This window comes from Haliotis rubra, unplaced genomic scaffold, assembly GCF_003918875.1.
Source record: "Haliotis rubra isolate DU_JTF1 unplaced genomic scaffold, ASM391887v1 Scf281, whole genome shotgun sequence".
Classification (NCBI taxonomy): Eukaryota; Metazoa; Mollusca; class Gastropoda; order Lepetellida; family Haliotidae; genus Haliotis; species Haliotis rubra.
The window spans coordinates 103,081-238,291 of NW_025766903.1; the positions used below are offsets into that span (position 1 = coordinate 103,081).

Here is a 135,211-nt window from a genome sequence, read left to right on the forward strand (position 1 = left end):
TGAAATGCATTGTTTGACAATCTTCAAACGTTTTATCTAATAATTTTGAAGTGCTATATTTGATAATCATGAAATCCTATATTTGAAAATTCAGAAAAGCTATATTTAAATGCTGTAATTAATGTATTAGCTAAAAGAATAATTATGTTTCTTTTAGTTTCTTAAACCTCATCGATGGATCGAGTCATGTCAACGATAATAAGCCAATGACTTGTCAACGACTACCAAAAATCGTAACTTTAATAAATCCCTGTCGAAGCGAGTTTTGGAGTTGTGTTCTTGCATCTACAATTTATCTAAAAATTACTTGAAAGTTGAATCCATAAATTATAAAATATGCAACTACAAAAAAACCCGTCCTTTGAAGAAATGTTTTGACAACATTTCAAGGATCACTGTCCTCAGTCTCAGAGTGGAGAGTCAGTTTCGTTTTTCGACACACACAGCAATATTACAGCTATATGGCGGAGGTCTGTATATAATCGAGTCTGGACCAGACAATCCAGTGATAAACAGCATGAGCTTCGATCTGCGCAACTGGGAACCGATGACATGTGTGAACCAAGTCAGCGAGTCTGACCACCCGATCCCGTTAGTTGCCTCTTACGACAAGCATGGGCTACTGAAGACCAATTCTAACCCGGATCTTCACGGGTCCACTGTCGTCAGAACACTATCTTGTACCAGCTGAGCACTACACGTTTCATCAGATGTGCATTTGGTTAGAAAAGCATCGTTGTCAATGCTCAGCTAACACACTCAGCCCACAGTTACCAGATCATTGTCTGTCATCTACCTGTACAGTACATGTATGTCAACGAATAATTGTTATGTCGGACCATCGGTACGGTGCACCTGTTGCACATCTATCGGTATGTGAATCATGAATCAAACACGGACAACAAAGCAAAATAAAGTCTAAGTGAAAAAATGATGTTCAAAATACCTTTTCATGTGGTTGTTACCTTGTTAAACACAACTTTCCATTGGTAATCACAAGCTTCTGTGCACATGACACATATTATCTGTTTGGGACGGTCCGATCGCCGGAAATCCCGGAAACGTTACACTCACTTCATGGTGGTAATGGTGAAATGTGGACTTGGTTTTATACGAAAACAGATTGGAAGCGAATTATGGCAGTGAAGGAACTCTCCTCAGCTGACGCATGGTTAGGATCAGGAATCATTGCTGTATATTACTTCCATTTTATTACTTGCCGCGTCACATGCAGTAGACATTTTATCCTTGTTAGCCATGCCCAACAGCTGACAATGAAATTGAGTGAGTGAATTTATTTTACACCGCTTTTAGCAATATTCCAGTAATATCACGGCGGGGTCACCAGAAATGAGCTTCTTCACACATTGTAGCCATGTGGGGAATCGAATCCGGGTCTTCGACATGACGAACAACGCTTTAGCCACTTGGCTGCCAAACCGCCCCCTACAGTGTACTGAAAACTTATGCTAACGCTGGGTCTCTTAACATGTATAATTTTGGCCAGAAACAAATAATTCTTTAAATTGAAAAGGAGCCACACTCACTCACTCACTCATTGGTTGGTAAGTTGTAACAGCGCGAGAAATAACACATATTAGTATTTGCATATATTGATCCACCTGATTCGGTTTTAGACTTCTGATCTTCTGAGCAATCCATGCTTGTCGTTGAGGCGTCTAACGGGATTCGCGTGACACATGTCAGCGTATCCCAATTGCGTAGGTCGATGCGCATGATGTCAATCACTGGATCGTCTGGTCCTTGCTGTACAAAGAGGAACATATGTGCCCGTGTCCCTTATCATTTCAATATAGTGCTGCTAAACATTCTCGATGTTCCGGCTATGACGCCTGCTAATCTCGATGACGTCACAATGTTATGACGTCGCTGCAATGCAAGTTTAATGGCGCTACCGTGTTCAGAGATGTACATTTTCACTGAGAACTGATGAAGCACTATAGTTTTACTATAGCACTACAGACATTTTGGCCCTACATCTAATTTTCAGGATGTCCCGACAGTTTGGAAGACTTGATTTCCGGTGACTGTTTGAATTAAATCTGGTTCAACTGGTCCAGTCAAGTTCAAACCCGAGAAACAATTTGGCAGGTGTTTTCCTGTTGTACAGTGTGGAGTAGATCTGGTCTCTGATTTCTCCAACCAAACTCAATTATTTACTCAAATTCAAACCGAGCATGACAATTGGAAACAGCCGAATTTCTGACTCAACTGTATTTCTAAAATAAAACAGCCCAAACAACTCAAGTAACCTATCCACCAAACTGAAATTGTCTACTATGTTTGAGTTAACTATCGATTTCAGGTTATCATGGGGAATGCATTTGCGGCGTTTTCTCAGTTTTTAGTAAAAACTCTAACTTCTAAGTCAAAACTCAGACTTATGTTTGTTTTGGAGCAATCTGGCCCGTACATCAATAGTAGGAACTGCCTCACATTTCTTTTTGTACTGCACTTGAATCCACGTTGGCTGCGTTTATAGCTCGATCTCTTACATACGCTGGCACTACTCTTCTGCCTGACCGTTGGTAGCTGGATGATAGGGGACTGAGAGAACACACTTCACTCCATTCCCTCTGCCTGGGCCGTTGGTAGCTGGATGATAGGGGGCTGACATAACATGCTTCACTCCATTCTCTGCCTGACCGTTGGTAGCTGGATGATAGGGGGACTGAGAGAACATACTTCACTCCATTCTCTGCCTGGCCGTTGGTAGCTGGATGATAGGGGACTGAGAGAACATACTTCACTCCATTCTCTGCCTGGCCGTTGGTAGCTGGATGATAGGGGCTGAGAGAACATGCGCCGGGTGGGACAACTTAGGAATGGCCAGCGAGTCCTAACTTGACACACAGAAGGAAGCGAGCTACAAAGACATAATTTATATCATTGGAAATATCTCGAGGAGATGAACCCAAAAGTTCATGTGCCAGTGCGCGCACGTGTTCATAAGCTCACAAATGGGCTCTGAAAATGCATTTCTGCAGAAATTACTGGCAGAATTAATTTTTTTCCGCAGAAATTTCTGGCAGATTTTTTTTTACCGCAGAAATTTCTGGCAGAATTTTTTTTTTTCCCCGCAGAAATTTCTGGCAGAAATTTTCATTTCACTACCAGAATTGTCTTAATTGAAAATAATTAGACACCATCTTTGGATAATTCAATATGGACTTTCTTCAAATGATGTTGTTTTCTCCTGTAAACAACTTCAAGTGGGAGGGGAAATGATTCTCAGAAGTAGATCGCCGCACAAATCTTACAAGGCATATTTTAACATCTTATCAAGACGAAATGAAATAAAAATAATTTGATGATTTCTTTATACATCGTTTATTCACACTCTGTATTACATGAGTTTCATTGCGCTAAGTTGCAGTCATTTCATCTCTGACATGAGTCCCGTTGTCCCTTTGGTATGGTTTATGTATCTCTATTGTTTGTAGAGTCAGTCGAACTGTACAATGGAACACTAAATTGTATATGGCAGATGTGTAATCTTGAAACCACAATGAAGCTGTTTTTCAAACAGTCTTGCAATAATCGAATCAGGATTAGGTGTCTTCCCCTTAAGACGACATTTGGTATTACAGTGAAAATCCTTTGATGTTTCGCCGAGGTAGACTCGTGTTGTTTTAATGGATTAGTGAGGTGGGTTATACTATAAACTGAACTGCATAACGAAATCGGTGTTCATTTTCATGATATCAACTCACATTGTAATATGAACATGATATGAACTCACTGGTTGTTGATTTCCATTGGTATCAACTCACTGCTTATTGACTGACATTGATTGATTTCAGCTCACTGCTTATTGACTGACATTGATTGATTTCAACTCACTACTACTGATTGCCTTTGACACTGATTTTAATTCACTATATTATTTGTTGATATTTACTCACTAGTTATTATTGGTATATATCCTGCTTATCCGCAATCCAATGCATCACTTTCGAAATGGCAAATCAGCAGTTAGAGTGCAAGTTCATTCCAACTTCACGTGGAGGAAGGTGTCTCTGTATAGATAGGATACATGTTTAGAGTGAGCCGCAAACACAATGCTGCATCGCGGATATCATGGATGTGCCTAGATAAGAACTGCACTTAAACTATTTCTACAGTTGAATGATGACATTCAAATGTATATAAATTATTTGTTATCGATAAACTTGTCACGGATAAAAATGTCATATGTATTTTAAGGGGGTGTAAATAATGGTTCGTGGGAGTATTTAATTTATTTACCGGTTAACAATTTAGTATCATCCATCTGCTTAAAATCACACAGAACCTCCGTGTTCTCCAGAGGCAGTCGACTTGAAAATCCTTGCATGCTTCACTGATTTGTTGTTTTAAACATCACAGTTGTCGTCTTCCCGGAATGAACTAACAGAACGAATCTTCCATAGGTAGTAGGTGAGTGTTTAGGTCAAGGGTTCTGATTACAGTATTATAATGTTGTGAACTGAGACAGGGATGTATGTATATACATATTGTATAAAACTTGAAATGTTTCACTTCTTCAAATCCTGCATTATGTTGTGTAATAACATAATGCGGGTAGAAAACATGTGTTCTAGACAGCAGTAATAAACGATTCCGACAAATACCATCCTGTGTAAATACTCGTAATGGCTAATTATTTGGGAGAGTGTGTATTTGACCGTCCTTTCACCTGTATCAGATAATTTATGAGACACCTGCGTGTGGGCCACTTCTTGTTTATTCTAGGTAATTAGCAATCAGTGTGATCAACTGATCTGGATCTGATCTTGTTGGGTTTGGGGTATTTGCATCAGAATGACAATAACTGATTCATGATCAGGAAACTAAAACTATATACACTTCTGTTATTACCTCAAAGACCGGTTTGAGGAATTTAAGCAATTCATATCATCATGACATTAGATGTTTTGGTTCAGTTCTGTGTTGGACCTATTCGATACACTATGTTTCAGGTGTACGAGGTCAGATAAAGTAGGTTGTATATATATATATACAAATTATACAACAACGTCATGAACAGCAATTATGATTGTATGTTTCATTAGCATTCTAGCATGCGGCTTCTTAATAGCAACTTCTTGTTCTTTGCATAAAGCAACGTGTGACGAGTAGTGACTGACGAAGGGTACTACATACCATAGCCTACGAAGAGCTGACCAAGCTATAGACTTCAATCAGCACCCGTTTTTTATGACTGTTTTTACAACTTAATCCGTCCTGCTTATCGGCTTCATGGCTGTGCTATTTATTGTTCTTACTTCCCACCTGGCCTCGTCCAATTATCTACCCCTTGTTATTCAAGTACACGATGTTTGTCACAGCAATTCTAATCACTTGGTTTTTGTCACCGTTAGCTTGAACATGGTGTGAGAACCTACAAAGAAACGTTGCTCTATGCAATTAACAAGAAGTTGCTATCAAAAAGACCGTATGCTTTTATTAGCAATTTTGCTGTCGCATTCCTGGGAAATTAGAGACAATTGTGAATGTCGAGTCACCACTGATTTTTTTAAATGATGTTAGTCACCCAGGATTCCTACAAAATATCGTGTTAAATTGTTTGAAAATATACCAGTCCTAATGATTCATTCATCCACATCTCTTGTTTACCTAACACTGCCGTTGCAATAAACAACCTATACATTGGATCAGTAAAAGAGCAAAACTTGCTTATGAAAATATCTCTTCAGGTAATGTGTTGAAACGGCTGGTTTGTGCACATAGATAGTGCTAAACATAATGTACCATTGCACAAATGAAATGCATAAAGTCGGTATTTTGAAGCTACGATATATACCTGCAAAACGCAGAGGTTGTTCGAGATTTATACAGTATTGTGATTTAAACAGTATTTTTTAAAATTTCCATTAATGTTTACATTTTTCATAATACACGACATGACAAAATGGAAATAGGATTAGCAAACAGGCCATATGGCCTATGTCAATGCTTCTCCGCATATAGTTCGTTATTATCTTGACTTAATTCTATGGAGCAGACATTAGGACATTAATGAATGAATCAAAACAAAAGAAAATAAAGAAAAGAAAATAAAGAACAAGACACCAAGTGCATTTTATGTTTATAGGTTGTTACTTGAATTCCGTAAAGCGGTTAGTTTCAGTTATATAATTCTGAACGGATTTTATAAGGTTTTCATTGTCTAAAGGAGATAAATCGTCATTTCCGTGAAGTATAGTATATATGCTGAGGTGGTCAAGGACAAAGTATCTCCTCGATGAATTTTCACATCGTTTTGTCACTGAACAACACGCTCCATGCTGTTGCTACCGAGATCATAATATATTGATCTTATCTATTTTATGATTTGTGTTGCAATACGAGTGTGAAAGGAAACGATTATTCATACAATAATATCATGAGAAAATATACCAATCACGAATTAAGCGCATATGATTTGCACACCACCATATGATTTTAGAGCCTCACGTTAGTGACTTAAATTCATATCGTTCTTTCAACACATTTTCGCTTCATGGATGACAACGTCTATATTATATAGGATGCGGCGTTTCAGTATAGATTATTGTACCGTTGTCAAGCGAGACTGAGGTGCTGTAGCAGACTTATATATACATCAACATGGATTAAGCAGTTCAAATCCGCGGACACAAGCCCTCCATCAACAGAGATGAAGGATATCTCATCCCATCTGCATACAATGAACTGATAGCAACAACTTAGCAGAGCATTCCAGCCATGTATATTTTCTACCTCTTGGACATTTGACTTCCTCCTGTTGTCACTGCTTTATTACCACTATCCTATAGTTGCTGCTGTTAATCCCTTTGATGCACGCCTACATGTTGTTTTATTTATTCCCTGTAAAGTCTGATCTGTGCAAAGAGTGGGCACCTGCTCCTTTTGATAATTATGATTACCCCCTCTCTAATAGAGTTTTGTCATTTGCAATGAATTATAGTAACCCTTATCGTAGATTACCCAGCAACATATGTTTGCTTTGGACACTGAGCCGTTGCCTACCTTTTCCTGTACCACATACAAAATGGTATGCCGGTGGTTATTTGAAATCGGCACCTGCACACTTGTTGCTGCAGGACAATGAATATTTCCGATACGACATTGTAAGTACTTGGGGGTGCAGACATATGACTTAAATATGTTTGCGCATGCTGCTTAATATCATATTTGTGTAATACCACAATATACATGGATAAACTATCAAACTATGCATCGTTTAGAAAAAAAGTATTTTGAATACATGAAAGAGAATATTTATAAAGTTATAACTTGTGAAATTTAATTGTGCGGACCCAATGTATGTTTCATTACAAAGTTCTCTGTTAATGTCTTCCCACTATCAAACTATGCATCGTTTAGAAAAAAAGTATTTTGAATACATGAAAGAGAATATTTATAAAGTTATAACTTGTGAAATTTAATTGTGCGGACCCAATGTATGTTTCATTACAAAGTTCTCTGTTAATGTCTTCCCACAATCAACAAAATATCATCATCTGGTGTTTAACTGAACCATGGATACTCTACAACAGGGATAGGTCACTCGCTTGCTTTCTTTACCATTTGTACTAATTAACGTGTGCCTCGTCATGCGCCAACGCACACAGTGACTTGGTTCGGTCCCAGCGCAACTTCGGCTGCGTTTAACAGTACTTCAGCCAGTGTATTGTATCAGTCGGAATTTTACAATGAATGAATTAAAGAGCAAGAATTTTATGTGAATGAATGAAAAGAAATTAAGAAAAGAACAATAGAAAAAGAACATATGTGAATGAATGAAAGAATAAATGATACACCAAGGCCATCCCTCCCAAACATGTTAAAGAACACAAACTATCGGTAGAACACGTATGTTAACATCAGCTGTCCATTTTCAAAAAGAAAATTACTTTGAGACATGTTTTTACATTAGTAACTAATTCAGATATCTTATTGCATGTGTGGAATGACATGGGCATTGACAGAATGTTAACTGACACTGTCACAGACCCCTCAAGAACAGAAAGTTTAGAACTATCACAAAGCGCTGTAAACACCTTTCCAGTTTTGTCAAATACTAAGATCAACAAGAAAGAAAGAAGTTTTAGAACTATAACACTCAAGCATCACAAGCACCAATGGCGATATGTCATATTTTTCACACACCTCAAATACACACTAACAAAAAAAAAAAAAAAAAAAAAAAAAAGTATCAATGTAACTTGCAAAAACCTTTCACCTGATGGTATATACCCCTCATAAAATTAAAGGTGTATGTGAAGATGTTTTAGAACAATAACTAGAAACACTCAAACAACGCCCTGTAGTATTTCAATGGCAGATCGGCGATATGTCATATTTTTCACACACCTCAAATACACACTAACAATTTTTTTAAATTATAAAACTATCACTATTACTTGCAAACACCTTTCACGTGATGGTATATTCCCCTCATAAAATTGAAGGTGTATGTGAAAGATGTTTTGAACACTAACTAGAAACACTCAAACAACGCCCTGTAGTATTTCAATGGCAGATCGGCGATATGTCATATTTTCACACACCTCAAATACACCCTAACAAATTTTTTAGTTATAAAACTATCACTATTACTTGCAAACACCTTTCAACTAAAGGTATATTTCCCTTCTAAAAATTAAACGAATATGTGAAAGAAGTTTTTAGCGATATAATTTAGTCTTTCTTCGCTGTGTACTGAGAATTGAAGCCAGTGAGCTACAACATGCCCACTTGAAACTTTTACTACAAAGCTACTGTACTTATACTGACACTAATAACAATTATTTGACTTGAAATGAAGTGACAGAATAGGTAACTTATCTTCTACATGTATGTTTTCAGTTGTCACAACACTCAGCGTATGTAATCAGCTGTTGAAAATAAACCGGGCTCAATCTTAAAAACTACGCTGCCGCCATATTGGCTACACTGGTCACGTGACGAGCCGAGGCATAGCTTAGGAGCTTTCCGAGGAGTGACCACTCCCACTTATAGAGTCTCCCTGACTGAACCGATAAAACCTACTGGATAGAACCCAAAAGACGTGTATTGTCCATGCGGCACCACCCGACATTGTTTTGGTGTTTTCCCCTGAGTGGCCGCTCTCTGGATTACGCAATTGTTAATTGCTGTGGCCACCTGGGACAACCGAACCGGGACGGTGGCCGCTTGTAGGGACAGCCCCACAAATTATCAGGTGTGAAAACAATTAGATTTTCTCGGGTATTGTCACTTTGAACAGTGATACATTGTCGCTTAGGTATTGTTTATCATCTCAGTTCGGTACGCTGGTCATGTTGAGCGTGTTGATGGAGGCATTTCTAGGAATATGTAAATGATCAAATATTGTTATTATGTATCTAGTATGTGTCCAAACATATTGAATGCATTTATATTTATAGGAAAAGACTGAGGGTTTTTCATGTTGTTCAGAATATATGCTAATAATAAGCGTTCAATGATTTGAATACATGAATTAATTCACCTAAACTATATACAAAGTATATATAGAGAGATGATATATATGCCAGGGTAGAGATTGCAAGCGGAGTCTGTACTGGTAGAAACTTATTATATAGAATAACCTATGCAATTGCAATCTCTACCAGTGGAAGCTCCATTCTGATCCTACATATGATTTTTCATATGTGAAACCATAGTTTGTATTAACAAAATGGTCATGATTAGGACATTATCAATTAATGCAATTTGTATTAAAGTGAGATACATTGATATGGAATTATTTGAATTTCTTTACATTTTTCACATATTAAAATAACATGCATAACAAATGAATATTATTGTTCAGCAAATAAAGTGTTGTTTGCCTACAGAACAATCAGGGTTTCTACCAGTTGAATTGGAAATTGTACTGGTAGAATCGGATCTGACAGGTAGGATCCGATTTCAATCTCTACTAGTAGGATACGGTGTCCTCCCATTTGTGAGAACTCCCAGTTGTGAGACACATTAATTAATGGTTCAGTGCACACAGGTGGTGCTTCCCCATCCCTACGATGAAAGTGGGAACAGCCCTGTTGTTGAACAGCCCTGTTATTGAAGAGTACCCGCAGGAGGCATAGTTCATTAATGAGTTAATTGACACAGAAGACATTGTTCGTTGAAGAGCATTTATTGTTTTCAATAGATACTGAATTACTGAAAAAAGATTATCCTGAACTGGTGATATATTCTACTTGTTGAAGGCCTGCCATAATGGTGATCGGAAAGAGCAGTCAAAGGTTAATAAATACATTTGGATTAATTATTGTTACAACAGTTATTGCTAGATTTTTCAAACACGTAAATCTGAGTAGGTAAATTAATTTCTCTTTCAAATGATCACGAAGTTACCTACACAAAGTGTTTATTTTTTTAAAGCCATTTATCTGAGTAGGTTAATTACTTTATCTTTTAGAGTTTCATTAAGTTACCTCCACAAGATTCAGTTAAATAGCTAATCCATAATTAGCTGGGGTTAATCCATTCTATCAGATAGGGGAGTAAGGTGTGTTTTCTTTCCTAAGTACCTACTCCACTGTCTCACAACTGGGAGTCTCACAACTGGAAGTTCTCACAAATGGGAGTAGACCGTAGGATACTGGTAAAGACTGCGAAGTCTCTACTGGTAGAATCTCCGATCAGATCGCAATCTCAACCCTGACAAATATTTATATATATATATAGGACACATATTTCTCCGAGAGGATCTATCTCTGAAACATTTGGCAACAGGGCTCATGTCTAACATGAAATGACTGTAACTTCGTCCAGTGAAACTCATGTTATACAGAACGTGAATAAAAGATGTATAAAAAAGTCACCATATTATTTTTTTTTTCATTTCGTCTTGATAAGATGTTAAAATATGCCTTGTAAGATTTGTGCGGCGATCTACTTCTGGGAACGATTATCCCTCCCACTTGAAGTTGTTTACAGGAGAAAGTAACATCATTTAAATAAAGTCCATATTGAATTATCCTAAAATGGTGTCTAATATTTTTCAATTAAGATAATTCTGGTAGTGAAATAAAAAATTCTGCCAGAAATTTCTGCGGGAAAAAAAAAATCTGCCAGACATTTCTGCGGAAAAAAATAATTCTGCCAGTAATTTCTGCAGAAATGCATTTTCAGAGCCCATTTGTGAGCTTATGAACACGTGCGCGCACTGGCACATGAATTTTTTGAGTTCATCTCCTCGAGATCTTTCCAATGATATAAAATATGTCTTTGTAGCTCGCTTCCTTCTATGTGTCAAGTTAGGACTCGCTGGCCATTCCCAAGTTGTCCCACCCGGCCTTTAATAAGGTGGAGGAGTGTACAGGATTACATCCGACTGACGGTGGAGGAGCATACAGGATTCCATCCAACAGACGGTGGATGAGCATGCATGATTCCATCCAACTAAATGGGGGAGGAGTGTACAGGATTCCATCCAACTGACGGTGGAAGAGTGCACAGGATTCGAAACAACTGATGGTGGAGGAGCATACAGGATTCAATCCAACTGATGGTGGAGGAGCATACAGGATTCAATTCAACAGACGGTGGAAGAGCATACAGGATTCCATCCAACTTAAGGTGGAGGAGTGCACAGGATTCCATCCAACTTAAGGTGAAGCAGCGTACAGGATTACATCCAACAGACGGTGGAGGAGCATACAGGATTCCACCCAACTGACGGTGGAGGAGCATACAGGATTCCATCCAACTGATGGTGGAGGAGCATACAGGATTACATCCAACAGACGGTGAAGGAGCGTACAGGATTCCATCCAACTGATGGTGGAGGAGCGTACAGGATTCCATCCAACTTAAGGTGGAGGAGCGTACAGGATTCCATCCAACTGATGGTGGAGCAGCGTACAGGATTCCATCCAACTTAAGGTGGATGAGCGTACAGGATTCCATCCTATTGATTGTGGAGGAGTGTACAGGATTCCATCCAACTTAAGGTGGAGGAGCGTACAGGATTCCATCCAACTGATGGTGGAGGAGTATACAGGATTCCATCCGACTTAAGGTGGAGGAGTGTACAGGATTCCATCCAACTTAAGGTGAAGCAGCGCACAGGATTACATCCAACAGACGGTGGAGGAGCATACAGGATTCCACCCAACTGACGGTGGAGGAGCATACGGGATTCCATCCAACTGATGGTGGAGGAGCATACAGGATTACATCCACCAGACGGTGAAGGAGCGTACAGGATTCCATCCAACTGATGGTGGAGGAGCATACATGATTCCATCCAACTGAAGGTGGAGGAGCGTACAGGATTCCATCCAACTGATGGTGGAGGAGCGTACATCCAACTTAAGGTGGATGAGCGTTTCCATCCAACTGATAGGAGTGGACAGGATTCCATCCAACTTAAGGTAGAGGAGCGTACAGGATTCCATCCAACTGAAGGTGGAGGAGTGTACAGGATTCCATCCAACTTAAGGTGGAGGAGTGTACAGGATTACATCCGACTGACGGTGGAGGAGCATACAGGATTCCATCCAACAGACGGTGGAGGAGTGTACAGGATTCCATCCAACTGACGGTGGAGGAGTGTACAAGATTCCATCCAACTGACGGTGGAGGAGCGTACAGGATTACTTCCAACAGACTGTGGAGGAGTGTACAGGATTACATCCAACAGACGGTGGAGGAGTGTACAGGATTCCATCCAACAGACGGTGGAGGAGTGTACAGGCTTCTATCCAACTGATGGTGGAGGAGTGTACAGGATTCCATCCAACTTAAGGCGGAGAAACATACAGGATTCCATCCAACTGACTGTGGAGGAGTGTACAGGATTACATCCAACTGACTGAGGAGTTGTGTACAGGATTACATCCGACTGACGGTCGAGGAGCATACAGGATTCCATCCAACAGACGGTGGAGGAGTGTACAGAATTCCATCCAACAGTCGGTGGAGGAGTGTACAGGACTCCATCCAACTTAAGGTGGAGGAGCGTACAGGATTCCATCCAACAGACGGTGGAGGAGTGTACAGGATTACATCCAACTGACGGAGGAGGAGTGTACAGGATTCCATCCAACAGACGGTGGAGGAGTGTACAGGATTCCATCCAACATGCGGTGGAGGAGTGTACAGGATTACATCGACAGACGGTGGTGGAGTGTACAGGATTCCATCCAACTGACGGTGGAGCAGCGTACAGGATTCCATCCAACTGACGGTGGAGGAGTGTACAGGATTCCATCCAACTGACGGTGGAGGAGCCTACAGGATTCCATCCAACTGACGGAGGAGGAGCATACAGGATTCCATACAACTGACGGTTGACGAGCTTAGAGGATTCCATCCAACTGAAGGTTGAGGAGTGCACAGGATTCCATCCGACTGACGGTGGAGGAGTGTACAGGATTTCATCAAACTGACGGTGGATGAGCATACATGATTCCATCCAACTAAATGGGGGAGGAGTGTACAGGATTCCATCCAACTGACGGTGGAAGAGTGCACAGGATTCTAAACAACTGATGGTGGAGGACCATACAGGATTCAATCCAACTGATGGTGGAAGAGTATACAGGATTCAATCCAACAGACGGTGGAAGAGCATACAGGATTCCATCCAACTTAAGGTGGAGGAGTGTACAGGATTCCATCCAACTTAAGGTGAAGCAGCGTACAGGATTACATCCAACAGACGGTGGAGGAGCATACAGGATTCCACCCAACTGACGGTGGAGGAGCATACAGGATTCCATCCAACTGATGGTGGAGGAGCATACAGGATTACATCCAACAGACGGTGAAGGAGCATACAGGATTCCATCCAACTAATGGTGGAGGAGCGTACAGTATTCCATCCAACTTAAGGTGGAGGAGTGTACAGGATTCCATCCAACTGATCGTGGAGGAGCGTACAGGATTCCATCCAACTTAAGGTGGATGAGCGTACAGGATTCCATCCAACTGATTGTGGATGAGTGTACAGGATTCCATCCAACTTAAGGTGGAGGAGCGTACAGGATTCCATCCAACTGATGGTGGAGGAGTGTACAGGATTCCATCCAACTTAAGGTGGAGGAGTGTACAGGATTACATCCGACTGACGGTGGAGGCGCATACAGGATTCCATCCAACAGACGGTGGAGGAGTGTACAGGATTCCATCCAACTGACAGGTGGAGGAGTGTACAGGATTCCATCCAACTGACGGTGGAGGAGTGTACAGGATTCCATCCAACAGACGGTGGAGGAGAGTACAGGATTACATCCAACTGACGGTGGAGGAGTGTACAGGATTCCATCCAACAGACGGTGGAGGAGCGTACAGGATTCCATCCAACTGATGGTGGAGGAGTGTACAGGATTCCATCCAACTTAAGGCGGAGGAGGATACAGGATTCCATCCAACTGACTGTGGAGGAACGTACAGGATTACATCCAACTGACGGTGGAGGAGTGTACAGGATTCCATCCAACTGACGGTGGAGGAGCGTACAGGATTCCATCCAACTGACGGTGGAGGAGTGTACAGGATTCCATCCAACTGACGGTGGAGGAACGTACAGGATTACATCCAACTGACGGAGGAGGAGTGTACAGGATTCCATCCAACTGACGGTGGAGGAGTGTACAGGATTACATCCGACTGACGGTGGAGGAGCATACAGGATTCCATCCAACAGACGGTGGATGAGCATGCATGATTCCATCCAACTAAATGGGGGAGGAGTGTACAGGATTCCATCCAACTGACGGTGGAAGAGTGCACAGGATTCGAAACAACTGATGGTGGAGGAGCATACAGGATTCAATCCAACTGATGGTGGAGGAGCATACAGGATTCAATTCAACAGACGGTGGAAGAGCATACAGGATTCCATCCAACTTAAGGTGGAGGAGTGCACAGGATTCCATCCAACTTAAGGTGAAGCAGCGTACAGGATTACATCCAACAGACGGTGGAGGAGCATACAGGATTCCACCCAACTGACGGTGGAGGAGCATACAGGATTCCATCCAACTGATGGTGGAGGAGCATACAGGATTCCATCCAACAGACGGTGAAGGAGCGTACAGGATTCCATCCAACTGATGGTGGAGGAGCGTACAGGATTCCATCCAACTTAAGGTGGAGGAGCGTACAGGATTCCATCCAACTGATGGTGGAGCAGCGTACAGGATTCCATCCAACTTAAGGTGGAGGAGCGTACAGGATTCCATCCTATTGATTGTGGAGGAGTGTACAGGATTCCATCCAACTTAAGGTGGAGGAGCGTACAGGATTCCATCCAACTGATGGTGGAGGAGTATACAGGATTCCATCCAACTTAAGGTGGAGGAGTGTACAGGATTCCATCCAACTTAAGGTGAAGCAGCGCACAGGATTACATCCAACAGACGGTGGAGGAGCATACAGGATTCCACCCAACTGACGGTGGAGGAGCATACAGGATTCCATCCAACTGATGGTGGAGGAGCATACAGGATTACATCCAACAGACGGTGAAGGAGCGTACAGGATTCCATCCAACTGATGGTGGAGGAGCATACAGGATTCCATCCAACTGAAGGTGGAGGAGCGTACAGGATTCCATCCAACTGATGGTGGAGGAGCGCACAGGATTCCATCCAACTTAAGGTGGATGAGCGTACAGGATTCCATCCAACTGATTGTGGAGGAGTGGACAGGATTCCATCCAACTTAAGGTAGAGGAGCGTACAGGATTCCATCCAACTGAAGGTGGAGGAGTGTACAGGATTCCATCCAACTTAAGGTGGAGGAGTGTACAGGATTACATCCGACTGACGGTGGAGGAGCATACAGGATTCCATCCAACTGACGGTGGAGGAGTGTACAGGATTCCATCCAACTGACGGTGGAGGAGTGTACAGGATTCCATCCAACTGACGGTGGAGGAGCGTACAGGATTACATCCAACAGACTGGTGGAGGAGTGTACAGGATTACATCCAACAGACGGTGGAGGAGTGTACAGGATTCCATCCAACAGACGGTGGAGGAGTGTACAGGATTCTATCCAACTGATGGTGGAGGAGTGTACAGGATTCCATCCAACTTAAGGCGGAGGAGCATACAGGATTCCATCCAACTGATGGTGGAGGAGTGTACAGGATTCCATCCAACTTAAGGTGGAGGAGTGTACAGGATTACATCCGACTGACGGTGGAGGAGCATACAGGATTCCATCCAACAGACGGTGGAGGAGTGTACAGAATTCCATCCAACAGTCGGTGGAGGAGTGTACAGGACTCCATCCAACTTAAGGTGGAGGAGCGTACAGGATTCCATCCAACTGACGGTGGAGGAGTGTACAGGATTACATCCAACTGACGGTGGAGGAGTGTACAGGATTCCATCCAACAGACGGTGGAGGAGTGTACAGGATTCCATCCAACATGCGGTGGAGGAGTGTACAGGATTCCATCGACAGACGACGGTGGAGTGGAGATTCCATCCAACTGACGGTGGAGCAGGGAGGATTCCATCCAACTGACGGTGGAGGAGTGTACAGGATTCCATCCAACTGACGGTGGAGGAGCCTACAGGATTCCATCCAACTGACGGAGGAGGAGCATACAGGATTCCATACAACTGACGGTTGACGAGCTTAGAGGATTCCATCCAACTGAAGGTTGAGGGAGTGCACAGGATTCCATCCGACTGACGGTGGAGGAGTGTACAGGATTTCATCAAACTGACGGTGGATGAGCATACATGATTCCATCCAACTAAATGGGGGAGGAGTGTACAGGATTCCATCCAACTGACGGTGGAAGAGTGCACAGGATTCCAAACAACTGATGGTGGAGGACCATACAGGATTCAATCCAACTGATGGTGGAAAGAGTATACAGGATTCAATCCAACAGACGGTGGAAGAGCATACAGGATTCCATCCAACTTAAGGTGGAGGAGTGTACAGGATTCCATCCAACTTAAGGTGAAGCAGCGTACAGGATTACATCCAACAGACGGTGGAGGAGCATACAGGATTCCACCCAACTGACGGTGGAGGAGCATACAGGATTCCATCCAACTGATGGTGGAGGAGCATACAGGATTACATCCAACAGACGGTGAAGGAGCATACAGGATTCCATCCAACTAATGGTGGAGGAGCGTACAGGATTCCATCCAACTTAAGGTGGAGGAGTGTACAGGATTCCATCCAACTGATCGTGGAGGAGCGTACAGGATTCCATCCAACTTAAGGTGGATGAGCGTACAGGATTCCATCCAACTGATTGTGGATGAGTGTACAGGATTCCATCCAACTTAAGGTGGAGGAGCGTACAGGATTCCATCCAACTGATGGTGGAGGAGTGTACAGGATTCCATCCAACTTAAGGTGGAGGAGTGTACAGGATTACATCCGACTGACGGTGGAGGCGCATACAGGATTCCATCCAACAGACGGTGGAGGAGTGTACAGGATTCCATCCAACTGACGGTGGAGGAGTGTACAGGATTCAATCCAACTGACGGTGGAGGAACGTACAGGATTCCTTCCAACAGACGGAGGAGGAGAGTACAGGATTACATCCAACTGACGGAGGAGGAGTGTACAGGATTTCATCCAACAGACGGTGGAGGAGCGTACAGGATTCTATCCAACTGATGGTGGAGGAGTGTACAGGATTCCATCCAACTTAAGGCGGAGGAGGATACAGGATTCCATCCAACTGACGGTGGAGGAACGTACAGGATTCCATCCAACTGACGGTGGAGGAGTGTACAGGATTCCATCCAACTGACGGTGGAGGAACGTACAGGATTCCATCCAACTGAAGGTGGAGGAGTGTACAGGATTCCATCCAACTGACGGTGGAGGAACGTACAGGATTCCATCCAACTGACGGAGGAGGAGTGTACAGGATTTCATCCAACAGACGGTGGAGGAGCGTACAGGATTCTATCCAACTGACGGAGGAGGAGCGTACAGGATTCCATACAACTGACGGTTGACGAGCTTACAGGATTCCATCCATCTGAAGGTTGAGGAGTGCACATGATTCCATCCGACTGACGGTGGAGGAGTGTACAGGAGTTCATCAAACTGACTGTGGATGAGCATACATGATTCCATCCAACTAAATGGGGGAGGAGTGTACAGGATTCCATCCAACTGACGGTGGAAGAGTGCACATGATTCCAAACAACTGATGATGGAGGAGCATACAGGATTCCATCCAACTGATGGTGGAGGAGCATACAGGATTCAATCCAACAGACGGTGGAAGAGTGTACAGGATTCGATCCAACTTAAGGTGGAGGGGTGCACAGGATTCCATCCAACTTAAGGTGAAGCAGCGTACAGGATTACATCCAACAGACGGTGGAGGAGCATACAGGATTCCACCCAACTGACGGTGGAGGAGCATACAGGATTCCATCCAACTGATGGTGGAGGAGCATACAGGATTACATCCAACAGACAGGTGAAGGAGCGTACAGGATTCCATCCAACTTAAGGTGGAGGAGGATACAGGATTCCATCCAACTGACGGTGGAGGAGCATACAGGATTCCATCCAACTGACGGTGGAGGAGCGTACAGGATTCAATCCAACAGACGGTGAAGGAGCGTACAGGATTCCATCCAACTGACGGTGGAGGAGTGTACAGGATTCCATCCAACTGACGGTGGAGGAGCGTACAGGATTCCATCCAACTGACGGTGGAGGAGCATACAGGATTCCATCCAACTTACGGTGGAGGAGTGTACAGGATTCCATCCAACTTACGGTGGAGGAGCAGGACAGGTGATTCCATCCAACTGATGGTGGAGAGGAGCGTACAGCCATCCAACTGACGGTGGAGGATTCCATCCATCCACTGACGGTGGAGGAGCGTACAGGATTCCATCCAACTGACGGTGGAGGAGCGTACAGGATTCCATCCAACTGACGGTGGAGGAGCGTACAGGATTCCATCCAACAGACGGTGGAGGAGTGTACAGGATTCCATCCAACTGACGGTGGAGGAGCGTACAGGATTCCATCCAACTGACGGTGGAGGAGCATACAGGATTCCATCCAACTGACGGTGGAGGAGCATACAGGATTCCATCCAACTGACAGTGGAGGAGCGTACAGGATTCCATCCAACAGACCATGAAGGAGCGTACAGGATTCCATCCAACAGACAGTGAAGGAGCGTACAGGATTCCATCCAACTGACGGTGGAGGAGCGTACAGGATTCCATCTAACTTACGGTGGAACAGCGTACAAGATTCCATCCAACTGACGGTGGATGAGCGTACATGATTTCATCCAACTAAATGGGGGATGAGTGTCATGGATTCCATCCAAATGACGGTGGAGGAGTATACAGGATTCAATCCAACTGATGGTGGAGGAGCATACAGGATTCAATTCAACAGACGGTGGAAGAGCATACAGGATTCGATCCAACTTAAGGTGGAGGAGTGCACAGGATTCCATCCAACTTAAGGTGAAGCAGCGTACAGGATTACATCCAACAGACGGTGGAGGAGCATACAGGATTCCACCCAACTGACGGTGGAGGAGCATACAGGATTCCATGCAACTGATGGTGGAGGAGCATACAGGATTACATCCAACAGACGGTGAAGGAGCGTACAGGATTCCATCCAACTGATGGTGGAGGAGCATACAGGATTCCATCCAACTGAAGGTGGAGGAGCGTACAGGATTCCATCCAACTGATGGTGGAGGAGTGTACAGGATTCCATCCAACTGAAGGTGGAGGAGCGTACAGGATTCCATCCAACTGATGGTGGAGGAGTGTACAGGATTCCATCCAACTGATGGTGGAGGAGTGTACAGGATTCCATCCAACTTAAGGTGGAGAGAGCGCACAGGATTCCATCCAACAGACGGTGGAGGAGCATACAGGATTCCATCCAACTGACGGTGGAGGAGCATACAGGATTCCATCCAACTGATGGTGGAGGAGCATACAGGATTCCATCCAACTGACGGTGGAGGAGCGTACAGGATTCCATCCAACTGATGGTGGAGGAGCGTACAGGATTCCATCCAACTGAAGGTGGAGGAGCGTACAGGATTCCATCCAACTGATGGTGGAGGAGTGTACAGGATTCCATCCAACTGAAGGTGGAGGAGCGTACAGGATTCCATCCAACTGACTGACGGTGGAGGAGTGTACAGGATTCCATCCAACATAAGGTGGAGGAGTGTACAGGATTCCATCCAACTGATGGTGGAGAAGCATACAGGATTACATCCAACAGACGGTGAAGGAGCGTACAGGATTCCATCCAACTTAAAGTGTAGTAGCATACAGTTTCCATCCAACTGACGGTGAAGGAGCGTACAGGATTCCATCGAACTGACGGTGGAGGAGCATACAGGATTCCATCCAACTGACGGTGGAGGAGCGTACACGAATCCATCCAACTGACAGTGGAGGAGTGTAGAGGATTCCATCCAACTGATGGTGGAGGAGTATACAAGATTCCATCCAACTGACGGTGGAGGAGGAGCGAACAAGATGCCAGCCAACAGACGGAGGAGGAGCGTACAGGATTCCATGCAACTGACGGTGGAGGAGCGTACAGGATTCCATCCAACAGACGGTGAAGGAGCGTACAGGATTCCATCCAACTGACGGTGGAGGAGCATACAGGATTCCATCCAACTGACGGTGGAGGAGCGTACAGGATTCCATCCAACTGATGGTGGAGGAGTGTACAGGATTCCATCCAACTTACGGTGGAGGAGCGTACAGGATTCCATCCAACTGACGGTGGAGGAGCATACAGGATTCCATCCAACTGATGGTGGAGGAGTGTACAGGATTCCATCCAACAGACGGTGGAGGAGCATACAGGATTCCATCCAACTGACGGTGGAGGAGCGTACAGGATTCCATCCAACTGACGGTGGAGGAGTGTACAGGATTCCATCCAACTGACGGTGGAGGAGTGTACAGGATTCCATCCAACTGACGGTGGAGGAGTGTACAGGATTCCATCCAACTGACGGTGGAGGAGCATACAGGATTCCATCCAACTGATGTTGGTGGAGGAGGTACAGGATTCCATCCAACAGACGGTGGAGGAGCGTACAGGATTCCATCCAACTGACGGTGGAGGAGTGTACAGGAATTCCATCCAACTGACGGTGGAGGAGCGTACAGGATTCCATCCAACTGATGGTGGAGGAGTGTACAGGATTCCATCCAACTGACGGTGGAGGAGCGTACAGGATTCCATCCAACTGACGGTGGAGGAGCGTACAGGATTCCATCCAACAGACAGGTGGAGAAGCGTACAGGATTCCATCCAACTGACGGTGGAGGTGTGTACAGGATTCCATTCAACTGACGGTGGAGGAGCATACAGGATTCCATCCAACTGACGGTGGATGAGCATACATGATTCCTCCCAACTGACGGTGGATGAGCATACATGATTCTATCCAACTAAATGGGGGAGGAGGATACAGGATTCCATCCAACTGACGGTGGAAGAGTGCACAGGATTCCAAACAACTGATGGTGGAGGAGCATATAGGATTCCATCCAACTGATGGTGGAGGAGCATACAGGATTCCATCCAACAGACGGTGGAGAGAGCATACAGGAGGATTCCATCCAACTTAAGGTGGAGGAGTGTACAGGATTCCATCCAACTTAAGGTGAAGGAGCGTACAGGATTCCATCCAACTTGACGGTGGAGGAGCATACAGGATTCCATCCAACTGACGGTGGAGGAGCATACAGGATTCCATCCAACTGACGGTGGAGGAGCATACAGGATTCCATCCAACAGACGGTGGAGGAGCGTACAGGATTCCATCCAACTGACGGTGGAGGAGGATTCCATACAGGAGGAGCATATTCCAAACTGACGGTGGAGGAGCGTACAGGATTCCATCCAACTGACGGTGGAGGAGCATACAGGATTCCATCCAACTGACGGTGGAGGAGCGTACAGGATTCCATCCAACTGACGGTGGAGGAGCATACAGGATTCCATCCAACTGACGGTGGAGGAGTGTACAGGATTCCATCCAACTGACGGTGGAGCAGCATACAGGATTCCATCCAACTGACGGTGGAGGAGTGTACAGGATTCCATCCAACTGACGGTGGAGGAGCGTACAGGATTCCATCCAACTGACGGTGGAGGAGCATACAGGATTCCATCCAACTGACGGTGGAGGAGTGTACAGGATTCCATCCAACTGACGGTGGAGGAGCGTACAGGATTCCATCCAACTGACGGTGGAGGAGCATACAGGATTCCATCCAACTGACGGTGGAGGAGCATACAGGATTCCATCCAACTGACGGTGGAGGAGCGTACAGGATTCCATCCAACTGACGGTGGAGGAGTGTACAGGATTCCATCCAACTGACGGTGGAGGAGTGTACAGGATTCCATCCAACTGACGGTGGAGGAGCGTACAGGATTCCATCCAACTGACGGTGGAGGAGTGTACAGGATTCCATCCAACTTACGGTGGAGGAGCGTACAGGATTCCATCCAACTGACGGTGGAGGAGCATACAGGATTCTATCCAACTGATGTTGGAGGAGTGTACAGGATTCCATCCAACAGACGGTGGAGGAGCGTACAGGATTCCATCCAACTGACTGTGGAGGAGCGTACACGAATCCATCCAACTGACGGTGGAGTAGAGTAGAGGATTCCATCTAACTGACGGTGGATGAGTGTAAAGGATTCCATCTAACTGACCGAGGAGGAGTGTACAGGATTCCATCCAAAAGACGGTGGAAGAGCATACAGGATTCCATCCATCTGATGTTGGACGCGTGTACAGGATTCCATCCAACAGACGGTGGAGGAGCGTACAGGATTCCATTCAACTGACTGTGGAGGAGCGTACACGAATCCATCCAACTGACGGTGGAGGAGCGTACAGGATTCCTTCCAACTGATGGTGGAGGAGTGTACAGGATTCCATCAAACAGACGGTTGAGGAATGTACAGGATTCCATCCAACTGACGGTGGAGGAGCGTACAGGATTCCATCCAACAGACGGTGGAGAAGCGTACAGGATTACATCCAACTGACGGAGGAGGTGTGTACAAGATTCCATTCAACTGACGGTGGAGGAGCATACAGGATTCCATCGAACTGACGGTGGATGAGCATACATGATTCCTCCCAACTGACGGTGGATGAGCATACATGATTCTATCCAACTAAATGGGGGAGGAGGATACAGGATTCCATCCAACTGACGGTGGAAGAGTGCACAGGATTCCAAACAACTGATGGTGGAGGAGCATACAGGATTCAATCCAACTGATGGTGGAGGAGCATACAGGATTCAATCCAACAGACGGTGGAAGAGCATACAGGATTCCATCCAACTTAAGGTGGAGGAGCATACAGGATTCCATCCAACAGAAGGTGAAGACAGCAACAGACAGGTGGACAGGATTCCATCCAACTGACGGTGAAGGAGCGGGATTCCATCCAACTGACGGTGGAGGAGCATACAGGATTCCATCCAACTGACGGTGGAGGAGCGTACAGGATTCCATCCAACAGACGGTGAAGGAGCGTACAGGATTCAATCCAACTGACGGTGGAGTAGTGTACAGGATTCCATCTAACTGACGGTGGTGCAGCATACAGGATTCGATCCAACTGACGGTGGAGGAGTGTACAGGATTCCATCTAACTTACGGTGGAGGAGCGTACAAGATTCCATCCAACTGACGGTGGAGGAGCATACAGGATTCTATCCAACTGATGTTGGACGCGTGTACAGGATTCCATCCAACTGACTGTGGAGGAGCGTACACGAATCCATCCAACTGACGGTGGAGCAGCGTACAGGATTCTTTCGAACTGACGGTGTAGGAGTATTCAGGATTCCATCCAACTGACCCTTGAGGAGCGTACACGATTCCAAAGAACTGACGGTGGAGGAGTGCACAGGATTGCATCCAACTGACGGTGGAGGAGTGTACAGGATTCCATCCAACTGACGGTGGTGGAGCGTACAGGATTCCATCCAACTGACAGTGGAGGAGTGTACGGGATTCCATCTAACTTACGGTGGAGGAGCGTACAAGAGTCCATCCAACTGACGGTGGAGGAGCATACAGCATTCTATCCCAATGATGTTAGAGGCGTGTACAGGATTCCATCCTACAGACGGTGGAGGAGCGTACAGGATTCCATTCAACTGACTGTGGAGGAGCGTACACGAATCCATCCAACTGACGATGGAGGAGCGTAGAGGATTCCATCCAACGGACGGTGGAGAAGTGTACAGGATTCCATCCAACTTAAGGTGGAGGAGTGTACAGGATTGCATCCAACTTAAGGTTGACAGGCGTACAGGATTCCTTCCAACAGACGGTGGAGGAGTGTACAGGATTCCATCCAACAGACGGATGAGGAGCGTACAGGATTCCATCCAACTGACGGTTGAGGAGTGTACAGGATTCCATCCAACTTAAGGTGGAGGAGTGTACAGGATTCCATCCAACTGACGGTGGAGGAGCATACAGGATTCCATCCAACTGACAGTGGAGGAGCGTATAGGATTCCATCAAACTGACGGTGGAGGAGTGTACAGGATTCCATCCAGCTTAAGTTGGACAGGCGTACAGGATTCCATCGAACAGACGGTGGAGGAGTGTACAGGATTCCATCCAACAGACGGTGGAGGAGTGTACAGGATTCCATCCAACTAACGGTGGAGGAGTGTACAGGATTCCATCCAACTGACAGTGGAGGAGGAGCGAACACGATTCAATCCATCAGACGAAGGAGGAGCGTACAGGATTCCATCCAACTGACGGTTGACGAGATTACAGGATTCCACCCAACTGAAGGTTGAGGAGTGCACAGGATTCCATCAAACTGACGGTCGAGGAGTGTACAGGATTTCATCGAACTGACGGTGGATGAGCATACAGGATTCCATCCAACTTAAGGTGAAGGAGTGCAGAGGATTCCATCCAACTGACGATGGAGGAGCATAGAGGATTCCATCCAACAGACGGTGGAAGAGCAAACAGGATTCCATCCAACTGAGGTTTGACGAGGGTAAAGTATTCCATCTAACTGACGGTTGAGGAGCGTACACGATTCCAAACAACTGACGGTGGAGGAGTGAACAGGATTCCATCCATCAGACGGTGAAGGAGTGTACAGGATTCCATCCAACTGACGGTTGAAGTATGTACAGGATTCCATCCAACTGACGGTGAAGTTACATACAGGATTCAATCCAACTGACGGTGGAGGAGCATACAGGATTCAATCCAACTGATGGTGGAGGAGCATACAGGATTCCATCCAACTGACGGTGGAGGAGCATACAGGATTCCATCCAACTGACGGTGGAGGAGCATACAGGATTCCATCCATGACGGTGAAGGAACATACAGGATTCCATCCAACTGACGGTGGTGCAACGTACAGGATTCCATCCAACTGACTTTGGAAAAGTGTACAGGATTCCATCTAACTGACGGTGGAGGAGCGTACAAGATTCCATCCAACTGACGGTGGATGAGCATACAGGATTCTATGCAACTGATGTTGGACGAGTGTACAGTATTCCATCCAACAGACGGTGGAGGAGCATACAGGATTCCATCCAACTGACGGTGGATGAGCGTACAGGAATCCATCCAACTGACAGTTGATGACGGTACAGGATTCCATCCAACTGACGGTGCAATAGCGTACAGGATTCCATCCAACTGACGGTGGAGGAGCGTAGAGGATTCCATCAAACTGACGGTGGATGAGTGTAAAGGATTCCTTCTAACTGACAGAGGAGGAGTGTACAGGATTCCACCCAACTGACGGTTGAGGAGCGTACACGATTCCAAACAACTGACGGTGAAGGAGTGTACAGGATTCCATCCAACTGACGGTGGAGGAGTGTACAGGATTCCATCCAACTGACGGTGGTGCAGCGTACAGGATTCCATCCAACTGACAGTGGAGGAGTGTACAGGATTCCATCTAACTTACGGTGGAGGAGCGTACAAGATTCCATCCAACTGACGGTGGATGAGGATACAGGATTCTATCCAGCTGATGTTGGACGCGTGTACAGGATTCCATCCAACAGACGTTGGAGGAGAGTACAGGATTCCATTCAACTGACAGTGGAGGAGCGTATAGGATTCCATCCAACTGACGGTGGAGGAGTGTACAGGATTCCATCCAACTTAAGGTGGAGGAGCGTACAGGATTCCATCCAACTGACAGTGGAGCAGCGTATAGGATTCCATCCAACTGACGGTGGAGGAGTGTACAGGATTCCATCCAACTTAAGGTTGACAGGCGTACAGGATTCCTTCCAACAGACGGTGGAGGAGTGTACAGGATTCCATCCAACAGACGGATGAGGAGCGTACAGGATTCCATCCAACTGACGGTGGAGGAGTGTACAGGATTCGATCCAACTTAAGGTGGAGGAGTGTACAGGATTCCATCCAACTGACGGTGGAGGAGCATACAGGATTCCATCCAACTGACAGTGTAGGAGCGTATAGGATTCCATCAAAATGACGGTGGAGGAGTGTACAGGATTCCATCCAACTTAAGTTGGACAGGCGTACAGGATTCCATCGAACAGACGGTGGAGGAGTGTACAGGATTCAATCCAACTGACGGTGGAGGTGCATTCAGGATTCCATCCAACAGACGGTGGAGGAGTGTACAGGATTCCATCCAACTAACGGTGGAGGAGTGTACAGGATTCCATCCAACTAACGGTGGAGGAGGAGCGAACACGATTCAATCCATCAGACGAAGGAGGAGCGTACAGGATTCCATCCAACTGACGGTTGACGAGATTACAGGATTCCACCCAACTGAAGGTTGAGGAGTGCACAGGATTCCATCAAACTGACGGTTGAGGAGTGCACAGGATTCCATCAAACTGACGGTCGAGGAGTGTACAGGATTTCATCCCACTGACGGTGGATGAGCATACAGGATTCCATCCAACAGACTGTGGAAGAGCAAACAGGATTCCATCCAACTGAAGTTTGACTAGGGTAAAGCATTCCATCCAACTGACGGTTGAGGAGCGTACACGATTCCAAACAACTGACAGTGGAGGAGTGCACAGGATTCCATCCATCAGACGGTGAAGGAGTGTACAGGATTCCATCCAACTGACGGTTGAAGTATGTACAGGATTCCATCCAACTGACGGTGAAGGAACATACAGGATTCAATCCAACTGACGGTGGAGGAGCATACAGGATTCAATCCAACTGATGGTGGAGGAGCATACAGGATTCCATCCAACTAACGGTGGAGGAGCATACAGGATTCCATCCAACTGACGGTGAAGGAACATACAGGATTCCATCCAACTGACGGTGGTGCAACGTACAGGATTCCATCCAACTGACTTTGGAAAAGTGTACAGGATTCCATCTAACTGACGGTGGAGGAGCGTACAAGATTCCATCCAACTGACGGTGGATGAGCATACAGGATTCTATGCAACTGATGTTGGACGAGTGTACAGTATTCCATCCAACAGACGGTGGAGGAGCATACAGGATTCCATCCAACTGACGGTGGATGAGCGTACAGGAATCCATCCAACTGACAGTTGATGACGGTACAGGATTCCATCCAACTGACGGTGCAATAGCGTGCAGGATTCCATCCAACTGACGGTGGAGGAGCGTAGAGGATTCCATCAAACTGACGGTGGATGAGTGTAAAGGATTCCTTCTAACTGACCGAGGAGGAGTGTACAGGATTCCACCCAACTGACGGTTGAGGAGCGTACACGATTCCAAACAACTGACGGTGAAGGAGTGTACAGGATTCCATCCAACTGACGGTGGAGGAGTGTACAGGATTCCATCCAACTGACGGTGGTGCAGCGTACAGGATTCCATCCAACTGACAGTGGAGGAGTGTACAGGATTCCATCTAACTTACGGTGGAGGAGCGTACAAGATTCCATCCAACTGACGGTGGATGAGGATACAGGATTCTATCCAGCTGATGTTGGACGCGTGTACAGGATTCCATCCAACAGACGTTGGAGGAGAGTACAGGATTCCATTCAACTGACAGTGGAGGAGCGTATAGGATTCCATCCAACTGACGGTGGAGGAGTGTACAGGATTCCATCCAACTTAAGGTGGAGGAGCGTACAGGATTCCATCCAACTGACAGTGGAGCAGCGTATAGGATTCCATCCAACTGACGGTGGAGGAGTGTACAGGATTCCATCCAACTTAAGGTTGACAGGCGTACAGGATTCCTTCCAACAGACGGTGGAGGAGTGTACAGGATTCCATCCAACAGACGGATGAGGAGCGTACAGGATTCCATCCAACTGACGGTTGACGAGATTACAGGATTCCACCCAACTGAAGGTTGAGGAGTGCACAGGATTCCATCAAACTGACGGTTGAGGAGTGCACAGGATTCCATCAAACTGACGGTCGAGGAGTGTACAGGATTTCATCCCACTGACGGTGGATGAGCATACAGGATTCCATCCAACAGACTGTGGAAGAGCAAACAGGATTCCATCCAACTGAAGTTTGACTAGGGTAAAGCATTCCATCCAACTGACGGTTGAGGAGCGTACACGATTCCAAACAACTGACAGTGGAGGAGTGCACAGGATTCCATCCAACAGACGGTGAAGGAGTGTACAGGATTCCATCCAACTGACGGTTGAAGTGTGTACAGGATTCCATCCAACAGATGGTGAAGGAGCGTAGAGGATTACATCCAACTGACGGTGGAGGAGCATACAGGATTCAATCCAACTGACGGTGGAGGAGCATACAGGATTCCATCCAACTGAGGGTGGAGGAGCATACAGGATTCCATCCAACTGACGGTGAAGGAACATACAGGATTCCATCCAACTGACGGTGGTGCATCGTACAGGATTCCATCCAACTGACTTTGGAAGAGTGTACAGGATTCCATCTAACTGACGGTGGAGGAGCGTACAAGATTCCATCCAACTGACGGTGGATGAGCATACAGGATTGTATGCAACTGATGTTGGACGAGTGTACAGTATTCCATCCAACAGACGGTGGAGGAGCATACAGGATTCCATCCAACTGACGGTGGAGGAGCGTACAGGATTCCATCCAACTGACGGTGGAGGAGCGTAGAGGATTGAATCCAACTGAGAGTGGAGGAGGATACAGGATTCCATCCAACTGACGGTGGAGGAGCATACAGGATTCCATCCAACTGACAGTGGAGGAGCGTATAGGATTCCATCAAAATGACGGTGGAGGAGTGTACAGGATTCCATCCAACTTAAGTTGGGCAGGCGTACAGGATTCCATCGAACAGACGGTGGAGGAGTGTACAGGATTCAATCCAACTGACGGTGGAGGTGCATTCAGGATTCCATCCAACAGACGGTGGAGGAGTGTACAGGATTCCATCCAACTAACGGTGGAGGAGTGTACAGGATTCCATCCAACTGACGGTGGAGGAGGAGCGAACACGATTCAATCCATCAGACGAAGGAGGAGCGTACAGGATTCCATCCAACTGACGGTTGACGAGATTACAGGATTCCACCCAACTGAAGGTTGAGGAGTGCACAGGATTCCATCAAACTGACGGTCGAGGAGTGTACAGGATTTCATCCAACTGACGGTGGATGAGCATACAGGATTCCATCCAACTTAAGGTGAAGGAGTGCAGAGGATTCCATCCAACTGACGATGGAGGAGCATAGAGGATTCCATCCAACAGACGGTGGAAGAGCAAACAGGATTCCATCCAACTGAAGTTTGACGAGGGTAAAGCATTCCATCCAACTGACGGTTGAGGAGCGTACACGATTCCAAACAACTGACGGTGGAGGAGTGCACAGGATTCCATCCAACAGACGGTGAAGGAGTGTACAGGATTCCATCCAACTGACGGTTGAAGTGTGTACAGGATTCCATCCAACAGATGGTGAAGGAGCGTAGAGGATTACATCCAACTGACGGTGGAGGAGCATACAGGATTCAATCCAACTGACGGTGGAGGAGCATACAGGATTCCATCCAACTGAGGGTGGAGGAGCATACAGGATTCCATCCAACTGACGGTGAAGGAACATACAGGATTCCATCCAACTGACGGTGGTGCATCGTACAGGATTCCATACAACTGACTTTGGAAGAGTGTACAGGATTCCATCTAACTGACGGTGGAGGAGCGTACAAGATTCCATCCAACTGACGGTGGATGAGCATACAGGATTGTATGCAACTGATGTTGGACGAGTGTACAGTATTCCATCCAACAGACGGTGGAGGAGCATACAGGATTCCATCCAACTGACGGTGGAGGAGCGTACAGGATTGCATCCAACTGACGGTGGAGGAGCGTAGAGGATTCCATCAAACTGACGGTGGATGAGTGTAAAGGATTCCTTCTAACTGACCGAGGAGGAGTGTACAGGATTCTATCCAACAGACGGTGAAAGAGCATACAGGATTCCATCCAACTGACGGTTGAGGAGCGTACACGATTCCAAACAACTGACCGTGAAGGAGTGCACAGGATTCCATCCAACTGCCGGTGGAGGAGTGTACAGGATTCCATCCAACTGACGGTGGTGCAGCGTACAGGATTCCATCCAACTGACAGTGGAGGAGTGTACAGGATTTCATCTAACTTACGGTGGAGGAGCGTACAGGATTCCATCCAACTGACGGTGGATGAGGATACAGGATTCTATGCAACTGATGTTGGACGAGTGTACAGGATTCCATCCAACAGACGGTGGAGGAGCATACAGGATTCCATCCAACTGACGGTGGAGGAGTGTACAGGATTCCATCCAACTGACGGTGGTGCAGCGTACAGGATTCCATCCAACTGACAGTGGAGGAGTGTACAGGATTCCATCTAACTTACGGTGGAGGAGCGTACAAGATTCCATCCAACTGACGGTGGATGAGCATACAGGATTTTATCCAACTGATGTTGGACGCGTGTACAGGATTCCATCCAACAGACGGTGGAGGAGCGTACAGGATTCCATTCAACTGACTGTGGAGGAGCGTACACGAATCCATCCAACAGACGGTGGAGGAGCGTATAGAATTCCATCCAACAGACGGTGGAGGAGTGTACAGGATTCCATCCAACTTAAGGTGGAGGAGCGTACAGGATTGAATCCAACTGAGAGTGGAGGAGGATACAGGATTCAATCCAACTGACAGTTGAGGAGCGTATAGGATTCCATCCAACTTACGGTGGAGGAGTGTACAGGATTCCATCCAACTTCAGGTGGACAGGCGTACAGGATTCCATCCAACAGACGGTGGAGGAGTGTACAGGATTCGATCCAACTGACGGTGGAGGAGTGTACAGGATTCCATCCAACTGACGGTGGAGGAGGAGCGAACAAGATTCCACCCAACAGACGGAGGAGGAGCGTACAGGATTCCATCCAACTGACGGTTGACGAGCTTACAGGATTCCACCTAACTGAAGGTTGAGGAGTGCACAGGATTCCATCCAACTGACGGTTGAGGAGTGTACAGGATTCCATCTAACTAACGGTGGAGGAGCGTACAAGATTCCATCCAACTGACGGTGGATGAGGATACAGGATTCTATGCAACTAATGTTGGACGAGTGTACAGGATTTCATCCAACAGACGGTGGAGGAGCATACAGGATTCCATCCAACTGACGGTGGAGGAGCGTACAGGAATCCACCCAACTGACAGTTGATGAGCGTGCAGGATTCCAACTGACGGTGGAGGAGCGTAGAGGATTCCATCCAACTGAAGGTGGATGAGTGTACAGGATTCCATCCAACTGACCGAGGTGGAGTGTACAGGATTCCATCCAACTGACGGTGGATGAGCGTACAGGATTCCATCTAAATTACCATGGATGAGTTTACAGGATACCATCCAACTGACCGAGGAGGAGCATGCAGGTTTCCATCCAAATTACCATGGATGAGCGTACAGGATTCCATCCAAGTGACGGTGGAGGAGTGTACAGGATTCCATCCAACTTCAGGTGGACAGGCGTACAGGATTCCATCCAACAGACGGTGGAGGAGTGTACAGGATTCGATCCAACTGACGGTGGAGGAGTGTACAGGATTCCATCCAACTGACGGTGGAGGAGGAGCGAACAAGATTCCACCCAACAGACGGAGGAGGAGCGTACAGGATTCCATCCAACTGACGGTTGACGAGCTTACAGGATTCCACCTAACTGAAGGTTGAGGAGTGCACAGGATTCCATCCAACTGACGGTTGAGGAGTGTACAGGATTCCATCTAACTAACGGTGGAGGAGCGTACAAGATTCCATCCAACTGACGGTGGATGAGGATACAGGATTCTATGCAACTAATGTTGGACGAGTGTACAGGATTCCATCCAACAGACGGTGGAGGAGCATACAGGATTCCATCCAACTGACGGTGGAGGAGCGTACAGGAATCCACCCAACTGACAGTTGATGAGCGTGCAGGATTCCAACTGACGGTGGAGGAGCGTAGAGGATTCCATCCAACTGAAGGTGGATGAGTGTACAGGAGTCCATCCAACTGACCGAGGTGGAGTGTACAGGATTCCATCCAACTGACGGTGGATGAGCGTACAGGATTCCATCTAAATTACCATGGAGGAGTGTACAGGATACCATCCAACTGACCGAGGAGGAGCATGCAGGTTTCCATCCAAATTACCATGGATGAGCGTACAGGATTCCATCCAACTGACGGTAGATGAGCGTACAGGATTCCATCTAACTGACGGTGGTGCAGCATACAGGATTCCATCAAACTGACGGTGGAGGAGTATACAGGATTCCATCTAACTTACGGTGGAGGAGCGTTCAAGATTCCATCCAACTGACGGTGGAGGAGCGTAGAGGATTCCATCCAACTGAAGGTGGATGAGTGTACAGGATTCCATCCAACTGACCGAGGTGGAGTGTACAGGTTTCCATCCAACTGACGGTGGATGAGCGTACAGGATTCCATCTAAATTACCATGGAGGAGTGTACAGGATACCATCCAACTGACCGAGGAGGAGCATACAGGTTTCCATCCAAATTACCATGGATGAGCGTACAGGATTCCATCGAACTGACGGTAGATGAGCGTACAGGATTCCATCCAAATTACCATGGAGGAGTGTACAGGATTTCATCCGACTGACTTGTGATTGAAGAAGTCGAGCAAGCAAGACACAACATGAGTACAAGTCTGAGCGAAACCCATCTTTCAAACAAATTTGTTATATGGCCAAACCAATTGCATTGTTCCAATAGAGATTAGAAGTCACCATCAGTGTGTGTCCCATGAAGAGAGCTTCTGCTTGCCCAGTTAAGTGTCTAGTCTGTATGTATCTTTTAGCAGGTTGCAAACACAAATATTTCCACAAATGTTTTGCTATTGTCTGAATGGAGGAATCATGTATTCAAGGCCGTTACTGCATTGTATAATACACGGATGCTAACATCACGCTTGTTGTAATGTTGTCGTCGGTTACAAATTCTGAGATCACCTTGTCTTAGAACTGTTAATATGAAAAGAAAAATACTGCTCAGATACATACCCGTGATATCCGGAATGATACATGAGTTTCTATAGAATGAAAAAATCTAAAAACATTTCCCTACGTCAGAAAATATTCATATTTCAAGCCCTTGTAAATTTCAGCACATGTTACAATTAAAGGAATGTATTGGTATACTTTATAGGGGGCATCTATTGGTATGCTATATGGTCAGATGGTATGTGTTGCTATACTATATGGTCAGGTGGCATGTATTGGTATACTTTATGGTCAGGTGGTATGTATTGGTATACTACATGGTCAGGTGACATGTATTGGTATACTATATGGTCAGGTGGTATGTTTTGGTATGCTATGGTCAAGTGACATGTATTGGTATACTTTATGGTCAGGTGGCATGTATTGGTATACTTTATGGTCAGGTGGTATGTATTGGTATACTATATGGTCATGTGGTATGTGTTGGTATGCTATGGTCAGGTGACATGTATTGGTATACTATATGGTCATGTGGTATGTATTGGTATACTATATGGTCAGGTGGCATGTGTTGGTATACTATATGGTCAGGTGGTATGTATTGGTATACTATATGGTCATGTGGTATGTATTGGTATACTATATGGTCAGGTGGCATGTGTTGGTATACTTTATGGTCAGGTGACATGTATTGGTATACTATATGGTCATGTGGTATGTGTTGGTATGCTATGGTCAGGTGACATGTATTGGTATACTATATGGTCATGTGGTATGTATTGGTATACTACATGGTCAGGTGGCATGTGTTGGTATGCTATGGTCAGGTGACATGTATTGGTATACTATATGGTCATGTGGTATGTGTTGCTATACTATATGGTCAGGTGGCATGTGTTGGTATACTTTATGGTCAGGTGGTATGTTTTGGTATGCTATGGTCAGGTGACATGTATTGGTATACTATATGATCAGGTGGTATGTTTTGGTATGCTATGGTCAGGTGACATGTATTGGTATACTATATGGTCATGTGGTATGTGTTGCTATACTATATGGTCAGGTGGTATGTATTGGTATACTACATGGTCAGGTGGTATGTATTGGTATACTATATGGTCATGTGGTATGTATTGTGGTATGTGTATTGCTATACTATATGGTCAGGTGGCATGTGTTGGTATACTATATGGTCAGGTGACATGTATTGGTATACTACATGGTCAGGTGGTATGTATTGGTATACTACATGGTCAGGTGACATGTATTGGTATACTATATGGTCATGTGGTATGTGTTGCTATACTATATGGTCAGGTGACATGTATTGGTATACTACATGGTCAGGTGGTATGTATTGGTATACTACATGGTCAGGTGACATGTATTGGTATACTATATGGTCATGTGGTATGTGTTGCTATACTATATGGTCAGGTGGCATGTATTGGTATACTATTGGTCAAGGTGGTATGCATTGGTATGGTCAGGTGACATGTATTGGTATACGATATGGTCATGTGGTATGTGTTGGTATGCTATGGTCAGGTGACATGTATTGGTATACTATATGGTCATGTGGTATGTGTTGCTATACTATATGGTCAGGTGGCATGTGTTGGTATACTACATGGTCAGGTGGTATGTATTGGTATACTACATGGTCAGGTGGTATGTATTGGTATACTACATGGTCAGGTGACATGTATTGGTATACTACATGGTCAGGTGGTATGTATTGGTATACTATATGGTCAGGTGGTATGTGTTGCTATACTATATTGTAAGGTGGCATGTATTGGTATACTACATGGTCAGGTGACATGTATTGGTATACTACATGGTCAGGTGACATGTATTGGTATACTATATGGTCAGGTGGTATGTATTGGTATACTATATGGTCATGTGGTATGTGTTGCTATACTATATTGTAAGGTGGCATGTATTGGTATACTACATGGTCAGGTGGTATGTATTGGTATACTACATGGTCAGGTGACATGTATTGGTATACTATATGGTCATGTGGCATGTATTGGTATACTATATGGTCAGGTGGCATGTGTTGGTATACTATATTGTAAGGTGGCATGTATTGGTATACTATATGGTCATGTGGTATGTTTTGGTATGCTATGGTCAGGTGGCATGTATTGGTATACTATATGGTCATGTGGTATGTATTGGTATACTATATGGTCAGTTTGCATGTGTTGGTATACTATATGGTCAGGTGACATGTATTAATATACTATATGGTCAAGCATTACCTGAGGTATCAAGTTTTCACTTCATGCATGAACAAGGTGCTGTGCGGCAATACACGATGATCATACGTTTTAAAGTGCAGCTTCATATGAAATAACCATCCAAAGTGAGGAGATATCGGGAAACGTACACAAATCCGGTCATGTTTACGTGTACTTCAGTGGTACACTTTCCGACTTGTGGTTCTTTGCGTTGTGGGAGCGTCGCGTGATGAATACATACGTCCTTCATGATTAAAAGTAAACTAAAGTCTGTTCGAGCGTTTGATCCCAAACAATATGCGTCTTGTCTAAACCTAGTCTGAATTCGTTGCCATTCATTAGTAAGTGCGCCTGTAGTTTCACTTCATATCAACACTTCCCCTACCTTACTGCTGAACATATTTGATATCTGGGTTCTGACCAAAAGGACGGGCTCTCAAAATCTGTGACACCACTTCTAACACCTTATGTACAATGTGTAAACATGTCATCACACATGTAGAGTGGGACATGACAGCCGACACATATCAGGAGAGATCTCATGCATGAAGAGTGGGAAATGACAGCCGAGCGTTTGTAGTGACATGCAACACAACACCTCTCTAAGATTGTCAGCCTGATTGCCATTACGTGGCGGTGGCGTGTTATTGATCGGACACGGACACGGATACGTACTGATCCATGAAAGGTGAGGATCCGCCATCTTGTCCCTTGCGATGAAATTACAGTCAAGCATGTCGGTTTCTTGGCAATGTTGATTTATTTATCGTAGTGGATATCTTGGGAGGGTACTGTAAGTTCGTGTCATTTAAAAAAAGTTACATCTACCACAGTCTTGAACAATCGCCAGCGACTTAAGGGATGGCGTGAATCCCCCTGGGTACCACGCAGGTAGCAGAGGTAATTTACGCCCCATTCGCCCCCAGTTGTCTTAATTTGGTTGCTGGTGAGCTGTAGTCCGTATTATATATTCTGTTACTTGTACACGTTATACTTGTAAGGTTACAGACTAGTTTTAGAAGTGCATATGTAATAATCTAGTTGTTTTCCGACCTATGCTTTTTGTACATACATGTATTAATTATGCCTACGTTTTATTGTACCGATGTGCCTGATGTGACCTTAAATATTAATTCACTCACTCGTTTATAGGACCATAACCTGCGGTGTTTATGACCTATCTGAATTTCCATAAATGTAAAAATAGATCGCTCTACGTATGAGCACTATGACTCGCTGTGACTACATAGTGCATTCACTGCATCCTCGCATCTCGTCCAGCCTACTAGTGTCGTGAGTGGTCGGTCACTGTGAAGTACTGTAGGAACGGCGAGGTAAGACTGAGTCTCTGATTGTACATGTCGACTCCAGTTACCGACAGACAATGCGTGTTCTGTACTTGAAGTAAGTAGTATCAGGTGTAGGCAGTGATATGCTCTTCTGGCTACTGTTGTACCACTGAGGTAAACGATTTCATGGCATTGTATTCCCAGGCCTACCATACAAACGGTGAACAAATCATCAAAACTGGACTCATATACACCAAAACAGAACAAAAATCACCAAAACTGCAACCATATCCTCTAAACCCGAAACAATACATCTGTAATGGAAGACTAATCGTTTGAAATGGAAACGAAACTCGCGTATCAGCTACAAGAGCGCGCGAGAACGGTCGCCGAGCGTACAAAACGACATTCATAGCATCCCAACACGGCAGTCATATTTCCCGAAACGGCATACAAATCGTCAAAGATGGCGGCGAGGGGAGACGAATAGGCAATGGTACATAATTGTTTTTCGTCACTATGAGTCTAATCTTGAAAATTTGATATCGGGATGTAGTGCATAAACCCCCTATTGTAGTAAGCTTCAAACCTATGTCCATACTTCTCAGTGTCAGGCTTGCAATTCTACAATGTGGTCCTCGTTCGACAGAAAAGCATTTCTTGTCAACATGCCGTGCTACAGCTTCTCTTCAGTTTTGTAAATAAAGTATTCATAGCATCACATTCAACATTACTATATTTTAGTGATTTAAAAGTTGACAAAAACTTTGTTTATTCTCCGTGAATTGCATATCTAAGGATCCGTTTTCCGACCTATGCTTTTTGTACATATATGTATTAATTATGCCTACGTTTTATGGGACCGATGTCGCTTAAATATTAATTCACTCACTCGTTTATAGGACCATCACCCGGGGTGTTTATGACCTATCTGAATTTCCATAAATGTAAAATAGCTCGCTCTACGTATGAGCACTATGACTCGCTGTGACTACATAGTGCATTCACTGCATCCTCGCATCTCGTCCAGCCTACTAGTGTCGTGAGTGGTCGGTCACTGTGAAGTACTGTAGGAACGGCGAGGTAAGACTGAGTCTCTGATTGTACATGTCGACTCCAGTTACCGACAGACAATGCGTGTTCTGTACTTGAAGTAAGTAGTATCAGGTGTAGGCAGTGATATGCTCTTCTGGCTACTGTTGTACCACTGAGGTAAACGATTTCATGGCATTGTATTCCCAGGCCTACCATACAAACGGTGAACAAATCATCAAAACTGGACTCATATACACCAAAACAGAACAAAAATCACCAAAACTGCAACCATATCCTCTAAACCCGAAACAATACATCTGTAATGGAAGACTAATCGTTTGAAATGGAAACGAAACTCGCGTATCAGCTACAAGAGCGCGCGAGAACGGTCGCCGAGCGTACAAAACGACATTCATAGCATCCCAACACGGCAGTCATATTTCCCGAAACGGCATACAAATCGTCAAAGATGGCGGCGAGGGGAGACGAATAGGCTTTGGTACATAATTGTTTTTCGTCACTATGAGTCTAATCTTGAAAATTTGATATCAGGATGTAGTGCATAAACCCCCTATTGTAGTAAGCTTCAAACCTATGTCCATACTTCTCAGTGTCAGGCTTGCAATTCTGCACAATGTGGTCCCTCGTTCGACAGAATAGCATTTCTTGTCAACATGCCGTGCTACAGCTTCTCTTCAGTTTTGTAAATAAAGTATTCATAGCATCACATTCAACATTACTATATTTTAGTGATTTAAAAAGTTGACAAAAACTTTGTTTATTCTCCGTGAATTGCATATCTAAGTGATCCGTTTTCCGACCTATGCTTTTTGTACATATATGTATTAATTATGCCTACGTTTTATGGGACCGATGTCGCTTAAATATTAATTCACTCACTCGTTTATAGGACCATCACCCGGGGTGTTTATGACCTATCTGAATTTCCATAAATGTAAAAATAGCTCGCTCTACGTATGAGCACTATGACTCGCTGTGACTACATAGTGCATTCACTGCATCCTCGCATCTCGTCCAGCCTACTAGTGTCGTGAGTGGTCGGTCACTGTGAAGTACTGTAGGAACGGCGAGGTAAGACTGAGTCTCTGATTGTACATGTCGACTCCAGTTACCGACAGACAATGCGTGTTCTGTACTTGAAGCAAGTAGTATCAGGTGTAGGCAGTGATATGCTCTTCTGGCTACTGTTGTACCACTGAGGTAAACGATTTCATGGCATTGTATTCCGGGCACGAATACATGATGCGATGAGAGTTGTATCAACCTTGGTAACGTCATCGGAAAAGTGAATATGCCACTCCACATGCTAGTGAAACACATGTTCAGGTCGTACCTATCTAGCTGATGACGCTGAAACATCTGCTTGCATTTGTCCTCAACAGAATACTTCTCATAGGGATAGATTTACACACTCATGTATAGTGTGTACGTACTTGCACCGTTAAAACACATTCTCAAAAACATGGAGTTAGCCTCTTTAGATATTTCATGCATGCTGAAATCCCATGTTGTAATATATTGAAGTTCAGTTTTCTTTAGTTCTCTTCCTTGTTCTATTCTGTGTCAATCTTATTTCAAGCAGAACGTGACTATCACAGAGAGACAAAATGGAGGCGTCGTACAGCACCCAGACTGGAGAGACAAAGACCCTGGGGGTGGTGGACTTTGTTGTGTTTGCCAGCACACTTTCTGTCATGTTATTTATTGGACTATATTTTGCAATGAAAAGCAAGAAGGATCACGATCCAGCTGAATATCTGGTGGCAGGAAGAAGTATGGGGGTACTTCCGGTATCCTTGTCCTTGGCTGTGACGTTCCTTTCGGCCTTGACCTTGCTAGGACTTCCGGCAGAAATCTACAACTACAACACGATGTTCTGGTGGCTGGCTCTGGGGATGGTGCTGGCAGTGGCTGGAGCTGCCCACGTGTTCAACCCTGTGCTGTACAACATCGGGATCACAAGCGTGTACGAGGTAAACAACCAACGTTAACTGCGTCACAATGGTTATCTGTCAATTGGTCATCTGTCATCATGGAATCGTATGTCCATGTATTCACTCAGGTTTGATTTAAAGTTTGCAATTATTCCATTCTATGCCCATAGGCGGCAACACTTACTGAAAGTTATATTGGTATGTGTAACAATCTGTTTATGCGCCAAATCTTTAGAACGTGTGGTTATCATCTTAAGTTCCTTCTTATAGAGATTATAGATATTTTTACACATACAAGTTTATGAAAATGCAGAATGATGAAGGTAAATATAGAGAGAGTTATGTCAACTTATTTGCAACAAGGATATTGTAGTGAGAACTCGGAGTCAGTTTAAATGTCACTTTTCACGGCAGTACCAGTCAGGTGGTGATGGACATTTACAGTGCGTATCTGCTCATAACAAGATGCCCCCACCACAGTCATTACACATACTACACACGGATCATGACAATTGTATTGGCATCAAATTGGATGGCACATTGTCTTCCAAGGATAAAATGGAGTAATGTTTCTTCACCTGTAGTGCTTGATGTCACTGAAAGATCTAAGGGAAACGGATGAGAAGAACGGATCATAGCAGTCTCTTAAACAGTTGTGTGATGTTGACACGTCAGGTTTGATCAGAGTATGAAGCCCCGGAAGCTTGAGTTGACAGATTGATAGTGATTGCCTTACAACGGTTACCGTTTGAGCTGGTTGGAGACATTAAACTATGGATTTGAGAAACACATGAAGACAAGCGCCCCAACTGACACAACGTCACCCACAGACAGTGAAAATAAATGAACGCTGCGGTCGTTTCTAACAACAAACACGCATGAAAACGAAAAATATTGCAGGAAGAATTAATGTCGTTATAATGCAAAACAACATTGTACAAGCGTATCTCCAATGAACATTTCACATGTTTCCCCATCTGTTTGTTATACGCCGGCTATTCACATTCAGCCTCCAGCCCGGTCGTCCAAAAGGAATCAGATCAATTTTAGCGTATTATTCAGGTTGGGTTTTCGCATACAGCTTCATGACGATATAAAAACATAGTTTTCCGCGCAGAGCCAATTGCTAATGCATTTAACAAATACCACTGTCTATTCATAGGCTCATTGTCATTACATGTAACTTGATGATGGGCAACTGTACTATGTACAGTTTTCGATGTAAGATTCAGTTTCAGAAACCAGCTGATCACATACATTGTGTTAATTTTATCATGAAACCAGCTGACACAGACGACATACATTATGTTAATAGTTTATCATGAAACCAGCTGACACAGACGACATACACTGTATTAATCGTTTATCATGAAACCAGCTGACACAGACGACATACACTGTGTTAATAGTTTATCATGAAACCAGCTGACACAGACGACATACACTGTGTTAATAGTTTATCATGAAACCAGCTGACACAGACGACATACATTGTGTTGATAGTTTATCATGAAACCAGCTGACACAGACGACATACATTGTGTTAATCGTTTATCATGAAACCAGCTGACACAGACGACATACACTGTGTTAATAGTTTATCATTAAACCAGTTGACACAGACGACATACATTGTCTTAATAGTTTATCATGAAACCAGCTGACACAGACGACATACATTGTGTTAATCGTTTATCATGAAACCAGCTGACATAGACGACATCCACTGTGTTAATAGTTTATCATGAAACCAGCTGACACAGACGACATACATTGTGTTGATAGTTTATCATGAAACCAGCTGACACAGACGACATACATTGTGTTAATCGTTTATCATGAAACCAGCTGACACAGACGACATACATTGTGTTAATCGTTTATCATGAAACCAGCTGACACAGACGACATACATTGTGTTAATCGTTTATCATGAAACCAGCTGACACAGACGACATACATTGTGTTAATAGTTTATCATGAAACCAGCTGACACAGACGACATACATTGTGTTAATCGTTTATCATGAAACCAGCTGACATAGACGACATACACTGTGTTAATAGTTTATCATGAAACCAGTTGACACAGACGACATACATTGTCTTAATCGTTTATCATGAAACCAGCTGACACAGACGACATACATTGTGTTAATCATTTAGGAATAACCTACAATCAAACACGGACTTCTATACCGTGATTCTGAGATGATCATGTATTCATTTATCTTTCCTGTAGGTTCAGAAATATGTTTCGAGTCCAGGTTACGATTGGTCTTCGGCAACTCAATGATTGGACAAACTCTAGCAAAGTAAGATGGAATATGTTTCAGTGACAAAAGAAGCCCAACATTTATAATGTAAACCTACATGTATGAGTGCGATGTGCATGGTGGTATGTATGGAGCTTTTTATGTACAGGTCTTACATATATATTACTGAAATGCAAGCCGAAATTATGAATTAGAAAGCAAACTATCCAAATACATACTGTCTAGGAATATAACATTCTTGTCGTAACAGGTGTTCATCCAATAGTCCTCTGTGATAAAGGCACAAGAGGCTCAGACAGTTGTCCTCTATATAATCAGACTTTGGGAACTTGATTATACCCATAATGATAGTAAGATGAACGAATATAGTCAAGCAGTTTAATATCAGCCTTGTTGTGCATTGACCAGTAAAGATGCTTGACATCTTATAGTAATCGCCTATGTTTTGGCTTTGAGTAATTCTTCTTTACTCATTGAATTATACATTGTCTCGATGTAAATCGTGACTGACGATATGTTGCTGCTTCATTGTTACACAATTATAACTGTCATGGCGATGCAACTGCGGCTGCAAAACAATATAAATTCAGCGGGGACGATGGCTTTGATGGATGTGCTCATCTTTTGTCACACACGGCCGCTCCTTCTGATGTTTGAACCAACAACTCAACTCATTGCTGTCTTGTGTAGTTGTTTGTCATGCATTGTATAACCAACTAAAAAAGTCTGAACTTCCCACTTTTAGTGACCATCTTAGAAACAAATTAGAAAAGTTATTGACATGGAAGAAATAAAATTGGCTGTTAAAAATAACAAAAGTCCTGGAGTAGTTGGAAATTATGATAGATTTCTTTAAATATTTTTGGAGAGAGCTTAAATATTGGATCTATAGATTCATTAAAGATATTTCAAATAAGAATCAAATGTCTTTTACAATGAAAAGAGGTGTCATTACATGTATACCCAAACCAAATAAAAACAGAACCCTTTTAAAAACCTGGAGACCAATAACTTTATTGAATTCACTGTATAGGATAGTAAGTACTTGTATTTCTAATCGTTTAAAAACAACCCTGTACTCTCTTATACATGAAAATCAGACTGGTTTTATACCTGGTAGAAATATTAAGCGAAAACACAAGATTACTGTGTGACATAATGTTTGAAACAAAAAAAGAAGAGACATCCCAGGTTTATTAATTTCGATCGATTTTGAAAAGGCATTTGATACTGTCTCTAAAGATTTTATCAACTTGGTATTAAAAAAGTTTGGTTTTGGTCCCCAAAATTAGCTGGATAAATATCCTAACCTATAATACAACTTCTTGTGTTATTCAAAATGGACATCTCTCAGAATTCTTTTCAAATGAACGGGGCTGTAGACAATATCACCATATCGTTTCCTTTTTGTAGCTGAAATCCTTGGATGCATGATAAGACATGATAAGACATTTAAAATATCAAAGGTATAGTGATTGTTGATACGGAGTATAAATTTGGACAAAATGAAGATGATACTGAGTAGTACAGAAGAATGTCTTTATGCTGCTGTTAATACAATTAATACCTTCTATAACATGTCAGGACTAAAAATAAATATTGATAAGACTAAAGCAATCTGGATTGGTTCAAAAACAGGCTGTGGAGATAAACTATGTCAGGATTTGAATAATGAATGGCGAAAAAATGAATTTGATGTTCTGGGAATTATATTTAATGCCGAACTTAAAGATTTATTGATCATCAACAAGCAACTAAACCACGTCCTATCATTGTGAAACTCGCACTGTCAGATGATAAGGTCCGCGCTCTGAAATCGATACCAGTCCTCAAGGAGAATGGACTTGGAATTTCCAGCGACTTGACGACACGACAGAGAAAACAGTTAAAAGCCCCTAAGGGAACCGGTAAGATTCCAGTGAGTACACACGTAGTCAGATTCAAACACGTCAACGCAAGCGGCAACCGGCGACCGACTCTTCACGTAACAGAAGCAAGACGCCTTCTCGTTTGGCACGCCCATAGGGCAGCAGCCGAAGCCCGGTTATTATTTCACAAGGATCTATCGACAATGACACCGCAAGTACTGACTCCGAGAGTGATCTCGTAACTGACAACACCACTCTCTCCCTTTTGGTATTGTCTGCTAAAGACTAGAATACGAGGGAAAATGTATTCTGTTTTAAAGTCTATGTATTCTAATATAAAATCATGTGTGGGGTGTGGTGATGATTTTACAGATTATTTTGATTGTCCGGTCGGATTAAGACAAGGATGTATTTTAAGCCCAATGTTATTTTCATTTTTCATTAATGAATTGTATTACGATATTGCTAATAATGGAAAACATGGTATTCAGATGTTCCCGGATATGATTGAAATACTAATGTTACTTTTTGCTGATGATGTCATTTTAGTTTCAGACACTATTGTAGGATTACAAAATCAACTTAATATTTTGGGACGTTATACAAAAGAATGGAAGTTATCGGTTAATTACAACAAAACAAATATTGTCATTTTCAGAAGGGGTGGTTCGTTATCCGTAAATGAAAAGTGGGTACCAAATGGGATGCATCTTAAATTTCACATGCAACCAAAACATCAAACATAATTAAAACACAATTATCACTTATTCATGACATATAATACACATTGCTGATTATGAAAAAACCATAAAGACAAAATTATAAGCGTACAATCTCAAATCAAAAGTGCAATGTTTGTACTTGGGTTTACTTCCCAAGAAACGAGGCAGCCGGGATACCGAACCCAGTCAGAGCGGGTGGGTGTGCACGGCTGGTTCATTTGCAGATGCCCTCACCGCTCATTGTGTGTGTATATATAGAGATGTTGGGTTTTGTAAATACATTCTCATTATTTGTGTATAACATTTTGCAATCAACAGACATCATAACATGTCATGTGTACAAGTATCACACCTGCCTGTCTCAGTAATTACATAATGTGACAGAGACCGAACTCGGGCCATAAATCAATGCGTTTTGTTTATGGTGTATAGCCTGATAGGTGTTAAGTTCAAATTGCATTCTGTCAGTGATTGAAATTGTGTATTGAATGTTGTCATTAGCAGACGGGCAGGCAGACACATAGGTGCCAATAAAACAAGACATTGAGTTTTGTCTGTGACAACGACATATCTATATCACAGTTAGAAATTCTGTCAACGCTAAATAATGACATTGCTTTTATGTATCGAATAGAGAAAGTGGCTCGGTAAGATGAACATGTGGTGAAATAGACAAATGAAATTATATAAACAGTTAAATCGGTAATCTACTGTAATAACATATGATGATAATAACATATTTTGTTCTGTTCTGTTGTAATAACATATAAAAAGCTCGCACCTGTGAAATATGAACAAAACATTAGAAAAATAGCTCTAACCAAACCCTTCACCGAATATTCACCGAACAAGCCGCTTCCAAGTTGCGCGAACCTATTTCACTGCGCACGTGCTATGAGCGCAGCCAAGCTGTTGAAACTACTTCAATTCCCCCGAACGCTGGGAGAAAGTTGGTGAATCGTTTGAACTACGAATTTGCGCGGTTTTTTTCATCGCGATATTTTTCAACTTTATAAGATGAATTTGCATTTTTGATGATTTGTTTCGGTAAGTCCATACCGAAAGGTATCAGAATCTGCAAAGTTGTGTTTTACGTTGCATGTGACCTTTAAGATTAATAGTCATTATAAATATCTTAGTCTTTTGTTTACCCATACAATGAACTTTTCTAAAAGCATAAAAGATTTAGTGTCAAGAGCCAAGAAAGCCCTATTCAACGTTATGTCTGTTTCATGTAAAATTGGAATTACCTCGCCTAAAATATATTTTAAACTCTTCGCAGATACAACCCATAATGTTATATGGATCTAATATATGGGGTTATCAAAGATATGATTGTTTAGAAATACTTCACCTTTTAGCATGTAAAAGATATTTATCCGTTAGATTATCTACACCAAACTGTATCATTTACGGCGAATGTGGAAGACACACAATATATATCAATTCTCAGATTAGATGCTTGAAATTTTAAATATTGGATAAAACTTATTGGTATGCATGAAAATAGAATTCCCAAGCTAGCATATAATATGCTTTTACATTTAGACAATATCGGTAAAATTACATGGGCATCCCATGTAAGAAACATGTTGTTCTCTCATGGTTTTGGTTTTATTTGGATGAACCAGACTATTGGAAATCTCAGTCTCTTTTTATATAAATTTAAATACCAAGCTATTGATATGTTCTATCAGAATTGGAATTCTACCCTTCACGACAGCTAAAGGTATGATTGCTACAGGACATTTATAAGTTTACTTCGGCCTGAAAAATATTTGTCTGTTTAATATTCTAAATATTTAAGAAATATTTTTATCAAATTTAGACTTGGTTTGTTAGATTTAATGATAAACAAAGGCAGGAAAATGTCCATAGATAAGAACAGGAGAATTTGTCCGTTATGTAAATCCGCAGTTGAGAATGAAATCCACTTTATGCTAGTCTGTTCACCCTACTCCATTCTAAGAAGCAAGTACATTCCACACTCGTTTTTGTCAAAATCACCTGCTCTATAGCTAGTTTTTTCATCCTTAATGTCTTCTCAAAATGATAATGATATTCTTAATCTGTCATTATTTATCAAACATAGTATGAGACTAAGAAATGTACTGTTAAGCAATTTAAAACGCAAGAACGAATTTTTACAATAACCTGTCATTTTGTTCTCTCAATTGTATGTATTTTTACTGTATATTATATGTTATATACACATGTATATTTGTATGTGGGCCGAAGGCCCTAAATACACTAAACTATTTGACATGAGACTTTATTTAAGAAAATCATCAATATGCAATCCATGCAATTTTCCTTTACATGATATCATGAAATTTGGTGCTAACTTCTATAATATTTGCTAATATTCATAATCCAAATTGGAAAGATGCTTTGAATGCATGGAATATGTATTGTTCTAACATTGATGAAATTTTAGCACAGCCGTTATGGTTTAATCATAATTTTAATACCAAAATCATTATATCAGACATTGGACAAATAAGGGACTATTAACCATCAAAGACATCTGTGATGAAGAAGGTTTTGTTTTGTTTAATCTTTGAAAAGTAATATTAAATAAAAGGGACAGAATTAGATTATAGATATGTTCTAAATATTTTACCTGAATCATGGAAATATACAATAACAAATCACATAACTATGACATGAATGTAGATTCTTATCAAATAATTTCATGAAATCATTACATGGATCAAGATTATTTTATGATATATTGTTATTTAATTTCGTACAAAAAGTTAATTTGACAAATATTTTGGTTTATTTTGGTTCCTTAAGTAAAACCCCATTATTTAATCATATAATCATTTCAGCAAAAATACATATTTATATCTCTTCTTTGAAAAACAACATTCTAAAATGCAATAACTTTATAAAGACTTTACAAGATATTGTATTCTGTTGAAAGCTTCATTGCCAAAAGGAAGAATGAAATGAAGAAATTTTCAAATTAATGGTATCCATTATTCCCAGTATTCAAACCTGACCTGTGTATGCAGCAGCCGCTTTTGTAAAGTCTTGATCAGTTTCCCCTTTTGAAAACTATCTTTGTTTTAGCCATGTAACGATTAATTAGTTAACGTATCTGTAGGTGCACTGATGTAACACTGGGAACATATATTATAGGACGGATATTTGACGCAATATACAACACAATACGTCGGATGTGGCGCAATATACAATACACATTGTATGTGACACAAGACACAGCATGATATGTCAGATGTGACACTATATACAATATATGTCAGATAGGACACTATGTACAACACGATAGGTCCGACGTGACTCTATATACAACATGGTATGTCGGGTGTTGTGCTATATACAACATGATATGTCAGATGTGGTACTATATACAACATGGTATGTTGGATGTTGCGCTGTATACAACGTGATATATCGGATGTTTTCACAATATTCAACATGATATGTCTGTTGTGGCGCATTTTACAACATGATAGGTCAGATGTGATGCAATACACAATAAGATACGTTGGATGTGACCCCATATACAATATGCTCTGTCTGATCTGACGCTATATACAACACTGTTTGAAGACGAAGTTTTTGTCGTCTAGTATAATTGTGAACGAGTTTCCCTGTCGACCTGCACGCGTTGACAAGTGGTGGAGAATCCGGGTCTGACGGTCATGCATCAACACAACCTCTTTGATATTTGTGTGGGGTCTATTATCATAGTTATCACATAACTCTCATCCATATTGAATAAGGACAAGCGTTATGGATGAACAACGTCTTTATTCAAGTGAACAGCTTGATCATTGAATCTACTGAGCCAGGTTGGGGTACCGTGCCATGACATTCTAGTTGTCTCTGCAGGGACGAGCTGTGAATTTGCTGACAGACACTGCAGGGAGACTGAGCGTCTGCTGAGACGAAAGTAGTTAAATGACCTTATATATCCCATTTTCCCGTGGTTTGACTGAAAATGTATGCCTATTTATGGTCATAATTGGGTTTGTGCTCATCTTATTATTCCAGTCTTTTCACATATATGCCAGACATGCGCAAACCATTTGTACAATCAACTCGATGATATAGTGGGTATGGTTGTGTACATATAACAAGTATTTAGATGATTATAATATATACCATGGTCTACACATTACATGTATTTAGATGATTATAATAGATATCATTGTCTACACATGACAGGTATTTAGATGATTATAATAGATATTATTGTCTACACATACCAGGTATTAAGATGATTATAATAGATATCATGGTCTACACATTGCAGGTATTTACGTGATTATAATAGATATCATTGTCTACAAATACCAGGTATTTAGATGATTATAATAGATATCATGGTCTACACATTACAGATATTTAGATGATTATAATAGATATCATTGTCTACACAATACAGGTATTTAGATGATTATAATAGATATCATTGTCTACACATTACACTTATTTAGATGATTTTAATATATATCATTGTTTACACATTACAGGTATTTAGATGATTATAATATATATTATTGTCTACACATTACAGGTATTTACATGAATATAATAGATATCATTGTCTACACATACCAGGTATTAAGATGATTATAATATATACCATGGTCTACACATTACAGGTATTTAGATGATTATAATAGACATCATTGTCTACACATTACAGGTATTTAGATGATTATAATAGATATCATTGTCTACACATAACAGATATTTAGATGATTATAATAGATATCATTGTCTACACATTACAGGTATTTAGATGATTATAATAGATATCATTGTCTCCACATTACAGGTATTTAGATGATTATAATAGATATCATTGTCTACACATACCAAGTTTAGATGATTATAATAGATATCATTGTCTACACATTACAGGTATTTAGATGATTATAATAGATATCATGGTCTACACATTACAGGTATTTAGATGATTATAATAGATATCATTGTCTCCACATTACAGGTATTTAGATGATTATAATAGATATCATGGTCTACACATTACAGGTATTTAGATGATTATAATAGATACCATTGTCTACACATACCAGGTATTTAGATGATTATAATAGATATCATTGTCTACACATACCAGGTAGGTACGAAAATTATAGCACAAATGTGCTGCGTTTTCGCACTGCAACTATGGTAAATTCTCCACCTTTTGGTCATCTTGCCATAACCTCTTCACATAAATGTCAACAACAAATGTATTCTTATAGCCTACGGATTATCTACCACCCATGGCCTTGTTTTCTAATATTTACATGCACCACAAATGCATTAATTATGTACCCATTGTAAAAAAATAAAGTGTTAAAAAAAAAAAAATAATAAATAAAAACTTATAGTCTATACATACACATTTGAATTGATGTCCTCGGGACTCGTCAGGCGAAACCTTTTTATCATGTTGTACATACCATGATTACTGGATATGGGTAACCCGCATTTAAGTAGATTAGATTACATCGTATCAATAGCAATTATATAGACAATTTCACACACTATGTTGTGTATTTATCTTTCATCAGAGTCACATGTTGAAAGTTTAAACGTTAATAGAAACTGTGATGTGAAACCTGCACACAACCAATCAGTAGTTCAGTATATCCACATAACATTTCTCCTTCAGTATATCCACATGACATTTTCTCTTTCAGTATATCCACATGGCACTTATCTTTCAGTATATCCACTTTCAGTATGTCCACATGACATTTCTCTTTCAGTATATCCACATGACATTTCTCCTTCGTTATATTCACATGACATTTCTCCTTCAGTATATCCACATGACATTTCTCTTTCAGTATATCCACATTACATTTCTCTTTCATTATATCCACACGAATTTTCTGTTTCAGTATATCCACATGACAATTCTCTTTCAGTATATATCAGTGACATTTCTCCTTCAATATGTCCACATGACATGTCTCCTTGGGTATATCCACACGACATATCTCTTTCATTATATCCACACGATATTTCTCTTTCAGTATATCCACATGACATTTCTGCTTCAGTATATCCACACGACATTTCTCCTTCATTATATCCACATGACTTTTCTCTTTCATTATATCCACACGACGTTTCTCTTTCAGTATCTCCACATGACATTTCTGTTTCAGTATATCCACGTGGCACTTCTCTTATAGTATATCCACATGACATTTCTCCTTCAGTATATCCACTGGACATTTCTCCTTCACTACATCCACAGGACATTTCTCTTTCAGTATATCCACATGACATTTCTGCTTGAGTATATCCACACGACATTCTCCTTCATTATATCCACATGACATTTCTCCTTCATTATATCCACATGACATTTCTCCTTCAGTATGTCCACATGACATTTCTCTTTCATTATATCCACACGACTTTTCTGTTTCAGTATATCCACATGGCATTTCTGTTTCAGTATATCCATGTAACATTTCTCCTTCATTATGTCCACATGACATTTCTCTTTCAGTATATCCACATGACATTTCTCCTTCATTACATCCACACGACGTTTCTCTTTCAGTATATCCACATGACATTTCTTCTTCAGTATATCCACATGACATTTCTATTTGATTATATCCACACGGCATTTCTCTTTCAGTATATCCACATGACATTTATCTTTCATTATACCCACACGATATTTGTCTTTCAGTATATCCACATGACATTTCTGCTTCAGTATATCCACACGGCATTTCTCCTTCATTATATCCACATGACATTTCTCCTTCACTTTATCCACATGACATTTCTCCTTCAGTATATCCACATCCCATTTCTCTTTCATTATATCCACACGACTTTTCTGTTTCAGTATATCCACATGACATTTCTCCTTCAGTATATCCAGCTGACATTTCTGCTTTCGTATATCCACACGGCATTTCTCCTTCATTATATCCACATGACATTTCTCCTTCATTATATCCACATCCCATTTCTCTTTCAGTATATCCACACGACTTTTCTGTTTCAGTATATCCACATGACATTTCCGTTTCAGTATATCCACATCCCATTTCTCTTTCAGTATATCCACATGACATTTCCGTTTCAGTATATCTACATGACATTTCTCCTTCATTATATCCAGATGACATTTCTCCTTCATTATATCAATATGACATTTCTCCTTCATTACATCCACATGACATTTCTCTTTCAGTATATCCACATGACATTTCTCTTTCAGTATATCCACACGACATTTCTCTTTCAGTATTTGTACATGACATTTCTCTTTCAGTATATCCACATGACATGTTTCTTTCAGTATATCCGTATGACATTTCTCTTTCAGTATATCCACATGAGATACGGGAGAAGTGTCAGAGTGTTGGTATCATTCAGCTGGGTAATCCAAACGGTGAGTTAGTGAGGTTGGTGACGAATCCAAACGGCTTGTTGGTTAGGCTGTTTACGAATCCAAACACTTAGTTACGTGAAAAAATCGATCTCCAGTGGTGAGGTAAGCATGTAGATTCTTACATCGTTATCAAGCTAAATCCACTTTTAGCTTGATAACGATGTTAGAATCCACATCAAAACGTCACTCTATGTAATAAATAAGAAGTTGTCATCCATAAAGTTGTATGTTTCATTTTTGAGTCACCAACTTCTAGAATGCCCATCAAACAGTTAGATAGGTTGGTTATGAATCCAAACAGTGATTTAGAGAAGATGGAATTGATTACGTGTGCAAACATTGAGTTAATTGTTTGGCTGTGAAGGCAAACAGTGTGTTAGTGAAATTTGTTACGAATCCAAATGGTTGGAGATGACACAACTTTATGGATGATCAACATTTTTATTTTCACAACAGCGACGTTTCAGTATAGATTATTATACCGTTTTCAAGCATATGGGGGAAGGATGGGGTACACCAGTTTATATACAAGATAAGATAAAGAAATAGTAATAACAAGGGTGGAAAACAAATCGTCAAAGTAAGTTACATGATGAGCTACAATAACATGACATGAGCTGAGATAGCATAAATGAGATGAGCGGGATTACCATGACAACTAGTGAATGCGAGTTAATTAAGCAGAAGCCAAGGTGAAGGGGATTAATTATAACGGGAAACCAGTGATAAGGTAAGCAGGTAAATAAGAGGCCATCTGGAGTGGTTTGTTTGGATTAATTATTTGTGAATTAGGTGGTTGTAAGCTGATGGGGATGAAATAGTGTAATCATGTTTGTTGTTTGTAAGTGTTTTGACAGTGTCCCAGTTGATGATGTGTTCCGAAATGGCTGATTTGGTGTCTGCATTGTCGGTGGATGTCTTGTGTTCTTTGGTGCGTATGTTGAGTGGTCTGGATGTTTCACCAATGTAGTTGCTGCCACAGTCGCAGCTGATGTTGTAGATCCCACCTTTAGGCTGTTGTTGTTTTGTAGTGTGTTTCCTACCGTTTGCCTTAATGATAGTTTTGAGAGGTTTGACCGTGGAGAAGTAAGTGTCTAATGCTGCTTAAGCGACTGATGTGGTGTGAAGTTTTGCCGATGAAGGGTAGTGAGATGCGAATGGGGGCGGAGTCGAGCTTGCTAGTGGTAGGTTTAGGTGCTGGGTTGTGGGTGGGGTGAATGACACGGTTAACAAGTTTAGTGGGATAGTTGTTAAGTTGGGTGAAGACATGTCGGAGGTGTTTAAGTTCACGTTCAGGGGTGACAGAGGATGGGCGGGAGAGAGTGGATGGTTAGTTAAGTTGGTTATCAATCCACCAACCAGTGAGTTAGTCAGACACAGTTGTCATGGTTTTGCTTCGGCAACACCACTAACGTCAGCTGCAGTTCGTTAACAATACTTGTCTCTGTTGTTCTCTTTGTTTTAACACAAATGAATACTGACGTTGATCTGTTTTCAGATGTCCTACATGGGAACCGTGCTATATGCTCCTTCGCTTGCACTGAAAACAGGTTTGTGCTTCCGAAACCATTAACCATATCGAAATACATAGTATGTGATAAAACAGTCCGTGTAATTAAGCCTTGATGATACTTTACTGTTACTCTTCAGCGATATGGAAATGAATGTTAATTGCCTTGTGATTCAGCTGAACGTGACTTTTACAGTAAGCGGCATGGAACTCTGGGTGTCCATTGTGACGGTGGGATGTCTGGTCACTCTGTATACATCGCTGGTGAGTGTACAGAAATGCATGCCTTGAACACAGGTGAGTGTACAGTAATGCATGCCTTGAACACAGGTGAGTGTACAGTAATGCATGCCTTGAACAAAGGTGAGTGTACAGAAATGCATGCCTTGAACACAGGTGAGTGTACAGAAATGTATGCCTTGAACGCAGGTGAGAGTACAGTAGTGCATGCCTTGAACACAAGTGAGTGTGCAGAAATGTATGCCTTAAACACAGGTGGATGTACAGAAATGCCTTGAACACAGGTGAATGTACAGAAATGCATGCCTTGAACACATGTGAGTGTACAGAAATGCATGCCTTGAACACAGGTGAGTGTACAGTAATGCATGCCTTGAACACAGGTGAGTGTACAGTAGTGTATGCCTTGAACACAGGTGAGTGTACAGAAATGAATGCCTTGAACACAGGTGAGTGTACAGAATTGTATGCCTTGAACACAGGTGAGTGTACAGAAATGAATGCCTTGAAATGAATGCCTTGAACACAGGTGAGTGTACAGAAATTAATGCCTTGAACACAGGTGAGTTTACAGTAATGCATACCTTGAACACATGTGATAGTACAGTAGTGCATGCCTTGAACACAGGTGGGTGAACAGAAATGAATGCCTTGAACACAGGTGAGTGTACAGAAATGAATGCCTTGAACACATGTGAGTGTACAGAAATGCATGCCTTGAACACAGGTGAGTGTACAGTAATGTATGCCTTGAACACAGGTGAGTGTACAGTAATGCATGCCTTGAACACAGGTGAGTGTACAGAAATGCATGCCTTGAACACTGGTGAGTGTACAGAAATGCATGCCTTGAACACTGGTGAGTGTACAGTAATGCATGCCTTGAACACAGGTGAGTGTACAGTAGTGCATGCCTTGAACACAAGTGAGTGTACAGAAATGAATGCCTTGAACACAGGTGAGTGTACAGAAATGAATGCCTTGAACACAGGTGAGTGTACAGAAATGAATGCCTTGAAATGAATGCCTTGAACACAGGTGAGTGTACAGAAATGAATGCCTTGAACACAGGTGAGTGTACAGTAATGCATGCCTTGAACACATGTGATAGTACAGAAATGCATGCCTTGAACACAGGTGAGTGAACAGAAATGCATGCCTTGAACACAGGTGAGTGTACAGAAATGCATGCCTTGAACACATGTGAGTGTACAGAAATGCATGCCTTGAACACAGGTGAGTGTACAGTAATGTATGCCTTGAACACAGGTGAGTGTACAGTAATGCATGCCTTGAACAAAGGTGAGTGTACAGAAATGCATGCCTTGAACACTGGTGAGAGTACAGTAATGTATGCCTTGAACACAGATGAGTGTACAGTAATGCATGCCTTGAACACAGGTGAGTGTACAGTAATGTATGCCTGTAATGTATCTCTGTTATTGCTTTAACACCTCTGTTATTGATGTAACACCTCTGCTATTGTTGTAACATCACTGCTATTGTTGTAACATTGCTACTATTGCTGTAACATCTCTGCTGTTGTTGTAACATCTCTACTGTTGTTGTAACATCTCTGCTATTGTTGTAACATCTCTGTTATTGCTGTAACATCTCTGCTATTGCTGTAACATCTCTGCTATTGCTGTAACATCTCTGCTATTGCTGTAACATCTCTGCTATTGCTGTAACATTACTCCTATTGCTGTAACATCTCTGCTATTGCTGTAACATCCCTGTTATTGCTGTAACATCTCTGCTATTGTTGTAACATCTCTACTGTTGCTGTAACATTACTCTTATTGCTCTAACATCTCTGCTGTTGTTGTAACATCTCTACTGTTGCTGTAACATTACTCCTATTGCTCTAACATCTCTACTGTTGTTGTAACATCTCTGCTATTGCTGTAACATCCCTGTTATTGCTGTAACATCTCTGCTATTGCTGTAACATCTCTACTGTTGCTGTAACATTACTCCTATTGCTCTAACATCTCTGCTGTTGTTGTAACATCTCTACTGTTGTTGTAACATCTCTGCTATTGCTGTAACATCTCTGTTATTGCTGTAACATCTCTGCTATTGTTGTAACATCTCTACTGTTGCTGTAACATTACTCCTATTGCTCTAACATCTGTGCTGTTGTTGTAACATCTCTACTGTTGTTGTAACATCTCTGCTATTGCTGTAACATATCTGTTATTGTTGTAACATCTCTGCTATTGTTGTAACATCTCTGCTATTGCTGTAACATTACTACTATTGCTGTAACATTACTCCTATTGCTGTAACATCACTGCTTTTGCTGTAACATCACTGCTATTGCTGCAACATCACTGCTATTGCTGCAACATCTCTGCTATTGCTGTAACATCTCTGCTATTGCTGTAGCATCTCTGTTATTGCTGTAACATCTCTGCTATTGTTGTAACATCTCTGCTATTGCTGTAACATTACTCCTATTGCTCTAACATCTCTGCTATTGCTGTAACATCTCTGCTATTGCTGTAACATCTCTACTGTTGCTGTAACATTACTCCTATTGCTGTAACATCACTGCTATTGCTGTAACATCTCTGCTATTGCTGTAACATCTCTGCTATTGCTGTAACATCACTCTGCTATTGCTGTAACATTGCTATTGTAACATTATTGCTGTAACATTACTCCTATTGCTGTAACATCACTGCTATTGCTCTAACATCACTGCTATTGCTGTAACATCACTGCTATTGCTGTAACATTACTCTTATTGCTCTAACATCTCTGCTATTGCTCTAACATCTCTGCTATTGTTGTAACATCTCTACTCTTGCTGTAACATCACTGCTATTGCTGTTACATCTCTACTATTGCTGTAGCATCACTGCTATTGCTGTAACATCACTGCTATTGCTGTAACATCTCTGCTCTTGCTGTAACATTACTCCTATTGCTCTAACATCTCTGCTATTGCTGTAACATCTCTGCTATTGCTGTAACATTACTACTATTGCTGTAACATCTCTACTATTGCTCTAACATCTCTGCTATTGCTGTAACACCTCTGCTATTGCTGGAACACCTCTGCTATTGCTTTAACATCTCTGGTGTTGCTGTAACAGCTATGGTGATTTCACTGTGATTTGTATGTGTCATGTGGTATTAAAGTTCCATCAAATCATGACATACCTCACATGCCTGGCTGATACACGTTCGTTATGAAAGTATATAGTTCCACTTCAATGTAGAGTTCATTCATATGTTTACTATCTAAAATGCGGACGAGTTCACATAATCAGACTACCACATAACTTTTTTGAGTGGCATTTTAGAAGCTGGGAAGTACAAAATTGACAAACTTTTGGATAACAACTATTACGAGAGTGCGACGTTTTTATACAGATTCTTGTACCGTTGTCAAGCACGAATGTAACATGCAGTGGTGGCAAAGTATATATACTGAGTGTAACAAGGAAAACAAGACAACAAGGTAATTAACGAAGAGGGTGGATATTGACGTGGTGTAGCCATGCAGTGGGTTGACAATGGGTGAAAAGGCATAGATTGACAAATGAAAGGGGGGGAGAGATGTTAAACAAGTTGTTATCCATAAAGTTTGTCAGTTTTAGACTACCACATGTTATTTCCATCCCTCATCAGGGTGGCATGAAGGCTGTTCTGTGGACGGACAGTTTCCAGGCAGTGCTCATCCTCGTGGGCCTTCTGTCGGTCTTTATACAAGGATGTATCACCATCGGGGGATTTGGACGGGCTTGGGACATTGCAAGCGAAAACTCCAGAATCTACTTTCATGAGTAAGAACAACGCTATACGGGTCACTTTGCTTATTTGTGGTTTCATCTTGACAGCTTTGAAAATGAAAAAGGAGAGCAGTGTTGCTGTTTCTGATCAACAATATGTAAACATAATATTTGTGACCTCGGATCGCCAACACATGAAGTCCATCGCCAAAAGCACAAGTACCACAACTGATTGTCTGGCCCACGAACGTTGTGTTCCCATCTGACAAGAATACACAGTGTTAAATTTTGGATAACGCTTACTTAATAAAGTGCAAATTCAGGTACATCTTAGGGTTAAGCCCATCTTGGATTTGAAACGACACCTAATGCAGCCCATATCAGGATGGTGATGAAAGATAACTAGACATTCACCCGACATGTGATATGAAATACATCGATATCCCCGTATTTGACAAGGACGGGCAGGTGAGAGTCCCGATAACGTACAACTACCACACGACCAGAGACCTTGGGTCAGGTCAGATCTCCAGCCTCTCCCTGCTTCATGTGCCATGACTGTAGGAGCCATGACATGCTGGGCGACTACACATGTCATGACATGCTGCGCCCGAGGACTGGGCGACTATACTCGTCATGACATGCTGCACCCAAGGAATGGCAGACTATAATCGTCATGACATTCTGAACCCGAGGACTGGGCGACTATACTCGTCATGACATGCTGCACCCGAAGACTGGGCGACTATACTCGTTATGACATACTGCACCCGAGGACTGGGCGACTATACTCGTCATGACATGCTGCACCAAAGGAATGGCCGACTATAATCGTCATGACATTCTGAACCCGAGGACTGGGCGACTATACTCGTCATGACATGCTGCACCCGAAGACTGGGCGACTATACTCGTCATGACATGCTGCACCCGAGGACTGGTAGACTATAATCGACATGACATGCTGCACCCGAGGACTGGTAGACTATAATCGTCATGACATGCTGCACCCGAGTACTGGGCGACTATACTCGTCATGTAGCTGCACCCGAGGAACGGGCGACTATACTCGTCATGCCATGCTGCACCCGAGGACTGGGCGACTATACTCGTAATGACACACTGCACCCTAGGATTAGGCGACTATACTCGTCATGACATGCTGCACCCAAGGACTGGGCGACTTTACTCGTCATGACATGCTGCATCCGAGGACTAGGCGACTATACTCTTCATGACATACTGCACCGGAGGACTGGGCGACTATACTCGTCTCGACATGCTGCACCCGAGGACTGGGCGAGTTAACAAGAAATCTGTATTAAATAGAATAGGACGTGAAATATATAAACAACAAATCAATGTTACAATTGAGTCATGAAATGAACTAAGTTTTCATATCAATACAAAATAGTGCACAGTATTTACACAATAGTGTGGCAGGACAAAATTCGAGGACAGCACAGCTACAATGGCTACAATTACCAAACAGTGGCAACAGTTGCAACGTCAGTGAGCATGATGTCTACTAACACCAACATTGGTCACACTACCACTACCACACACTACTAGGCTGGTTATCGATGGTGAAACCAGGTCCTCAGACTACTGCTCTACTGTCATGTAAAGATGATCAAGGCTACATATACCATTATTGTTTTCTTGAAACTCGATGACATGCTGGTTCAGGTTGTGCTGAATGGATCTATGCTCTTCTAGAAGTTTCAAAATTCGTGAATCAGATGCTTGAATATCTCAGAATATGTTAAAACAATCTTGACTCCCCTCCGTGAACAGTTTCAGCGTGGACCCGAGAACCCGTGCCTCCTTCTGGTCCGTGGTTGTTGGGGGCGGGATAATGTGGATGTCCTACTACTCCGTAAGCCAGAGTCAGGTACAGCGGTTCCTCGCCTGCCACACGCTCAGGAAGGCCCAAATGTAAGTCCGTGAAATGACAGTTGGTCGTCAATAAGGTCAGCATGTGTTTTGCGTGAAGCGTTGGTTATGTTCTGTAAATACACCCGTAATTTGTATTAATTCATGCCAACTTACAGGTTATTCGAAACTGGTTTACTCCCGGAGACTGAAGAGTCGCGATACATGATCATTTGCCTGAAACTAAAAACTGTGACTTATGAAATAAGATAATATACTCTGAAGGCTGAATGCAATGTTGTATACCAATGCAAAGAAGACATTTTCCGTGTGTCCTCCTAATCGTATTCATTTTCCCTACCTACAGTGTATGATCACGCCGGTTAGAAAAATCGTTAGGTACGAGACAGAATCGATGTTTTTCACTGTTACCACCCTTTTCACACACACCCTGCAACAAGCACCAATACATGCTCTCTCTTCCAGAGCCATGTGGTTCAGCGGGGTCCAGCTGGTCGTCATTGTCAGTCTGTGTTGCCTGGTGGGGGTGGTTCTCTTCGCCTTCTACAAGGACTGTCATCCCCTCCACTACAATATCATCAGCAACACGGACGAGGTGAGTAGATTCAGATACATTACAGCAGAACGTTACCAGTTTGTGGATGGAGTGACCGGGTGAGATAGTCTGTATACTTTCATGACGAATTTACGCTGACCTGACCAGCATTTACAAGTATAGCCTGGTGACCTGTCTTCAAAACAAAACATTCAAGTATATCCTGATGACCTGTCATAGAGACCAATGTGAACAAGTATAGCCTCCTGTCATGTCTTCAAGACCAATATAAACAAATATAGCCTGACGTCATGTCTTCAAGACCAATATAAACAAGTATAGCCTGACGTCATGTCTTCAAAACATTGCATACACGTATGGCCTGATTTCCTGTCTACGGAAACAGAATAAACAGGTATAGCCTAATGACTTGTTCTCAAAATCAATATATGCAAGCATACCCTAAAAAACCCTCCATCTCGAAGACCCCTCTACCTGACGAAGACAACATATGAAATCCGCATTCCGAAAACTCTACCAGTATTATGTTTTGCAGTTACTTCCTCTGTTTGTGATGGACATCTTGGGGCATCTGCCGGGTCTACCTGGAATCTTCCTGTCCTGTATCTTCAGTGGCAGTCTCAGGTACAACAATATCATATGTGTATATACAATATACAAAGACAGTCACAGGTACAACAATATCATATGTCTATATACAATATACAATGACAGCCTCAGGTACAACAATATCATATGTGTATATACAATATACAATGACAGCTTTAGGTACAACAATATCATATGTGTATATACAACATACAATGTCAGCCTCAGATACAACAATATCATATGTGTATATACAACATACAATGACAGCCTCAGGTACAACAATATCATATGTGTATATACAATATACAATGACAGCCTCAGGTACAACAATATCATATGTGTATATACAATATACAATGTCAGCCTCAGATACAACAATATCATATGTGTATATACAACATACAATGTCAGCCTCAGATACAACAATATCATATGTGTATATACAACATGCAATGACAGCCTCAGGTACAACAATATCATATGTGTATATACAATATACAATGACAGTCACAGGTACAACAATATCATATGTGTATATACAACATACAATGACAGCCTCAGGTACAACAATATCATATGTGTATATACAATATACAATGACAGCCTCAGGTACAACAATATCATATGTGTATATACAACATACAATGACAGTCACAGGTACAACAATATCATATGTGTATATACAACATACAATGACAGTCCTCAGGTACAACAATATCATATGTGTATATACAACATACAATGACAGCCTCAGGTACAACAATATCATATGTGTATATACAATATACAATGACAGTCTCAGGTACAACAATATCATATGTGTATATACAACATACAATGTCAGCCTCAGATACAACAATATCATATGTGTATATACAACATACAATAACAGCCTCAGGTACAACAATATCATATGTGTATATACAACATACAATGTCAGCCTCAGATACAACAATATCATATGTGTATATACAACATACAATGACAGCCTCAGGTACAACAATATCATATGTCTATATACAACATACAATGACAGTCTCAGGTACAACAATATCATATGTCTATATACAATATACAATGACAGCCTCAGGTACAATATCAATATCATACTGTCCATGCAATATACAATGACAGCCTCAGGTACAACAATATCATATGTGTATATACAACATACAATGACAGCCTCAGGTACAACAATATACAATGACAGCCTCAGGTACAACAATATCATATGTCTATATACAATATACAATGACAGCCTCAGGTACAACAATATCATATGTGTATATACAATATACAATGACAGCCTCAGGTACAACAATATCATATGTGTATATACAACATACAATGACAGCCTCAGGTACAAGAATATCATATGTGTATATACAATATACAATGACAGCCTCAGGTACAACAATATCATATGTCTATATACAACATACAATGACAGCCTGAGGTACAACAATATCATATGTGTATATACAATATACAATGACAGCCTCAGGTACAACAATATCATATGTCTATATACAACATACAATGACAGTCTCAGGTACAACAATATCATATGTGTATATACAATATACAATGACAGCCTCAGGTACAACAATATCATATGTGTATATACAATATACAATGACAGCCTCAGGTACAACAATATCATATGTCTATATACAATATACAATGACAGCCTCAGGTACAACAATATCATATGTGTATATACAATATACAATGACAGCCTCAGGTACAACAATATCATATGTGTATATACAACATACAATGACAGCCTCAGGTACAACAATATCATATGTGTATATACAATATACAATGACAGCCTCAGGTACAACAATATCATATGTCTATATACAACATACAATGACAGCCTGAGGTACAACAATATCATATGTGTATATACAATATACAATGACAGCCTCAGGTACAACAATATCATATGTCTATATACAACATACAATGACAGTCTCAGGTACAACAATATCATATGTGTATATACAATATACAATGACAGCCTCAGGTACAACAATATCATATGTGTATATACAATATACAATGACAGCCTCAGGTACAACAATATCATATGTGTATATACAACATACAATGACAGCCTCAGGTACAACAATATCATATGTCTATATACAACATACAATGACAGTCTCAGGTACAACAATATCATATGTGTATATACAATATACAATGACAGCCTCAGGTACAACAATATCATATGTGTATATACAATATACAATGACAGCCTCAGGTACAACAATATCATATGTGTATATACAATATACAATGACAGTCTCAGGTACAACAATATCATATGTCTATATACAATATACAATGACAGCCTCAGGTACAACAATATCATATGTGTATATACAATATACAATGACAGCCTCAGGTACAACAATATCGTATGTCTATATACAATATACAATGACAGCCTCAGGTACAACAATATCATATGTCTATATACAATATACAATGACAGCCTCAGGTACAATAATATCATTTGTGTATATACAATATACAATGACAGTCTCAGGTATAACAATATCATTTGCCTATATACAATATACAATAACAGACTCAGGTACAACAATATCATATGTGTATATACAATATACAATGACAGCCTCAGGTACAACAATATCATTTGTCTATATACAATATATAATGACAGCCTCAGGTACAACAATATCATATGTGTATATACAATATACAATGACAGCCTCAGGTACAAGAATATCATATGTGTATATACAATATACAATGACAGTCTCAGGTATGACAAAATCATATGTGTATATACAATATACAATGACAGCCTCAGGTACAACAATATCATATGTGTATATACAATATACAGGGACAGTCTGTTACCTCCAGTCTTCACTTCCAGCACTCTCTCACCAGGTGTTAACATAACATACAATGTAGTCTGACAACTTCTCCCTGAAGTCTATTGTTACCACCTGTTACCTCCAGTCATCACTTCCAGCACTCTCTCACTAGGTGTTAACATAACCTACAATGTAGTCTGACAACTTCTACCTGTAATCTACTGTGACGACCTGTTACCTCCAGTCATCACTCCCAGCACTCTCTCACCATGTGTTAACATAACCTACAATGTAGTCTGACAACTTCTCCCTGAAGTCTACTGTTACCACCTGTTACCTCCAGTCATCACTTCCAGCACTCTCTCACTAGGTGTTAACATAACCTTCAATGTAGTCTGACAACTTCTCCCTGTAGTCTACTGTTACCACCCGTTACCTCCAGTCATCACTTCCAGCACTCTCTCAAAGGTGTTAACATAACCTACAATGTAGTCTGACAACTTCTCCCTGAAGTCTACTGTTACCACCCGTTACCTCCAGTCATCACTTCCAGCACTCTCTCACCAGGTGTTAACATAACATACAATGTAGTCTGACAACTTCTCCCTGAAGTCTACTGTTACCACCCGTTACCTCCAGTCATCACTTCCAGCACTCTCTCACCAGGTGTTAACATAACATACAATGTAGTCTGACAACTTCTCCCTGAAGTCTACTGTTACCACCTGTTACCTCCAGTCATCACTTCCAGCACTCTCTCACCAGGTGTTAACATAACCTACAATGTAGTCTGACAACTTCTCCCTGAAGTCTACTGTTACCACCTGTTACCTCCAGTCATCACTTCCAGCACTCTCTCACCAGGTGTTAACATAACATACAATGTAGTCTGACAAATTCTCCCTGAAGTCTACTGTTACCACCCGTTACCTCCAGTCATCACTTCGAGCACTCTCTCACCAGGTGTTAACATAACATACAATGTAGTCTGACAACTTCTCCCTGAAGTCTACTGTTACCACCTGTTACCTCCAGTCATCACTTCGAGCACTCTCTCACCAGGTGTTAACATAACATACAATGTAGTCTGACAACTTCTACCTGTAGTCTACTGTGACCACCTGTTACCTCCAGTCATCACTCCCAGCACTCTCTCACCATGTGTTAACATAACATACAATGTAGTCTGACAACTTCTCCCTGAAGTCTACTGTGACCACCTGTTACCTCCAGTCATCACTCCCAGCACTCTCTCACCAGGTGTTAACATAACCTACAATGTAGTCTGACAACTTCTCCCTGTAGTCTTGTTACCTGTTACCACCTGTTACCTCCAGTCATCACTTCACCTGTTAGCACTCTCTCACCAGGTGTTAACATAACATACAATGTAGTCTGACAACTTCTACCTGTAGTCTACTGTGACCACCTGTTACCTCCAGTCATCACTCCCAGCACTCTCTCACCATGTGTTAACATAACATACAATGTAGTCTGACAACTTCTACCTGAAGTCTACTGTGACCACCTGTTACCTCCAGTCATCACTCCCAGCACTCTCTCACCAGGTGTTAACATAACATACAATGTAGTCTGACAACTTCTCCCTGAAGTCCACTGTTACCACCTGTTACCTCCAGTCATCACTTCCAGCACTCTCTCACTAGGTGTTAACATAACCTACAATGTAGTCTGACAACTTCTCCCTGTAGTCTACTGTTACCACCTGTTACCTCCAGTCATCACTTCCAGCACTCTCTCACCAGGTGTTAACATAACATACAATGAAGTCTGACAACTTCTCCCTGTAGTCTACTGTTATCACCTGTTACTTCCTCCATTCACCACTTCCAGCACTCTCTCACCAGGTGTTAACATAACATACAATGTAGTCTGACAACTTCTCCCTGAAGTCTGCTGTTACCACCCGTTACCTCCAGTCATCACTCCCTGCACTCTCTCACCAGGTGTTAACATAACCTACAATGTAGTCTGACAACTTCTCCCTGAAGTCTACTGTTACCACCTGTTACCTCCAGTCATCACTTCCAGCACTCTCTCACCATGTGTTAACATAACATACAATGTAGTCTGACAATTTCTCCCTGAAGTCTACTGTTACCACCCGTTACCTCCAGTCATCACTTCAAGCACTCTCTCACCAGGTGTTAACATAACATACAATGTAGTCTGACAACTTCTACCTGTAGTCTACTGTTACCACCTGTTACCTCCAGTCATCACTCCCAGCACTCTCTCACCAGGTGTTAACATAACATACAATGTAGTCTGACAACTTCTCCCTGAAGTCTACTGTTACCACCTGTTACCTCCAGTCATCACTTCGAGCACTCTCTCACCAGGTGTTAACATAACATACAATGTAGTCTGACAACTTCTACCTGTAGTCTACTGTTACCACCTGTTACCTCCAGTCATCACTCCCAGCACTCTCTCACCAGGTGTTAACATAACATACAATGTAGTCTGACAACTTCTCCCTGAAGTCTACTCTTACCACCTGTTACCTCCAGTCATCACTTCCAGCACTCTCTCACCAGGTGTGTTAACATAACATACAATGTAGTCTGACAACTTCTCCCTGAAGTCTACTGTTACCACCTGTTACCTCCAGTCATCACTTCCAGCACTCTCTCACCATGTGTTAACATAACATACAATGTAGTCTGACAACTTCTCACTAAAGTCTACCTTTACCACCTGTTACCTCCAGTCTTCACTTCCAGCACTCTCTCACCAGGTGTTAACATAACATACAATGTAGTCTGACAACTTCTACGTGTAGTCTACTGTTACCACCTGTTACCTCCAGTCATCACTTCCAGCACTCTCTCACCATGTGTTAACATAACATACAATGTAGTCTGACAACTTCTCACTGAAGTCTACTGTTACCACCTGTTACCTCCAGTCATCACTTCCAGCACTCTCTCACCAGGTGTTAACATAACCTACAATGTAGTCTGACAACTTCTACCTGTAGTCTACTGTTACCACCTGTTACCTCCAGTCATCACTTCCAGCACTCTCTCACCAGGTGTTAACATAACATACAATGTAGTCTGACAACTTCTACCTGTAGTCTACTGTTACCACCTGTTACCTCCAGTCATCACTCCCAGCACTCTCTCACTGGGTGTTAACATAACCTACAATGTAGTCTGACAACTTCTCCCTGAAGTCTGCTGTTACCACCCGTTACCTCCAGTCATCACTTCCAGCACTCTCTCACCAGGTGTTAACATAACATACAATGTAGTCTGACAACTTCTCCCTGTTAGTCTACTGTGACCACCTGTTACCCTCAGTCATCACTTCCAGCACTCTCTCACCAGGTGTTAACATAACCTACAATGTAGTCTGACAACTTCTCCTGTAGTCTACTGTTACCACCTGTTACCTCCAGTCATCACATCCCAGCACTCTCTCGCTAGGTGTTAACATAACATAATGTAGTCTGGCAACTTCTCCCTGTAAGTCCACTGTACCACCTGTTACCTCCGTGTCAACTTCCCGGCACTTCTCTCACTGAAGCCTTGGTAACTACTGTAGTCTGACAACCTGTCTACTGTTACTCCTGTTGCAGACATCACTTCCAGCACTCTCTCACCAGGTGCTTAACATAACATACAATGGTAGTCTGACAACTTCTCCTAAAGTCTACTGTTACCACCCGTACCTCCAGTCATCACTTCCAGCACTCTCACCAGGTGTTAACATAACCTACAATGTAGTCTGACAACTTCTCCCTGTAGTCTACTGCCAGACCACCTGTTACCTCCAGTCATCACTCCAGCACTCTCTCACCAGGTGTTAACATAACCTACAATGTAGTCTGACAACTTCTCCCTGAAGTCTACTGTTACCACCTGTTACCTCAATCATGTCACTTCCAGCACTCTCTCACTGGGTGTTAACATAACCTACAATGTAGTCTGACAACTTCTCCCTGAAGTCTACTGTTACCACCTGTTACCTCCAGTCATCACTTCCAGCACTCTCTCACCATGTGTTAACATAACATACAATTTAGTCTGACAACTTCTCCGTGTAGTCTACTGTTACCACCTGTTACCTCCAGTCATCACTTCCAGCACTCTCTCACCATGTGTTAACATAACATACAATGTAGTCTGACAACTTCTCACTAAAGTCTACCTTTACCAACCGTTACCTCCAGTCATCACTTCCAGTACTCTCTCACCAGGTGTTAACATAACCTACAATGTAGTCTGACAACTTCTACCTGTAGTCTACTGTGACCACCTGTTACCTCCAATCATCACTTCCAGCGCTCTCTCACCAGGTGTTAACACGCTTAACATACAATGTGGTCTGACAAAGTCTTCTCCTGTAGTCTACTGTTACCACCTGTTACCTCCAGTCATCACTTCCAGCACTCTCTCACTCATCTGGTCCAGGTGTTAACATAATATACAGCTGGACAACTTCTCCTGAAGTCTACTAACCAAGTTACCTCCAGTCAGCACTTCCAGCACTTCTCACCAGAACATAACTTCTGGACCCTGTACCTGTAGTCTGCTGTGACCACCTGTTACCTCCAGTCATCACTCCCAGCGCTCTCTCACCAGGTGTGTTAACATAACATACAATGTAGTCTGACAACTTCCTCCTGAAGTCTACTGTTACCACCTGTTACCTCCAGTCATCACTTCCAGCACTCTCTGTAAGCGCTGGGTCTGAACGCCTGACGTCTACTCTATGTTACCTCCAGTCTGACTTCCAGCACTCTCTGCATGAGCTGTAGTCTACTGTGAACACCTGTTACCTTTCTGCAGTGTAACATCAACTTCACAGCAACTGTCTTACCAAGTGACAAGTAGGTCCTAATGGCAGGCCTGTTTAACGAGATGAGGGAAAGCTATTTTGGTGTGTCCAAATAATTATTCAACTGTCTCCGCTTTGTTAAAGATTGGTACATTGTGCTGAACTCCCTGTTGATGCCTGGAGCAATTACCTCAGAGGTCATCGTCCGAGACATACAAGCAACACACAGCGAGGTGTTAACATGAGCCGAATTCCAAACTAGACTCAATGTAGTCTGACAGACTTCACACACAATAGTCTGGAATATGAGCTGTTCCAAACTAGACTTCCACGTGAAACATGTCCATGGTGCCATATAGATTATTAGAAACATGAATACTGCAGGGTTCCTGCAGTTCACTAAGCCATAGGCTAAGCACTAAACAGATCCCTGTGATTTGATTTGTGATAACCTGTGCAAGACAGCATTGTGTTAATATCTCGTATTCTGCTTTTGTGTAAAATGTAGTATATTTTGTGTGATATGCATGCTGTTATGTGTAACAAGTATTGCGTTGTGTGTCACATGCATCATGTGTTATACATCGTTGATGATGTCCTTGTTAGGAATAATTCCATGATACCAGTCATAGTGATGATGTCTGTTCTTGTAAGAATGGTAAGGACTCTTAGTCACTGAAAAAATGTCTGTGTATTGCGTTGTGGCACATGGACTAGGCTGTGCCATTTTTATGATGTTATGTTTCACATGTAATCTCCTCTGTTACTTGTTACGTAATGTCTATCAAGTGTGTCGTGCTATCCTCGTGTTTCAGCTGCAGGTGTGGGGTATCAGTGGTGGACTAGTGCATTCGCTGCATCTGGGTTGGGGCCAGCTGCTAAGCAGGTGAACTACTGCATGTTATTTTAGCGCCTTATTTCTTACTGTTCTTGCCACACATTCCGTGTAACATGTCGAGTCTTGGGGCAGCAGAAAACCCAGTGGATACATGCTAGCCAATAGTCAAACTGATATAACTCCTGCCACCAACTGAGTCTAACTCCCTGTCACCAACTGAGTCTAACTTCCTGTCACCAACTGAGCTCCAGTCTAACTCCAACTCCTGTCACCAACTGAGTCTAGCACTCTGCCACCAACTGAGTCTAACTTCCGTCACCAACTGAGTCTAACTCCTGTCACCAACTGAGTCTAACTTCTGGCTACCAATTGGAGTCCTAACTCCTGTCACCAACTGGAGTCTAACTCCTGTCACCAACTGAGTCTAACTTCCTGTCACAAATTGAGTCTAACTCCCGTCACCAATTGAGTCTAACTCCCTGTCACCAGCTGGAGTCTAACTCCCTGTCACCAACTGAGTCTAACTTCCGTCACCAACTGAGTCTAACTCCCTGTCACCAACTGGAGTCTAACTCCGTCAGCAATTCAGTCTAACTTCCGTCACCAACTGAGTCTAACTCCCGTCAGCAATTGAGTCTAACTTCCGTCACCAACTGAGTCTAACTCCCGTCAGCAATTGAGTCTAACTTCCGTCACCAACTGAGTCTAACTCCTGTCAGCAATTCAGCTCCCCGTCAGCAATTGAGTCTAACTTCCGTCACCAACTGAGTCTAACTCCCTGCGCTGTCAGCAATTCAGTCTAACTTCCGTCACCAACTGAGTCTAACTTTGTCAGTCTAACTTCCCGTCAGCCCACTGAGTCTAACTCCCGTCAGTCGTCACCAACTGAGTCTAACTCCCGTCAGCAATTGAGTCTAACTCCCGTCACCAACTTGAGCTCCAACTAAACTCCTGTCTTGAGTCTCTTCCGTCACCAGCTGGGTCTAACTCCCCGTCACCACTCTAACTTTCCGTCACCAACTGAGTCAACTCCCGCGTCACCAGCTGGAGCTCTAACTTCCGTCACCAACTGAGTCTAACTCCTGTCACCAACTGGAGTCTAACTCCCGTCAGCAATTGAGTCTAACTTCCGTCACCAACTGAGTCTAGTCTAACTCCTGTCACAACTGGAGTCAACTGTCAGTAGTCTAACTCTGCTACCTGTCAGCAATTGAGTCTAACTTCCGTCACCAACTGAGTCTAACTCCCGTCACCAATTGAGTCTAACTTCCTGTCACCAACTGAGTCTAACTTCCGTCACCAACTGAGTCTAACTCCCCTGTCACCAACTGAGTCCTAACTTCCTGTCACCAACTGAGTCTAACTTCCTGTCACCAACTGAGTCTAACTCAGCTACAGAGCTAACTTCCCGTCACCAACTCCTAACTCCCGTCAGCAATTGAGTCTAACTCCGTCACCAACTGAGTCTAACTCCCGTCACCAACTGAGTCTAACTCTGTCACCAACTGAGTCTAACTTCCTGTCACCAACTGAGTCTAACTCCCACCAGCTGAGATAACTGAGTCTAACTCTCTGTCACCAACTGAGTCCTAACTCCGTCACCAACTGAGTCTAACTCCCGTCACCAACTGAGTCTAACTCCCGTCAGCAATTGAGTCTAACTTCCGTCACCAACTGAGTCTAACTCCCGTCACCAACTGAGTCTAACTCCCGTCACCAATTGAGTCTAACTCCCGTCACCAACTGAGTCTAACTCCCGTCAGCAATTCCAGTCCTAACTTCACGTCACCAACTGAGTCTAACTCCCGTCACCAACTGAGTCTAACTCCCGTCACCAACTGAGTCTAACTCCCGTCACCAACTGAGTCTAACTCCCGTCACCAACTGAGTCTAACTCCCGTCACCAACTGAGTCTAACTCCCGTCACCAACTGAGTCTAACTCACCAACAGCAACTCCCGTGAGTCTCCAACTTCCTAGCGTCACCAACTGAGTCTAACTCCCTGTCACCAACTGAGTCTAACTTCCGTCACCAACTGAGTCTAACTTCCGTCACCAACTGAGTCTAACTTCCGTCACCAACTGAGTCTAACTCCTGTCAACTTCCTTCCGTCACCAACTGAGTCTAACTCCCGTCACCAATTCTGAGTCTAACTTCCGTCACCAACTGAGTCTAACTCCCGTCACCAACTGAGTCTAACTTCCGTCACCAACTGAGTCTAACTCCCGTCACCAACTGAGTCTAACTCCCGTCACCAACTGAGTCTAACTCCCGTCACCAACTGTCACTCCGTCACCACTGAGTCTAACTCCTGTCACTTCAACCAACTGAGTCTAACTCCTGTCACCAACTGAGTCTAACTCCTGTCACCAACTGAGCTCCAACTCCCGTCACCAACTGAGTGAGTCTCAAGTCTCCCGTCACCAACTGAGTCTAACTCCCGTCACCAACTGAGTCTAACTCCTGTCACCAACTGAGTCTAACTCCTGTCACCAACTGAGTCTAACTCCCCGTCACCAACTGAGTCTAACTCCCGTCACCAACTGAGTCTAACTCCCGTCACCAACTGAGTCTAACTCCCGTCACCAACTGAGTCTAACTCCCGTCACCAACTGAGTCTAACTCCCGTCACCAACTGAGTCTAACTCCCGTCACCAACTGAGTCTAACTTCCGTCACCAACTGAGTCTAACTCCTGTCAACTCCTGTCACCAACTGAGTCTAACTCCCGTCACCAACTGAGTCTAACTCCTGTCACCAACTGAGCTCTAACTTCCGTCACCAACTGAGTCTAACTCCCGTCTGCAGTCTAACTCCCGTCACCAACTGAGTCTAACTCCCGTCACCAACTGAGTCTAACTCCCGTCACCAACTGAGTCTAACTTCCGTCACCAACTGAGTCTAACTCCCGTCACCAACTGAGTCTAACTCCCGTCACCAACTGAGTCTAACTCCCGTCAGCAATTCAGTCTAACTTCCGTCACCAACTGAGTCTAACTCCCGTCACCAACTGAGTCTTCTGGGTTAACGCTAGTGCCAGAAATCACAAAGGTCCAGCTGAATGACAGAGTTCTTTATTACATGGCATGTGTCCAAAGCCACGTGGTGTTAACACTCATCAAATCTGTAAGAGTTTTATGATGAATGTATTTGTATTAAATGGCGACCCAAATAATAACAGTATTCTCATTGCAAGATTTATAGTTTACAACTATTAATTATAATTGCTTACACATTATTTCAAATTATTACAATTATGGAGAATCGCATTTAAATAGAAACTACCAAATGACACATACTTACCAGCTATGGGCTGAATCAAATGACCTGGTGCTTACTCAACTGAATACCTTCAATGGTGTGGCTATGTATCTGAACACAACATCAAAGATATAAATGGTGTGCAAAATAATACAAAATATATGATTAAGGGAATACAATACCAATTGTATTTTACGAGAAAACTCTAGGATAAAATACATAATGATAATTAGTGCAAAACAAATGACTTTCAAAGCAATGGTTTTACATATATATATAACTAAGATATTGAAAAGTATTTTATCTCAACATTACATCATCCAGCCAACAACACTACGTTACAGTACCATAAATCAGTTGAAATATGTTTGTACGCTTTATACTTATTAAAATATATTATAATACATTAGACGGACCTCAAAATTTCCTCTAGACAAAACAAATGTGTTTCTCCTGAAGTTGCCAGCCAGAATAAAATCACTGAGCACCTTGTCTTGCATGAAAAACATGATCTGCAACTCACAGCCAATGAGAAATGAAGGCTTCTTTGTAAAATTTAACCCAACAACAAAAGTTGATAGAAAATATGACTGACTGAGTTTAGTTTTACGCCGCTTTTAGCAATATTCCAGCAACATCACGGCGGGGAACACCAGAAATGGGCTTCACACATTGTACCCATGTGGGGATTCGAACCCGGGTCTTCGGCGTGACGAGCCAACGCTTAAACCACTAGGCTACCCCACCGCCCAGATAGAAAATATGAACTGTGAGCTATCCTTCCATAGTGGCGAGACTCCAAATGAGTGGTACTGAGGGCCCCTACCTCATTATGAATTATAATATCTAAGTGAATACAAACCAAAACACATGTTCAACCGTTACATTGGCAGTACAGTTCCAATCTGCTTGCAAGGGTTGTAGATGTCAATGCAACACATAGCATGTGCACCTATCAATTGATGTGTCTGTCTTTGAGATGCATACGGAAGTTCCTGTTGTTAGCATAAGGACAATGTTTTCGGTTTTCGAGAATACTTCATGCTATCACTGATTTACAGGGACTCATTCATAATAATAATCATGGTATTGATGTTTGATATGTCTGGCATTGTGAATGAGGATGGTTTTGTAATACTGTCGGTGATGGTACCTCTTCTTGTAGCAATGATGGAGTGACACCAGTCACTAATGATGTCTATCCTTGTAGTAAGAATGGTATGACACCAGTCAGTGGCGATGTCTGTTCTTCTGTTACAAATAGTATGACACCAGTCACTGACGATGTCTGTTCTTCTATTACAAATAGTATGACACAAGTCAGTGACGATGTCTGTTCTTCTATTACAAATAGTATGACACCAATCAGTGACGATGTCTGTTCTTCTATTACAAATAGTATGACACCAGTCAGTGACGATGTCTGTTCTTCTATTACAAATAGTATGACACAAGTCACTGACGATGTCTGTTCTTCTATTACAAATAGTATGACACCAGTCAGTGACGATGTCTGTTCTTCTATTACAAATAGTATGACACTAGTCAGTGACGATGTCTGTTCTTCTATTTCAAATAGTATGACACCAGTCAGTGACGATTCCGTTCTTCTATTACAAATAGTATGACACCAGTCAGTGACGATGTCTGTTCTTCTATTACAAATAGTATGACACTAGTCAGTGACGATGTCTGTTCTTCTATTACAAATAGTATGACACCAGTCACTGACGATGTCTGTTCTTCTATTACAAATAGTATGACACCAGTCAGTGACGATGTCTGTCCTTCTATTACAAATAGTATGACACAAGTCAGTGACGATGTCTGTTTTTCTATTACAAATAGTATGACACCAGTCAGTGACAATGTCTGTTCTTCTATTACAAATAGTATGACACCAGTTAGTGACGATGTCTGTTCTTCTATTACAAATAGTATGACACAAGTCAGTGACGATGTCTGTTCTTCTATTACAAATAGTATGACACCAGTCAGCGACGATGTCTGTTCTTCTATTACAAATAGTATGACACAAGTCAGTGACGATGCCTGTTCTTCTATTACAAATAGTATGACACCAGTCAGTGACGATGTCTGTTCTTCTATTACAAATAGTATGACACCAGTCAGTGACGATGTCTGTCCTTCTATTACAAATAGTATGACACAAGTCAGTGACGATGTCTGTTCTTCTATTACAAATAGTATGACACCAGTCAGTGACGATGTCTGTTCTTCTATTTCAAATAGTATGACACCAGTCAGTGACGATGTCTGTTCTTCTATTACAAATAGTATGACACCAGTCACTGACGATGTCTGTTCTTCTATTACAAATAGTATGACACAAGTCACTGACGATGTCTGTTCTTCTATTACAAATAGTATGACACCAGTCAGTGACGATGTCTGTTCTTCTATTACAAATAGTATGACACAAGTCACTGACGATGTCTGTTCTTCTATTTCAAATAGTATGACACCAGTCAGTGACGATTCCGTTCTTCTATTACAAATAGTATGACACCAGTCAGTGACGATGTCTGTTCTTCTATTACAAATAGTATGACACTAGTCAGTGACGATGTCTGTTCTTCTATTACAAATAGTATGACACCAGTCAGTGACGATGTCTGTTCTTCTATTACAAATAGTATGACACAAGTCAGTGACGATGTCTGTTCTTCTATTACAAATAGTATGACACAAGTCAGTGACGATGTCTGTTCTTCTATTACAAATAGTATGACACCAGTCAGCGACGATGTCTGTTCTTCTATTACAAATAGTATGACACAAGTCAGTGACGATGCCTGTTCTTCTATTACAAATAGTATAACACCAGTCAGTGACGATGTCTGTTCTTCTATTACAAATAGTATGACACCAGTTAGTGACGATGCCTGTTCTTCTATTACAAATAGTATGACACCAGTCACTGAAGATGTCTGTTCTTCTATTACAAATAGTATGACACCAGTCAGTGACGATGTCTGTCCTTCTACTACAAATAGTATGACACCAGTCAGTGACGATGTCTGTTCTTCTATTACAAATAGTATGACACCAGTCACTGACGATGTCTGTCCTTCTATTACAAATAGTATGACACCAGTCAGTGACGATGTCTGTTCTTCTATTACAAATAGTATGACACAAGTCAGTGACGATGTCTGTTCTTCTATTACAAATAGTTTGACACCAGTCAGTGACGATGTCTGTTCTTCTATTACAAATAGTATGACACCAGTCAGTGACGATGTCTGTTCTTCTATTACAAATAGTATGACACAAGTCACTGACGATGTCTGTTCTTCTATTACGAATAGTATGGCACCAGTCAGTGCCGATGTCTGTCCTATTACTAATGGTATGACACGATGCCTGTCCTTGTAGTAATATAGGTATTACACCAGTAAGTTCTTGCAATACCACTGATGGGACAACCATGGCGATGTCTGTTTTGTGTTGCAGCTCTCCTACGTGGCCTTCAGCGTCACGGACGGACCTGTGTTTGGAGTCTTCATACTTGGAATGTTCTTCCCTAGAGCCAATAAATGGGTTAGAAATTCAGTAGATAGTTAGATACAATAATATTACGTAGTTATTTCGTGTTTGGTATTACCATGTCTCAGTGACTTAAGGATTCCAGTGCAAACGTCGCTGAACATATTTTGGGGGTTGTTTTGTTCTCGACAGTTTCCTCAACCCTAGAGATTAACCAGTTTAATTATCCACTGGAACACATTCTACTGAAACAACTGTGAAAGTAACTGCACGCTGAAAACATAAGCCTCTGTATGCTGCCAGTCGAGGCTCTTCTGATGTCAAGGTTTGAACATTTCCTTTGAAAGCCATTGACCACAGCAACACAAAACTAGTTTCAGGTTACAATTTCAGGGAGCTCTCTGTGGCTACGTGGCGAGCATCACCATCCTCATGTGGATTGCACTTGGAGCCCTCATCCACAACATCACCACGCCCGTGTCTCAGTTCTCTGTTCAGGGCTGCAACTGGAACGCTACCAACTCCACCATGCCCACAGCCCCTACCGCCAACAACACCATGTACGCCGAAGGGTAGGTTTCGTATCTGATACGTTCTCTAATTTGACAGTTTTATAAACGATTAGCAAATATGACCGACAGTAATTACCGTAGCGGCTTGCAATTAAAAGTATCAAAAAGTTGTTGTTTGGGCAAAAGTCGGTAGTTAGCTATATTTTCAGCTAAGTACAAGTACCGGAGAAACAGGCTGAATGTATGTGGATGGTATCTGTGTAATTCGTGTTTTGTAAAGTTTTTGGTTGCCTTTAGATCTAGATGTACCCGACATTTTCGAGATTAAGCACGACTACGGTAATCAGTTAGACTATAATTTACACACCGAATGTTGTGGACGTTTTGCTGTGATCTGTTGACTCATCTGACGACTATGACAGGTTGTTTTGTGTTTTACGACATCAAGTCTCTGACTGGTTTAACCAATAATGTTTCCTTTAAGGGACCACGGCCTCGGTATCTACCACCTCTCCTTCGTCAACTACACAGCCACAGGGGCCTTCATTTGCGTTTTCGTAGGCACAATTGTCAGCCTCATTACGGGTACGATATTTACAGATATAACGTGCTTGTCAAGAGGTCCTGTATCTTGTTGTGTGACAGCTGATATTTACAGATATAACGTGCTTGTCAAGATGCCATGTATCTTGTTGTGTGACAGCTGATAATTACAGATATAACGTGCTTGTCAAGATGCCATGTATCTTGTTGTGTGACAGCCGATAGTTACAGAAAAAACGTGCTTGTCAAGATGCCATGTATCTTGTTGTGTGACAGCCGATAGTTACAGATATAACGTGCTTGTCAAGATGCCATGTATCTTGTTGTGTGACAGCTGATATTTACAGATATAACGTGCTTGTCAAGATGCCATGTATCTTGTTGTGTGACAGCCGATAGTTACAGATATAACGTGCTTGTCAAAATGTCCTGTATCTTGTTGTGTGACAGCTGATACTCAGTAAAACATTGCAGTTGCCCAGGTGATAGAATATACAAGGTATGGTAGGTAGAGGGTTTTAGGATGTCAGCTTTCCTTTGGATGAGGAACACATCGATTTGAAATACTCGGAGTCATTAATGAAGGGTCAAGCTATTGGTAACACGATTTCTTAAAAGCTGCAAACTCCGCGTTATTGTTTCATATATATACAACTGAATATTTTACAAACTTTCTTAACAGTATGCAAATACACATCAGTCCTTTGCGTTCTTTAACGTCCGATACATTGTGTTACAAATGATACATTATATTTTTTATTAAAATTGTCAATATGGAAATCCACCTGCCACATAATGGCAATGATTTGCACGTGGAAAGTGGAGGACAATTCACACATATTGATGTTTTTTCACTGTCGTTCACTGTTCGGCTACCTGTTTGAAATCGCAGCTTAAAATGAGACGTTTTTTGCACTGTCAAAACGCAAACGTGCGTGTACCACTCACCCAGTATAACCGTTTTCACCTGTACTACGGGCCTGGAGTTCAGAAATATAGAATCACTGTGTGACAGTGGACAGATGAAAGTCGGAATCTGAAATAAGTAGGGATGGATATTGCCCTGATTCTCATATCGCAATATATTGCAATAATTTAAGAGATACTGCAATACGATTTGCGATATATTGACTGGAATCTTTCTGTCCAAGTGCATACAGCATAAAATCATACTAGCTCTGTGTGCGACATCATCTTCTTAGTTGCTGATACACCACACCTTCAGTCTCCCCGTCTCCATTGTGAATGGCTTTACGTTAATGGTTTACAGATAAATAAAGCAATATAGAGCCTTAGTATAGAATGTTTAAATGAAGTACTGTATTGCAACAAAGTTCTGCGAACATAATGATACAGGTAATAGTATAACATGATTTTCATGGTCAGTGTGCACTTCAATGCAGTATGTAATTATTGGTACTGTATGTCAGTGATTCATTCAACTCAAACAAAAACATGATTTAGGTGAACTACTTGAGCTTAAAATCTCATGTGACCTCGAGTAACTTACATCCTTGACTAGAATGTCATTATACAGTCCTACAAAGTGTATAAGACTTTAGCCTGATGACATATGTCCCATTATGAAACAAACAAAAAAAACAAAATAATGTGAAATGGTCTTTCAGAGCCAGAGGCCATACTAATAGGTCCAAATAAAAGATTTGTCAAATCTTAGAAGGGCATTTAGAAGTGTAAGGCATACGAAAATCAAGATTTATGGATGTCAACTTCTTTATTGTGAATAACACGACGTTTCGGAGTGTATGCTTGATCCTTCACAACGAGAAGTTGCCATTCATAACTCGTGCTTATCTCAAAAGATTGTTGCTTTTGAGGCCTCTTAATTCCTCCAAAACGTCACATATTCAACCATTCAAACCCGCAAAACTTAAAGCATTTGGTAAAATATTTGGCACTTTTGGCGCAACTTATAAAGAAACTTCCACTTGTAATATGTTACATGAAACCAACTGAAATAAATGTATATTTGGCACTTTTAGAGCACATTTTGTTGCCGTGGAGGGCAAGGGCAGATGATTCAAAGGGAGCTAACTCTGGATGATCCAATATATTGTAGAATCTGAACCATATCGCGATAATCGTATCGCGAGATACTGTACCGGTATATACCGGTTTACGGTAATATTGCACAGCCCTAGAAATAAGGCAAAGGACAAAGGGCAAACTTGAGGCAGAGGGTAATAGCACTGTTAGATAAGTACGAGCACAGTGAGAGTAAGACACACCTGTACATTCCTCTGTAGGTTCATGAATAACTGCATGTACCATGTGTTCCCGGTCCGTTGTCAGTTCAAACAAGGAGACATTCTAATACGATAATAAACTAATATTCCCTGTCCTTCATAGGTTATGGGAAGCTCGTTACAACAGACCCTAAACTGGTTTTCCCGGCCATCCGCTCGCTCTGTCCATGTCTTCCAAAGACAGTGAAGGAGAAGTTGGACTATGCGCCTGTAGTTGAGGTAAGTATCTCAGCTGGGAGAGTATGTGAACACCGGCACACTGTGAGAGGTAACACACGCCTACTCTCATCAGAGAGTCCTGGGTTGTCCTTCTCAAGCTATTTTACCATATATGTTTGAAGACCGAAGGTACTGTTTTTATCCCGACAAGGCTAAGGTATAACTAACGTGCTGATAGAACATATATACATACCGTTGTGTTGAGTGTACAGTGGCGAGTGTTACAGTGGCGAGTGTACAGTGGCGAGTGTACAGTGGCGAGTGTTACAGTGTTGAGTGTTACAGTGTTGAGTGTTACATTGTTGAGTGTACAGTGTTGAATGTTACAGTGTTGAGTGTTACAGTGGCGAGTGTTACAGTGTTGAGTGTTACATTGTTGAGTGTTACACTGTTGAGTGTTACAGTGGCGAGTGTTACAGTGTTGAGTGTACAGTGGCGAGTGTAACAGTGTTGAGTGTACAGTGACGAGTGTTACAGTGTTGAGTGTACAGTGTTGAATGTTACAGTGTTGAGTGTACAGTGGCGAGTGTTACAATGGCGAGTGTTACACTGTTGAGTGTACAATGTTGAATGTTACAGTGTTGAATGTTACAGTGTTGAGTGCTACAGTGTTGAGTGTTACAGTGTTGAGTGTACAGTGGCGAGTGTTACAGTGTTGAGTGTACAGAGGCGAGTGTTACAGTGTTGAGTGTACAGTGGCGAGTGTTACAGTGTTGAGTGTACAGTGGCGAGTGTTACAATGGCGAGTGTTACACTGTTGAGTGTACAATGTTGAATGTTACAGTGTTGAATGTTACAGTGTTGAGTGCTACAGTGTTGAGTGTTACAGTGTTGAGTGTACAGTGGCGAGTGTTACAGTGTTGAGTGTACAGAGGCGAGTGTTACAGTGTTGAGTGTACAGTGGCGAGTGTTACAGTGTTGAGTGTACAGTGTTGAGTGTTACAGTGTTGAGTGTACAGTGCCAAGTGTTACAATGGCGAGTGTTACACTGTTGAGTGTACAATGTTGAATGTTACAGTGTTGAATGTTACAGTGTTGAGTGCTACAGTGTTGAGTGTTACAGTGTTGAGTGTACAGTGGCGAGTGTTACAGTGTTGAGTGCACAGAGGCGAGTGTTACAGTGTTGAGTGTACAGTGGCGAGTGTTACACTGTTGAGTGTACAGTGTTGAGTGTTACAGTGTTGAATGTTACAGTGTTGAGTGCTACAGTGTTGAGTGTTACAGTGTTGAGTGTACAGTGTTGAGTGTTACAGTGTTGAGTGTACAGAGGCGAGTGTTACAGTGTTGAGTGTACAGTGGCGAGTGTTACAGTGTTGAGTGTACAGTGGCGAGTGATACAGTGTTGAGTGTTACAGTGTTGAATGTTACAGTGTTGAGTGTACAGTGTTGAATGTTACAGTGTTGAGTGTACAGTGGCGAGTGTTACAGTGTTGAGTGTACAGTGGCGAGTGTTACACTGTTGAGTGTACAGTGTTGAATGTTACAGTGTTGAGTGTTACAGTGGCGAGCGTTACACTGTTAAGTGTACAGTGGCGAGTGTAACAGTGTTGAGTGTACAGTGACGAGTGTTACAGTGTTGAGTGTACAGTGGCGAGTGTACAGTGGCGAGTGTACAGTGGCGAGTGTTACAGTGTTGAGTGTTACAGTGTTGAGTGTACAGTGGCGAGTGTTACAGTGTTGAGTGTACAGAGGCGAGTGTTACAGTGTTGAGTGTACAGTGGCGAGTGTTACAGTGTTAAGTGTACAGTGGCGAGTGTGACAGTGTTGAGTGTACAGTGGCGAGTGATACAGTGTTGAGTGTTACAGTGTTGAATGTTACAGTGTTGAGTGTACAGTGTTGAATGTTACAGTGTTGAGTGTACAGTGGCGAGTGTTACAGTGTTGAGTGTACAGTGACGAGTGTTACAGTGTTGAGTGTTACAGTGTTGAGTGTTACAGTGTTGAGTGTACAGTGGCGAGTGTACAGTGTTGAGTGTACAGTGGCGATTGTTACACTGTTGAGTGTACAGTGTTGAATGTTACAGTGTTGAGTGTACAGTGGCGAGTTACACTGTTGAGTGTACAGTGTTGAATGTTACAGTGTTGAGTGTTACAGTGTTGAGTGTACAGTGTTGAGTGTTACAGTGTTGAGTGTACAGTGGCGAGTGTTACAGTGTTGAGTGTACAGTGGCGAGTGTTACACTGTTGAGTGTACAGTGTTGAATGTTACAGTGTTGAGTGTACAGTGGCGAGTGTTACAGTGTTGAGCGGCAGCGAGTGTACAGTGTCGAGGTGTGACAGTGTTGAGTGTTACAGTGTACGAGTGTTACAGTGTTAAGTGTACAGTGTTGAATGTTACAGTGTTGAGTGTTACAGTGTTGAGTGTTACAGTGTTGAATGTTACAGTGTTGAATGTTACAGTGTTGAGTGTTACAGTGTTGAGTGTACAGTGGCGAGTGTTACAGTGTTGAGTGTTACAGTGTTGAGTGTACAGTGTTGAGTGTGACAGTGTTGAGTGTACAGTGACGACTGTTACAGTGTTGAGTGTACAGTGTTGAATGTTACAGTGTTGAATGTTACAGTGTTGAATGTTACAGTGTTGAGTGTTACAGTGTTGAATGTTACAGTGTTGAGTGTTACAGTGTTGAGTGTTACAGTGTTGAGTGTACAGTGGCGAGTGTTACAGTGTTGAGTGTACAGTGGCGAGTGTTACAGAGTTGAGTGTACAGTGGTGAGTGTGACAGTGTTGAGTGTACAGTGGCGAGTGTTACACTGTTGAGTGTTACAGTGTTGAATGTTACAGTGTTGAGTTGCTGAATGTTACAGTGTTGAATGTTTACAGTGTTGAGTGTTACAGTGTTGAATGTTACAGTGTTGAGTGTACAGTGTTGAGTGTTACAGTGTTGAGTGTACAGTGGCGAGTGTTACAGTGTTGAGTGTACAGTGGCGAGTGTTACAGTGTTGAGTGTACAGTGTTGAGTGTTACAGTGTTGAGTGTACAGTGTTGAGTGTTACAGTGTTGAATGTTACAGTGTTGAGATGTTACAGTGTTGAATGTTACAGTGTTGAGTGTTACAGTGTTGAGTGTTACAGTGTTGAGTGTTTCAGTGTTGAGTGTTACAGTGTTGAGTGTTACAGTGTTGAAGTGCGTTACAGTGTTGAGTGTTACAGTGTTGAGTGTTACAGTGATTGAGTGTTACACTGTTGAATGTTACAGTGTTGAGAGTTACAGTGTTGAATGTTACAGTGTTGAATGTTACAGTGTTGAGTGTTACAGTGTTGAGGTGTTACAGTGTTGAGTGTACAGTGGCAGAGTTGAGTTACAGAGTTGAGTTACAGTGGTGGAGTGTGACAGTGTTGAGTGTACAGTGTTGAAGTATTGGCACTGTTGAGTGTTACAGTGTTGAGTGTTACAGTGTTGAGTGTTACAGTGTTGAATTGTTACAGTGTTGAGTGTTACAGTGTTGAATGTTGCAGTGTTGAGTGTTACAGTGTTGGAGTGTTACAGTGTTGAGTGTTACAGTGTTGAGTGTTACAGTGTTGAGTGTACAGTGGCGAGTGTGACAGTGTTGGAGTGTTACAGTGTTGAGTGTTACAGTGTTGGAGTGTACAGTGTTGAGTGTTACAGTGTTGAGATGTTACAGTGTTGAATGTTACAGTGTTGAGCGTTACAGTGTTGAGTGTTACAGCGTTGAGTGTTACAGTGTTGAGTGTTTCAGTGTTGAGTGTTACAGTGTTGAGTGTTACAGTGTTGAGTGTTACAGTGTTGGAGTGTCACAGTGTTAAGTGTACAGTGACGAGTGTTACACTGTTGAATGTTACAGTGTTGAATGTTATAGTGTTGAATGTTACAGTGTTGAGTGTTACAGCGTTGAGTGTTACAGTGTTGAGTGTTACATGTTGAGTGTTATAGTGTTGAATGTTACAGTGTTACAGTGTTGAGTGTTTCAGTGTTTAGTGTTACAGTGTTGAGTGTTACAGTGTTGAGTGTTACAGTGTTGAGTGTACAGTGGCGAGTGTTACAGTGTTGAGTGTACAGTGTCGAGTGTGACAGTGTTGAGTGTACAGTGGCGAGTGTTACAGTGTTAAGTGTACAGTGTTGAATGTTACAGTGTTGATTGTTACAGTGTTCAGTGTTACAGTGTTGAATGTTACAGTGGTGAGTGTTACAGTGTTGAGGTATGTTACAGTGTTGGAGTGTACAGTGGCGAGAGTGTTACAGTGTTGAGTGTTACAGTGTTGAGTGTACAGTGGCGAGTGTACAGTGTTGAGTGTACAGTGGCGGTGTTACACTGTTGAGTGTACAGTGTTGAATGTTACAGTTGAGGTGAAGTGTACAGTGTTGAGTTACACTGTTGAGTGTACAGTGTTGAGATTACTTATGTTACAGTGTTGAGTGTTACAGTGTTGAGTGTACAGTGTTGGAGTGTTACAGTGTTGAGTGTTACAGTGGCGAGTGTTTCAGTGTTGAGTGTTACAGTGTTGAGTGTACAGTGTTACAGTCGTTACAGTGTTGAGTGTTACAGTGTTGAGTGTACAGTGGCGAGTGTTACAGTGTTAAGTGTACAGTGTTGAATGTTACAGTGTTGATTGTTACAGTGTTCAGTGTTACAGTGTTGAATGTTACAGTGGTGAGTGTTACAGTGTTGAGTGTTACAGTGTTGAGTGTACAGTGGCGAGTGTTACAGTGTTGAGTGTTACAGTGTTGAGTGTACAGTGTTGAGTGTGACAGTGTTGAGTGTACAGTGACGACTGTTACAGTGTTGAGTGTACAGTGTTGAATGTTACAGTGTTGAATGTTACAGTGTTGAGTGTACAGTGTTGAATGTTACAGTGTTGAGTGTTACAGTGTTGAATGTTACAGTGTTGAGTGTACAGTGTTGAGTGTTACAGTGTTGACAGTTACAGTGTTGAGTGTACAGCGGCAGAGCAAGTGTTACAGAGTTGAGTGTACAGTGGTGAGTGTGACAGTGTTGAGTGTACAGTGTGCGAGTGTTACACATGTTGAGTGTACGGTGAGTGTAGAATGTTACAGTGTTGAGAGAAATATTTACAGTGTTGAATTTTACAGTGTTGAGTGTTACAGTGTTGAATGTTACAGTGTTGAGTGTACAATGTTGAGTGTTACAGTGTTGAGTGTACAGTGGCGAGTGTTACAGTGTTGAGTGTACAGTGGCGAGTGTGACAGTGTTGAGTGTACCGTGACGAGTGTTACAGTGTTGAGTGTACAGTGACGAGTGTTACACTGTTGAATGTTACAGTGTTGAATGTTACAGTGTTGAATGTTACAGTGTTGAGTGTTACAGCGTTGAGTGTTGCAGTGTTGAGTGTTTCAGTGTTTAGTGTTACAGTGTTGAGTGTTACATTGTTGAGTGTTACAGTGTTGAGTGTCACAGTGTTAAGTGTACAGTGACGAGTGTTACACTGTTGAATGTTACAGTGTTGAATGTTACAGTGTTGAATGTTACAGTGTTGAATGTTACAGTGTTGAGTGTACAGTGGCGAGTGTTACAGTGTTGAGTGTACAGTGGCGAGTGTTACAGAGTTGAGTGTACAGTGGTGAGTGTGACAGTGTTGAGTGTACAGTGGCGAGTGTTACACTGTTGAGTGTACGGTGTTGAATGTTACAGTGTTGAATGTTACAGTGTTGAATTTTACAGTGTTGAGTGTTACAGTGTTGAATGTTACAGTGTTGAGTGTACAATGTTGAGTGTTACAGTGTTGAGTGTACAGTGTCGAGTGTTACAGTGTTGAGTGTACAGTGGCGAGTGTTACAGTGTTGAGTGTACAGTGGCGAGTGTGACAGTGTTGAGTGTACCGTGACGAGTGTTACAGTGTTGAGTGTACAGTGACGAGTGTTACACTGTTGAATGTTACAGTGTTGAATGTTACAGTGTTGAATGTTACAGTGTTGAGTGTTACAGCGTTGAGTGTTACAGTGTTGAGTGTTTCAGTGTTTAGTGTTACAGTGTTGAGTGTTACATTGTTGAGTGTTACAGTGTTGAGTGTCACAGTGTTAAGTGTACAGTGACGAGTGTTACACTGTTGAATGTTACAGTGTTGAATGTTACAGTGTTGAATGTTACAGTGTTGAGTGTTACAGCGTTGAGTGTTACAGTGTTGAGTGTTACATGTTGAGTGTTATAGTGTTGAATGTTACAGTGTTACAGTGTTGAGTGTTTCAGTGTTTAGTGTTACAGTGTTGAGTGTTACAGTGTTGAGTGTTACAGTGTTGAGTGTCTCAGTGTTGAGTGTTACAGTGGCGAGTGTTTCAGTGTTGAATGTTACAGTGTTGAGTGTTACATGTTGCGTGTTACAGTGTTGAGTGTTTCAGTGTTGGATGTTTCAGTGTTGAGTGTTACAGTGTTGAGTGTTTCAGGGTTGAATGTTTCAGTGTTAAGTGTTACAGTTTTAAATGTTACAGTGTTGAGTGTACAGTGTTGAGTGTACAGTGTTGAGCGTTACAGTGTTGAGTGTTACAGTGTTAATGTTATATGGTGGAGTGTTACAGTGCTGAATGTTACAGTTTTGAGTGTTACAGTGTTGAATGTTACCGTGTTGAATGTTACAATGTTAATGCTACAGTGTTGAATGTTACAGTGGCGAGTGTCACAGTGTTGAGTGTTACAGTGTTGAGTGTTACAGTGTTGAGTGTTTCAGTGTTGAGTCTTACAGTGTTGAGTGTTACAGTGTTGAATGTTACAGTGTTAATGTTACATTGTTGAGTGTTAGAGTGTTGAGTGTTTCAGTGTTGAGTGTTACAGTGTTAATGTTACAGTGTTGAATGTTACAGTGGCGAGTGTCACAGTGTTGAGTGTTACAGTGTTGAGAGTTTCAGTGTTGAGTGTTAGTGTTGAGTGTTACAGTGTGGAATGTTACAGTGTTAATGTTACATTGTTGAGTGTTAGAGTGTTGAGTGTTTCAGAGTTGAATGTTACTGTGTTAATGTTACATTGTTGAGTGTTAGAGTGTTGAGTGTTACAGGGTTGAATGTTACATTGTTGAGTGTTAGAGTGTTGAATGTTAGTGTTGAGTGTTTGAGTGTTGAATGTTACAGTGTTGAGTGTTTCTGTGTTGAATGTTATTGTTGAGTGTTTCAGTGATACAGTGTTGAATGTTACAATGTTAGTGTTGAGTGTTACAGGGTTACAGTGTTGAGTGTTACAATGTTACATTGTTGAGTGTTACAGGGTTACAGTGTTGAGTGTTACAGGGTTACAGTGTTGAGTGTTTCAGTGATACAGTGTTGAGTGTTACAATGTTACAGTGTTGAGTGTTACAGGGTTACAGTGTTGAGTGTTACAGGGTTACATTGTTGAGTGTTACAGGGTTACCGTGTTGAGTGTTACAGGGTTACAGTGTTACAGGGTTACAGAGTTGTAACTGGACGTGTTCTGTGTACAGCGACCACCTGAGCTGGACGTGACAGAGATGAGCGAGGACGTGTGAGGCGAGACTGACGTCAGCAGAGACCCCGATGATACTTCCATCGGCCTACAGACGCCGCTCCAACTGAGGTCCAACATGTTCTCGAGGCCCGGCTGGATTGGCAAGATAGACGCTACTTTTGTACATACTATGTCGCCAACATGATGCAGGAAGCGACTGACAGGTGGTCAGACTGTACACACCCATGTTACTCCGAGGGTGCCCCGTCATGTATTACACTTCTAACAGTAGAACGAACATTCACAAATAAACAATTGTATTATCCAGTGTGGTTTTCTAAGATAACTATGTGTAAATGTACGAGTCTCGGTCACGTTTTGGCGCATGACGACATGGGGGTATGTTCAGTTGGCTGTGGGGCGCTGGGGTAACCTAGTAGTTAAAGCGCTGGCTCGTCACGCCGAAGACCCGGGTTCGAATCCCCACATGGGTACAATGTGTGAAGCCCATTTCTGGTGTCCCCCGCCGCGATGTTGCTGGAATATTGCTAAAAGCGGCGTAAAACCAAACTCAGTCAGTCAGTCAGTTGGCTGTAGCGGGAGGCGTTTTGTGGATTAAATACTTACATTTCCCTACTGTAACACCTCTATATATCAACATTTGCTGAGATGTAGACACATGTACACACCTATAACTCGATACAACACATCTATATCTCTACATCTGCTCAACACTTTCAAATAAAAGTAATTCGACACAAGACATACTCAGATGAAAACGTTATTGTGACATAGAATATTTTCTTTGGTATATTAAACAGCACAACTATTCCCAAACCTGCATAATCTTGTCAGATTCATTGTCTTCCCTTCAAAATGTCACTCCGAGTTACTCTATCATCCTTGACATTTAAGAACTTTACAACGATCTTTTTACTGGCCAATGTGACATCGTCAACTGGTGGTTACCGGGTCACGTAGGCATAGCAGGTAACCCAAGAGCCGATGCTGCAGGTAAAACAACCCTTGACAAAACGGTAATCCCGTAGAGTCATTTCCAACCCACCACCAAAGTTATATCCAGGGCCTCATGCAAAAAAGGAGGGACACCCACGTCAGGAAGATAAAGAACTTCACGAACTGAAACCAACAATAAGTTATACCTACTTGAGTTGTCAGTCAAGACACGATGAGGTAATTTTACGACGATGTAGTATTGGCCACAGTCGATTTGCTCTTGACTATCTGCTCAAAATGGATGGAGATGGACCAAAGTGCGTCTCTTACGATGAAGTGTTCACCATCAAGCACATTCTGCTTGACTGTGTGGACTTTTCAACTGCGAGGGACTCACATTATGAAGCAATACATCTGAAATATCTGTTTTCCCGCGGTCAGCAGGCATCTCATTATAAACTACCTGAGGAGAGATTTATCTGTATCATACATTGTAACTATGGAATGTGAATGACGGTTTGTTTGTTTTATTAATTTGACTCTATGGCATTTTCAGTTTGTAATGATAATGTAATGAATAAGCATGATTTTGAAAATCTCATTTAAACTTTGTACTGGAAAAGTGTGTATGAATATAGACTTGGTTTGTCGTCGCTATAAAGCTGAACTTACGCTGATGCGACGTAAATCTCAACTCAACCAATACCTACATCGCACGACATCGGTATATCCGACGTGAGGCAGAACAGCCTAGTTCGTCATACGGCTAGCAATACACTCATTGCAAGCCTCACACATTCTCACACATCGCCTCGGGGAGCAGTCTTAAAGCAGATAGTTTTATCATTGAAGTCTCTACATCCGTCAACCATCCATGTTCAGATGATTTCCGTCCACGACAAGGCAGCAGGTAAACAAGTGTACCTCCATCTTCACGACAACAACGTCCTATACGTGCACATCCCTTTATCTTCCTTCTTGACAGCTGTAATGTCACCGTGCTGGTTGTACAGGACTGCGGCACCTGTGTGTGTACAGGATCTCACGTAGATAACAGTTGCCTGAGAATTCGAAAACTGTCCACAAGATGTCGGCTGGTGTTGTCTTCGTTGTGAGTACGACACTGCCACCGAGTCTCAACGTTCACATTTCGTATCAATAATCACCGGTGTGTGTGATCCATGATTGGTCCCTGTCTGTTTCAGGTGTTTGGCCTGGTGTACATCACCTGTGTACCACCGTATGCTGAAGGTGAGTATGAGAGAAGGACTTCTGCCAGTGTGGTTGTTCAATTTCACGACATGGCCTAGAATGATACTGAGGGCCAAGGCCACCACTGCCCCTGTCTGTTTTCGTGCACTAAACATTAGATTAGTGACGTTGTTTGAAGTCAGCCATGGCACGACATGTACTTTTTAATATGTCCGTAAATAAGGAGTAAGTGAATGAGTTGTATTTCACAGCAGTGTTTCACCTTGAGTATATGTAGCTGGTCAAGTTTGTCTGACTTTAAAGAAAGAAAAGAAGCTATTCTTCACTACATCCTTGTAAATGTCCTCTTGGACCGCCGAGGCAGTGTGACTTAAGTCGTGTGCCATATCTGCAAGTGTTAGACAGACAATAAGATATGTTCACCAAACGTGGTCATCTGTGTATTCAGGAAGCATGTGACCAACCATTGGATTACAGCATGTGCTTGTTCGGGAACTTGCTGCCACTCACGGTCCGGTCACCACACAGTGTGTTTACGTCACCCTGTCACCATGATGATTACATACACTACCGATAGATTGGCAATTTATACGCTTTCTTTACTAACGATGAATGTTCGACAAATCAGGGGCAAGTGGACGTTTAATGTCGACCTCTGTGTTCGCAGGTGCCTGCTCCTCCTCGCAGTGGGGCTGCAGCAACAACCGATGCATCTCAGCAACGTTGAAATGTGATGGCAAAGACGACTGTGGTGACAACTCGGATGAACGTGAAGGCTGTGTCGATCTCGGTCAGTCCATCTAGCATCTCTCATGTCCTTACACAATAGCGGTCAGTCCAAATAGCATCTCTCATGTCCTGACACAATAGCAGTCAGTCCCGCTAGCATCTCTCATGTCCTAGCACAATAGCGGTCAGTCCCGCTAGTATCTCTCACGTCCTGACACAATAGCAGTCAGTCCCGCTAGCATCTCTCATGTCCTAGCACAATACACAAGATAAACTGGATCCGGAAGCTCTAGATGAGTTATTGAGTATCTACTGTCATTATAGAACTACATAGCGGATGTTTTTCTTAGTGATTCCAGTAGTGTCCAGTGCAGTCTGATTTAGAAAAAGATTAACCGGTGTGCTATGTTTTGGTTTTTAGAATACACCGACATAATTGTGTCGGTGCAAATATGTATTTAACTGTAGGTAACACCTGTCGCATGTGACTGTAGGTAAACCTGTGGTATATGACTGTAGGTAACCCCTGTTGTATATGACTGTAGGTAACCCTGTTGTATGTGACTGTGGGTAACCAGTGTGGTATGTGACTGTAGGTAACCTCTGTGGTATATGACTGTGGTAACCCTGTTGGTATGTGACTGTAGGTAACCTCTGTGGTATGTGACTGTAGGTAACCTCTGTGGTATATGACTGTAGGTAACCCTGTTGTATGTGACTGTAGGTAACCTCTGTTGTATGTGACTGTAGGTAACCCTATTGTATTTGACTGTAGGTAACCTTTGAGGTATCCAACCGTAGGTAACTCCTGTGGTATATGACTGTAGGTAGCCCCTGTAGTATGTGACTGCAGGTAACCCCTGTTGTATATGACTGTAGGTAACCTCTATAGTATGTGACGGTAGGTAACCCCTGTTGTATGTGACTGTAGGTAACCTCTGTGGGATGTGACTGTAGGTAACCTCTGTGGTATGTGACTGTAGGTAACCCCTGCTGTATGTAACTGTAGGTAACCTCTGTAGTATGTGACTGTAGGTAACCCCTGCTGTATGTAACTGTAGGTAACCTCTGTGGTATGTGACTGTAGGTAACCCCTGTGGTATGTGACTGTAGGTAACCTCTGTGGTATGTGACTGTAGGTAACCCCTGTTGTATGTGACTGCAGGTAACCTCTATACTATGTGACTGCAGGTAACCCCTGTGGTATGTAACTGCAGGTAACCTCTGTAGTATGTGACTGCAGGTAACCCCTGTTGTATGTAACTGAAAGTAACCTCTGTGGTATGTGACTGTAGGTAACCTCTGTGGTATGTGACTGTAGGTAACCTCTGTGGTATGTGACTGTAGGTAACCTCTGTGGTATGTGACTGTAGGTAACCTCTGTGGTATGTGACTGTAGGTAACTCCTGTGGTGTGTAACTGTAGGTAACCTCTGTGGTATGTGACTGAAGGTAACCTCTGTGGTATGTGACTGTAGGTAACCTCTGTGGTATGTGACTGTAGGTAACCCCTGCTGTATGTAACTGTAGGTAAACTCTGTGGTATGTGACTGTAGGTAACCTCTGTGGTATGTGACTGTAGGTAACCCCTGTTGTATGTGACTGTAGGTAACCTCTGAGGTATGTGACTGCAGGTAACCTCTGTGGTATGTGACTGTAGGTAACCCCTGTGATGTGTAACTGAAGGTAACCTCTGTGGTATGTGACTGTAGGTAACCTCTGTGGTATGTGACTGTAGGTAACCTCTGTGGTATGTGACTGTAGGTAACTCCTGTGGTGTGTAACTGTAGGTAACTCCTGTGGTGTGTAACTGAAGGTAACCTCTGTAGTATGTGACTGTAGGTAACCCCTGTTGTATGTGACTGCAGGTAACCTCTATACTATGTGACTGCAGGTAACCCCTGTTGTATGTAACCGCAGGTAACCTCTGTAGTATGTGACTGCAGGTAACCCCTGTTGTATGTAACTGAAAGTAACCTCTGTGGTATGTGACTGTAGGTAACCTCTGTGGTATGTGACTGCAGGTAACCTCCTGTTGGTATGTGTGACTGCAGGTAACCCCTGTTGTATGTGACTGCAGGTAACCTCTGTTGTATGTAACTGTAGGTAACCTCTGTGGTATGTGACTGTAGGTAACCCCTGTTGTATGTAACTGTAGGTAACCTCTGTGGTATGTGACTGTAGGTAACCTCTGTGGTATGTGACTGTAGGTAACCTCTGTGGTATGTGACTGTAGGTAACCCCTGCTGGTATGTAACTGTAGGTAACCCCTGTGGTATGTGACTGTAGGTAACCTCTGTGGTATGTGACTGTAGGTAACCCCTGTGGTATGTGACTGTAGGTAACCTCTGTGGTATGTGACTGTAGGTAACCTCTGCTGTATGTGACTGTAGGTAACCTCTGTGGTATGTGACTGTAGGTAACCTCTGTGGTATGTGACTGTAGGTAACCCCTGTGGTATGTAACTGAAGGTAACCTCTGTGGTATGTGACTGTAGGTAACCTCTGTGGTATGTGACTGCAGGTAACCCCTGTGATGTGTAACTGAAGGTAACCTCTGTGGTATGTGACTGTAGGTAACCTCTGTGGTATGTGACTGTAGGTAACCCCTGTGGTGTGTAACTGTAGGTAACTCCTGTGGTGTGTAACTGAAGGTAACCTCGAGCTCTGTAGTATGTGACTGTAGGTAACCCCTGTTGTATGTGACTGCAGGTAACCTCTGTACTATGTGACTGCAGGTAACCCCTGTTGTATGTAACTGCAGGTAACCTCTGTGGTATGTTACTGTAGGTAACTCCTGTTGTATGTAACTGAAAGTAACCTCTGGTGGTGGTATGTGACTGTAGGTAACCCTGTGGTATGTGACTGTAGGTAACCCCTGTGGTATGTGAACTGTAGGTAACCTCTGTGGTATGTAACTGTAGGTAACCTCTGTGGTATGTGACTGTAGGTAACCCCTGTGGTATGTAACTGTAGGTAACCTCTGTGGTATGTGACTGTAGGTAACCCCTGTGGTATGTGACTGTAGGTAACCCCTCTGTGGTATGTGACTGTAGGTAACCTCTGTTGTATGTGTATGTGGTAGGTAACCTCTGTGAGTATGTGACTGTAGGTAACCTCTGTGGTATGTGACTGCAGGTAACCTCTGTGGTATGTGACTGTAGGTAACTCTGTGGTATGTGACTGTAGGTAACCCTGTGGTATGTGAACTGTAGTATGTAACCCCTGTGGTATGTGAACTGTAGGTAACCTCTGTGGTATGTAACTGAAGGTAACCTCTGTGTATGTGACTGTAGGTAACCCCTGTGGTATGTAACTGTAGGTAACCCCTGTGGTATGTGACTGTAGGTAACCTCTGTGGTATGTGACTGTAGGTAACCCTCTGGTGTATGTGTACTGCAGGTAACCTCTGCTGTATGTGACTGTAGGTAACCTCTGTGGTATGTGACTGTAGGTAACCTCTGTGGTATGTGACCTGCAGGTAACCCCTTTGGCATGTAACTGAAGGTAACCTCTGTGGTATGTGACTGTAGGTAACCTCTGTGGTATGTGACTGTAGGTAACCTCTGTGGTATGTGACTGTAGGTAACCCCTGTGGTATGTGACTGTAGGTAACCTCTGTGGTATGTGACTGTAGGTAACTCCTGTTGTATGTGACTGTAGGTAACCTCTGTTGTATGTAACTGTAGGTAACCTCTGTGGTATGTGACTGTAGGTAACCTCTGTGGTATGTGACTGTAGGTAACCTCTGTGGTGTGTAACTGAAGGTAACCTCTGTGGTATGTGACTGTAGGTAACCCCTGTGGTATGTGACTGTAGGTAACCTCTGTGGTATGTAACTGCAGGTAACCTCTGTAGTATGTGACTGCAGGTAACCCCTGTTGTATGTAACTGATGGTAACCTCTGTGGTATGTGACTGTAGGTAACCTCTGTGGTATGTGACTGTAGGTAACCTCTGTGGTATGTGACTGTAGGTAACCTCTTTGGTATGTGACTGCATGTAACCCCCGTTGTATGTGACTGCAGGTAACGTCTTTGTATGTAATTGAAGGTAACATCTGTGGTATGTGACTGTAGGTAACCTCTGTGGTATGTGACTGTAGGTAACCCCTACTGTATGTAACTGTAGGTAACCTCTGTGGTATGTGACTGTAGGTAACCTCTGTGGTATGTGACTGTAGGTAACCCCTGTTGTGTGTGACTGAAGATAACCTCTGTGGTATGTGACTATAGGTAACCTCTGTGGTATGTGACTGTAGGTAACCCCTGTTATATGTGACTGTAGGTAACCTCTGTGGTATGTGACTGTAGGTAACCCCTGTGTTGTGTGACTGTAGGTAACCCCTGTGTTGTGTGACTGTTGGTGACCCCTGTGTTGTGTGACTGCAGGTGACCCCTGTGTTATGTGACTGTAGGTAACCCTGTGTTGTTTGACTGTAGGTAACCCCTGTGTTGTGTGTCTGTTCGTGACCCCTGTGTTGTGTGGCTGTATTCAACTCATGCGTTGTGCGACTGTGGGTGCCTCCTGTGTTGTGTTACTGCAGGTAACACGTATGTTGTGTTACTGTAGGTAACACCTATGCTGTGTGACTGTAGGTAACCCCTGTGTTGTTTTGTCTTATGTGTTGTGTTACTGTAGGGAACCCCTGTGGCAGCGGAAAGATCTGCAGAGGCATTCTAAAGTGTGTTTCACAGTCTCAACTGTGTGACGGTAAAGACGACTGTGGCGACAACTCTGATGAAGACAACTGCCCTGTCAGCCGTAAGTATGTCTTTCACAGGCGTACAGTTAAGACCTATTTCGATTTAAGCAGGTATCGAAGTGTAGTGTTGCTGTTAGTACTGTGTGTAATCAGCCTCTCACCATACATGTCCTACCTTCTGGTTAGAATGACGACGGGCATATATTTCTAGTTAATACTATGATAATAGTTTTGTAAAAGATGTGTCAACATTCTTACATGATATGTTAAAAGATCAAAAGCGCCGACTGTACTTATCTGGTGTCCGCATGGGAAAGCCACAATTGAAAAATACTAATTGCGCTAAAGCCACATTTCAAGTACAAACCTCGGTGCCGCGAAAGCCACAATGAGTAAGGGAATCAATACCGTTTTTTCAAATAAGCGTCACCCATTGATCACAATGCATAAAAATTGCTTTAGTGTCTTGTCCTTTGTTTATTTAGTTGGACGACTTCTTTATTCTCTAACATATGTTATATTTGGGATTACACTTTCTTAGTAAAAATTCTAGTACTTTTGTTGGGTTGAGTCCCATCCGGGATTCGAACCCGCACCCTTAGAGTCAGGCACCTAATCGCCAGCACACAACGTCAGACGCCTAGATCGCTCAGCCACCGCGGCTTCCAGGCGTCATGAAGACATGAACAATCCATAAAGAGTTCCATTAGCTCTTATACCCCAGTTGCTCATTGTATGGTATTTCGATAATGTTGAAATATAAATAAGTTTGATTCAACCTTCAGCCCAGTGCCCAAGAGGAGCACCATTGAAGGACGCCAAGGGGATAGCCTATTTCTGTGGGCTGGGTCCATCTGCTCAGGCGTGTCCGCCAAACAGTGCCTGCCTCACCGACCCACTTGACCGGTTTGCCGTATGCTGTTCTGTTTGAAGACATTCTTACCACATACAGAAATAAACGTTGCGTGTTTGAGGACAAAGTGTTTTCGTTAAAATCTGGGGAAGTACTTGATGCTTCATGTGTGTCTTGGATAGGACTGGTATAGAAGGTCTAGTCCAGACACCATCCTTGCTTCATGTGTGTCTAGGGTAGGAACGAAGTAGAAGGTTACCCCAGCCACCATCCTTGCTTCATGTGTGTCTAGGGTAGGACCGAAGTAGAAGGTTACCCTAGCGACCATTTTTGCTTCATCTGTGTCTAGGGTAGGACCGAAGTAGAAGGTTACTCCAGCCACCATCCTTGCTTCATGTGTGTCTAGGGTAGGACCAAAGTAGAAGGCTACCCCAGCCACCATCCTTGCTTCATGTGTGTCTAGGGTAGGACCGAAGTAGAAGGTTACTCCAGCAACCATCCTTGCTTCATGTGTGTCTAGGGTAGGACCGAAGTAGAAGGTTACTCCAGCAACCATCCTTGCTTCATGTGTGTCTAGGGTAGGACCGAAGTAGAAGGTTACTCCAGCAACCATCCTTGCTTCATGTGTGTCTAGGGTAGGACCGAAGTAGAAGGTTACTCCAGCAACCATCCTTGCTTCATGTGTGTGTCTAGGGTAGGACCGAAGTAGAAGGTTACCCAGCCACCATCCTTGCTTCATGTGTGTCTAGGGTAGGACCGAAGTAGAAGGTTACCCAGCCACCATCCTTGCTTCATGTGTGTCTAGGGTAGGACCGAAGTAGAAGGTTACTCCAGCCACCATCCTTGCTTCATGTGTGTCTAGGGTAGGACCGGAGTAGAAGGTTACCCCAGCCACCATCCTTGCTTCATGTGTGTCTAGGGTACGACCGAAGTAGAAGGTTACTCCAGCCACCATCCTTGCTTCATGTGTGTCTAGGGTGGGACCGAAGTATAAGGTTACCCCAGCCACCACCCTTGCTTCATGTGTGTCTAGTGTAGTACCGAAGTAGAAGGTTACTCCAGCCACCATCCTTGCTTCATGTGTGTCTAGGGTAGGACCAAAGTAGAAGGTTACTCCAGCCACCACCCTTGCTTCATGTGTGTCTAGGGTAGGACCAAAGTAGAAGGCTACCCCAGCCACCATCCTTGCTTCATGTGTGTCTAGGGTAGGACCAAAGTAGAAGGTTACTCCAGCCACCATCCTTGCTTCTTGTGTGTCTAGGGTAGGACCAAAGTAGAAGGTTACCCCAGCCACCATCCTTGCTTCATGTGTGTCTAGGGTGGGACCGGAGAAGGTTACCCCAGCCACCATCCTTGCTTCATGTGTGTCTAGGGTAGGAACGAGTGGTGAAGGTTACCCCAGCCACCATCCTTGCTTCTGTGTGTGTGTCTAGGGTAGGACCGGAGTAGAAGGTTACTCCAGCCACCATCCTTGCTTCATGTGTGTCTAGGGTAGGACCGGAGTAGAAGGTTACCCCAGCCACCATCCTTGCTTCATGTGTGTCTAGGGTAGGACCGAAGTAGAAGGTTACTCCAGCCACCATCCTTGCTTCATGTGTGTCTAGGGTGGGACCGAAGTATAAGGTTACCCCAGCCACCATCCTTGCTTCATGTGTGTCTAGTGTAGTACCGAAGTAGAAGGTTATTCCAGCCACCATCCTTGCTTCATGTGTGTCTAGGGTAGGACCAAAGTAGAAGGTTACTCCAGCCACCACCCTTGCTTCATGTGTGTCTAGGGTAGGACCAAAGTAGAAGGCTACCCCAGCCACCATCCTTGCTTCATGTGTGTCTAGGGTGGGACCAAAGTGAAGGTTACTCCAGCCCCCATCCTTGCTTCTTATTGTGTGTCTAGGGTAGGGACCAAAGTAGAAGGTTACCCCAGCCACCATCCTTGCTTCATGTGTGTCTAGGTAGGACTGGAAGTAGAAGGTTACTCCAGCCACCATCCTTGCTTCATGTGTGTCTAGGGTAGGACCAAAGTAGAAGGTTACCCCGGCCACCATCCTTGCTTCGTGTGTGTCTAGGGTCCGGAGTAGAAGGTTACCCAGCCACCATCCTTGTCTTGTGTGTGTCTAGGGTAGTACCGAAGTAGAAGGTTACCCCAGCCACCATCCTTGCTTCTTGTGTGTCTAGGGTAGGACCGAAGTAGGAAGGCCACCCCAGCCACCATCCTTGCTTCTTGTGTGTCTAGGGTAGGACCAAAGTAGAAGGTTACCCCAGCCACCATCCTTGCTTCGTGTGTGTCTAGGGTAGGACCGGAGTAGAAGGTTACCCCAGCCACCATCCTTGCTTCTTGTGTGTCTAGGGTAGGACCGGAGTAGAAGGTTACCCCGGCCACCATCCTTGCTTCGTGTGTGTCTAGGGTAGGACCGGAGTAGAAGGTTACCCCAGCCACCATCCTTGCTTCTGTGTGTGTCTAGGGTAGGACCGGAGTAGAAGGTTACCCCAGCCACCATCCTTGCTTCTTGTGTGTCTAGGGTAGGACCGGAGTAGAAGGTTACCCCGGCCACCATCCTTGCTTCGTGTGTGTCTAGGGTAGGACCGAAGTAGAAGGTTACCCCAGCCACCATCCTTGCTTCATGTGTGTCACACACTGAGGCCAACACACACTGAGATCAACATACATTTTATGTCTGCTGAATGTCTGACATTCTTCAACCGAAATGATATCACTACCAACATCTGCTGATAGTATGGATTGAAGAGACTACATCTGCTGATAGTATGGATTGAGGAGACCCCAGCAATGATAGGGATCGTCTGAGTGCACGCTTGAGGGTGACATTTCGAAACTTGTTTCTGTCGAAAGTAATTATTTTATAAGCACACAGAAGTACAAACATTTAACAGGTTTCGTATGTTCTTACATATATATTGTCCACTCCTCCATGTTGGCTCCAACACAGACAATAGACCGATCCAGTCTGTCAATCAATACTGGCGCATGCGTCAATTTTGGCCAAGAAGCAGGCCAGGTGCGCTTTGTGGATTTGTCAGACTTACTTCCGGGGTCAAACGGTGCCTCCAAAGCGATGTGCTTCGAATTATGCCATTCACATGTATCACTATATCTATTACATGTTGCTGCAATTTGATGTGTACATTTGACAAAGCCATTACGGTCAAGACAAAAGATTTGAGGCGGATCAAGTAGTGCGATAGGTCTCACAATCAGTTAAGTGTCGGCACCATCGTTCACGAAACCTACGTCTGCTCGAAGGTGAGAATTTGTACGAATTTCCACACTTTTGCACACGTGCAAAATCATTGCCAATGGATGACAACAAATAGCAGTTTAAGAATTTGCAAGTGTTATAAACACGGACAATTCTTGTAACTACAAAAATGCTTTTGCTAAACGTTTTTAGCCAATACTGGGCATTGAGTTGGTACGCCATAAAGCTGAAATGAGACATGCGAGAAAGCCGTGACACAATGTAAACAAATCTGACAGCGATCCTATTTCGGTTAGGGTCGAGCGAAATAGCAAAAGTTGTTACATGAAAGAACAATGTGGTGGATATTGTTGCCTTCGCTCTTAGATATTCTGAAATTTGTCACACATTTTTTGATGTTTCAAGGTTTCACAAGCACAATCTGAAGGCCTACTGATAGTACCTGTTAATATTGCAAAATATTCGAGGAGTAATATTTTTATTCAAACGGAAATATAATCAATGTCAGCAATTGCCTTTCACGCAATATCCAAATTAATTCAAATGGGTGTCTATAAAACCATGCCTTAAATATTTCAGAATTTCTTTATAGAGATTGAACCTTGAATTGAATTACCTTACTATATCAGTCTATGTGGATCGGAGACGAAAACTATGTGAGAAGAATAGTGACTTTCTGGAATCTTAAACGGAGTGAAATAACAGTGTATTTCTTAAATATCAGAACATCATTTGTTTTGAATTTTTGTTACAAGATAATTCTTTTTTCTTGGTACTAATTAACTTGTTGACTCCTGCTTTAAGATATCTGTGGCTTTTATAGTAATATATTTACTAATAAAAGTATTCTGAAAGTGATTACTAGTATCATAACTCATAATAAGGTCATTTCAACATCCAGAGAATTTGAAAAAAGGGCTACGTTTTGGTCACACCCAGGTCAGGCATTATTCAGTCTTGAAACAGAATATGTTACAAAAATCTCAGTTGACTATTCATGTAACTGGAATGAATATTGAAACATATATTTAACCCAGATTTGATGTCATACTTCTTACAAATCATCGGCTTTTGAGGAGGTTACCAATATTTGAAGAGTGAGCCGAAGTGGTGTTTATTAGTACAACAGAGTACTAACAGAGACCCTTGACAAGCACGCACCTGCTAAGACAAAAACTGTGAACCTTCGCCCGAGCACACCTTGGTGTAATGAAAGCATTCGTCAAGCAAAGAATCTCCGTAGGATGCTGGAGCACAAGATGAGACAGTCAAAACTTGTGATTGATCGTCAGATATACAGTTCTCAGCGCAACCTGGTCAATCAGCTTGTAGATGAAGCAAAGCAGTCAAACGACAACAGCGTCATCAACCAAGCGAAATCCCAGAAGGAAGTGTTTAGTGCAAGTAACAATCTGCTGTTCAGGAAAAAGAACAACACCCTCCCAGCCCACGCTTCTGCAGAAAAAATGGCTGAAACATTCCTGTCTTTCTTCAACGATAAAATCCTTAAGATCAGATCCCGACTAGTGAATAATCAAGCTGTAGATGCTGACAAAATCTGCAGTGACTCACATCATCAAGCATATCTCCATGTTTTGAAACTTATCTCTTTTCAACCTGCCACATGTGACGAAATAAGGAAAGTGTTCTTGAAATGTCCAACTAAGTCCTGCTCATTGGATCCATTACCGACATGGCTTCTGAAACTGGCAGCAGATGAGATCTATACTACTTTAACACAAATTGTAAATCTCTCACTGACAAGTTGTGAAGCTCCTCCATGTCTGAAGGAAGCACTTATAAGACCCCTCCTGAAGAAACCTAGTTTAGATCCTGATATCTTAAAGAACTACAGGCCTGTGTCGAACCTCACGTTTCTATCTAAGCTCATAGAGCGTGTAGTAGCCAGTCGTCTCCAAGCTCATCTCAAGACTGGAAACTTACACGAGACTATGCAGTCAGCCTACAAGTTAGGTCACAGTACGGAATCTGCTCTGATACGTGTCCAGAACGATTTGCTAATGTCTGTTGAGCTGCGTTAGTGCTACTAGACCTCTCAGCAGCCTTCGACACCATCGACCATTCCATTCTGCTGTCCCTCCTGGAGACTCGTGTCGGTGTTACTGGAGATGCTCTGAAGTGGTTTGAGTCGTACCTATGCAACCGATTCCAATCTGTAATCATCGACGGCAAAGAATCACAGAAGCAGAAGCTTGTATACGGTGTGCCACAAGGCTCGGTATTAGGTCCCATACTATTCTTCACCTTGTATACCCTACCTGTAGGAGACATTGTCAGAAAATACAATCTGGGATTTCATCTGTATGCCGACGATTCCCAGATCTACATGGGTTTCCGGCCATTCCACCCATCCTCTGTTGCTAATGCTCAGGCGACCATCGTAGATTGTGTCAAGGAGATCCAGCACTGGATGTCCACGCACTTTCTCCAACTCAACGCCGACAAGACAGAACTTATTATCTTTGGATCCAAATCTTTGCTTTCAAACTTTCAGTTCCCACCCATTGAAACTTGGTGACTGTGATGTTAAGCCCAGTTCTCAAGCAAGGAATCTAGGTGTGGTTTTTGAGTCATCCTTGTCATCTGAGCGACACGTAGATGCTGTATGCAGGTCATGCTACTACCGTCTGAGAAACATCAGCTTGATCAAGAAGCATATTGGTACGGATGCAGTCAAGACTCTAGTTAATGCGTTTGTCACATCTCGCATAGACTACTGCAATAGTCTATTGTATGGGGCATCGGAATACTCACTCTCCAGACTCCAGAGAGTGCACAACAGTGCAACCAGAGTAATCACCAACACCAGACGTCGAGATCACATCTCCCCGGTCTTACGAGACCTCCATTGGCTGCCAGTGACAACGTATCCAGTTCAAGATCCTGGTGTTTGTTTTCAAATCGCTGCATGGTCTAGCTCCTGAGTATATCAGTGAACTCCTATCAACCTACACTCCAGGGAGAGAGCTAAGGTCAAGACCATCAAGAGCACTGGATGTTCCTATGACTAGGAAAAGACACTATGGAGATAGATCGTTCTCCAAAGCCGGGCCCTGGCTCTGGAACCGTCTTCCTCGGCACATTCAGAACATTGTCAATCTCGACCAGTTTAAACGACAACTAAAAAACCTACTTGTTCAACATAGCCTTCGCCTAAGCGCCTTTGAGCAATATGTTGGAACAGGCGCTATACAAATATTAACTTTATTATTAAGATGTTGATGTTGGACAATTGTTCAAGGTTTGTTGATGGTTATTTGGAGTGAGTGAGTGAGTGAGTTGGGTTTTACGCCGCTTTTAGCAATATTCCAGCAATATCACGGCAGGGGACACCATAAATGGGCTTCACACATTGTGCCCATGTGGGGATTCGAACCCGGGTCGTCAGCGTGACGAGCCGACGCTTTAACCATTAGGCTACCCCACCGCCCCGGATATTTGGAAAATGAGCTTTATATTAAATTGCACACTGGTTTGGAGGAGGTGAAAGCTTCAGGGCATTTTCATGTCTGTTTTCCTAACCAGTTCTCATGACTTTTACCAAATTTTGAAACAATTTTAATATATTTTTTGATGACACTAGTAAGTATCTCAGAAAAGGAAATAGATCAAAATTAGTGTTATGTCCATTAGGGATATGGTCTCAGGTATAATAAAGCAAAGATTATCATTATTTAAGAAACAGTGATGTCAATATGTAATTTTATTGACAAAAAGCTTTGAACATAGGATATATTGTTTGTGCCTTATTGACGTTAGTAGTTAGCAGTTACATATCTCTGAAGAAAAGGCAGATATTTGTAGTTTGTGTAACATTCTATTTCAATCCTAGTTAATTGTTTGGATAACTGTGGATCCTCTGGTCACAGATTTTGCATCACAGGTTTCCTATTTCTGGAAGATGCGTCAGTGTACAGGTGCAGACTGTATCCTGGATCTTCTTTGTGTTCTGGTGCTGTGACGTACCTGTACATACATGCTGGCAGTTCATGAAGTCCAGTATTGTGGAAGTTTGTAAATTAAGTTTCTACATCAAAGTACACATAGACAATGAAACTGGAAAGGATTTCCTTATATACGGTGTCATTTCAGGAAGGTGTATTGATTTTGAAGAGGGACATTTTACTGAGAATTGCTGCTGATTAGCTGCTGAATATTTTCTTCTGGGTATGTCCAGATACATCCATGGAAACATAATGTTTACAAGCCCAATCACATTTTCCAGATTCCCCAAAGAGATCAAATAGGTTATGCTGTGATTGATTTGTTACATAAATATTTACAGACAAATAAGGTGCACGAAGTAGTAGACGGGAAATATTTTTCTGCTTTGTTCATTAAAAGGTAGAATTCTATGTTTTCACATTATTGATGTAACTAAATTTGAACAACGAATAAATACATAAAGGCGCCAATCTATTTATAGATACCGAAACGATCTGCAACTTGAACACGTGGTTGTGTTCACGGATTTTTATATAATTACGATGGGAATTTTTGAGAAAAACAAACAAATAACATAATTCAGTTACCCGTCCTCTGCTAATATCTGATATTTAGACGGACGTGAATTGCTAAATAGAGTATTTGGTACGAAAGAAAATACGCTTCCTACTCTCAGCAGCTGGTCGGGACGATTTTTCATCGGGCATGTAACTCATTTTCACACGCCAGTTGCAATCTGTCAACTAAAATCTATTAACATAAAATACGTATAATTATCCTTTTTAAATATCATTCACAAACGACGGATACCAAAGTACCACAAGAGAATTCATCAACAACGTTCGCAGTCACGTTTCCCCGGCGGTGACGCCATGGTGATTCGTCAGTGGTTGTCCCCCCTAACGTCAAAAACGAAGTGGGCGGGGCTTATCGGCGGGGACTGGATCGGCCTATTGCCTCGGTTTGAAGATGACGCTCACGAAAAACTAACACCGCATGTGAAGCATGTGAGTAAGTGATAATCTAAATACCTGATCATTTATGTAAACTTTTCGGAAATACAAGACCTAACTCAAAGTATTCAGTGATTGAGGAATGTATCTCATCATTAACATCACTGCCTCGTGCAGAGTCTCTGAAGGTAACACTAGACATCACAGGTCGCCACTATACTTATTGAAACTGAAGTGTTAAATACAAGTCAGTAGCCAACAGGATCAATACACATCCTGGGGCAATTTCCACAACACTTCCTGTTGCCGGGACAGTCTCGGTCTGTGCTGCAATGTGGATTCAGAGGACAAGATGGTAGGGACTCCGGGCACTGGGAGAGTTTAGGACACACCCCATTCTTCACAGTTGATATGGGTACTTTACATACTCTGGGGCAGCTTCCACAACACTTCCTGTCGCCAGGACAATCGGCGTCGTGGTCACATCTCGCTGTACACAGCCCTGTGATGGGAGACTCCACGGGACACACGCCAAGCTTCACTGAAACAGAAGCGACTGTTGGGGAGATAGGTTGGCTCGTAACGCGTCTGTACGGTCAGATTACCCATACTAAACACTGAGTTGTATGTTTGATGTATAACGTCTGAAAGACAAATTAACATGACACTGATTACAAATCTGAACACTGAGCTGTATGTTTGATGTATAACGTCTGGAAGACAAATTAACATGACACTGATTACAAATCTGAACACTGAGCTGTATGTTTGATGTATAACGTCTGGAAGACAAATTAACATGACACTGATTACAAATCTGAACACTGAGTTGTATGTTTGATGTATAACGTCTGGAAGACATATTAACATGACACTGATTACAAATCTGAACACTGAGTTGTATGTTTGATGTATAACGTCTGGAAGACATTAACATGACACTGATTACAAATCTGAACACTGAGTTGTATGTTTGATGTATAACGTCTGGAAGACATATTAACATGACACTGATTACAAATCTGAACATTGAGTTGTATGTTTGATGTGTAACGTCTGGAAGACATATTAACATGACACTGATTACAAATCTGTTTGTGATGCCTGGTCCACTGATTCCACGATCTGCGAGTGTATTTGTGGTGACTCGGAGGTGTGACTGCCAAGTCTCACTTATAGGAATCCCAAGGTCACTGCTTCGACTCACGGAGATTAGTATCACACGCGGGCAACCTAAACTAAAATCAGGGAAGGCATTATCTAACTATATTCAACATGTACGATGTGCTCACCTTGGGGTACACACTCAGGACGTGGTGGTGGACATGGACCCAGGATGCAGTGAGAGAACCGGACTTTACACGCCATGTTGGGGGGACACCACTTGATCTGCAATATGGGTGTTCAAGCTGATTGAACATTTGGAGAGTTTTACATTAGATTCTTCTCAAACAACAGAACTTAGTGTGTTTAATACGTTGTCCTCGGGTCGTGTCTTGATTATTTCAAAAACGTGAAACTGTTAATTCTCATGCTGGTTTTAACTTAAAGGACATACGACAGGCGAGGCTGATGGCGAGGACAGTCTTATTTCGGAATTCTTTAAGACATCGAAGGATATATTGGTAGCGTATATTGAGGTTTAATTATAGCGTTAGCTTTGCATCTGTACGACTAGTGGAATAGTGGAGTACAGGTAGTATTATTCCATAGTATAAAAACTGGTGATCACCTAAATCCCAACGTTTTCAGAATTGGTGACATGTTAGGTTCATCAGACAAATTATATGCATCTGTCCCGAATGCAAAGCAGTCTTTCTGGACTATAGCTACTCCCTGTGAAATATGTTGCCGTCCCAAGCAGGCTTTAGACATGGACACGATACAGGTGACAATATTCTTCAGCCTGTGATAGAACATATTTTATCAAGGAATGAGTGAGTGAGTTTGGTTTTACGCCGCTTTTAGCAATATTCCAGCAATATCACGACGGGGGACACCAGAAATAAGCTTCACACATTGTACCCATGTGGGGAATCTTATCAAGGAATGAAGTTTGTCAGGTTTGTCAGGTGTTGTTTTTGCACATGATATGTTTGACATGATATATCTTCAAACGATTGTGAGCAGTATCTCATTGCTGTCAAATTAGATTTGAATTGATGATCCGTTATCAAAATAGGGCATGCTATGCATTGACAAACATCATTTCGTTCTGGTTTGTACTGTTTACCAACAGATATAAATATATTCCACAAATATACCGTACCATATTTTCCCGACATTAGATACGTGTATTAAGTTATTGTCGTTCAGTAATGTGGCCACTCTACAATTAACTCTTTCTACTCATATAGCAATGAACCTCTTTGTTCGTTAATAGTTAAATGGTGAATGTTCTCTCTCTGTCTCTGTACCTTTGTAATGTAGTATGACCCATGGGCTGCACTACACTGTACCTTTGTAATGTAGTATGACCCATGGGCTGCACTACACTGTACCTTTGTAATGTAGTATCACATGGGCTGCACTACACTGTACCTTTGTAATGTAGTATCACATGGGCTGCACTACACTGTACCTTTGTAATGTAGTATGACCCATGGGCTGCACTACACTGTACCTTTGTAATGTAGTATGACCCATGGGCTGCACTACACTGTACCTTTGTAATGTAGTATGACCCATGGGCTGCACTACACTGTACCGTTGTAATGTAGTATGACCCATGGGCTGCACTACACTGTACCGTTGTAATGTAGTATGACCCATGGGTTACACTACACTGTACCCTTTGTAATGTAGTATGACCCATGGGCTACACTACACTGTACCGTTGTAATGTAGTATGACCCATGGGCTGCACTACACTGTGCTTTGTAATGTAGTATGACCCATGGGCTACACTACACTGTACCGTTGTAATGTAGTATGACCCGATGGGCTGCACTTTTCACACTGTACCTTTAGTAATGTAGTATGACCCATGGGCTACACTACACTGTACCTTTGTAATGTAGTATGACCAATGGGCTACACTACACTGTACCTTTGTAAAGTAGTATGACATGGGCTACACTACACTGTACCTTTGTAATGTAAAGTATGACCCATGGGCTGCACTACACTGTACCTTTGTAATGTAGTATGACCCATGGGCTACACTACACTGTACCTTTGTAATGTAGTATGACCCATGGGCTACACTACACTGTACCTTTGTAATGTAGTATGACCCATGGGCTACACTACACTGTACCAGCAAATTTGTAAAGTAATTATGACATGGGCTACACTACACTGTTCCTTTGTAATGTAGTATGACCCATGGGCTGCACTACACTGTACCTTTGTAATGTAGTATGACCCATGGGCTACACTACACTGTACCTGTTTAATGCAGTATGACCCATGGGCTGCACTACACTGTACCTTTGTAATGTAGTATGACCCATGGGCTACACTACACTGTACCTTTGTAATGTAGTATGACCCATGGGCTACACTACACTGTACCGTTGTAATATGGTATGACCCATGGGCTTACTACACTGTACCTTTGTAATGTGAGTATGACCCATGGGCTACACTACACTGCAGCACCTTTGTAATGTAGTATGACCCATGGGCTGCACCACACTGTACCTTTGTAATGTGAGTATGACCCATGGGCTGCACTACACTGTACCTTTGTAATGTAGTATGACCCATGGGCTACACTACACTGTACCTTTGTAATGTAGTATGACCCATGGGCTACACTACACTGTACCTTTGTAATGTAGTATGACCCATGGGCTACACTACACTATTACCGTTGTAATGTAGTATGACCCATGGGCTGCACTACACTGTACCTTTGTAATGTAGTATGACCCATGGGCTGCACTACGAAGGGAATAAAGGCTACTAATGTGTCTGCTTTTCACTTTTAGGAACCACATCTTGCTTATGGTCAGTTCACTCAACAAGACTGTGTGTGCAGCAGGTGTGAGCTAGATTATATCACACACACACTTTACTACAGCTATCCCCTTATATCACATACACTTTACTAGTTATCCACTTATATCACAAGCACTTTACTAATTATCCCTTATTTCACACACACTTTTACTAAAGTTATCCCCCTTATATCACATACACTTTTACTACAGTTATCCCCTATATCACACACACTTTACTACAGTTATCCCCTTATATCACACACGCTTAACTACAGTTATCCACTTATATCACACACGCTTTACTAAAATTATCCCCTTATATCGCATACGCTTTCCTACGGTTATCCCCTTATATCACATACACTTTACTACAGTTATCCCCTTATATCACACACACTTTACTACTACAGTTATCCCCTTATATCACACACACACTTTACTACAGTTATCCCCTTATATCACATACACTTTACTACAGTTATCCCCTTATATCACAATACACACACTTTACTACAGTTATCCCCTTATATCACATACACTTTACTACAGCTATCCCCTATATCACATACACTTTACTACAGTTATCCCCTTACATCACATACACTTTACTACAGTTATCCCCTTATATCACATACACTTTACTACAGCTATCCCCTTACATCACATACACTTTACTAGTTATCCCCTTATATCACATGTACTTTACTATAGTTATCACCTTATATCACATACACTTTACGACAGTTATCCCTTATATCACACACACTTTACTATAGCTATCCTTATATCCCACACACTTTACTAGTTATCCCCTTATATCACATGCACTTTACTATATTTATCTCTTTATATCACATACACTTTACTCTAGTTATCCCCCCAACCGAGACCTTGTGAGATGTATAAAACAAGATCAGTTTGTTAAGTAAACGTTTACATTTACAACAGCAGTAAAGTTGTTCAACAAGGTGTGCATGGGCAACTGCAGGTAATATCGTGCAGTAATAGAGTGGAACTAGTATACCTACTGTACATGGGTCAGGTAATATCGTGCATTAATAGCGTGGAACTAGAACACCTACTGTACATGGGTCAGGTAATATCGTGCAGTAATAGAGTGGAACTAGTATACCTACTGTACATGGGTCAGGTAATATCGTGCATTAATAGAGTGGAACTAGTATACCTACTGTACATGGGTCAGGTAATATCGTGCATTAATAGCGTGGAACTAGAACACCTACTGTATTATGGGTCAGGTGGTTATATCGTGCAGTAATAGAGTGGAACTAGTATACCTACTGTTGCATGGGTCAGGTAATATCGTGCATTAATAGAGTGGAACTAGTATACCCTACTGTACATGGGTCAAGGTAATATCGTGCATTAATAGCGTGGAACTAGAACACCTACTGTACATGGGGTCAGGTATTATCGTGCAGTAATAGAGTGGAACTAGTATACCTACTGTACATGGGTCAGGTAATATCGTGCAGTAATAGAGTGGAACTAGGCATACCTCACTGTACATGGGTCAGGGTAATATCGTGCAGTAATAGAGTGGAACTAGTATATACCACCGTACATGGGTCAGGTAATATCGTGCATTAATAGCGTGGAACCAGAACACCTACTGTACATGGGTCAGGTAATATCGTGCAGTATAGAGTGGAACTAGTATACCTACTGCACATGGGTCAGGTAATATCGTGCATTAATAAAGCGTGGAACCAGAACACCTACTGTACATGGGTCAGGTAATATCGTGCAGTAACAGTATGGGAACTAGAACACCTACTGTACATGGGTCAGGTAATATCGTTACCGCAGTAACGAGTGTGGAACTAGAACACCTACTGTACATGGGTCAGGTAATATCGTGCAGTAATAGAGCGAAAGTAGAATATCTACTGTACATGGGTCAGGTGAAATCGTGCATTACTATATCGGTAGTATTTTTCCTGTACCACGATTGGTCAAAAACCGTCACGCGGATTGACCACAAAACACGATATTGACTTGAGGTTTTCTGATAAATTACGATATTGACTTGGGTTACTAAAAATAGACAAGGAATCCCGTACGAAGGGGCTTCTCCAACTTTTTCAGCCAATCAGATCACTCGGATAGATGGCCAGTGTGTGCATTAAAAGTTTCTGTTAAAACCCGTGTCTCTTTCATTATATAATAAAAACAATTATAGACTGTTGTAGAGGTCGATATCAGTTTTTATTGACCTGAGAAAAACAATATTGTTTTACTCAGGTCAATAAAAACCGATAACGACTTCTACAAGAGTCTATAATTGTATAGTAATAGCGTGGAACTAGAATACCTACTGCACACGCGTCAGGTGATATCGTGCAGTTATAGAGTGGAACTAGTGTACCTAGTGTATATGCTTCAGGTAATATCGTGCAGTAATAGAGTGGAACTAGTATACCTACTGTACATGCGTCAGGTGATATCGTGCAGTAATAGAGTGGAACTAGAATACCTACTGTACATGCTTCAGGTGATATCGTGCAGTAATAGAGTGGAACTAGAATACCTACTGCACATGCGTCAGGTAATATAATTCAGTAATAGAGTGGAACTAGAATACCTACTGCACATGCGTCAGGTGATATCGTGCAGTAATAGAGAGGAACTAGAATACCTACTGTACATGAGTCAGGTAATATCGTGCAGTAATAGAGAGGAACTAGAATACCTACTGTACATGGGTCAGGTGATATCGTGCAGTAATAGAGAGGAACTAGAATACCTACTGTACATGGGTCAGGTGATATCGTGCAGTAATAGAGAGGAACTAGAATACCTACTGTACATGGGTCAGGTGATATCGTGCAGTAATAGAGTGGAACTAGAATACCTACTGCACATGCGTCAGGTAATATCATTCAGTAATAGAGAGGAACTAGAATACCTACTGCACATGCGTCAGGTAATATCATTCAGTAATAGAGAGGAACTAGAATACCTACTGTACATGGGTCAGGTAATATCGTGCAGTAATAGAGAGGAACTAGAATACCTACTGCACATGCGTCAGGTCATATCGTGCGGTAATAGAGAGGAACTAGAATACCTACTGTACATGATTCTGGTAATATCGTGCAGTAATAGAGAGGAACTAGAATACCTACTGTACATGGGTCAGGTGATATCGTGCAGTAATAGAGAGGAACTAGAATACCTACTGTACATGCGTCAGGTAATATCGTGCAGTAATAGAGAGGAACTAGAATACCTACTGTACATATGTCAGGTGATATCGTGCAGTAATAGAGAGGAACTAGAATACCTACTGTACATGTGTCAGGTGATATCTTGCAGTAATAGAGAGGAACTAGAATACCTACTGTACATGGGTCAGGTGATATCGTGCAGTAATAGAGTGGAACTAGAATACCTACTGCACATGCGTCAGGTAATATCGTGCGGTAATAGAGAGGAACTAGAATACCTACTGTACATGATTCAGGTGATATCGTTCAGTAATAGAGAGGAACTAGAATACCTACTGTACAAGGGTCAGGTGATATCGTGCAGTAATAGAGTGGAACTAGAATACCTACTGTACATGGTTCAGGTGACATCGTGCAGTAATAGAGTGGAACTAGTGTACCTACTGTACATGTTTCAGGTGACATCGTGCAGTAATAGAGAGGAACTAGTGTACCTACTGTACATGGTTCAGATGACATCGTGCAGTAATAGAGAGGAACTAGTGCACCTACTGTACATGGTTCAGGTGACATCGTGCGGTAATAGAGTGGAACTAGTGTACCTACTGCGTACATGGTTCAGGTGACATCGTGCGGTAATAGAGAGGAACTAGAATACCTACTGCACACATGGTTCAGGTGACATCGTGCAGTAATAGAGTGGAACTAGTGTAATTCCTACTGTACATGGTTCAGGTGATATCGATGCAGTAATAGAGTGGAACTAGTGTACCTACTGTACATGGTTCAGGTGACATCGATGCAGTAATAGAGTGGAACTAGTGTACCTACTGTACATGGTTCAGGTGACATCGTGCGGTAATAGAGTGGAACTAGTGTACCTACTGTACATGGTTCAGGTGACATCGTGCGGTAATAGAGAGGAACTAGAATACCTACTGCACATGCGTCAGGTAATATCGTGCAGTAATAGAGTGGAACTAGTGTACCTACTGTACATGGTTCAGGTGACATCGTGCAGTAATAGAGAGGAACTAGTGTACCTACTGTACATGGTTCAGGTAATATCGTGCAGTAATAGAGAGGAACTAGAATACATACTGCACATGCGTCAGGTAATATCGTGCGGTAATAGAGAGGAACTAGAATACCTACTTACATGGTTCAGGTGACATCGTGCAGTAATAGAGAGTGGAACTAGTGTACCTACCGCACATGGTTCAGGTGACATCGTGCAGTAATAGAGTGGAACTAGCGTATTTACCTACTGTACATGGTTCAGGTGACATCGTGCAGTAATAGAAAGGAACCATAGAATACCTACTGCACATGGTTCAGGTGACATCGTGCAGTAATTTTAGAACCAAGGTAGTACCGGTATATCGCAATACGCTTTTCAAACGACACATATTGCAATATTTTTCTGAGAACCGTTATATTGGGTTAAAACATATATGAAGTTTTGTGATTATCGTTATGGTTTAAAACTAAAATCTACATATACAATGTAATTTCATTCACAACGAATGTTATTCGTTATTCAATGACAAAACGGCATACTGTAATGCTTACAGAAAATTATAAAAGAACATAGAATCCTGACTATGCAACCCAATTTTTGAGATAGCTGTGCCATAACATATATGTTAAAATACTTATAATGTAGAAAATCGGATTGACATGCACAATTAGTATCACTCACTGTCAAACAATTAAGCTCCCAATATATGGCAATATGTATCGCAATACAGGTACCTGAATCGCAATATATTGCAATACAATATATTTGCCGATACACAGCCCTAGCAGTAATAGAGTGGAAATAACACCTACTGCACATGGGTCAGGTCTGTGACTGTACGCAATGCAGCTGGTCACACAGCAGAGAATCACCTGGAAATGTATTGAAGACACCTTTATGTAGTTATCGCTATTCAAAAAGTGTACATTGGTATGCAGTGAAATCCACGCCCCAATATGTATTTCAATAAGATGAATAGTGTGTGGTAGCCGTATAATATAGAACTTACGATTGGAAATGGTCTCCTGCAACTCATGCTTGTACTACTAACTGAACGGCCAATCAGTGGAATGCTCGAGTCCAGACTCGAATATTTACACTTATTTTAATATTCCGTGCGACTTAAAACTGTACTTCTGGTGTGAAGTTCAAGAGTTACATATCTTACAGCATGGCAGTATCTTTGTGTGGGTTATATTTCCTGGTTTGTCAAGAACATCATTGAGCTCATGGTATTCCCCCACATCATTCACATCTACAAGCGCGAGGCGTAGAGATATCGACAAGTAAATGTAAGTTTGCAACACTTACCAATGTGACAAGCGACATGTTGTGCAGCTTCTTTATGCAAGTGGAGTAAGACGGAATGAATGTGAAGGACATGTGCTCGTTAATCATGTTGACACTTGACGTGGACCACCAGACAAGCAGCATACAACGGCAAAACGTAGTCACGTTCATATAGTTTAATAATGTCACGAACAACAGACTAGGGTGAATGTTCGTGGTAAGCAAACCACCTCTCTGACCTTTCCTAACCATTTCAACCAACGTACTAATCCCTGCACTCATTTGGAGCCTATGATGACAGTTTAGCACCGCATTTCTGTATATATTCTATTTGCAGAAACAAAACACACACCTCTTGAATTCTGCAGACAACGGAAGCGTGTATCACATGTTTTGTAACATCCACAGTGATTACTGACATCTTCACAGATAGTCCCACGTGTCAGGTTTCGTGTTAATCCGCTCCATTAACATTATTTAATGTTTGTTCTTATTCACATGTCGGAGCAAACAGTCTTGCCTAGTTTCTGATCCCGTTTTCTTTGTCAAATAACAGAACATTACAAGAAATAATTCATGTTTCACCAAAGGATCCGAAAAGGGCAGGGCGACATAATTTCAAAAGGGGCACCCATCATGCAATGACAGATTATGTTAGTTATTCATGCATATGTGGCAGTGTTGCATATGTATATATCTGTATTTTACATATTTGTATATATTCACTGTTGTAATGAAATAATGTACTAATTTTTACTGTGAAGTACAGAATAAAATAAACTTCCTTTCTATTTAGCTCCTCGTTGACTTGTCTTTAATTCACCTTTAATATTATTTAACTGCCTTTGGGTAGCTGTGGGGTTAGAGTGCATAGTGTTGTGAAAGCCTAGTGATAGGGAAAGGCGCTTACCTTGCTTAGTAAGCGTAGATGATGGGGAGATCAAGCGTTCTGAATGTATACAGCAGTTTGCGTCCGTTCGGTTCTGTGTCTCGTCTTGATCTGCTAATTGTCACCTGTCAGATTTGGCGGGTAAGTTGATCACGTGCCTCGATCACACCCGGAAACATACGAGCAGCATCAGATGGCCAATCCAATGTTACCCGATGTACGAGTGTGGAAGCACTGATCACTACATTCCTCCCTCTTTTCTGGACTTGCCCCCCACTAGGACTGCAGTGAGTATGGCTAAGGGAGGATCTAACAGGGTGACCTCACAAAGACATGAGAAAAATCCCTGCAGGGTTGGGCAGCAGTGTTGTGCTATCAACCGAGACAGTTCACGTAACTCATGATTAAAGTAGGTTATACATCTGAATAAGAAAATCCCCAACCAGGTTGTTTGGTGGCAACCAAGTCGGTTAGCATAACTTAATAGATGAATTGATTAGTCCTAATAGTCCAATTATCTAAACCGGATCGATGGACTCATTTACAGTCCTGATCAAGTTAGATTTAGGACAATGCTTCACTTGGAATCTAGACCAGATCGGTGGACTCAGTTAGTCCTGAACAAGTCAGATTATGGAATCCTATTTCTATGAATGTTTGTCTTACACTCGGTAGAACTGGATCTGGTTTAGGCTGACTGGAATTGCCCACCTAAACATTGTCAACTGCACTGATCCTGAGCTTATAGGATCTGACAGCTTGAAGACCTCATACGTCGGGACTTGTTCTGTAAGGAGACACATTGACTGGATACAACACCTATATGGAATTCTCATTGTTGCCATTTTAGGACTTCATCTCTGTGGCGGATGATATATCGCTGTATGGGGCTGTTACCGTCCTTCACTGGTCGCCATTGCATGGTGCAGTGTTTGCTTTGGTTGCATGCATCACAACAGAGAGAACTACAGGGTGACAGGGAAGTTCAATGCCTATAAACATTGCTACTCTGTTGTCGTTGCCCCCTGGTGAGATGACCCGACACTTGTAGCGACTGAAGTCCTGACCAGCAATTCCAGTGATGATGAGACTGCCCTGTGGTGTGATGAGATGTCGACCTCCATTGCTGATTGGCTGTTGCACATAATCCGGCTTCTTGTAGAAGACCCATGACCTGGATGTTATGATCTCCAGGTGACACCACACCACTGCAGGGTGCACTGGTACTCAGGATGTCAGTGATATACTCTTTGTGGGGACACCCTCTGATGGTGACCTTCACCCTCTTGGTAACACTGGGAGACTGAGGGACAACCAGATATAGACCTCTCACTCATGCATTCCTGTGTCAGTATTCTTGGGTGACTTTATTGTCAGAACTCACTTGAATGGACTAAGCAGGTATCTCCCTTCACATACTATCTTCAATAGAATTGACTGGACAATCTCTGCGAAAATGGCCTGTTTTCCCCGCACTTGAAGCACTCCCCGATCTCGTTGGTGATGATGAGGGGCTTCTAAACCGTCGACTCAAGATGACTGTCAACTTCCGTATGTCTGCTGACATCTCCTCAACCCGAGCTTCCAGGTGGGTCAAACGTTCCACCACATTGTACCTTCACGGGTTGTGATGGAGTTTGCAGCTTATCCTGAGAAGGAGTGTGATTCGACTGAGAGTCATTTTGCGACACCAAGTATTCATCTTCCTCGGAATCATTGGCCAAGTTGGATTGCTTCACATCTCGCCTAATGACTGGTCTACCATATACTGCCTGGGTGTTCTGGAAGTACTTCTGTACAGCATCCATGGCTGATTCAGGGTTCTCAATCCCAGGTTTGAAACATAGTGGGCAGCTTCTTTATTAGCACATCCTTGGCAGAATCTCCGCACCACTTGTTGTTCCACAAAGTCATCTGGTAAATCCGGAAGGCAGCAATCGCAACTTGAAGTACCGCATCGCCCATTCTTCCAAGGACTTCGTCCGATTTCTGACGAAGGTTCTGAAAGTGCAGTTGGGCAGTCTCTGCATGACACTGTTTCCCAAACCACCTATCTAGTTTCTTCACCATTCCTTGGAAGGAGATAAACTCATCCCTCTCTATCAATAGGGGCAAAGAAGTCAGCTGCTTTACCGTTAGGCAGTAACACAACTGATCTAACTTTTCTTCATCCTTCCATGACTGAGAGCGAGCAAAACGTTGAAATTTCATATAAAGGAGGACCATCTTGTACTACCGTCATATAACATCCGGCGGCAGTGAAGCTGTTGGTTTATTCCCATCTGCTCGATGTTTCCTCCCAATATGTTTAGGCTGAACTTCATCTAAATTAAGCTATCCGAAGGAGTAGCCTAACGGTTCTCTCCAGGCGGCTTGATGACGATGAGGAGCTCTTTGAATCCTGTCTACCCCTCTCTCGTTACGTAGAGGTTTACACATCCTCTGCCTATCTCTGGGGGCAGGTGCGAGACCATCAGCAAAATATCCAGAATGATCTCGGAGTGGCTGGAGTTCCCGCAACTGATTGGCTTGCGGTCCACAGGATGAGTAGCATCCACCCGGCATCGATTAGGACCTTCTCGAATAATACTCCCTTGGCTCATGGTCGATATAGTCTCCATATCTGTGAGACCTTTGGGAGCGGGAATGTTGATGGCTACCATACGAATGGTCATGTGTGTCTCCATATACAGGATAATCCCTTAAGGCATGGTTAATCCTAGGGTACCCATCTGTATATCTTGACAAACCATCTTCTGTCCCAGATTCCAGATATATTTCCTCTCTAGGCCCAGCAGGGTACTGGAAGTAGGAGGCCAACAGGGTCGCTCCGTTCCGCTTAAACAGATATTCATCTCCTTCTGATTCTCTATCGGAGATTTCCCTGCTTCTCGATGCCCTCTCTCGTAGACTGTCATCTCGTACAGCTCGAGGATGATGGGACCTGGATCTAGCTGTCCCTTGGGTGGATGGGGTTTCACGTGTGTTTTTCCCCTGGGCTGAGTTAAATAGGATTGGTTGAGGGGCCATTTTTTTGGTTTGGCCTGTCCCCCTCCGTTCCCTATACCCAGGGGTTAGAGCATGTCTCTAGGGGACATTCCCGTCAGCACCTTGGAGGACCCGAGGGTCGATCTCCTCAGTATTGGGCTTTGTCCTTGAACTCTGCCGTGACACGTCCATACCATGTACCACAGAATGAGGGTTAGGCATGGGTGCCTTGGCAAGACGGCCAGATACCGGATTTTTAGGGCCACTGGCTCCCAGATTGGCAAGAACATCAGTAAAAGCTTCCATTTCCCTGTTGAAATCATGAGGCCGCCTGCCACTGGTCATAGAGAGCACTATGACTCTGTGGAGTAAGTCCTCTACGCCTGGCCTGCAAGTTGGTTTCCGCATATTCCAACTGTCTTAAGTTGGACTGAATAGCATCAGCGTCAGTACTGGTGACTGGTTTCTGGAACCTTTGATCAGTATCGGACAATCTACCTGGTGTACCTTCGGTGACAGGGGTAAACTGTCCAAAACTGATTTAGATTTGGATGTGGATGGTGCAGCTTGCCCTGAAGCCTGTTGCTCCACCATCCTCGGAGACCAAGAGCCTGCAGTTGAGATACCAGGATATTCCACAGCGAAGGAGATGGCGCTAAGAGCCTGCTCAGGGTTCCTGATAGAGGGAGATCACGGAAATCCTCCTCCGTCAGTACACCGAGGGTCTCTCTGAGTTCCACAATTTTCCGGGCCAGTTTCATCCCTATTCCCGGAATAAGCCTGAGTTCCTCCTCAGAGCACAGATTAACAAATACTGCTGGCATGATTGGATTATCTGAAATAATCCAACAACCATATACTTAATATATGATAAATTAGTACAAGTTATAAATAACCCCATTTTTGGAACGAATACAGTTGGGAAAGGAACATAAGTGTCCGAGCCTTCCTGCAGTATTCTTGCTCTTAATACTACAACCTGAGGTAAGACCAAGCTGACCTATAGGTACTTATATGGTAGCTGTATAACCTTAAACTAACCTAGCTAAAGAGTTGCCAATATTATGGATAAGACAAACTCTATATATGTCAAAGGATAGAAGGTGGAGGTTACAGCCCATGTGACGAGTCTACACCTGAGCAAAAGAGACCATGGCGGCAGAGAAGACCCGAGACATACGATCAACCACAGCCACCACCGATAGAGAACCGATACCAACCCAAACAACACTGTGCTACACGTTGCTGACAGGGTGAGGCAATGGCAGCAGACTGCGATGCCCATTGTCCGAAGAAGGATAGAGCGCCAGTTGATCGTGAAGAATGCTCCACGTTGCCGAATATACTGACTGCGGACCAGTAGAATGTTGCCGTTCGTATGAAGGACAGAGCATTAAAGTGGACGGCATATTGTCAGCAACCGGACTTACAGGCTTCACAAACCAGAACCAAGTAAACGATATCGTTCCCCGGAGGACAAACAACTCAGCCGCTAAGCGTAAGCTACCCTTGCCTAACACTACCAGACTTACAGATGCACACACACAACATTGCAGGCAAGACAACAGAACTGTACCAGCAATAAACTATGGCAAATGGTATACCTAAGAATAATCTGTACGGTCAGCGGGCGTCCAATGCTGAAATGCAACCTGGCCACATTAGGGTGAAACACTTGCACAATCTAACGTTTGACCTAAGCTAATATAACACAATCATATTTCATGCATGGCATAAACATGATTATAAAAATGACAAATAAATAAACACTTACATATTGAACAAGCTACCACACTTACCAAATGGATATAAATAATAAACAAATAATATACACATCAGGCTTAGGTGACAGTTAACCGCTGTCAGTCAGTCTTGACAAGAGTGAGTGAGTGCAGAAGTGTCAACCTAAAACCTTGTATAATAATAAAAACCTAATACACATAACTTAATATAACCCCCAGACTTAGGTGACAGTTGACCGCTGTCAGTCATCAGAATAACTGAGTGCAGAAGTGTCAACCTAAAGCCTTGTATTAAACAATAATGCACAGTGAATACATACCTGCTAACCCATTCATCAATGAAAAGACCTGCAGAATATTTACCCACTTTATAACGTGCATTAATGTAAATACATGTAATATATACAATACTAATATAAATGGATACATATTGGTAACACTACACATATATAAATATGTTGACAGAAATTTGATTAAATACAAACCACGCAAAGCCATGTGAACGTTGCTACAGCGTTGCCATGTATCCAGCGACAGTGATTGACAGCTAGGCACATCGCAACACTGCAATCAACACCATGAGATTTACACGTAATACGCCGGGTGCGAGGCATGCAGCTCCCAGCGGTTGACATGAACAAGCACATGGATAGTGGATACATCAACACCCTTTGATATTACTATGTTTTATACATTGCGATGAATTTGTTTACGGCCGAAAAGTGATAAATATATAACTAAAGAGCATGGGGTTTTTTACTCTATTAGCCATTGAAAAAGCTTAAAACGCTCCATACAGCGAGTTTTGCTCTATATAAGGACATCACGTGACCCATTCATCAGTCCTTTCCCATTGTCGTGTGACATATTTTTCTTGTCACAAATTTCACAAAGGCTTAATCCTGTTCACAGCGCCATTGTTGTGAAAGCCTAGTGATAGGGAAAGGCGCTTACCTTGCTTAGTAAGCGTAGATGATGGGGAGATCAAGCGTTCTGAATGTATACAGCAGTTTGCGTCCGTTCGGTTCTGTGTCTCGTCTTGATCTGCTAATTGTCACCTGTCAGATTTGGCGGGTAAGTTGATCACGTGCCTCGATCACACCCGGAAACATACGAGCAGCATCAGATGGCCAATCCAATGTTACCCGATGTACGAGTGTGGAAGCACTGATCACTACAATAGCTTGGGTCACTCCTTTGTTTAAGATAGCTTACGCTTGATTGGCCTTGTTTAAAATACTAATGTTGAGCACGTCACCAGCACAGCACACAACCACTGTAGACTGGGACTGAACAGACATTACTACAGGTCAGTTATGCATTTTGTATTTTACAATTATGTACTTGTATATAGTGCTTAATCAGTTATAGTAAAATCATGTTTTAATATTATCTATATAATCAATATAGGTATAACCAAAAAATGTAATTTAACTAAAACAGTAAGTCTATACACAGTTTAATTCACCTGGACATCAGCTTTTCACTTTCCTATTTCTGCCCTTGAGAATGAGTGAACGAGTATTCACTTTTTATCATTTATGTGTTTGTCTATAACTATGTGTGTATGATTTGAAGTGTTCACGGGTATGGTTTGGGTCATACATGATATGTTACCCAGTCTTTCCATAGTATTTATATTTGTATATTTATTTGTATTTAGATGCAGTTGCTATAATCAACTGGTGCAGTCAGTCCGCGCCCCAGTACTAACCACAGGGTACGCTTATAAATATTGTTGTGTATTTATAAAAACTAGTCTTTATGTATATCATATGTATTCATAGTCAGTGTAGTTTATCCTTGAATGTATTTGATAAATGTATGAGTTGACTACATTATACCACGTCATCAGCTTGATTAAATGTGTGAATATATATGAATATAAATATTAATTGTGATTATGATTGTGATTGTAATGTACCTTTACATATGTATGTGTGTACATATCTATGTACTCATTGATGTGTATATGTTTCAGGGCGTTTGTTCTGACGTATACTCCTCCAATAAAGCCTTTAAACTTAAAACCCGACCTGTGTGTCATGACTGAACACCCCCGGTTACACATATGATTCTTAAAGACTCAAAGAGCACAGTTATGTCATGTAATTTCAACTTGAAACTAAAGAAACTAAAAACCTCCAAGTGGTAATATCAGTTATTGTATTAAAAGAAGGGCAGGCTTTCAAGTAAACATGGCCTAGGGGAAACACTAAATAATGTGTTTTGTCCTTGAATTCCTGTCCTTGTCCAGCAGGGAGTATTGGGGCTTCTGTTTACATTGTAATTCACAGCCGTTATAGAAAATCTGGGATATCTTCAACAATATTTCCTTGACCCGGGACAGTCATTATCCCAGAAGCAGAGATACCTAGGAGAACAGTGTGGGGCAGCGTCCGGACACTGGGGGGTGCACGGGCAGAGATACCTAGGAGGACAGTATGGGGCAGCGTCTGGACACTGGGGGGTGCACGGGCAGAGATACCTAGGACAGTATGGGGCAGCGTCCGGACACTGGGGGATGCACGGGCAGAGATACCTAGGAGGACAGTATGGGGCAGCGTCTGGACACTGGGGGGTGCACGGGCAGAGATACCTAGGAGGACAGTATGGGGCAGCGTCCGGACACTGGGGATGCACGGGCAGAGATACCTAGGAGGACAGTATGGGGCAGCGTCTGGACACGGGGGGGTGCACGGGCAGAGATACCTAGGAGGACAGTATGGGGCAGCGTCCGGACACTGGGGGGTGCACGGGCAGAGATACCTAGGAGGACAGTATGGGGCAGCGTCTGGACACTGGGGGGTGCACGGGCAGAGATACCTAGGAGGACAGTATGGGGCAGCGTCCGGACACTGGGGGGTGCACGGGCACATGTCCACCACAACTTCTGGAGCCGCACACTCGCTCGGACAACGGTCACCACACCAGGGATTCAGTTTACAGTCGCAGAACTTGCCCCGTGCTTATCTGGAACCATACATGTGTCGCACACACTGACCAATTTTGAAGCAAGATGGTACAAACGGACAGGTCCGTCCTCACTCACCCCGCATGGTCACAACTAGTTTACTCTGCGGTGTACAGATTACACAGAGCAGGATTGGTGGCTGAATGTTAGACTGAGCACAACACATTACCAGGAGATTCCAGAATAAATCCACAGACATATCTCGCAGGCACCGTCAACATGGACAGCGTAGTCAGCAGCAGCAACGTTAATACCTCGTCAACAACATAACACTGACGCTGACAGGTGTTATGGGGCGTGTTTTTTTTGTAATTTGTAATATCACATTGATTAAGTGATACTTATTATGGGTCACAATGTTTAAACTATTGAGTGTGGGTTTTGGCTCGCATCTCGTATCATATATGTTTCATCATGCCGTGTGTTCCACATGATTCCATAAGACGATAATGGTGGAGCCTACCTTTGCTAGAATGCTCGAGAACTGTGTAAGATCTATATAAATGCTGGTTGTTGTGTTGTGCGACACGGACTTATCACATGACTGGATTTATGTACATCTGTCTACCATCGTCAGCATCGTCAAGACCGATCGTTCTTGCCTATTCGTCTACTGTCATTGTAAACAACCTTCAATCAGTATATCTGCTCTCACTGTAAAAGTCAAGACTCTGGTGAGTTAATATTTTAGATTTGTGACCCAATATTTAAGATTTGTGACCCAATATTTTAGATTTGTTACTCAATTGCATTGTACTAGAAATCTGTATTGTCATTCATTGTAGCTTGCTCATTGTTTGCTCAATATACACACATACACCCCCGGCAGCAATAGAGGCGGGCAATGTGCGACTTACAATAAGCAGGTCCATTTGCATGTGAGAAAAAATAAATCCTCAGAATTTCAAAGATTACCTATTCATTTCGTAATATGTTATTTTGGGATTACAAACCAAAATATTTTCAAGTTAAGTTGTATACATGTATATTTTGAGTTATGATCCGTGCAATATCAGTGTCTGGCAACTCGCGAAGTCACCTTGAAATGTACGTTACCAGACTCTCTGACCTCTGAAAATACTCATTATCTATAGAAATAAATCAGAATCATATTGTAGTGCTTCAGTGGTTTTAATGCACTCACGGAAAGTCAATAAATGTAGAAAAACACAAGGGGTGAGGTAAGTAGTCAGCACAACATGAATACCTCACTCGAACATGGACAGAACAAAATATAGAACTTGATTATTCGAACTCCGAGGTTTAAAACAAATAATGTCTCAATACTTAAAGACTTTTCGTGACCATCCGAGTATGGTGTTTGTTCCTATTTCGGATAAAATAGATACAGTGGTAACACAATCTCTCATATAGGTCAATATTGAATAACAACTCAGAATAAATGTAACATACATTTTGTAAGTGCCAATGCTCTATCTATTGTGGTCTCCTACACGAGATGAATTGTTTGTCCTGTGACTAAAACACTTGTTTGTATTAGTGAGTAAGCAGACAACATAATTAACCTATGGATAGAAGCCTTTCCATTGAAACTGCCTTTTAAGTTACATGAAACGACCTACAGGGAAAGGAAAGAACAAGTAAACAAGTATTCTGTTAAACAACCCATCAATAAATTGCGGCAGTTCATGATTCACTTAACAGTCTAACACACAAATGAGGGATACATAAAACAAATAGAGAAATGCTCCTAGTTTGTGAAGTCAACAACTTAATCTGTTATATAACGTACATTTCAAATCGTTTTCAGATGGTAACGGACATTTCACGACATTTCACGACATTTCTCAACGACTCAGTTTGAACATATGCTGTGACTTGCCACATGGTACTGGTTCATAAACCTTGCACAATACCTCTGTGCAACACTGTCTTCAGTTAGTGTCACACAAACTGGTCACGTACATTTCGGTCACGTACATTTCACATTGGATCAATTTAACCATTATCTCACCGGCTAAAACGACTTCGAATCGAAATTTGTGATTCTGATAGTCGACGTAAGTTACATGAACATAATTAGCCTTACAAGATTTGTTGAATTATTCTTGAGAAGAAAAAGTCAGTAACGTACATTTCATTGTTAAAATTACTCTCGGATTTGAATTTTTGTACACTGTATATCTGTTTATACAGCAGTTTTGAAATGATGTGAATTTGTGAATATCCTAAAAGAAATGACTGCCACCTTTATTTGACAGACAAATGAGTCTGACAGATAACTAATTTGGCTGTAAAGGAATCGCAATGTGAGGGTAGCGTACATTTCTGCAAAGGTTGGGACATAGAAGAACTGAAGTCTAACCTTGGAATAAATTCATCAAGATTTAAAACAGTTGCTTGTATGTGAAGTTTACATGATGTTTATGAAGGAAAACAGCACAATCAACTTTGAATGCAGCTGCAATAACACCAATAAGGGGTTGGTGCACTTCCAGGTTGGGACAGTAACGTACATTTCATTTTCACATACTCAAAGCCTTATTTCAGAATGACTATTGCACTTGTGAAGCTGATTGTTTTGGTACAATTTATAAGTTGCATAGATCAAACCCTTTATTTATCACACACAACATCATGCAAAATATGTTTATGTTTGTACATATGATAGTGGGACATGATTTGGACCTGCTTATTGGGTTTCAGTGCAAACATCTCTTGCAACAACCTCAGTGACATGCCAGCATTCCTCTTTGAATAATTGTCAAATGACGACCCACATTTGCTTCTTTACAGCGAAATCAATTTCCAAATTATTGAGCAGTAAGAATAGTTTACTGAAACGTGAAACCTTTCTTCGAAGTATGTGCATATCTAAAATTTAGAAAGGTAAAAATAATCACACAAACAAACATAATCATGACATGAATATAAATGCCTGTATGACATCATGGTTGTTGCGACACTTTGTCCATGTGTATACATCATATGTAAATACGCGTATGTAGGCAGATACACCGGGCTTGTTACACAGTACTAGGATCTGTACCCAATGTATGTTCTCGGATTGCCTTACACCGACCAGTGATCTGTTAAACACAATATTTTCGCTTTGAAGTCAAGACCAGTTTATTTATGATATGTGTTTCAAAATCAGCAAGACTGTAAGGGTATCAGATACAACGATTATAGCCTGAGATAATTCGTTCAATATTGATAGAGTTAAGTGGTTTGGTACAGTCCATGGTTTAATCTCGGTACAGCCCATGGTTTAATCTTCACACAGGCCCATGAGTCTATCCAGGAAGGAACACTCTCTCGTGAACCTGGCCAGCAGACACCCCTGCCTCCCACACTTGTCTGTGGAGCAGCACTTGGAGCCGGGGAGACAGTCGCTGTCCTGCTCACACCGGGGAACCATAAAGTCACAGAACAAAGCAGGAAGGGGGAACGTCTTCGCACAATGACCGTTAAAGTTGCCGAATGGGTTGCTCGTCACAGGCGGTGTAGTGACAGGCCTGGGACCTGTGAAGGCAATATAGAATAATCAACGTCTTCTCCGATCAAAACATTGTATGTCGACTATGGTGATACCAAGCAGTGATACTTACGCGTGTACCTCCAAGGTGGTTGTATGATAAATACATACAGGAGTGAATGTGTCTGATGTATACATACAGGTGTGAATGTGTCTGATGTATACATACAGGTGTGTGTGTGTGTGTCTGATGTCTACATACATGTGTGAATGTGTCAGATGTATACATGCAGGTGTGAATGTGTCTGATGTATACATACCAGGTGTGAATGTGTCTGATGTATACGTACCAGGTGTGTGTGTGTGTGTGTGTCTGATGTATACATACCAGGTATGAATGAGTCTGATGTATACATACAAGTGCGAATGTGTCTGATGTATACATACAGGTGTGTGTGTGTGTCTCATGTATACATACAAGGTGTGTGTGTGTGTGTCTGATGTATACATACCAGGTGTGAATGTGTCTGATGTATACATACCAGGTGTGAATGTGTCTGATGTATACATACAGGTGTGAATGTGTCTGATGTATACACGCAGGTGTGAATGTGTCAGATGTATACATGCAGGTGTGAATGTGTCTGATGTATACATACCAGGTGTGTGTGAGTGTGTCAGATGTATACATGCAGGTGTGAATGTGTCTGATGTATACATACCAGGTGTGAATGTGTCTGATGTATACATACATGTGTGAATGTGTTTGACGTATACATAACAGGTGTGTGTGTGTGTGTGTGTGTGTGTCTGATGTATACATACCAGGTGTGAATGAGTCAGATGTATACAAACAGGTGTGAATGTGTCTGATGTATACATACAGGTGTGTGAATGTGTCTGATGTCTACATACATGTGTGAATGTGTCAGATGTATACATGCAGGTGTGAATGTGTCTGATGTATACATACCAGGTGTGAATGTGTCTGATGTATACGTACCAGGTGTGTGTGTGTGTGTGTCTGATGTATACATACCAGGTGTGAATGTGTCTGATGTATACATACAGGTGTGAATGTGTCTGATGTATACATACAGGTGTGTGTGTGTGTCTCATGTATACATACAAGGTGTGTGTGTGTGTCTGATGTATACATACCAGGTGTGAATGTGTCTGATGTATACATACCAGGTGTGAATGTGTCTGATGTATACATACAGGTGTGAATGTGTCTGATGTATACATGCAGGTGTGAATGTGTCTGATGTATACATGCAGGTGTGAATGTGTCTGATGTATACATACCAGGTGTGTGTGTGTGTGTCTGATGTATACATGCAGGTGTGAATGTGTCTGATGTATACATACCAGGTGTGAATGTGTCTGATGTATACATACCAGGTGTGTGTCTGATGTATACATACCAGGTGTGTGTGTGTGTATGATGTATACATACCAGGTGTGAATGAATGTCTGATGATGTATACATACAGGTGTGAATGTGTCTGATGTATACATACAGGTGTGTGTGTCCTGATGTATGTGTCTGATGTATACATACAGGGTTGTGAATGTGTCTGATGTATACATACCAGGTGTGAATGTGTCTGATGTATACATACCAGGTGTGAATGTGTCTGATGTATACATACAGGTGTGAATGTGTCTGATGTATACATGCAGGTGTGAATGTGTGTGTGTCTGATGTATACATACAGGTGTGAATGTGTCTGATGTATACATACCAGGTGTGAATGTGTCTGATGTATACATACAGGGTGTGAATGTGTCTGATGTATACATGCAGGTGTGAATGTGTCTGATGTATACATACCAGGTGTGAATGTGTCTGATGTATATGCATACAGGTGTGAATGTGTCTGATACCAGTATACATAACAGGTGTGAATGTGTGTGTGTATACATACCAGTGTGTGTCTGATGTATACATACCAGGTGTGAATGTGTCTGATGTATACATACAGGTGTGAATGTGTCTGATGTATACATACAGGTGTGAATGTGTCTGATGTATACATACCAGGTGAATGTGTATGTGTGTCTGATGTATACATACCAGGTGTGAATGTGTCTGATGTATACATACCAGGTGTGAATGTGTCTGATGTATACATACAGGTGTGAATGTGTCTGATGTATACATACAGGTGTGAATGTGTCTGATGTATACATACAGGTGTGAATGTGTCTGATGTATACGTACCAGGTGAATGTGTGTGAGTGTGTCTGATGTATACATACCAGCTGTGAATGTGTCTGAGGTATACATACAGAGGTGTGAATGTGTCTGATGTATACATACAGGTGTGAATGTGTCTGATGTATACATACAGGTGTGAATGTGTCTGATGTATACATACAGGTGTGAATGTGTCTGATGTATACATACAGGTGTGAATGTGTCTGATGTATACATTCCAGGTGTGTGTGTGTGTTGTGTCTCTGATGTATACATACCAGGTGTGAATGTGTCTGATGTATACATACCAGGTGTGAATGTGTCTGATGTATACATACAGGTGTGAATGTGTCTGATGTATACATACAGGTGTGAATGTGTCTGATGTATACATACCAGGTGTGAATGTGTCTGATGTATACATACCAAGTGTGTGTCTGATATACATGTGTGTGTGAATGTCTGATGTATACATAACATCTGTGAATGTGTCTGATGTATACAAACAGGTGTGAATGTGTCTGATGTATACATACAGGTGTGTGTGTGTGTCTGATGTATACATACCAGGTGTGTGTGTATGTGTGTCTGATGTATACATACCAGGTGTTTATGTGTCTGATGTATACATACCAGGTGTGAATGTGTCTGATGTATACATACAGGTGTCAATGTGTCTGATGTATACATGCAGGTGTGAATGTGTCTGATGTATACATGCAGGTGTGAATGTGTCTGATGTATACATACCAGGTGTGAATGTGTGTGTGTCTGATGTATACATACCAGGTGTGAATGTGTCTGATGTATACATACCAGGTGTGAATGTGTCTGATGTATACATACAGGTGTGAATGTGTCTGATGTATACATACCAGGTGGTGTGTGTGTGTCTGATGTATACATACAGGTGTGAATGTGTCTGATGTATACATACCAGGTGTGAATGTGTCTGATGTATACATACAGGTGTGAATGTGTCTGATGTATACATACAGGTGTGTGTGTATGTGTGTCTGATGTATACATACCAGGTGTGTATGTGTCTGATGTATACATACAGGTGTGAATGTGTCTGATGTATACATACAGGTGTGAATGTGTCTGATGTATACATACAGGTGTGAATGTGTCTGATGTATACATGTATGTGGTGTGAATGTGTCTGATGTATACATACAGGTGTGAATGTGATGTATACATGGTGTGTGTGTGTCTGATGTATACATACCAGGTGTGAACTGTCACATGTGGACATACACACACACCGGAGACACCTGAGATTTGTCTGATGTGTCTGATGGACATACAGGTGTGTGTGAATGTGTCTGATGTATACATACAGGTGTGAATGTCTGATCGTATACATGCACAGTGTGGAATGTTGATGTACACATTACATGTGACACACATGTTGATGTGTACAGGTGATGTATGTATACATACAGGAACGAATGTCTGAGTGATGCACATCACATAACTGGATGGAACACACGTGATGTATACACACACAGTGTCTGATGTGTACATAGTACACATACAGGTGTGATGCATGAGTCTGGATGTGTCTGAAATACACATAGGTGTGAATAGTGTTGTATACATACAGGTGTGGTGTGTGTCTGATGTATACATACCAGTGTGAATGTGTATATACATGGATACATACAGGTGTGAATGTGTATACATACCAGGTGAATGTGTCTGATGTATACATGAATGTGTCTAATGTATACAATGTGTCATGATGTAAACATACCAGAATGTGTCTGATGTACATACATACCAGGTGTGTGTATGATGTATACATACCAGGTGTGAATATGTCTGATGTATACATACAGGTGTGAATGTGTCTGATGTATACATACCAGGTGATGAATGTGTCTGATGTATATGGGTGTGGATGGACAACGATGTGTGTATAGTGGAAGAATGTGTCTGATACATACAGTGTATGGATGGATGGTCTGATGTATACATACCAGGTGTGAATGTGTCTGATGTATACATACGCAGGTGTGAATGTGTCTGATGTATACATACCAGGTGTGTGTGTGTCTGATGTATACATACCAGGTGTGAATGTGTCTGATGTATACATACCAGGTGTGAATGTGTCTGATGTATACATACAGGTGTGAATGTGTCTGATGTATACATACAGGTGTGTGTGTGTCTGATGTATACATACCAGGTGTGGTGTGTGTCTGATGTATACATACCAGGTGTGAATGTGTCTGATGTTTACATACCAGGTGTGAATGTGTCTGATGTATACATACAGGTGTGAATGTGTCTGATGTATACATACAGGTGTGAATGTGTCTGATGTATACATACAATGTGTCTGATGGGTGTGAATGTGTCTGATGTATACATACCAGGTGTGCTGTGTGTGATGTGTCTGATGTATACATACCAGGTGTGAATGTGTCTGATGTATACATACCAGGTGTGAATGTGTCTGATGTATACATACAGGTGTGAATGTGTCTGATGTATACATACAGGTGTGAATGTGTCTGATGTATACATGTGTATGTGTCTGATGGTGTGAATGTGTCTGATGTATACATACCAGGTGTAAATGTGTCTGATGTATACATACAGGTGTGAATGTGTCTGATGTATACATACCAGGTGTGAATGTGTCTGATGTATACATACAGGTGTGAATGTGTCTGATGTATACATACCAGGTGTGAATGTGTCTGATGTATACATACAGGTGTGTGAATGTGTCTGATGTATACATACCAGGTGTGAATGTGTGTGATGTATACATACAGGTGTGAATGTGTCTGATGTATACATACCAGGTGTGAATGTGTCTGATGTATACATACCAGGTGTGAATGTGTCTGATGTATACATACAGTGTGTGTCTGATGTATACATACCAGGTGTGTGTGTGTCTGATGTATACATACAGGTGTGTGTGTGTCTGATGTATACATACAGGTGTGAATGTGTCTGATGTATACATACAGGTGTGAATGTGTCTGATGTATACATACAGGTGTGAATGTGTCTGATGTATACATACAGGTGTGAATGTGTCTGATGTATACATACAGGTGTGAATGTGTCTGATGTATACATACCAGGTGTGTGAATGTGTCTGATGTATACATACCAGGTGTGAATGTGTCTGATGTATACATACAGGTGTGTGTCTGATGTATACATCTGATGAATGTACATATACATACCAGGTGTGTGTGTGTGTCTGATGTATACATACAGGTGTGAATGTGTCTGATGTATACATACAGGTGTGAATGTGTCTGATGTATACATACAGGTGTGTGTGTGTGTCTGATGTATACATACAGGTGTGAATGTGTCTGATGTATACATACCAGGTGTGGATGTGTCTGATGTGTCTGATGTATACATACATACATGGTGAATGTGTCTGATGTATACATACCAGGTGTGAATGTGTCTGATGTATACATACAGGTGTGAATGTGTCTGATGTATACATACCAGGTGTGTGTGTGTCTGATGTATACATACAGGTGTGTGTGAATGTGTCTGATGTATACATACAGGTGTGAATGTGTCTGATGTATACATACAGGTGTGAATGTGTCTGATGTATACATACAGGTGTGTGTCTGATGTATACATACCAGGTGTGAATGTGTCTGATGTATACATACCAGGTGTGAATGTGTCTGATGTATACATACAGGTGTGAATGTGTCTGATGTATACATACAGGTGTGTGTGTTTCTCATGTATACATACCAGGTGTGTGTGTGTGTGTGTGTGTGTGAATATATCTGTGACTGAATGTGTCTGATGTATACATACAGGTGTGAATGTGTCTGAAGTATACATACAGGTGTGAATGTGTCTAATGTATACATGCAGGTGTGAATGTGTCTGATGTATACATACAGGTGTGTATGTCTGATGTATACATACCAAGTGTGTGTGTCTGATGTATACATACCAAGTTGAAAAAGTGTCTGATGTATACATACCAGCCGTGTGGGTGTCTGATATATACATACAGGTGTGTGTGTGTGTCTGATGTATACATACAGGTGTGAATGTGTCTGATGTATACATACAGGTGTGAATGTGTCTGATGTATACATACAGGTGTGAATGTGTCTGATGTATACATACAGGTGTGAATGTGTCTGATGTATACATACAGGTGTGAATGTGTCTGATGTATACATACCATAGATGTGTGTGTCTGATGTATACATACCAGGTGTGAATGTGTCTGATGTATACATACCAGGTGTGAATGTGTCTGATGTATACATACAGGTGTGTGAATGTGTCTGATGTATACATACCAGGTGTGAATGTGTCTAATGTATACATACAGGTGTGAATGTGTCTGATGTATACATACCAGGTGTGTGTGTGTCTGATGTATACATACCAGGTGTGAATGTGTCTGATGTATACATACCAGGTGTGAATGTGTCTGATGTATACATACAGGTGTGAATGTGTCTGAATGTATACATACAGGTGTGAATGTGTCTGATGTATACATACCAGATGTGTGTGTGTCTGATGTATACATGTATACATACAGGGTGTGTGTGTGTCTGATGTATACATACCAGGTGTGAATGTGTCTGATGTACATCTGATGTGAATGTGTCTGATGTATACATACAGGTGTGAATGTGTCTGATGTATACATACCAGGTGTGAATGTGTCTGATGTATACATACAGGTGTGAATGTGTCTGATGTATACATACATGTGTGAATGTGTCTGATGTATACATATGTGTGAATGTGTCTGATGTATACATACCAGGTGTGAATGTGTCTGATGTATACATACAGGTGTGAATGTGTCTGATGTATACATACAGGTGTGAATGTGTCTGATGTATACATACAGGTGTGTGTGTCTGATGTATACATACCAGGTGTGAATGTGTGATGATGTATACATACAGGTGTGTGTGTGTGTCTGATGTGTACATACAGGTGTGTGTGTCTGATGTATACATACCAGGTGTGAATGTGTCTGATGTATACATACAGGTGTGAATGTGTCTGATGTATACATACAGGTGTGAATGTGTCTGATGTATACATACAGGTGTGAATGTGTCTGATGTATACATACCAGGTGGTGTGAATGTGTCTGATGTATACATACCAGGTGTGAATGTGTCTGATGTATACATACAGGTGTGAATGTGTCTGATGTATACATACAGGTGTGTATGTCTGATGTATACATACCAAGTGTGAATGTCTGATGTATACATACCAAGTTTAAAAGTGTCTGATGTATACATACCAGGCGTGTGGGTGTCTGATTTTTGCATACAGGAGTGAGTGTGTCTGATGTACATATACCAGAAGTGAATGTGTCTGATGTATACATACAGGTGGGTATGTCTGATGTATACATACATGTGTGAATGTGTCTGATGTATACATACAGGTGTGAATGTGTCTGATGTATACATACAGGTGTGAATGTGTCTGATGTATACATACAGGTGTGAATGTGTCTGATGTATACATAACAGGTGTGTATGTGTCTGATGTATACATACCAGATGTGTGTCTGATACATACCAGTTGAAAATGTGTCTGATGTATACATACCAGGTGTGAATGTGTCTGATGTATACATACGAGGTGTGAATGTGTCTGATGTATACATACAGGTGTGAATGTGTCTGATGTATACATGCAGGTGTGAATGTGTCTGATGTATACGTACCAGATGTGTGTGTGTGTGTGTGTCTGATGTATACATACCAGGTGTGAATGTGTCTGATGTATACATACCAGGTGTGAATGTGTCTGATGTATATGTGTAATGTGTCTGATGTATGTCTGATGTATACATACAGGTGTGAATGTGTCTGTGGAATATGGCATGGTGGAAGAAACATGGAAGGAATGGATAAATGGGGAGACAGGAAATGGATAATGGAGCAAAAGTGTCCTGATGCACACACCAGGTCCTGATCTGGAGGTCCTGACTTCAGCCAGAATGTCCCTGATGGACACAGATCAATTGTCCTGGATGCATAACACACATGTGTGAACAAACTGACACACATGTGATCCCGATGCACACACACAGATTTGAACTGGATGCACACACACATGTGTGAATGTGGATGCACACACAGGTGAATGTATCCTGGATGTGACAAGACACAGCTGAAGACGAGTCTGATGGACACACACAGGTGTGAATGTGGTCTGATACACACACAGGGTGTTAATGTCCGATGCACACACGAGCAGTGTGAACGTCCGACATCCCAGGTGCAAGTGTCTGTCCGACACACACCCAGCCAGGAATCAGGTCCGATGTCTCACACACCAGTGAGGTCCTGAAGCCGACACACACATATGTGAATGTGGTCCACTGTACACACGCAGGTGTGAATGTCCGATGCACACTGCAACCCAGATGTGTGTGTGTGTGTCCGATGAATCACACAGGTGGAATGTCCCTGAAGGACAAGACACAGGTGAATGTCTAATGCATACACGCAAGTGTGAATGTGTCCGATGTCTACGCACCAGGTGTGTGTGTGTGTGTGTGTGTGTCATAAATGACATAACACGTGAATGTGGTCCTGAAGGAATCAGTCCTGAAGCATACTGACACAGTGTGGAATGTGTCCCACAGGTGAATCGTCCACTGCATACTAATGCAGGTGTGAACAGGTCCTGACACACTGCACCCAGGGTGTGGTCCGATGCATACACACCAGGTGTGAATGTCCTGATGATAACCCACATGTCTGATCACACCATGGACCAGATCCCGATCAGAGAGGGACACCCAAGGATGGACACACACAGACACAGGTGGACACACACAACCAAGGACACACACACACCTGACACACACAAGGAACAACCTGACACACAGGAGGAGGGACACACTTGACACATGGACACCTGACACACAACTGGACACACAAGGACACACACACACACAGACACACCCACACACATGTGGATCCACCCAGGAAACCTGACCAGACACACATGGAACCCCACACACACGGACACAAACGGACACACACTGTGGACTGGACACACAGGTGGAATGGAGGCACACACACACACAAGGACCCCAGGAAACGACACACACCAAGGACACACACTTGACACACTGACACACACAGGTGGAATGACACACCACAAACGGACACATAACACACAAGGACACACACTGAACACATGGAATGACACAAAAGAAACTGGATGGACACACAGTGGAATGACACCTGATGGACAACCAGACACCAGACATGGACACATGTGGACTGACACACAAGGAAACGGACACATGGACCACACACACACAGACGGACACACAACAGGAACCTGACAACTGATGAACATATGTGGACAAGGAGCACACACACAGGAAACACACACAAGGAGGAGACATGAAAGAAACCTGGACAGAGAGAATGGACATGGAATAAACGGATAAGGAAAATGGATGTATATATACTTGTGTGGACAGATGTATAAGAGCCTTATGAAAATAAGATGGAGAAAATGTATATAATACATAAAATGGATGGAATGGGAAACATGGACATATGTGGAATAAAAGAAAAGAAAAATAGTTTTAATATATATGGAATGGAAGAAGGAATAAATGGACATACAGGAAAATGATGTATAAGAAATGAAATGGAGGGGGAAGGAATGGATAAAAAGGACATGGATGGCATAGAGGAAGGAATGGATAAGAATAAAAATGGAATGGATGGAAGGAAACGGATATATAAATGGGGAATGGAGGTGGAGAAATAAATGGAAAATAGGGGGAGTGGAAGGACATATAATAGGTGGAATAAATGGAGGAATGGAATGGAGGAAGGGGAAG

At 42.3% G+C, this 135,211-nt stretch overlaps 4 protein-coding genes across 4 annotated transcripts; 3 read left to right on the top strand and 1 right to left on the bottom strand.

Annotated features, from left to right (window-relative positions):
• Nucleotides 1-36,485: 36,485 nt before the first annotated feature.
• LOC124281244 (sodium/iodide cotransporter-like) lies at nt 36,486-69,391 on the top strand. Its single transcript, XM_046717272.1, has 10 exons — nt 36,486-36,680; nt 39,708-40,098; nt 52,277-52,342; nt 53,841-53,892; nt 54,049-54,116; nt 57,735-57,889; nt 59,633-59,773; nt 60,197-60,326; nt 60,823-60,911; nt 69,361-69,391. Exons 2-10 carry the CDS (start codon nt 39,733-39,735, stop codon nt 69,389-69,391), a joined length of 1,098 nt encoding a protein of 365 aa, XP_046573228.1. The 5' UTR covers nt 36,486-36,680; nt 39,708-39,732.
• Nucleotides 69,392-76,091: 6,700 nt separating this feature from the next.
• On the top strand, nt 76,092-87,388 carry LOC124281290 (sodium-dependent multivitamin transporter-like). The gene is made up of 5 exons (XM_046717318.1): nt 76,092-76,207; nt 76,547-76,725; nt 77,150-77,250; nt 79,579-79,694; nt 87,078-87,388. Exons 1-5 carry the CDS (start codon nt 76,181-76,183, stop codon nt 87,120-87,122), a joined length of 468 nt encoding a protein of 155 aa, XP_046573274.1. The 5' UTR covers nt 76,092-76,180; the 3' UTR covers nt 87,123-87,388.
• A 1,634-nt stretch (nt 87,389-89,022) lies between these two features.
• On the top strand, nt 89,023-95,637 carry LOC124281257 (very low-density lipoprotein receptor-like). Its single transcript, XM_046717284.1, has 5 exons — nt 89,023-89,129; nt 89,224-89,269; nt 89,898-90,020; nt 94,598-94,720; nt 95,447-95,637. Exons 1-5 carry the CDS (start codon nt 89,106-89,108, stop codon nt 95,590-95,592), a joined length of 462 nt encoding a protein of 153 aa, XP_046573240.1. The 5' UTR covers nt 89,023-89,105; the 3' UTR covers nt 95,593-95,637.
• Nucleotides 95,638-103,059: 7,422 nt separating this feature from the next.
• Nucleotides 103,060-113,205, bottom strand: LOC124281246 (perlwapin-like). The gene is made up of 4 exons (XM_046717273.1): nt 113,119-113,205; nt 112,620-112,679; nt 104,941-105,037; nt 103,060-104,189 (listed from the first exon to the last, which is right to left on the bottom strand). The coding sequence occupies exons 1-4, from the start codon at nt 113,203-113,205 to the stop codon at nt 103,897-103,899; spliced, it is 537 nt and encodes a 178-aa protein (XP_046573229.1). The 3' UTR covers nt 103,060-103,896.
• Nucleotides 113,206-135,211: the final 22,006 nt, after the last annotated feature.

What these genes read in the sequence shown, in the direction of transcription:
- LOC124281244 (XM_046717272.1), top strand. Translation starts at nt 39,733, where the DNA reads ATGGAGGCGTCGTACAGCACCCAGACTGGAGAGACAAAGACCCTGGGG. An exon ending in GGATCACAAGCGTGTACGAG is followed by an intron (nt 40,099 to 52,276) that starts GTAAACAACCAA and finishes TTTCTCTTTCAG; the next exon opens with TATATCCACATGAGATACGG. An exon ending in TCACTCTGTATACATCGCTG is followed by an intron (nt 54,117 to 57,734) that starts GTGAGTGTACAG and finishes ATCCCTCATCAG; the next exon opens with GGTGGCATGAAGGCTGTTCT.
- LOC124281290 (XM_046717318.1), top strand. Translation starts at nt 76,181, where the DNA reads ATGTTCTTCCCTAGAGCCAATAAATGG. An exon ending in TCCCTAGAGCCAATAAATGG is followed by an intron (nt 76,208 to 76,546) that starts GTTAGAAATTCA and finishes TTACAATTTCAG; the next exon opens with GGAGCTCTCTGTGGCTACGT. An exon ending in AACACCATGTACGCCGAAGG is followed by an intron (nt 76,726 to 77,149) that starts GTAGGTTTCGTA and finishes GTTTCCTTTAAG; the next exon opens with GGACCACGGCCTCGGTATCT.
- LOC124281257 (XM_046717284.1), top strand. Translation starts at nt 89,106, where the DNA reads ATGTCGGCTGGTGTTGTCTTCGTT. An exon ending in TGTACCACCGTATGCTGAAG is followed by an intron (nt 89,270 to 89,897) that starts GTGAGTATGAGA and finishes CTGTGTTCGCAG; the next exon opens with GTGCCTGCTCCTCCTCGCAG. An exon ending in AGACAACTGCCCTGTCAGCC is followed by an intron (nt 94,721 to 95,446) that starts GTAAGTATGTCT and finishes TTCAACCTTCAG; the next exon opens with CCCAGTGCCCAAGAGGAGCA.
- LOC124281246 (XM_046717273.1), bottom strand. Translation starts at nt 113,205, where the DNA reads ATGATTAACGAGCACATGTCCTTCACATTCATTCCGTCTTACTCCACT. An exon ending in ACAGACCTGACCCATGTGCA is followed by an intron (nt 105,038 to 112,619) that starts GTAGGTGTTATT and finishes CCCATATTGCAG; the next exon opens with ATCAAGTGGTGTCCCCCCAA. An exon ending in TCCTGAGTGTGTACCCCAAG is followed by an intron (nt 104,190 to 104,940) that starts GTGAGCACATCG and finishes CTTCTGTTTCAG; the next exon opens with TGAAGCTTGGCGTGTGTCCC.